Consider the following 140,264-nt stretch of genomic DNA (forward strand, 5'->3'; position numbering starts at 1 on the left):
GCGGGAAGGGCCGGGCCCAGAGGCAGGACCTGAACGCAGCCGTCGGCCCGCGGGCTCGGCCTCGGCGCCCTYGGAGAGGAGCCGCGGGGCTCCCAGCAGCTTCCCGCGCGGCCGGGACTGGGGGACACGAGCCCCATCGCCCTCAGTCACCAGCCCTGTGGAGGCCATCTCAGGTACGGAGAAGGTGTCCCCCATACTCCGGCTTGCTAAGAGAGACGGGGGCAAGCTCGAGTTTAAGGTCTGGTTGCCCAACCCATGGATGAGCCCATGGAGATGGCAGAAGTGACGGCAGACAACCTGCGCCTTCAGCTGTACCCAAGGGAGTCCGGAAAGCCAGGGAGCCCTCGATGCCAACACAGCCTCTCTGAAACGAAGATAGAGAGCAGAGAGGGGAGGTAACACTGATCTGGGCCAGCAGACCTCATCCCTCCACCCTTTCGGCTGAGACAAGAGGCCAGACCTTGGCTTTAGGTCTGGAAACCTCTCGTGTTGCCTGCCGTGGAGAAAAAAACCCAGAAGACAGCTGCGCTCGTTGTTAAATAAACTTTAATCATTTTTATATGAGGGTGAAAGGAAAATAAAATTTATTTCTGTCTGGCCTCACAATCGGCCAAGAGTTAAAATCAGCAGCCAGGGAGGAGCAGACCGGCTCATTTCTTTCCTCTCTTCACGGAGACCACGCTGTGCTGTCCGGCGGATTCTCAGAGCGAAAGAGCCCGAGGCAGGCGGGCGGGATGCTCTCCTCCCCCTGCGGCCGCTGCGGCTCCCCGGCTCCCACTGCCCACTCGGCGCGGGTCCCGGGCTCGTGAGTTAAAGTGGCCCCCGGTGTTCACAGCGCTAAAGGCACTAGTTTCATTTCAGTGCCCCTTCCCAAGCCCCGTGCTGCTGGATCCGTGGTGTGGCCGTGGTTTGATTTCCCCAAGTGGGCAAGCAAGTTTTGTGCAAAATCCCACATAAAAAAATACTGTTTTTTTTTCAGTACTGAATATCCTAAAAAACTAGAGCTTTAATCAACCTCAGTTATCCAACACCCTTGATTTGATATCTTGCATGTTTACACCCTGGAAACTTACTGAGTTTCCATCGCGAGGTGAAGTGCCTTTGCGATGAGGCCAAAGAGAACGGAGGTTGTCACCAAGAAGGAAAATTGGACCAGCCCAGAGCAGCACCAGGTTTGTGTGAGTAGGGGGAATGTTACTTTGCGAGTTACTAGCCTTTCTCCTCCTGGCTGGACCTTTCCAGGCCTCCTTGCTCAGCCCCAGCAGGGGAGATATCCCTCTCTCTTCGTGCAGCYGGAGCACCCATGCCTTCGCACATCACCTAGCACTGACCGCTCCTGTCCTCCAGCCCTGGGAAACAGCCGTGCAGGAGCCGTTCCTGGGTGGTGGGAATCTACTTTCTACACCTCCAAGGCCTGTGGCATGCAATCCCATTTCTCCTTGCGCTATTCCAGCTTGCAGAGAAGCAAAGTGCAGTGTTCGGGTCGCTGCCTGGACACTATAGATTTGGCTCCACGCCGACATCCGCATCCAGTTTTTGCTGGTACCTCTGCCRGCGCTCGCAGCGGGGGCAGGACTTCACGCTGGCCTGGCAGTCCCGGTGGAAGACTGTTTTGCATTGGCTGCACCTGCAAGAAACAAGGCAAAACCCCACCCTGTTGGCAACATCAGAGCAAAGACCAAACGACTTCTAGCAAAGCAGACTGGATACTTCCTTGTCTCTATTTCCTCCAAGTCCCCCTTGAGAGCACTGCCAACACCTAGACTGGCCACAGCAAAAGTCAGCCACTAGCTGCATATGAAACAGATAAACTTTTCTAGCAAGCAGCAGTACCAAATCAACCGAAGGAGCTACCTCCAGCAAGCACAGAATAAAAGCAGCAGCATGCYGGTAGAGAACAACCCGCCCCGCCGAGCATCGAGCATTGGCTGCTTGCAGCCAGCTGCCTCCCCGATGTCGGCTTTTTGCAGATGAAAGAGGGAGATACTAAGCAAGCAGCGAGCTTTACACCTTGCTTTCAGCGTGGGGGAGGCGGGGAGAAAAGGCTTTCAAGCAGCACAAGATCGAGTGAAAACATTTGGGGCTGAGTCACAAGACCTGTAGAGGGTGCAGGGCAATTTTAAAGCTGCTGAGAGAGCCCAGCTCTCGACACGCAGCGGCACCGGCAAGGACGGGCTGCAGCCAAGCATGCTGAACGGGTTAAGAGTGAAGATGCTCCCTCCACTTGCCAGCGCTGGGGCGCAGCCAGGGCACCCCAGCCCCGACCGTGGGACCCGACTGCCTCTGCGTCGCGCGCGGCAGGAAGCGCTGCCAGACGGCTAGAGAAACATTGTTCGGGGACATCAGAGACGCAGGAAACTGCGTTTGCCCTGGGGATGGGCAGAGGAGGAACTGGTGGCCAGGGAAAGTTTTGCCTTTGTGCACGGAGCTGGGCGAGCCAGCGGGCAGCAAGGAGACCTCGCGAGTGCTCCTGCGGGACCTTCCCGTCTGACTCAGGGCTGCAACGCAGCAGGAATGTAAACAGCCGCAAATTATACCTTGTGCTGGGCCGTCTCAGCGGAGACACCCATCTTTGCAAGGGGCGTTCACTGGTTATCTTGAGTAAACAGAAACAGGCAGTGCTACAAATGCTGAGCTTACTCTCCTCTTTCCAGCTGCAAGCCTTCACCTATTTCACCTTGTAAGAAGCAGCAAAATTGTTGCCAGGCCACATGCCAGAGGGTCAGCTAGATTTTAAATGCCCCGAACTGGGAAGTGCAAACATCTTGTGCGCACGTGCCTCATTTAAAGTTGTCAAGTCGGTGCTGAATTTGATGCAAAAGACACAAGGTTTCAGCTCCATTTTCCAAAGAAACAGCGGTCCACCTGGGTGCTCAGGGGAGAGGGTAAATGCAGAGGGAGTGAAGAATCACAGAGCAAGGCAACCAGGTGAGAGACGACCAAAATACAACAGCACTATTCCAGCCTGCAAGATTCTGGGTTAAATCCTGCTCTGACAGGTGGGTGCAAGGCTGCAGTTACTCAGCATATGGGAACTGCTACATGTAAAGATAGGGAGGAACAAGCAGGCGCTGCTTGGCACCGTTCATTTTCCCAGCGGAACATTTTTCATGCAGCATCTCTCAATTACCGGCGCCAGCTCAGCTCCTCCCAGCCGCTGCGGAGCAGGAGAGATGGGTGCAAGTGCAGCCCCTCTGCGGCCGCTGCAGAGAGTTTTGCCTTCGGTGAAATTAAGGTTTTGTCCTGTGTGTTTCTGAGCAAGCTGCTGCCAAAAGGAAGCRACTCCTGCCTCCACCTGCGGTGCAATGGTCTCAGGGGTTATTGTTAGGAGGCATTTCAGACGCATCCTCCGCTGAGTAATAGTGTGACCCAAGCAGCTGGCTGTCACACGCGCAGCAGAGAGGCAGGAAGCTGGGTTTAGTTTGGCGAGGATGTATTCGAACTGCTTTCCTGCTACGAAACCCAGCTCAGCCTCCTCCACGAGCAAAGAGGTCAGCTGCAGAGCTCCGGCTAACAGGACGTGAGATCTCCACCCTGCTGCCAGCAAAGCTCAACCTCGCGCGCCTGTGTGGAGCAGCATGCTTTTCTCAGGGCCCGCGGGCTTTTTTTCTGAGGAAAACCGCTCCTCTGTGGATGTTGCCATCTCTAACAGGAATGATGCTGTCCCTGCAGCAAGCAGTGATAACGAGAAACCCTATCAGCAACCCGGGAAATATCTGCGACCACAAAATGCATGAGGCACCCCATGACTTTGGCCATGCAGATGTTTTCTTGAGCCTTTGGATATCACTGCTTTGTTTTAGGAACTGCCAGGTCAAAGCAAACCATGCGGACTGTCAGCCAGTTAAGTGACTAAGGCAGGAAAAGGTTTTTAACCAATTCTGAAAGGACCATCACTGAATAACCTGAAAGACATGAATCTCCCTCCACCTACAGTGGCTATGCCTTGGACCATGCAGGAAGGATGTGATACCTATTTCCTTAGAAAACACAAAACTGTATCTGCAGGGATAAGCACACCCATTTTGATGTATATATCCTTGTTCAAAATCTGCTTAGCTGCTGAGYCTTGTGCTATTGAGCAGCAGTGAGCTCCACAGGTAGAAGAAAAAGACAGRTGAAAGCACATTATTCCCCTTCAGATTTGCATAGGTCCCTGCTCAGCTCCTTTAGACATCTCCTCTATGGCCAGCCTCTCTCCTTTCCAGCAGGGAATGGTCCCAGTCTCTCCCCTGCATCCYCACAAGGCTGTCCATCCCCATCTCTGTCTTTTCCATGCCAGGGACTGGCACTGAGCAGGAACAGCCTCCGTTGAGAGGGCAAATTGCAGATCGAATTAAAACAGGAGAGGCATTGAGCAGATGAGTGAGGCAGGGCATACAGCACCTCCCAGCATGTGCCCATCCTCGCTCCTCCTCCCAAGCCCCCTTCCACCCTGGGACCCAGCACACAGTGAGCCTTTTGAAGGTCGACAGCAAGATGTTGTGTAAATCTGTGCAATACAGATACTGCTACTCGATCTGCAAAGCCTCCCTGCTCTCCTCACTTCTACCATCCACTTGGTCRTATCTCAGCTTTGCTAGGTTTGCCCCTCCTCTTGCCCGAAACATGCCCTATTTTTGGTTCAAATAAGCTTTGAGTCTTGATTATTGTGAGAATGTGGTCACATTTTGGCCTCAAAGCTCTCAGAGAAGAAGAAATGCCRATGGGCACACAATCAGCTCTATTCTCAATGGCCAGTGAGGACAGGCCACCCTGCGGGCACACGCAGATGCTGGCCTAGAAAGCAGAGAGCCCCACTCTGAATCTCTGAGAGCGACCAAGTGGACAATTCAGATGGCTGAGAAAAGCCAGTCATAGGCCACATGTGAGCCCGTCTCCTAAGAAATAACCTTGAGTGGTCTCACAGCAGTGAGAGGTGATGGAAGCGTCACTCACCTGTTAGTTGTGTCAAACTCAAAGGGAAAAATGATGTCGCTTCGGTTACAGATCTGACAGATAAAGCCTCTCTGGGTGCACAGGTCACAGTTGTAGACGTGATGGGAAGCAAACTGGATCAAAGACTGCAGGAACGTCTCAAATATACCATCGGCTATCTGCGGAGCGGAGACACATCAGATGTTAACACACGGAGCCTGTCTCTGTCTGGTTCTGCACTGCTGCTTCTCACACACGTAACATCCATGCTTCATGCTACCATGTGAAGAAGAAGCTCATACCCCAAAGCAATCCAAAACCTCATGTGTCTACCTTGGGGTTTAGTGTCTAAACGGGACACCACAGAGACTCCACATTTGCACCCACTATCTGCCAGGACTGGGGCTTCTGGCTTTGCAGTGGATGTGAAATTCAACTGCTGCAGAGCCTTGTACTGACTACCCTCCMAATTATTTGCAATCGATAAAAGATTACATGGAGACAAGATAGCAGCAATACTGTCTTAAAAGAGAGGTCAAACAATTTAGCTTGTGTGATCTCCGTTGTTCTCAGTGAATATAGGCCTATGGCAGTTATTTTAGCCTTTAAGCAGATGTGCAAATTTACAGAGGGTGTATAATAAAGAGCTGTGCAAAAAGAACAGAGATGATGACAACTGAGTTGGCTGAATTCTTCTATTTAAGCTTAAAAAGTGCTGTGTTCTATGCGGCTCTACACATTTGTTTCTACATAAATTAGGACGTTTTATCAGTGAAACTACAACAATGCAAAGCTCTCACCTGCCTCAAATCAGTAACACTGTATTTGTGGGGACACTCCAAGAGGTAGTTCCTGTGATCAAGCCTTCAAAGAAGCACAGTAAAGAATGTATTAGATGATTTCTACTCCATCTTCAACAGCCTTGAAGTATGAAGGAGTCCAGACAATGTGGCCTCTGAAGAAAGTTACTGCAAATCTGATTTTACATTGTACAACAGATCTCAAATCCTGTCATTGAAAACAGTGTGAGAGCATTTCAAAGGGGGGGGGGGGGAAGCACATCTATTTTCCCAGGTGTTTCCTGTCCAGCTAGAGGCCTCCTTGGTTCAGGAAGGTGTTTCCTTAGTCACATCTCAACGTGCCGAGCCAGCAAACAGATGGATAACTCCTCACGATAGATGACACAGAGCTCAAAAACAATCCACACCCTGACAGCACCGATCCCCGATCAAAGGATAAGCAACAAGGAAGAGTCCCAAGGACCAGGACACGATCAGGGGTGCTGGCTGGCCCTCTGGGTACTTCAACTTCCCCAAACATACAGCAGCAGCCATGACAAAGTAAGGTGAAAGTAGGGAGAGGGGATTCAGGCTTAACCCCTGCCCCGTGACAGAGATGAACCTCACCGCTTGCTCAGCTCCTTTAGGGCCCCGCTGCGACACATGATCAGATAATCTCCGAGCAGCTTCAGCTGCTCCCTGCTCTGGCAGATTCGGCTCATCCTCTCCACGTGGTCATACAGGCTCTCGTTCACCAGCTTCAGGTTGATCAGTGGCTGGTTACGGATCTGGGTCAGGAACTTGAGAGCTTGCCGGCAAACCTACAGCGGAGAGAGAGGCCACCCATGCGGTGCGCGCGGGAGGGCTTTGCAGCACTGCCTGGTAGCCAAGAAGATTTGAGAGGGAAGCCAGGGGAGAAGAAAACCTCCACTGAGAGTGAAGATGTTCAGAGGGACCTCCAGGAGCTCTAGGCTATAACCCTGCAGTCCAGTCCATGAACGTGGGGTGAGTTTGCCCCTCGACTTTACCATACGTTCTTCCCACAGCAAACTCCACTTCTTGGGGCAGCTTGTTCTCATCCCAGCCGCCCTCCCCAGGGCTGTGCCATCAATGCAGTGCTCGAGGCAGAAGCAGGACCCTCTCCCTGCTCCCTGTGCAGACTGACCCCGGACCTACCCCTCGTTTCATCAGATCCCAGTTGTGGATGAGGCGCGAGGGAATCACCGTCTCATCATCCTGGTGGCAGCTGTCGCAGTAGTAGAGGCCGGAGAACGCGCAGAGCTTGGGCTTCACAAAGGAGAAGCCGATCTGCCTGGAGCAACCTTGAGGGAGCAGAGATGAGATGGTGAGCGGGGACCTGTGCTGCCCTAAAAGCTCGTTCTCATTACTGCCGGGACAGGGAGAGACACCAAAGTCTTGGTGGGGAAGGAATAGGGTGAGAGAACTTTTGAAAGGGTTGAAGATCAGCTAAAGCAAGAGCCTACGCTTGGCAAACGATCTAATTTTTGTCCACCCTGTGCAGTGGAGGAAGAAAAGAGGGAATATTGGACATACGGGAACACACTCCCGCGAGCACATTTTTGCATTTAAAGGCAGTGTTTACCAGTCAAAATTAGACAGGTCCAACCCACGATCTCCCATCACAGTGCATTTACTGCTACAGCTGGGCCCCCCAAACCTTTGCCGTAAGCCTCAGGCTCTGCCTGGAGCAATGGGGAGGTACAAAAGCACACCAAACCCTTGACACGTTTGGTGAGAGCTCTCGGACCCCTTCCCCACCTGCGAGGGGGCATGACGTAGACAACGACAGACCTACAGGAGCCACCTCGCATGTTCTCCATGAAAACGGAGTCTCATCCTGAATCTGTCACATATTTATCTATCAAATGGTTAAACTTTTTTTTTTAACCAAAAGTAAACTGTGGAAACACCACAGTGGCCTGGTGGAGAACCTAAACCCTACCTGACTGCTCCATCATTTCTGCTAGTAACTTTATTTACCCTATTTTGCCTTCACTCAGCCCTTCTCTTTCACATTTTCACTGCAGGGTACCAAAAACACATCCAGGATCCTCATCTGCAAATGATGAGGTTGGGATGAATTAAACAAAAGAAGCTTTTCTTATAGAGTGATGTGTAACCCCAAAGGAACCCAGCTCAAGTCTCAGATCTTGCGGGAAATCTGCAGAGCTTTTATTCTTAAAAAGTGAATGTATCTAATTTGGAGTCATGAAGGCATGGAAACTCTTTGTGCTATTTTAAATGGCTTCACTTCTCTAAAATAACTGACAGAGTAAGCGAATCTCTGACCTCCAACCGTTGCAGTCTCAGGCTGTGTCTGCCCTGTGAAGAGCTAGGGCTACTGATACCCTCACAGAAGATTTTGCCTTTCGGTCATTCGCACTTTGGAGTAGCTGGAGTGCATTAGCAAAACCTACAGTGTTGATATCYGAACTGCTTTTTTTCTTTTTGAAAAAAGAAAAGCTTCTATTTTGTCTAGTTTGTCACATCCTAACATATAAGGAAACCAATCCTGTGCCAAAAAGGAAACATCATGCTCAGGTGTCAGATGGGGAAAGGGGCGAGCACGAAGCAGAGCCGTCGGACGCTGCRGACCTGCCCCCGTGCTGGCCAGCTTGGATCTGCGGTTTCCCAGYTAGCCTAAAAGGGAAATAAAAGCTGCAGCTGGCCAAGAGCAAAGGACAGACAGGAACTTAATGGATCCCTCACAAAGCAACCGGGAAGTGAAATCTGTCTTTGCAGCTTGCTGCTTCCATCTATTGGTAGGTGGAAAATGCGTGACAGAGCCTGGAGGGAGCTGAAGGTAAAGGAGGAGACCAAAACCAAAGACAAGTCAATGGGAAATATAAGAAAGAGAAATCTAKAAGAATGCTGAAAAATCTAGAGGGTACAAGAAGCATAACGAGCAGGAGAGAAATCTGAAGTTTAATTAATTTACCAAGGTAACAAAAAAATCACACGTCCCATAGRGGTCAGTGAGTGTTACCCTATTAAGCCAACCCTATTATACCCTATTAATTACCCCAATGTGCTGAGAGGCATTAGTGAAAATAAGTGTTTCACAAAATCAGCTCATCACACCTATCATAACATTCGCTCCTATTGATATGCCAATATCTCAGTGCTGCTCTACTGGAAGAACAGTTCTTCACTTGTGACTTGTATTTGCCCTTAACTGCTCTTACTCCACGGATTGTGACCATGAAATGCCCAGCAAGGCAGCCCTGGGCCTCTCACCTACATCAGGCCCATCTAAGGTTGCCTTAAAGCCAAGACCTCCAAATGTCTATACCATGAGCCTCTTAAACAGGATGCCAGTAGCAGCCCTGTTTGAYCTTGGAAGCTGTTCTGGGATGGAGGGCAGTGGGTGGGGGATTCACCCCTGCTATGCATGAGATACTCCTCTGCCCAGCAAAGGCTTTTAGTGGAAGAGTCTAAAATTCCACAACAGCAGCTCCTGTCTCGCAGGCCTTGAGACTGCTGCCTCCCTCCTGYCCAGCAGCTTGGCTGGAGAGATGAGCTGTGAGATGAAGCCCAACCGAGGGGCTTTGGATGAGGAAACAAATCAGCAGCTGCCCTGCATCAGGTTGGCTGAGCGACTCCAAGCATCTCCTTAACATTGATGTAACCTCGTCAACCTTAATGAATGTAACAATAACCTCCAAAGCTGAGCGGGGCTTCTCGTATTTGAACAAGCCAACATATACCTGCACAGATGAAGCTCTGAGAGTCCAGGCCCTTCTCCATGGGGATGGCCACCAGGTATTGTAACAAGAAACCATTTTCCTTCACAATACTTTTCAGGATGACCTGTGAGTTCCCATCCAGACTGCCACCCAGTGTCAGTGCCTCCTCCGCGGTCTCCAGATAGGATGTGAGCACACTTCGGACCAACTCCCTCCACAACGCTGCCTCTTCTGCGTTCTCAGCTTGCAGCTTCAGGATAGCTTTAGATGTTATAATCTTGAAAAATGCAGGTCCCCCAAGGCTTGTGTCTGGAAGGATATCCTGGATTGTCTCTATACCATAACTGTTACTTAAAATTTTGTCATTGTTCCTCACTTTAAAGCACTTTAAAGTTTCTAATGACAAGGAAAAAATAAAAGGGACCCACGTTTTATCTACATCCATATAAAGAACAGATTCTTTTATAGCCTCCAATTCTGGTTCGTGAGTTGAACTCCAGTCAAAGCTGTTTCCAGGCATGTCATTGTACTGGAGAAGAGCAGCTGAGTCGCTGGKTACAGGCTGGCTTTCACTGACGTCTTCGGGATACTCTAGTGTCTCCCACTCCTCCTCCTCCAGCTGAGGCCGGCATTTGTGCAATGCCTCACGGATCCTGTCTAACCAGTCCTCAGCTTCGTCTCGAGAAGGAGCTCGTAGGTACAGCTTTTTCCCCAAGAAAACCAGCTCGAAACGGCCGTCAGAGTGCGTCAGCGCTAGCGACTCACACCGCAGCAGGGAATAGCTCTCGAAGCAGATACGGTCCTCGTGGTCCAGGAAGAGCCTGAACTCCAGCGGCGACAGCTCACAGGAGAACTCCTTCCATATGCCCACGGCTCCTCTCCGCTCCAGGCTGCCCAGTTTCAGGAGCCCTCGGAAAGGATTGGAAAGACCTTTGGGAAGAGCAGAGGTCTCAGTGTAACCAAAGGGGAAATCAGGTGAAGAGAGAAAAGCCAACAAGCACCTCACACATGCACACATGTGACAGCCAGTGGCAGCACAGCTGCCGAGAGAGCCAGTCCTGGTGGAAGATGGGATGGGGCAGGAGTTTAAAGGATCTGCTTCCTGTGCCTCCATAAGCTGTCCATATGCATTTTGTCTCAGGTCTGAAAACAGGAGGGACAGCATAAAAGAAATCTGTCCCACAAGGTGGACAGAGCCATGGGGAAGAGCAGCACTCACTGCATCTCCCCATCCCTTAAAATGTTTTCCACCAAAGCTAACCTAGACTCAGTAATGCTGACAGCCCAAAGTAATCTGCCACTACTGCCTTCTGGAGCTTTTAATGATGCCATCAGCTCAGCAAAAGCAAATAGCTGCTTCCCAAACAAGTGATAACTTGAAAAACCCACCCCAACTCCTGAGCGTTGCCCAGAGAAGAGGTACAATTACAGCAGGAGATGGGACACTGGTTTAGCAGGGGAACACATACCCATCTGCCTGCGATGCACAACGCTGAAGCCCTTTTGTTCTCGTTCTGGTGACAGTTTGGGCTTCCCGGTATCCGAGGAAGGCACGGAYGGCCTTTCCAAATCAAGAGCACTAATCAGCCCTGTGGTCGGACCCTCTTCTTCCTCGTCTGGCGCAAAGCCATTGATGTCGGTTGTGCTCTCTCCTGGACAGGGCCTGTAGAAATCATCTTCTGATATCCAGCTCTTTCTTTTCTGCTAAGAAGAAACTCATTATCAAGCCCAGGCCCTTACTCCTCAAACACAYGTGTCCACAGCGACCCCTACATGGGAACAAACCCCAAATGAAATCATGTTGATTTTGGCCACTTGGGCACATCTGTAATACACTGCACACAGTCAGAGGTTAAAATACATTTCAGTGAGCTAAAAGGYTGTTTAGCTAATCACAGCTCTGTAAAGCCAAGCACAGGATGTCCTCACTTGGGTGATGCAGTGAACTGCATCATGCTGGGAGGTCTTTATCATCACTCCAACCGTCCTCCCCATGCTGATCACGGCTACACAGACACTGATTTCTCTGATAAAGAAACCCTGGAAGAGACCGCATTTGCAGCYGGCAAAATTTGCCAAGCCCTCACTGAGCCCTACAGAACTCCAAGACGACGACCTGAACATCTTGCCAAGTAAAGTCACTGCCTGGTTGTCATCTCCAGGCAAATCACTTTCTGACCATGGTTCAACCATAGTTGAAATATAATCAAGTGCAATTTAGAGTGCCCTTTAACTCACTGCAGGCCACTGCAGGGCCAGACGCGCTCATCTGGTATACTGCAAAGAACTGGTGGGACTTTAACTTCAAAAATACATTGTGATTGGTTCCTTCTCCCTAAAATCATAGAAGGGCTCAGAAAAAGGAGCACGTTCCTTGCAATAATGGGTATCGCATGCAAGATCTTTGATCCAGTCAGTATTTCCAAAGGAGATACGGTGAAATGTTAGCTCTGCTGTAGAAGGCACTGGTACAAGCTTACCTGAAGAGTGGTATGATTCATGTTCCAGGAAGAACACAGACTGAGAAAAGTACAGAGAAGGATGTCTAGGATGAAATAGGAGCAGAGATCTATGTCTAAAAAGTGGATGCTACAAACATCAGTCCTGATTAGATCAGAAAAAAAAAAAGAAATGAGGCATAGAAGGCAAAGAAAACCTCTGTTTCAGCATTTCAGGAGGGAGAACAAAACTCTTTAAGCTAAAAGAAGACACGGTTGCAGTTTATCTGGGAGTCTGGATGTCGAGAGCAGAGTGAGGTTCTGGGACAGGCTCCCCAAAGAAACAGCAGGAGCAAAACAGGACCAAGTTCAGGGCTCCTGCAAAATGGAGCAGCCGCTCTAGACACGGAGCAACCCTTCCAGGGCTGTGCCCCACCCGGAGCAACCACTCGATTTTCCTCTCGTGCTTTCAAAGAGCCTTTTATTGTGACTACGAGCTAAATCACAGCAGGATCGTCATTACCACCCTTCAGTGAGAAGTGCGATTCCCAATGTATAGGAAGACTCTGTTTACTCTCGGATCAGGAATGCAGGTTGCTCCATGAGTCATGTGAAAGCAGGAGGGAATTTCCTGTTGACACTGTATGTTATACATAGATTAGTTGAACTGGCCCAACTCCACGAGGAAGCAGCGGAAACAGGATAACTGGGAGAGAGCCAAAAGAAGTAAAGGACCAAACACAGAAACCGTTGAGGGGGGTATGAAGTATATGCTGAACTCACTAGGGTGGAAAGATAAGTCAGGCACAAGCCAGAGTTAGACACAGGACAGGACTGTTCAAAGAGTTTCCTGAAAGCAAATGCAAGTGGATCACTCCCTGTGCAGGCAACAATAGGTGAAATTCATTGTTGTTCAAGCTAACCTAAGCAACAGTCAAMGTCATCCTACTTTGGGACCAGATGTGACTTGGAGATCTTTCTCCCTGAAAAAAATGCAAATTTTTTACTGTCCAGGCAATGTTTTTACCTCCTGGATCACTATCTAAATCTGGATCATTAACTATCAAAAAGGTCCCTTGGCTCCGGYCCATGTGAAACTCCACTCTTTGGCTGTTTTGTCAGCTTACACAGAGCCTGAAGTCAGATTTGTGCAAGAGCTCATCACCCTTCAGATATCATTAATAAAACAGAAAACCTCCCAGTGCAGCTGCTCGTGTGGAGGACTGGGCAAGGAATGATCTGCCAAAGGCGGTTTCAAAAGTTTTGATATTTCTTTTGCCAGGGGACATTTACTTAGACCTAATTTCTCCCAGGCTGGCTGCACGGACACAACTTCCAGGGTCCCAGGGTCTGTGTATAGAGCATAGAGCACTTTTCATCACTACTTTGTAGTGAGTTTGAGACCTATGCACTATTTGTACCAAAATGGTACAATGGCTTGATGGGAGACTAAAGGCAACACAGAAGATGAGTGGTCAGAGAACCTAGAGTCTACTAAGAAACAGCCACCAGTTTTATTTTCTTTTTCCATTGGATCTTCTAGTCAGCAAGCATGAAAACAAGGACATTTAAGAATATAGCAAATAAGCTGTACCACCTACCGGGCAGCCTGATGCTGGGCAAAGGAGGAAYTCTGATGCAGGGCTGCGGACTGCCCGGTTTTCCTCGCTGCTGCTGGTCTTACTGGTGCCACCTTTATCTTCTCCGTTCCTAMTGCTGAGCTGCTCGGATGATGCACTAGCCTGTGGCGCGCCTGGCTCAGGCTGTGCCGGCTTTCTGGCCACATCAGAGGGAGGACCAGTTACCTTGCTGGTGTCTGCTGCATCATCCGTGTGAGCAGCACACGGACCATCTGTGTCAGGAGGTGGTTCGGAGCAAGTAGAGGTCTCTGGCGTGACATCTGACGGTGCCGGGGTGGCCTTTGATGCAGTGGGAGGGCAAGCAGGCTGCAGCGGTGAGGACCCCAGCACGCTAGGGATGAGCCGCCCCTCCGTGGGATCAAGGCTTTGCTGGGCTTTGCTGAATTCGGACAATACCCTTAAAAAGAGAAACAGTGATCAGATCGAACGTAGCTATGTTAACCAGACCATCAGGGCCCCGGCAACAGTCATTTGTCCCCTATAAAGCACCAGTTATAGCAGGAAAGGATTCTTCCTTCAAATTATGCATTTCCCAACTACACACACATACTTTACCTCGCTTCTGATTCATTACTAGTAACTGAGGGAGAGCTCTGAACAGCCCCCACAGCTCCAAACCAGCGTACAATCCTCAACACAATCCAGTACAACCACGCGCCAAATTTCAAATGTTTTTGTAACCGTAACATGCAATTATTAGTGGAGTCTGGCCAGACAAGATGCTGTTCCCATGCCCCTACTTTGCTATCAACTAGGTCAAATTAAACCAGCCCAGATTAAAATTCAAAACAAAGTCTTTCCATCATGAATTTAATCAAATCAAGGAAAGTTCCCTTTGGGATTATCGTAAGATATAAAATCCTAAAAGTAGAGAACAATGCTGTTATCGGTGAGGAGAGACAGACTGCAGCTCTGGTCTAAACCAGGGGGAAAGAGTTGGATAAATAATCACCTTGCCAAAAACTGCAGTTTCAAATGCTCCAAAACTCCTAATGAATTTGKGCTGATGCTGATAATACTTTCAGTCAAACAAATATTTAGAGAAAAGGCAACATTTCACTCTAAAGTCTCAAATTTCAATTCATCCTTTCCATTCATTCCATGTTTTTGTTTCAAAATTTGCTTTTATTTTTTGAACGAGCATAAAATAGCCAGAAAGAAAAAGGTTTTAAAGTCACTTGATATTCTAGTCAGCTGGAAACAATGAGTTTTTCCTTTTGAGGGAATTTCAGTGTGCATGCTGTTTTAAATCAATGTAAAACAAAGCCTTTTTGGTAGCAAACTGAAAAAGCACTTCTCGGTTCTGGCCTTCTGTTGCTCTACATCATCTCCAAAGCAAACAGCATTTAAAGGTGGCCTTTCCTCAGCAAAAAAAGTTAGATACAGAGTCCTAACTTTGTTCCTGGGTTTGCAGCCCTCTCTAAAACCAAAATTGGGTAAGGTACATTTGCTAAACAGCACCCCAAGGCCAGACTCATTCAGGGCCAGGTTAGCCAGCACATCCTTCATTTTTAAGGTGATAGGCAAAACATTTACTTTCTGATTACTCAGGGCTTATGTAACCTGCTGGAAATCTTTGTCCTCACAAGCCGAGTGTTTTGCAGAAATAAATCTTGGGGATGACAAACTAACAACTCCCTTCCCTTGAATTATTTGCAGAAGCTGCAAATTATAACCCTTTTCTATGACAGAGCCCATTCTTTTCCCCCTAGAAAGCCTCAGAACAGCCTCAAGCATATACTAGGGAGCTGCTACATTCCTGAAATCAGAATTTTTCTGATTGCATCTCCCCTGGCAGAGAAGACAGATGCACACTTCAGCGGTCAGGCACTCTTCTTCCTTGGCACCAAGGAAGCAATGCTTGATCAAGCATTTCTTCTTTTTACCTTTTAGACTCCTGGGAGGCAAAACAGCTTATTGGAAATAAAAAGGGAAAAAGCTTTCCTGCTTGTAGAATGAAAATAAACGGAAAAAAAAAAATCACTGTAAGGAGCAAGTTTGGGAAAAGACTCACTCTTGCAGCGATCTGTCCAAGTCCTCAGCAGTGGCCGTTCCCAGGTCAGAGTCGCACGAGAGCGGCTCCTCGCTCTTCTCGGGACTCCTGGTGCAGTGAGCTTGCAGGATGCCGTCGGAKCCGAGGCTGGAGGACAGCTGGGAAGAGCTCGTCGTGTTCAGGCTCAGAGAGGACGACGTAAGCTTGATTTTGTTGCTGCTTTTGCCAATTGGCAGGATGGAGGGTTGAATTTCGATCTCGTCAGAGCCCGAAGACTGCGAGATCGAACCAAGCGATGCCTTTCTCCGAGGTTCRGATGCAGAGGATGTTAGCGGCTCCAGCAGCTCCGAAACAGGACACAGTCCAGAGAGGGACAGAGGGGTGATAGTCCACTCATTCAAAACTGCCGATTTATAAGACAGCTCAAAGGTCATGGATGTTAAGCCTTGCAAGTAGCTAAGGAGAAACTCACACTCTTCAGCATCTAAGAGCAGAGCAGTCGATTGGTAATATTCAGGCAGCCGGGATCTCTCCCGGAGCAGCAACTTCAAGTAACACTCCACGAGGCCATCGTTCAAAGCCAGCCTCAGCCAGGCCCGGCAGCGGCCAACGTCCGTATTGATAAAAATTAATTGTTCCAGCTCTGAAACAATATTGCTGGAGAAGGGAAAAAAAAACAGAAGAGAAAGTGAGCAGCTGTTTCCAAATCACCGTGGTGTACTGAAGAGCCAGATCCTTCATCAGAGCACAGGTTACAAAAGACCACGGGCTGTGCAACCCGAGCGTCGAGACACGCAGGAGACAGGGCATGGGTGTGAGGAAGAGCAACCGAAATCCTGCCCATSTGACGCTGTTTGGTTTGCGTGGTGACGCTGCTCCTTGTGGTTCTTTAGGCTGCACTTTGCTTAGAAAAAAAGGGGAACTGTCCAAACTGCTCTGCTATGGGGAGTTTAAGAGTTGAGTCAAAATAGGCTTTGCAAAATCTCTGCTCCATGGAAAATGTGGTTTCCTATGGAGAAAAAAGAACTCCCAAGTGCTCCAAACATGGATATTTTGGCTATGACCCCAGCCAACCCCAGGAGTACCACTGTGCATTGCTCCTCTCTCTGGCTGGAGATATTTCCCATGCACTGCTTGCCCCAGCCCAAGGAAGGGAGCGCGGGGGCAATTCCTGCAGTTTCTGTGCTGTGGTGGAAGCACAGTCTAGCTGGAAACCCATTTGTAGCAATATATCTGAATCTAGCTTCACATTTCCAATCAACTGAAACACAGAGAAAAGTTTCAAGGAGCCAAAAAACMATCACAAGGTTTGTCTCTAGTCTCAAGGTTGTCAGCCCACTGATTTCAAGTACTTTCCCCCAAAATCTAATACACACTTGCTAACCCCTCTGGCCTCAGCTYGTGTCTCAGTAGTTGATGCTGCAGCTGTTACAAAAATCAGAGCAGAAGTTTTGAAAGTTTTTTAATCTGTCTCTCAAAATGAAGAAAAATTTCAAAGAGCACAAAAATATCCCCCACAGCGTGTCAAACAGTTATTTTCATTCACTCTTTCATAATTCAAGAGCTGCTGGTGGAGTTGGATTTGGATGAGGCTCTCAAACCCATCTGTTTGTCTGTTCGTATTCAGTGGAGAAAAATTCTGTGCAGGGAGTAGTTCAAAAAAACCCAGCAAATAATGATAGTTACAGATACGAGAACCCCACCAAGTTCACAGATAAGGTCAGTGTTGTTTTTCCTGTTTCATGCATGGAGAAATGGAGGTGAGTCATTCCAGATAAATGTCAATACAAAGACCAGATCCTGCACCTTGCATCCTGGTAACCCACCCACCCCTGCTCTATACTAGTACAGTCACTCTGCCCTGGGTACCACCAAGGATATAATGCCCCAGGAAATGGTCCTGCACATAAAAATAAATAAGAAAGGAGCCCTGGGCAGGCACAGCATGGTTTCATTCCCTGTGTTTTAGGCCTCCATCCCTTGCGCACGCATCGAGAGGCAGTGCTGACACCACTGGATGCCTGACACCCAGCCTCACACCACCACTTGGTATCACGGGGGCTTTGCTCTCTTGTGTGTGTCTCCCAGTGGTCCCGGGCAGCCTGAGTCCCCTGTCCACCCAGGCACCCTGTGGGACTATCGGGTCCCTCCAGCTTTTGGTTGAGAGGTAAAGGGAGGGGTAATAACAGACCTTTCCATCTAGCCATCTTTCTGTTTGTCATTCCCTGAATTTTGTGGCACCTCTCAGTGCCAAAAGGAGGGCASGAAGCCTGAGCGTGCAAACACCTTTCAGCTGGGACAGTCACTCACCGATGTGTGATGCTCTTCAGCAGGCCCCAGAAGACAGGCTGAGGAAGAGGCTCCCGGCCCCCTGCCTTCTTCCCTTTCCCCCCAGCCTCTGCCTTTATATGCTTTGCCTTCAGCCCATGCACAAAAACAGCCTCGAGGGCGCTGCAGAGAGTGTTCGCGTTCCCATCGTCACTGGTTACAACAGCATCCGAGGTTACGTATTGCTTCTGTAAAGCCTTGATGGAATTCACCAGCTGCTTCTTGATCAGCTACAAGAGGAAAGTGCTTGCATTACAAAGATAAGGATTAGGAAGGCTGCATACAACATGGKCTCCAAACTGCAAGGCTCATCCAGACAGATGTACCATGCAATTCTTGCTTCATCCGCGTGCTTCACAGTAGCTATTACAGCACACTGTATTTGAACCGGTCAAGCTGGAGACTCATGCTCCTGGCATCACAGTTCACTTGGCTTTTTTAATGAGTAATTTATGCAAATAATGCTTCCTTTAGCTCACGTTTCAGGGCCCACTGGGTTTACAAGGTTGCCTTTAGAGCATGCAGCACTTCCTCTATATACATCAAATTGCTTACGAGGGTGGGGAGAAAAAGAAATCAGTTCTTTCCAGGCTCTTGCTTAGGGGAAACAAATGGATTATATAAGCATGTGTGATAAAAGAGAAACACTAATGAGGTCATCCTTCATAAAGACCGTGATACAACTTGAACTCATGCAGATCAACCAAAGCAACATACGACAGCGCTAACGCGTTCTGCTAGCAGAAGACAAATGGATTGATCTTCCTTGTGCTCTCAGCAGCCTGTCTGTGCTGATTAACCAGAGGGCACTGCAGGGACAGGCCCCCCAAAAAGCCTCACGGCAGATGTTTTTGAAAGGCTGGCTTGCGGTGTTAGTGGCTCTCCTCCTGGAGAGGCTTCGAAGCAGTAACATGGAATTTTACATTTCAATGGCTTTGCTTCCCTCTTTCTCACACCACAGTCAAAGAGAAGTAAATTCAGTGAATTCAACTGTTTTATGCTAGCGGAGAAGATTTTTTATTGCAGCTCAGCCCAGATGTCTCAATGAACATTATTTAAAATGAAAGCTGAACTTCCCACTAGACATTTGGCAAACACTGCAAATTCAGCAGGGATCATATCAAACACTTCATGCTTCAATATCAATCATGCAGCATTGAAAATTTTTGCTGAAAGGCAACAGTCTGAATAACAAATGGGGCAGGGGAAGTCTTGATTCAAACTGGCTTTTCAGAGGGRGTGTTACAAGACCAGCATCAGAGGGAGACCGTACCCCATCCTTCTTGCTTGAGGTCTGTGTTACGACAGTGCCTGCGTGCTCATCTCTAGCCATGTCTCCTGTGTGAGCCATACAGATGCTCTTTATGTTCAGAAACACTTTCTGAAATGATTTCTCCTTCTCCAGCAATCTACCTCTCTTGGCTGCACACAGCTCATATTAGATTTCCAGCCCCCCCTCCTTTTTTTCCAGCAAGGAAAATGCATCTAAATAAGATTTACAGCAGCTCTAGTCGAGGGGTAACAGCCAGGGGAACACATGCTTTATCCCTGCCTGTAACACCCAAGTGCGGACACCCCTTGCAGGAGGAGCTGCTTCGCAGCTGTCCTGTAGATCTGCTAGCACAAGCAACCCGCCCGCAAGCAGCAACCGTGGGCCAACAGGATTAAAGACTGCAAATGATTTTATCTGTAGCGCATGAGTAATTCTGTTGTAGGATGAATTAAACATGCAGTCTCAACCGCTGTGTTTGAAGTTCGTTCATTAAACGTGTCTAGACTCCAGAAGCTGGGCAGAAAAAGAACATACAAAGCACCTTCAGTAGCAAGGCCCCTTTGCCTAGGTGTAACACTTACCTCCTTCCCTGCACACTGAATCTTGCCATCAAGGGCACAGCCCAAGTCTGGTGTGATTTAACTCACGGCCACCCACTGCTAGTCTACGTACTCTCACTAGACAAACTGTCCAAAGATGCTCTTTGCCAGAGAGCACAAGCCACCCTTAGCTCACATAAACAATCCCAATGCAAGCTCACAGCATGGACATGTTCTACCACATCCCACAATCGCTCCCTGCCAGTAACTGGAGTTGGACCGCAAATAAGTTTTGGTCGTAGAGGGTTGCGGGGTTTCACTCACCTGTATGACTTCCTTGGGGTCCTCTGCGTGGCTAGGATGCATCTCAGCTCCTGCTGGTCCCYGCTCTGGGCGCTGCGTTCACATGTCACCTTTGGGACAAGGAGGAGGAGAAGCATATTTGAGCTCTGAACACCTATTCAGTCTACGTATAATTCACCTGCCATGCGAAGGGCACTCGGAGGCACGCAACAGGCATAGATCACATCCCTAGATGGTTTTAAAGCGCTCACAGCCAGATTACCACCACGTTCAAGTCAGGACCTATCCAAGGCCACATCGAAAGGCACACCGCTTCGCAAGTAGTAGTAGAGTTTCAGACAAAACAGAGCATGGCCAACAGCATGAAACCAAGAGAGAATAATTAAGCCTCGCAGGTTGCCCACAAGCAGCCCAAAACCTGGGTGAGACGCTGGGCTGAGGGCTGGTCCAGCCAACAGAGAGAYGTGCAGGGTCAGGGACTATTGCTCTCCAGTTTCTCCAGCGCCCGCAATGACAAGGCGCTGGTCAYGGAGCGGACATCAAAACACATGCATTTAGCAAGAGAGTTTGAATGACGGGACCAAAACGTGTGAATGACACTGCTGCTGCAGTGGCACAAACAGAAGGATCCCAGGGAGAGGTGACAGCAACTGCCCCCTCYGGTCCTCCGATGCTGCTGCCGAACCCAGTCGAGAAGGACCACCCTAAGAGCTGCCTGGACGCTTGCCCCTGGCAGAGAGCTGTCCGCGCCCCCRTGTGTTGGGAGCCCAGGAAGGAAGGGTACTGAGAGTGTCAAAGATTTTCCGTAAGGTTTTGAATTGCTCCATTCAGCAGCAGATGTTTGACTGTCCAGGATCTCTCCTCTCCTGGGAGCACAGACAACAGGGCTGCTCTGTTGCAGCTGTTTCTCGCAGAAGAGAAAAATCAGCACCCTCCCATTACAGGAAACCCTGGTAATATCTGAGCACACAGTGGCAGCCTTGCTGGATTTATCCGTAACAGGAGGGTGTTAACAGAGAACAAGGGACCTTTAGCTCCTGAATTTCAGCCTCCTACTCCAGTTCTTGGAAGCTCTCTGCCAAAATCTAGATATACCTGGTGGCTCTGTGAACAAGGGTGAACAGTTGTCAGCAAGACACCCATCCTAGGGCTGCATCCCAACTCAGACGCAACATGTGCTGGAGGTTAAAAGAATCTGAGAGCAACTCCAGCATCAGCTACTGCTCTGAAGCTTTTAAAAGACTCAAGAGATCAGAAAGCTAATTTATCCCCTTGAGTTGGAAGTATTTGCTACTGCTTTGCCATCAAAGCAGAGGAGGACAGAGCCCAGCAGAACAGTCTCAGTGTATACCCAGGCAGAAGAAGGGTTTGGTACAGCATCAATACTTCAGGTTTTACCTACTAACCAACAAAAAATCGTGCAGCTTTCCCCAGGCAGAACTAAGCTGACAGCCTAAACCTGCCCCTCTCTCCACGTCAGGAGCTGTCAGACCCACGATGGAAGCTCAGTTTGCAGACAAGCACTTGCACGGCAAGCATCAATCCTGAAGGCAAAAGCAGCCCAGAGCCAGAGCAGCCCAAATTCAGAGCAGCCCACGCACACCCTGCACTGACCTGGACAGCACAGGCAGCCAGTCCTGCTCGCATCAGCCTCAGCCAGGTCGAGAGCTCTTCAGTGACAAACTCTGGGCTGATCCTCAGCGCGTTCAGAGTTCACAGGCAATTTCGTACAAAAGGAAACTGTTTTCACCATGACTTGTCATAAGATTTCCTCCCTTTCGATTGCAACATAGAGACGAGGGGACGCCGTGATTACAGGAATGTCAACCTTTGGCTCAGATGCTGAAGTCACTGCCAGGGGTTTCTGCAAGGAGAGAGGGTTTCAAAGGGACGCCTAAGTGACAGCAGCAGTAGATGAGGAGCACAGAGAGCCATCCCCATCTCTGCCCTATGCTGCAGTAACGCATCAGAAATCCAACCAGCAGCCAGCTCCACAGGGCTATGCAGGCCCTACCCCACGTGCCACCAGACCCATCACCTCCCATTTACAGCCTAAAAACTAGTCACATCACCCAACACAAATCCAAGGTGCAACAGCCGCTGCCACCCTGCTCTGGATGGGAAATGCAACCTCTGGACACAGGAAGACATTTCTGATACCACAGTTAAGGAGCCCGTGTTTCAGCTCCGGGACTGCACATGCCACTCTTGCTCTTAGCATCGGCCACCACAGTGTCCCCAGCTGGCCTCTGCCGCGACAGCTGTGGAAGCAGAGTGGGTGATGGCACTGTTTTTGCAAAGACTTCCCCTGCTTTTCAGAATTTACTAAGCAAGCAGGGGCTGGAACTTGCCAGTAGGTTTGACATTTATTCAGCAGYAGCATGATTCTTCTTATCCCCATCACCAGCTGTAAGCTGCACAGTCTGGGGACCAGGTTGTGTAYGTCTACAACACCCCCACGTTATGAATGAGTGGGAGCTGATGTACCTCCCAACCACACCGGCAGCAATCCTCTCCAGCCATGCAGGCTTGGAAGTAAAAGGAGTTTGGAGGAGACTCCAGGGCCAGGCACTGCTCTGAACCGCTTCAGTGGTCTGGTGGTGAGTCCTTCCGAGCTGGGACTGTGTTGGCCTGTGTAGCGCAGATCCCAACAGAGGCATTCTCCAAAAACACGAGCTCCTTTACCAGCATCTMCTCTAGCATCTCCGGGAAGTGAGACGCAGAGGAGCACATGCGCCGCCTCCACCGCGAGCAGCTTGGAAGGCCTCTACACCTCCATCCTGACGAGCCCAACCAGTTTGTTCCAGTGCTGTGATTTCACACACTGAACCACACTGTTTCTGTTGGGACAGCATTTTCCTGAACAACAAGCACAATGAATGTGCCACATCAGCAGCTCAGAGGCAGATTTCATGTAGCACCAGTTTTCAGCAAAGCACAGAAAAACCTATCAGCAAACCTAGCAGCTCTCTGCTAGCTGGCTCTAAAAGCAATGGGCCAGTACAGAAGGACTCCCAATCTCTCCCTAGAAAGCCACCACCACTGCTTTTGCTCTCAAAATAATAAGATACAGGACAAACGCGCGAATGCAGAGATAAACACATCAAGAGCAGAAAAATCACATCATTTCCCAAAGATCATTACCGCAAAGGCTGCAGAGCCAGACCAAAACACCTCGGATGAGATGAACAAAATAAAATAGAAAGAAATAAAACAGAAAGCAAGCTTGTGTGGTTCACCTACCAAGCAAGAGAGCGATCTCTGGTGTAACAGCACAGCTGTTTATTTACCAGAATGCTACAAACCAGCCAGGTCTTCGGGAATTACTTGTTAAAAGCCAGTGTATCCAAGAAGAGGCTAAGACCTGCTCCGCTCAATCCTAAAGCTTGGCTCTTCAATCTCCCGACAAGTGATGTTTTCCAAGTTATAAATAAACGACAGGTCACTGCTCACAGTTTGTGAATGGAAAACAACAGTCGACGATGGTGTTAACTGGTGACTCAAGGTCTGGAAACGGAGCCAGTCATTTTCCAAGCACGAGCCTTGCGCTAGTCACCCTCCACCCGGGGCGAATTAAGGCTTTTACAGGACAGTCAGTCCAAATACCTGTGTCAGTACAGTCCTCTCCTCCTACAGAGCCGGTTTTACTGCCAGAAAAGCTTTTGCTTTCTGCAAGGACCCCTTGCACACCCAGTGAACTTAAAATACAAGCCAACCCCTGGCAGAGGTAGCCCAAAAGAGAAAAGCCAGCTGTTCCAATGACTTGGCTAGTTGCAGGATAACCCCCCTAGAAAACAGTTCAGCAAGGTTTGCTGAGTTTCCTGTAGGAAGGGGGAGGCCTCGGAGGATGGAGCAGCAGTTATAGGACAGCCCCAGCTCACAGCCGAGAGAAGACCCTCGGGTCGGCCAGCATTGCAGGTCTGACCCGATCTCCTTCCAGCGAACTGTCACCCCAGTGCTATTCACACAATGTGAAGTACGATTCCCTCTGCACTAATACAGGCTCTAAGATATCAAAATGCCAGCTAATGGACAAAGCCAGACCATCCCCTCCCTGCAGAAATAGTCTCATGACAGCTGACTGACAAGCAAGGGAGAAGAGCTACCTCTCACCGTTAACAAAACTCCTAATTTCTGCCTCTGCAACGRGTCCAATCCCTCGCAGCTCGCCCACACTGAGCGGGTTGCGCAGGAGCACCCAGGCCTCCCCAAAATCTCCTCGGAGGACTGCTGACCCAGCACAGGGCAGCCAGGAGAAGCAAAATAGAGGCTGAACTCCCAGCTGTGCCTTCAACTGCAAGATCACGTTCCTCAGACACTCGAAGAGCAGAATTTTTTGCAGGTTGCTATACAGCTCTCTGTCTGCCAGAGCTCTAGGGAAGGCCAGGAGTGAGCTTCCACCGCAGGGGAGCTAACAGATGAACCACGCAAGGCTGAGGAAAGTTGTGAAACCCCCTACRTGTTGCAGCAAGATACTTTAATATTTGGACTCTCTATTTTGAGTCATTCCTAGTTACTAGGGCTAAAGTTTCTCTTATAATTTGCCGGCCATCTGATAAAGCAGGGCGTTCACATACTACAACGGGAGGAAATAGGGTATCGCACTGTTTGAACGTAAGTTAACAAGAAGTGACTGGCTCTTTAAACTCTGCATTTTCTGCTCAGCACAAGACTGCCCAGCTTGTTGACAACAGTTCGTTTCAGACGGAACAATGTCATTTATAAAGAATATAATACATTATTAATCAGAGAAAGCTATATAGACGTTGTCTATCTGTACATGCTGGGTCCTCCTGGGACTGGCTTAGCAGGCAGAGACCATCTCTGCACAGGCTACGGCATCTCTGACCACTGTAAAGTCTTTTGGGATGAACCTTGCTGAGAGGCTTGGAGTGTCAGTGTTTTCTGCTATAACAAGATATAAGCAATGATCTAAGGGACCCTATGGAAAGGAGCAGCTGATCCATGGCGTGGGCATGTGGCAGTAGAAGCTCTCCATGCATGTGACACTCATGTGGCTGAAAGATCATGCCAGCCTTGTAAATATGAGGTTGAATCAGAGTGTATGATGACTGCAGGCAGCTCTGAGGGCAGGATTGGGGTACGGCAGTGTGGGGAGTCCCCGGGACGTGGTCCTGCTTGTTTGCCTCACAGATGTGCAGTCCAGGGCAGCATCTCGAAGCCCACCGCTTTCTCCAACCCAAGCAAYGCAGCAGCACACGCTCAAATCTCACAGCTCTCAGCCCAGACACCAGCAGAGATTATTTGTCAGAGGACCGCGTTCCCTGATCCAGTTCACTGCCCCACTGCACAGATCACAGCCAGCTCAAGGCAAAGGCAGGACTGTGTCTCCCAGGGCTGGCATCAGCTCCAAGTGACTGAAGCTATGGCACAACCCTGACGTGGCAAACCAAGGATCAAGGAGGCCTCCAGGGCCTTTTGTTGCTGCTTGCTGGGCTGAGAAGACATTCTTGTTGTAGGGGGGGCTTCTTGCCCCGCTCTTAGGGTCTTCTGAAAAAGCAGCAGGCTAGAACTTAGTGCAGCTCCCGTGGGCATGCAGCGAGGAGGACACAAAGCATATGAGCACCCTGAAGCTCCTGCCGCTCCAACCCTCACCGGACTCAGCTCAAAGGACGGCTGCACACCCCATGGAGCTCTCCTCTCCTCCTCGCCCTGTTGATCCAGCTGGCTCTTCCCTGGCCTCTACCTCCAGAGAAGAAGGGGAGGCTAGAAAGCTCCAATGTAACCTCCTATTCCACATTTCAAAGACGTGTGACATCCTCTGTGGGAGGAAATGGTTATGGACAAAAGAGAAGTAACCCTTGAAGAGCTGACACTCTCTCTCACACTTCTGCCTCCAGCTTTGTCTTGAGAGCAAAAATCAGGCTTTGCATACGTACTTCAGTCACCCCAGTTTGCCAGAAAGATGCCAATAGAAGTGAAAGTCACCAAGGAACCCTATTTCAGCACTGGGAGAAGCAGCAATACTGGGGCAAGGGGAGAAGGAAAAATGCTGATGAAGTTCACGTGCGACACTGAGACTGACATAATTTATAAAGGGAAAAGCCACAGAGCTGTCACATCTCTGGGTGGAAACGTGCATCGAAACATGGGCTTGAAATAACAGGGGTCAAAATCCTCTAAGTGTCAGGTTTTACTGCCAGAACATAACAACAAGGCGGGAAACCAAAGGGCAGACAGCAATCTCTCTGGAGGGGATCTCAGAAAGGCCCCTGGCAATAAACACAAACCACTGAGGCAGCATTATGAGGAGAAAAGAGGGATTACCAAGGCTTTCAGAAAGGGTGATGGTGCCTCTCTGTGCAGGACTGGTGAGGATGTTGGTCTAGCTCCAACATCCAGAGTTTTTAGAAAGACACCTCCAATTCGCAGACATCAGGAAGATCCACAAGAGAGGGATTTCCAGAGCTCAGAGCAAAATAAGGATTAACCACGTAGAAGAGGTGCCTCAGTCCAAGTCTGTCCCCACACAGGAGGTTACTGAGGCTGGTGAATTCTTCAACGGGCAAAAACAGGGTTAGATTTGCCAGGGAGAAAAGCAGCGACAAGACGGGGGGTTATTTTTAATTGTGGAAGCAATTAAGAAATGACTGAGAGACCCGGTAGATTTTCCACCACTGTGTTTACCTCTAGGCCGAATTCTCTTCTGCAAGACGGATTTTACTGCACCACCAAACACGACCCCGAGCAGGGATCCGGGAGGGGATTCGGGATCCGGGCAGCACCCGGGGGGAAGCGGGCTTGGAAGGGGCTTGGCACCCCCTTGCACGCCCCCGCACCCTGCACCTCCACCGCCCTGCGCCTGTTTGCACCCCAAAACTGCCACCGCCCTGCACCCCAAGGGGGGGGGGCTGACCCCCCCAGGCCCCTGTTCATCCACGCCACCCCCCGCCCCCCCTAACTCACCCGTGACTCGCTGCTTTCACCCCCCTCGGCCCTCCCCGCTCACCGGCTCCGCGGCCCCGCGCCTCCGGCTCGGTAACCCGGAAGTGGCGGCCGCGCCGGGAGCGCGCACGCCCCCGCCCGCTCCCGTGACGCCAGCGCGTAGCGGGGCGTAGGGGGGCTGCGGGGCCACGCCCCCTCCGGGGCAGGGGGCGGAGCGCTGGGGCGCACGCGCGTGCGCAGAGCGGGCTGGCGGGGGCACGCGCGGTGGTGCACACGTACGTGGAGAAAGGCACGCTCGTATGCACGCGGGGCACGCGTCGCACGCTGAGGCACACGCATGCGTGCACGCGCACATGCACACACCGGGCAGTGCTGCACGCACGCCCACGCGCGTGTCCTTGCACGCTTGGATCCGCGTGGCAGACAAAGTTGTGCGCACACCTGTACGTGGACACACGTGCACACACGGGGCAGATGAACACATGTGCACAGGCAGGTATGCGTGGGCATGCCCGCGTGCATGCGCAGCCACAAGCACATGCATGTGCAGACAGGCATGCACATGTGCACAGACACACAAGCTCACGCCGGCACACACGCAAGYGCACGTGGATGAACATGCGTGCACACGTACACACTCACTGAGGCACATACAGCACCACCCTGTGCGCGCACACGTGCACACATTATACATCCCAGCACTGTGAGGGCCCCAAGCAATTCATTTCCACACTTTCAGCAAGCTTCTCATCTCTGTGGTCCCTCCTGTAGCCAACGTGTGTGTGCATGTGTGTGCACAGCCCCAGACACACGCACACATCGTGCATGTCTCCATTCATTCATGGGACGTTCACACTCGACAAAAATCATGCTAATTTTAATAGTAAATTCTGAAGTCGTTCCCTGGCGTCTATCACAACTTTGTACAGTTCCCGAGGTGCAGCGTAGCCCCAAACCCTGCGTCAGTCCAGCACCTCCTGTGCCTGCAGCTTCTCTTGCTTCCTAAAGAGAAGAAAAGAGCAGCCGTCAAGCTGGGCTTTGCCCCGGGGGGCGATGGAGCTGGTGACCTTGTGCCACGAACCGGGTGTGAGCTTCACAGGATCCATGTCCCAAAATGGGACAACAGCCAAGACCGGGGCTGCACGAGACGCAGCTGAACGGGCCCCATGCCTGTCGCTTCTCCCATCCCTTGTAGCCCCGCTGCTCCCATCCCGCAGGACTGGCCACTCGGCACTCCCGGCACAGGGCCTCCCATCGCATCCTCCTCCACTGACTGGGATCATTGCTCCCGCTGTCAGGGTGACAAGGTGAAGGCATCAGCAATCGCAGCGATTGCTCTGGGCAATTGCATTTTGCCGCGATTGCAGCCTTTCCTGGAGACAACAGCAAGACAGCAAAGGAAAACCCTGGCAGCTCCTACATCAGAACAAGAGCTGAAAGACAAACACAGGTGCCGTCACCATCCCACTTACTTTAGCTCAGCCTTGTTGAAAATCTCTTCCTCATCTGAGGACTCTTCATCGTACAGCTTCTGAGCCATGGATCTTTTATGCTGGGAATCAAGGGGCTGGTACATGTCTCTAAGCCACAGTGGTTTGTTTTTGCTCAGCTCTGATACATGAGAGTCCTGGAAAGCACCATGCAAGGGAACATTTCAGATAGGAGGAATAGCTGGGAGCACAGAGAGGGGGCAGAGGGGCACACACCCCACATTCCCTCTGCCATTACCTCCTTTGTAAGGTCAGGTGTGTTCTTGCTCCATCTGTCTGGCAGGAATTTCTGAAAGAACCTTAAGGAAAGAACAATAAAATGAAAGGAAGCTGGTGATGGCAATTACTGCTAAGAAGGTCACCTGCACCCTGCCTTGTTGGGGTCCCCCTACGCAGTACAGCACAGTATTTATGGTCAGGCAACTGGCATTTACAGTGCTGTGAAACATCTGGATTTAGTGGGTGAGGGATTAAGGAGGGAGGAAGAGAAAGCCTTTTGTGCATTTTCCAGAATTCACCTTTCCTGGTCCATCTGCAGAGGGGCTTGACTGGAGATGGCTGTAGCGGGTGTCAATGCTCTGCTGGGGCAGAAACCTCAACCTGCTCGGGGTATTTTCATTGGATCCTAACAAAGATGAACCTCCCCATAAAGAAAGGTCCTTTAAGTGAAGGAAGTGTGTTTGCTAAGGTACCTGGGAATTAGTTCTAGTTAAGCTTGGAAGTGAGGGAGCATCTCAAGAGGAGAGGAGCAGGCTCTTAAACAGCCTCTCTGGGGAATGGGGAAGGGAGAAGTGGGGCAGAGCTGTCACTGTGTACATCAGAGAAGGGTCATGCCGGGCAACAAGGCAGAGAGCTGTTTTCTCTTGCCTAGATAGCTCAGTCAGGCCAGCGCTGAGTGAGCTGAGAACAGAGGACGTGGAGCCACATGCAAGCACAGGGCCCACACGTCTGCCGCAGCCGGGGTTTAGCGTCACTGGCTCGATTGCACTGCAAGGAGAAAGGCTGCCAGGGGGTCTGCAGAGGCACTAGCTGAGATCTGAGCTTATAGCAGTGCTGATTACTTATGCTTTGGGGTCCCTTTTCTTGGTCTGTTAAGAAGTTACATAAACACATCCACTCTGGTGACTAGTGACTCCTCTGCAGCCAGCGCCTGAGCGCTTGAGGGACTCTAGGGTTAGGCGCTGTTCAGAGTAAAGACTGTTTGTGGCACAGCAGTGGGATGGCGGATGGAGTAATTACCATCTCAGTCGTGATTTACTGGTGGTTTGGGGTTGGGAAGCGGCTGCAGATTTTTGGGAGCAAACCTGGTCAAGGAGAGAGAGAGAGAGACTTGTAACCTCAGGATTTTCTGGTCATACTCTGCAATACAAGGGAGGCCAAAAGGTTGTTCCTTAAACCAAGCACATTATATACATGTGACAGTCTGTGCCAGAAGCAAAATTTTTATAAAGAGCCCATCCTCCCTTCTCAGCAACCAGCTTTCCCTGCCTTAGAAATGACCTGAACTCCCAGAGCTCTCTTAATCTCAGAAATGTTTATGTCTGCCTTTCTTATCTGGGCAGTACTTTGCAGGGTACTCCCCTCCTGTTTAAAGCTGATCCTAAACATGTAGGCAGGCTTTTAAAGAAACAAAAGCTTTCTGCAAGGAGAAAAGCACTAAATGCGGCTGTGCCCTCTCCTCTGCCTGGCTCTGGCAGTGCTCTGACTCACACTGAGCCACTGCACCTTGCTGAAGAGTCAGCAGCTTCCTTTTAAGAGATTTCTCCAGCCCCAGTGCTGCTAGGTGGCCAAAGAAGCCCTCTAACATTTGTTACTTTGTGGAAAAGCTTGGTTTTGGCAAGTGTGAAGGCAGTGGGAGAATTGCTATATGGCTGAAAGCACTTGGCACAGGTAGGAGAGCAGAACAGGGTCAGGAGAAGAGCCTGGAAGAGGTGATCCCATAAGGCCCCAGGTGACATATGGCAGGGATTGCAGCATAAAATTCAAGGACAGGCTGATGGGAGAGGCTGTGGTGACAGAGAGCCATAGCACCATCAGAGGAGCTAGGAAGTGGGTGGGAGAGCTGTGACAGTCTGATAAGGTGAGCTCCGTACAGCTCATGACAGATGCCGGGACAAGCCTCCACGGCAGGGCCCGAACTCATGCTGAGCTGTGTGGTGTGTGTGCCAGGACAAGCTTCAAAGGTTGGAAAAAAGGCTCGTGAGCTATCTGGGTCTCACAAACTACACAGGGAGGCCCCACTCTGCCCCTTGTGTGCTCAAGCTGCGAGGCTTGACTGACAGCTGTCTGTCAAGTGAGTTATCACTTACCTCGATAAGGCAAATCACTGTGAGAAGGAGCATGATGACGACAGCCACTGATACTGCCACCAGGAGCCTGTTGCCATAGGCATACTCTGGCTTCTTCTGGTACAAAAGAAGAAAAATTCAGGAAGGGAGAGGAGAGACTGTTATTCCTTCCATTCCCCATTGCCCAGAAGGATCATATCCAGTGATATCCAGTGTCTGTCCTACCTTCCCTGCGAGTTTCCTGCCTGCCACCCTGGGCTGGGCTGTGCGGTTGGGGACATTCCCTTCCAGGAAACACCGGCTGGCAAGAGCAGAGGCTCCTGGGTGATCCTGCCTCTCGCTAAGCACCTTCATGAGGAGCCCCATCTTCGAGACCATCTTTGCACAGGCCAGCTGGACCGCTGGCAGGCTGCAGTCCATCCTCAGGGCTCGCGCCATGTGGATGATGAACATCCGCAGGGCTTTGTCTGGGACAAGCAAGCGCAGGTGGTATTTGAGCTTGGTTTCAAACAGGTCTCCTTGAACTGGTGTGGTGGCTGGGCTCTCTGAGCTACTTGGTTTATTGAGGAAATTCATCTCTTCTTCCTTTTGATGCTTCCAGTGTGTTTTGTCAGTTTGATGGATGCCCAGTAAGTGCCCACCTGGAGAGGAAGCCTTGTCTTTAGACTTGTTCTCTAGCACACTCCTTGCAACAGGGCGGCTGCTGTTAACCAATAGGTTATAGAAAAAATGTCCTGCAGTGTTTAGTCTCTGCTCTGGTTTATTTTTTGTTGGTGTGGGCTCTTCCTCTGGATCCTCTTCTTGGTCTCTCCTGTAGAAAAGCTGATTACTTTTACTCAGACATGGGCTCTCTTGCTGATCGTGCTTTTCATAAGTCCAAATGTAGCTATGGCTTGGAGGTGGTTCTTCCTTTCCATCCTCTACATCCTCCATCTCATGCTTTTTTCTGACTTGTTCCATACCATCAGAGTAATTTTGAATCTTAAAAGACCTGGACAAATGAGAGCCCTCTGCTGGGGAGTATGAAGGGGAATGCTTTGAAGAAGGCATGCTTATTTTCTGATGTCTGAAGACATTGTCAGTGGTGTTTAAGCTCTCAGCTACTTCCCACAGGCTTAATGGTTCATGGTGTAAACTTAAGTCACGCCGCTTTTGCACCCGACCTGCAGCAGTTGTGTTCCTCTCTTGTTCCACTGCTGGGGTGCTGTGCACCTCACGCCTGTGCATATCGAGCATCGGTAGGAGAGAGATGACGTTCTTCACAGTTGTGATGTTTTTAGCCTTGTGCAACTTCTTCTCAAGCTCAGCCACTAGCACTTTTGCTAGGAAATGGAGTTTCTTCATATCACTTTCACTGGTCCAGCCCATGTGCTGAATGCTGTGCAGCAACAGCATCAATTCCTTATTGTTCTTACCTTCCTGCCTAGACAGGTGCTGAGGGAAATGGGAATTTCTTCTAGAAATGTCTGACTTACTGAGATCAGCATCAGTGCTTGTTAGGTTCAGGACCACTGCAAGAGTTGCAGTTTCATGGCCTCCAAGCAAAGGTTCCTTGGGCTTGAGGTTTAACACCATGGTGGTGTTCAGTTTTCTGGACTGTAACACTTTCATTATCTCTGCTTGCATCTTTGCTACAGAATCTGTGTGAGCTGTTAAACACCAAGAGAGCAGATCAGTGACTCCCACATCACAAGAAACTTTCTGCCAAAGTGCAGGGTCAAAGGTTTACCCCAAACAGCAGGCACTCCTCTTTTAGACAAGGGAGTGTGTGAACCAAATGGTGGATGCGTTACAAAGGGGAAGAGTCATCTTAAATCAATCAGATTATCTTACTGGGGCAGAATAGATACATGTTTTTTCTGGTCTCTCCCAGGACTCTGTTCAAATCAGTGTGAAACATCCCTGGGGCAAGTGTTTTCTGTGGGAGAATTTTCCACAACTTAATACGAGTCAATGCTGAGCTGTTAAAAATCCCATAATATTTAAAACTAGGAGTGAGCCTGGAAAGCAGAATACCTAAAGACAAAGTGTTTGTCCCTGCTCAGTTGTCCCAACTAGCTATCTGTTAACTATCCAGTTAATAAAACCTGGGATATTTCACATTAAAAAGCCTCTATGTTGTCCAGCTTCCCAAAGCAGTGGTGGGGCTGCAGTCAGAGTGAGCACCTGATAAAAAAGTGCTGATTCTCTGCTGATGTATATAGCTCCCCTTACCCAAGCCTAGGAGAAGTGGAAGAAGAGGACATTTGACACAGAGCAATGCAAATAGCCCAGGAGAACTCTTGCCCTGGTATGTGAAGGAAACATGCTGAGTCTGCAGAATTAGAATAAGTAGCACTCAAGAGCAAGCCTACCCAAGGCTGCAAACACAGCCTTATCTCTAATCCTGCCTTGCAGATAGGCTAATGTCAGAGGCAAGATGACATGTTCAAGAATATTTACAGATTATAAAGGTATTCAGGCTTCTTCTGCCGTTAAAATGATAGGAAATTAGTCACCAAAATATCTCTGATGATCTAGCTGTAAGTGGCTTAGGAACCTGCTTTCCCCTAGGCTTGCAATGAAGTTAGACTCACTTGTCTATATCCAGCTTGAAAATGAGTTACTTGGGGACCTTTGAAATGTTGCTTTATCTATTTGCAGAAGCCTATCTTGCCTCCAGTTTGAATATTTACCATGTGCAAAGATCGAGCAGGACAGGGCTTACATTGCACAGACTAGCAAGAGAATAATAATGTCTGGTGTTTGTCTAGTGGCCTACAAGGGAGGTTGGGGTTACTGTCCTCTCTTCTGCATATGGGGAGCAGATTGGCAGTGAGATCAGACAAGTTTTGGAGCCTGTATTTCTCAGGCACCCTCCAATACACCACGCATTAGAGGAGGTTTCTTCAGAGCCTGCCTAGGACCATCTGTGTTTGGTTATTGGTCTTGGGGTTTCCAGTGTGTGTGGCAGGTTTGAGGTGCAGCTCAGCATGTGCCACATTTTTGGCACAGTAGGAGCATTACAAGACCCTTTCGCCATGTCCGTGCTGTATTTGGGATTGCTCTCACTGCTGAGCTGTGACTGGCCAAGGTATGGTGCCACTGGAAAGGGTCAGAAGGATGTCAGGGAAAATTTGAAGGGTTTACGAGCATATGTTGCCTTCCAGCACCTGGGAGTGGTACTGGGCATAAATGATTTACTTGGCTAGATGAGTTGTGTGCATTGGAAGCTCTTGTGTTTGTTTAGCTCAGCAAGCTATTTCTTCTCAAGATAGAATTTGACACAAAAGATATGTGTAATCGCTAGTAACTTTTCAACTCTTTTTCTTTCTTTTTTTTTTCCCCCCAAGTCACGTGGTTAAAGCCTATGGCTCAGGGAACATAGACCCTCCCAGGTCTCAACTGAGCTGCCTGTGCTGGCCTTCAGGCCAATTTATAGGCTTCACCTGGATGAAGTTTCTCTATCTGTGCTCAGTGAGCCGTGCTGAGTCTGCCTGGATTTGGCATCCCATGGACTGGTTGGGGGTCACCAGCCTGGACTGATGCCATTGGAGCTGCCAACTTTGGCTGGGAACCCTCACAAGATCCTTCCTCTAGCATCTTTCACAGCTGGAGGAAGCCAGGCAAATTTCAGAACTCTACATCAACAGTGTTTTCCATTGACAGCAAACGTACCGCACTGGGGAGTGTCGGTGGTGCATAAATTCTCACAGCGTAACTTGATGGTCTTGCACAGGGTTTCAATAGTGTCTTTCTTCTGACAGAGGCAGCAGGCCAGATCACTGGGGAGTTTGCTAAAGACAAGAGGTTACTGGACAAAACCCCAGCATCTCAATCCATGTCTGTGGGTCCAACTCAGGTAACACACAGAGATAATGCATTCCAGTTGTGCTTGAATATCTTCTACAGCTCTGGAAAATTTATTTTCCCCCTAGTGAAAATTCTGATGGACAAAAATGTACTCCAGATTTCTAAGAGAACTTTCAAGTAGAAAATAGTTTTCTCCAGTGGCATCAAAATGTTGATTTTACTTTCAAAAATAGAACCAATCCCCAAAGGCAATTTGAAACAGAAAAGCACACCCTTGCTTGATTTAAGACTTCCCTTTGAAAACCTGGAACACATCACAGAAATGGTGAAATTCTGTTTCTTAGCAGGTGAGTTTGGGGGTATCAAAACTAAATAGCTTTTTCTTTTTATGATTTGTATTGTCTGAGCTGTAATTATGCCTAAGAGCCCAGTCATGGACCTGAGACCCTATTGCTCACTGCTGTTGCTCAAGGGCCTTGAACAGACATTTGTAATATGCTGATGGATACTAGGGAAAAATGAACAGCTCCAGGTGGGCAAAACTTGGGCTTTCTGGAGTTATTTTGATGTTGTAGCAAGCTGATTTGTTTTCCATGCAGACCCCTTGTTGAAGCAACTGTGATTTGTAGGCAGCTGGGACCAAGTCCCCGCATACTCACAGCGTTTCCAAGTGGACTGTTGTCAGGAGGAGAGTGTGAAATGTCTGCAGAGTCACTTGTGTTGCACCCAGGTCTCTGAAAGGATTTGCAAAATTAATTTTTCAGGTTACATTACTGGAATCAACATTACTGGAATTGTGCTCTTAGCATAAGCCCAGATCCCTGATGATTGTGGTGTCATTCACAGAGTCTCCACCTCTGTTTAATCAGTCACCCCAGAAATTCAAAATCCTATTGCCTCTCACCTTATATCTGTTCCTAACCACAGGGTCTAAAGGAAAAAATGATCCTGCGGATCTCGTGGGAGGCTGATGTGAACAGAAGAGATTCCCCAGCTCAAAACCATTTTCTAGCTCTGCCATGAGCACAGCCCATGGTCTGACCCACTCGTTCCCGTGCTTGGTCCTCGTGTTGTAACCCCAGTGTCCAGAGACAGAGCTGGAGGTATGGCAAGACTAACCTTTCTAATGTTACAGTAGAAAGAGAGACTTCAGTGCATTTTAGGTGTACAGATGGACTGCCCAAAGGCCTTGCTCCTTGTGTGAGATCAGGATAGGGCTTTCTGAGTTCACCCCCAGAGCCAAATAATAAAAACTCTGCTTTGCCCAGCAGACACTGTACTGACAATGTTCATGGCACAACCATACAGGGAAAATAAGAGAGCTGTCATGATGCCAGTACTCAGTAACCTGCCCAGATAAGACCCGCGCAAAGAGGAAATGCACTGAGCAGAAACAAAAGGGGATCTGTGTGGTAGCATGGCTGCAAGCAGAAAGGACCTCTGCAAAAACCACTGATGTCTCCCTGGCTGAGAAGTCAGGTGGACAAGAGCAAGAGCTGTGGGATACAAGGCATCATCAGCCCTGAGCTGTGGCAGGTCAACTGGGTAAATGGGGTACTGGTAAAGACAAGTCAGTACTTACAGGTATTGGACTGAAGGCAGGTCAAAGAACGATGTGTCATCAATAACGGACAGGGGGTTATGGCTTAGGATCCTGAAAAAAAMCAGCAGGCCACTATGACTGGGTGAAGGGAAGGGCCCTGCCTTTGGCTTTCTTTTCATAACATTTTCCCCTAGTGTTTTTGCTTGAGAATAGAAGTAAGGTTAGTGAGAGCAGGGGGAAGTGAAGAGCTTCTACCAGTTAGACCACTGGTTTTGGTGTCAGTGAGAGGCTCTGGAGCCCAGTGGTAGCCCACAGTTGTAAAAGCCTCAGCCTCAATTTTGGCTGGCACTTGGGTCATAATTGCTGCATTTGGGGAGAAGTAACAACCCAAAGTCTGGCCAGGCCTGAGGGTCATGTCCCCACAGGACCTCCTCTGGGGACAAGGAAGGTGAAGGAGAAAGATGGATCAGGAGGGAAGGAGGTATGGTCTCTGACCCCTTGCTGCCAGGAAGGATCATGTCCCCCTCTTGCTTTGTAGCATCCCTCTGCTGCATTACTTGTCCTCCCTGGGACATGGAGCCAAGGCTTTACATGAAGAGGTGGGTGAGCTTGGTGCAGGGTGGCAGTGGGTACTGCTGGAAGGCATGGGAATGGGGAAACAGCAAGCCAGATGGACACCAGGGGACTGTGTTGGCATGAGTCATGTCCTAGGGAGGACATGAGTGGCGTGGGTACGGGCACATGTTTGGGGCCTATCCATGCATGTCCTCTTATGTACACAGATCCAGATGCCTGGAAAGCCAAGATCAACTGACCCTGTGCAGCAGCCACTGGAGAAATTAGAGATGGTTAATAAACTTACTGTAGAGTAAACCCCCCAGTGGTTCCTGAACTGTATAAAAACAACTAAATCAAAGCAAGTTTCCACTAGATCATTGTAATGCACTTCTGCGATCAAGAGGTTTTCTCTTTGCCAGACTTCAAATTTGTAGCCTTTGAATATCAGAGAGGCCCAAAGAGAATTGTATGTGTTGGATCTGATGTGGAATTACACTGAAATCTCCTTTCCAGGCTCCTCTATACTACGTGAATGGTGTAAAGAGGTTGCACAGTTGATAAGAATCCAGCCCACATTTATGGATGGCAGATGTGGATTTGGCTGAACAATTTTTACTCAAACCTCCCCAAAGAATTTCCTTTCAAGTGGAGAACAAACATAGGAAATTTCAGCCTGAAGATAAAGACTTGGCTCATTGCTATGCATGTGAGGAAGGCTCTGGGATGAAGACTAGAGGCAGGAACAGATGCTGATGGGCTGATTCACAAAATACATCAGGTCCTGATTATCTTCAGCTAAAAGAGTAAAAGCACAAAAGTGCTTCTTTCGGAAAATATAACATCACTTTCTTTCCTCCTCAGCTCACACCTTCTCTTTGCTTTCCTTGACCAGGACTTTGATGTTGTTTTGGACTCTGAACTTCCCGCATTTTCTTAAATTTCCAGTGTCCAAAAGCTTTTACTCTGTTACTACATTCAACTACGCAAAGCTGTGGCCAAGCCCTAGGAGAATTGCCATCCATACCTTCTTCTCCCACCTTATTTGGTGTATCATAGAAAAAGTACTCTCCCAGGAGAGCAGGGAGCCTGTGGACTTTTCCTTATATATATGAACTCTTGGTGGGAAAAATCCTTTGGCTCCTCACTTGCTTCAGATTCTGACAGAAACAGTCATCCTTTCCTCAGAAGAGCTTCTTGGTCAAAGCACATACGGACTAGGCCATATTTTCTTCGAAACTGGTGTCCAAAAGAACAAAGTATCCTTTTGGTGCATGTTTTTGAGCCATTTTGCCTTTTAAATGCAAATACACAAAGTGACATTTTTCACCCAATTTTGCTCCAAATGATGACTTCTTTGGTTGTTGTCGAACAGGTTATTTTGGGGGAGTGGGGGAACTTCTGTTGAAAATGTGAAACTTCTGAGGAAAAAAGATATCTTCCACAAAACCCCTTCTCTGGGTGAAACACAGTTTTGTCCTTTTTTTTTTTTTTTTCTTTTTTTCTTTTTTTTTCCCCAGGGCATTCTGAAGCAGCATACCCACCTCAGATACCACAGCCTCCTGTGTCCTCCTGCCCTCCCTCATCCTCCCTGCCAAATCTCACTCCTGCCTCCCCTCCCTGCAGGCTCCTGGAAGCCCCTAGATAATATCTAAAGTAGGATTCAGTTCTTTACAGAAGGTTTAGCACCTCCTTTCAAAAAGTTTAAGGGGTCTGCAAACTGGAGGCAACTGAAAGCCCTGCAAGGCGCTGATGCAATGAATTCCACCACCCTTAAGAAAGTCTCCAAAGGCTCTAGGCACCTGTGCTGAGGGGGGCCACGACTGTCAAAAGCTGCAGGCATTTGGTGGCATTTGGTGGCCAGCCCCTTATTCATCTCCTAGCTCTGGATACCCACTGGCTGTGGCACAGCATCCTGGTGGAGGGTGCTTCACGCTGGCCTTGCAATCTGGCAGCCTGCAGGTGATCTTGCAACCAACACTGGCCTACAACCAAAGCAAGTCTGCTGTGCTCACGGTCACTGTGGATTCATGCTCTTATCTACCTTTAGACCTTGTCACACTTACAGCTTCTGTAAAAACTGCAACCCATGCCAGGCCTGGAATGTGCCATTCCGGATCTGCGTGATGAGATTCCCACCAAGGTTTCTGGGGAAAGAGAAGATTGCAGAAATGAATCCAGTCTGTCCTAGAGGAAGCTGGTGCTGAGCAATATTGATTTGTAGGAAATATGCAAATCCAAGGTAGAATAGGGAGGAAATGCTCCCACTTTCCCATTTGTTTAACCTGTCACGGAGAGGAAATGAAGTACATATGTGCTTAATCTATTTCTGTCCCAGGATATAGTAAGCCTTCAAGAAATGGCTTCTATTATGGCTGCATTTGCACAGCCACACTATTTCTCATCCTGTTGTGGGTCACCCAGCCATCTGCACTGATCTCTTTAGCTCTGTCTCAGTTAGTCTTTTAGCAGTAGAAATTTAGTCACTGTTCTAAAAATAACAGGAACATTTTCTAGCACAAAAGGGGTTATAAATGTAAACAGACGTCTGTAAATACATTAGAAACATTTTTATAACTCACATAAGCTGCAAAAAAGGAAGTGGCTCAAAAGCACGCTCCTCAATCGACAGGATTTTATTGCAGGATAAATCTCTGTTAAAATTAGAACATGAAATGTTAATTGCATTTGCAGTGTCACGTTTACTTTCCTTTGCTTTGACACTAGCAGTACATATGTTACATGGCTCTGATTTCATGCAGTGTTTATATTTGATATTAGCTTCCACTGGTAAATAACCTGTGATAACCCTCATAACTGGAGGTGGCTTTCATCTCAGTGATGTTTTTCTAGCTCTGATCCCACCAGAATTATTTTAGGGCTTAATTTGCCCCATGGGAAGAGAAAGAATCCTCTAGAGAGGCACAGCTCAGCAGCTGAAGAAGCATCTGCATGGACCACACCAATGTGTGACCCTGTGGATGTGCCATAGAGATGCAGACTCTTTTCCCTTGGTACCATCTGTGCTTTGCTTGTTGAAGTCAGCCAGAAAAGCCTGAACAACACCTCTAGCTGCAAGGCTCGGGGACATGTTGGTAACATCATGTGCAATAAATTTTTTTCTCTTTATCCCTCCCTCCTACACAATATTTTGTGAAAAATTTAGGTTAAAGTGACACTATTAAGGATGCAAAAAATCAAGAACATGAAAGTTTGGAAACAGCACAATAAAGAGCTGCAGGGGTAACCTAAACTCCACTTTCCTGCAGTTCTTCTGTGAGATGTGTATAAAGACTCAGCCACTGTGGGATTCACCTGGCCTCGCTTTAGAAATCAAAAGGTTCATTGTCTCAGCCTGAGTTAGCTGCCTGGGCTTGTTCTGCAGTCAACAGTGAGACAGAAGTATTTTTGGAGAGTGATTCATCCCCTCCTCAGAGAGGTTCCTAAGATTATTTGGGTGAATGGGAAGTGCATGTTCCTTTCCATAGAGAATAAAGAGAGGCTGAACAATTAGCTTAATCCTAAGCAATCATTAGGAATCTAAAATTAGACAAGATGAATGCAGTAGGTTTCTTTGGTAGGAGCTGGCCTCCCTACAGGAGAGAAACTGTTCAGGAAGTCACTTGCAGCTCTGGCCTGCAGGATTTGGACCTCCCACGGAGGCGGCTTCTGTGAGAGCCAGGCGGCTGGGCGACAGGGGCAGGTGGGAGGAATGTCTTTGCATATGTAATCTTAGACATGCTTTGGAGAAGTTTAGCTTTCAGAAGAAGAGGGTGTTTGTAAGCCTGTTTGTTCCAAACTTGACTCATTTAGCCTATAAGCCGCATCCCGCAGAACATGCTTTCAGCTTTTGGATGCTGGACCATTGTTTTCTAAGACCTAGGTCACTTCTGTCTGCTAAATAGACACAAGGAGAGGGGAGCCAGTGTGAGCAATGGGTCTCAGCATTTGCACTGACTCCCCAGCATTGAGATAAAAACCTAGATGCAGCTCTGGGGCTAGCTTACTATAGGAGGTGTTCCAAAAGGCCAAGTCTGCCCTGGACTTGGTTCTTTCCAAGCCAATGTGAGTACTAGAAAACACAGAAATTCCTTTTTTTCTGGGAAAAATGCAAGCATGTAAGGGCCACACTCAATAAATGACATTGCAAATGCAAATAGTGGCAGAGCTGAGATACATGCAGTGATCTACAGGTATGAGCAACAAAGGGATTTGTAGGGAAACAACATGTCTTTGTGTCTTTATTTCAGCTACTCTGAAATGTTCACCTCTGTAATGTTAAGCTATTCTGCTGTTAATACAGCCTAAGGAGCTGGGCCGAAAACACGATGCATGTGAGCCTGCTCCAACCAGGGCTTCCCTTGCTGTCAATTTTCTTTTTCACATGAGCATTATTTTTTCCTCTGATGTGAGGTTTCTGCTGATAAAAAGCGTGCACTCATGCATCTAGTAAGACTCAGGTAATCCAGGCTCTGGGCACTAACATCCTGAGCTTTCATAGGAGAATTTATTTTTGCCTCTTAGTCTTTTCTCAATAGTCTGGGGATGAGAAAAGACAATGTGATAGCAGCTGAGCAGAAGACAGAGAATAGGACAGGATTTGGCTCTTCTTTTTTTCACACTTCCTTTGTGCTGCAGCCTCTTACCACACAGGAAAACCTAAGATATGTAAAAAACTGAGCTTAAAGGAGAAAACAAAACCTGAATGCTCCTCTGCTTCCTTGCAAACACGATTAGAGACAGAGGATTGTTGCAATCTCATGTAACATTGTGTGAGCATGGATGCACATTTGTTTTTCCTCCAGGAAGTGGAAAGATATGGCCCTGAGCAACCTAGCTTTGAAGTCAGCTCTGCTCTGAGCAGGAGATTGGAGAAGAAACCTCCCAGTCTCTGTCTGTCTGGTATTTCAGCACTGGAAGGGACAGTGTGGGCTCCTCTATTTCTCTTTGGCTACCAGAAGAATTTCAGGAAGATAATAAACAACCCCAGAGACTGTCCTAAAAGTAGTCACCCATGTAGGGCTCTGTCTTCACAGCAACAGAGGTCTTTCTGCCCAGATCCTAGCAGAAATATGACATGTGTGGGTTTTGCCTTGCTATAGGTTTTGAATGTCAACCTTAAAGGGATTGTCCTCAGATGAACAGACTGCTAGCCTGTGGGAAGGTACTGTTAATTTGGGGTTGACTGCAAGTCACCCAGTGTGCACCATTTTGTCTCCACAGGGATCCTCCCACCATGCTCCATTGCAGCAGAAACACTCAGCACCAAGATAGCCCTGTTTTGCGTGAACGTATCCTGAAATAGGGGAAAAATAAGGCATATTAGTTTGAGCGTCAAAGGGAGGGTTGATACTGTGCTCCTCCCAGTGCACACTACATGGCAACAGGTTGGTCTAAGCCTTCCTCTGCCCTCAAGGCAGGGGACAGAAATGGTACATACAGGTGCTTCAGCAGGAGCAGACCCTCCAGCGAATGCCTCCCTACTGTCTTCAGAGCGTTGTCTTGGAGAATTCTGGAATGAGACAAAACAAGCATTTACTGCCACACCAGCTGCTCTACGGGAGGGAAAAGGGTTTTCAGGGGAATATTGTGCAGCAGCTTTACTAAAATATCTCTCTGTTTCCCTGAGTCACCACAGGAACCCATACTACCCATCTCAAGACTAGACACTTGTTCCTGTGTTGCTGAAGCTAACTGTAGCCTGATCATTGATTAAACAGGCACAGGGATTGAAACCACCAGCCTTTCCCAAGAGGGACATAGCTCGTGGTATTTCTTGATGTCCCAAGAAGCACAGAGAATTCATGCCCCTCCTTGATGAGCATCTCAGCTTTGAATTCAAATGGAAATGGTTTATGTGGATGCTAGTGTTCTTCATATCCTTGGCTTAAAACCCAGATTAGAYGGATGGAAAATAACTCTCAACATTTCAAATGCTAGGGAATACTTACAAGTACTCAGCCCACAGGTATTCCCTCCACACTGGTGTGTCAATAGAAGAAATAGTGTTGCCAGTGAAATCTCTGTAAAGAAATGATTGGTGCATCATAATCGTTGTTAGCGTGCTATATGTAAAAGCTCTGCAAGAAGACTACTTGCAAAATATACTCACCATGCTCCTTGGTGCCAGAGCTTCTCATTCCCCATAGCATAATACCCAGGGATTTTAACCAAGTATTTGCAATGTTATATACAAAGTCCTCTTTTCCATCCCACAAATCCCACTGCTTCCTAGGGAAACAGAGGCATCCTGGAGGGTTAGATCTTGAACAACATGCCCAGAAAAATTTGCTTCTCCGCAAATTTGGCTATTAAGATAGAGCAAAATTCACGTGGACATGCAACGGCCTAGCTAGCCCAGCTTCAGTCCCTCTGTGGTGCAGCGTGAGCCCTCAGAAACCACTGACAGCTCCTGGCAGTGAATCACTCCTGGGTATCCTCTCTCTCCGGGCGCTTGGGTGTCTGTGGCGGGGCCTGTGGCTACGTGGGTTTTGGCGAGTGGCTTACAGGGCCAGGAGCGCTTGCCGTCCTGCGTGAGGTCTATTTGCCAGTCAGTGCTCACAGAATAAAAAGCTGAGGAGGGGAAGAGGGCTGGGGTGACTGGCGCAGATGCCATGGGCACGTCACTTAGAGCCGTGTTTCAAACTTGGATGTCTAAGGGGAACGTTAAGCAACTGCTTAGAGAGATAAATAAAGCAATCTGCCTTCCTGAGGGCCTGTTCACTGTCAGCTCCAGCTGCCTGCGGGGATCAGGCAGCTGCACCTTACAGCGGAAACGTGGAAGATGGATTCACGAGACCAAGTACAGCTACCTCCATCTGCCCTAACTCTCTCAGCCAGGAGACACGACACCAGGTGTTGCATGTGTCAGCCCACCTCAGCATCGGGACCCACCAGAGCAACCCTGCTCCGCGTGCTCAGACTGGGCTCAGCCGGCGGTTGGAAACGCTGCAGTTTAGGGGAGAAACTGCTCCCCGGGGAGGTGGGTGTTTGGGCCATGACTGCCCGGGCGAGGGAAGGACGTGGGTGACGCTCTGCCGGCAGCACGTCGCGGCCTCCCGCTCGCCACGAGCGGCACAGCAGCCGTTTTCCTCTGCCTCCTTGCTGTGCGGGGAGGTTGGTTAAGGTTGGGGAAGGCTGGTCACGGGGGGCTGGTCCCCCCAGAGCAGGACAACCCCTCCCCCCCCGCCATCACCGCCGATGACGGTACTCACAGGACGGAGAGGGCCAGGCGGTGGGCCGCCCGGGGGACGCGGGCGAGGGCGGCGTGGCTGCAGTCGAGCAGCCGCCCGTGGCAGCGGCAGGGCGCCGGGCAGGTATCGCCGGGCCACACCGGGGAAGGGGTCACCGCYGCCACCGCCAGCAGCGCCAGGAGGACGAGGGGGCGGCGGGGCCGCGCGGGGCCCATGGCGCAAGCCGGGGGGGGGGGGCACCGTTGCCAGGCAACTGGCCTGGAGGCCGGGGGCAGGCCTGGAGGCCGCGGGCAGGCCTCGCCGCCCTCCCCCTGCCAGTCCTTCCGCTCACGCTTTCCCCCTTTCTTTATTGCCCCTAAAAATTAACAAGCGGAGACCAATTTCCAGGTGTATCTGTCCTGGAGGATGGAGCGCCGACCCCGCAGCTCCGGGARAGCCCAGGCGCCCTGGAAGCGGCTCGCTGAACGGAGGCGGCCTGCTCACACACAAGCAGCAGGGCTTCTGCCAGCTCCTCGCGCCGGAGACAAGGTGTTACACGCGCCCGGACAGGCAGCGGGGAGCAACGGAGYTTCAGTTTCCCGCCAGCCACCAGTATTTCCAACAGGGAAAAAACCCAACAGGAACGAGGCAGCTTGGTAATTCGTCGCCAAGCGCCAGCGTTTCATTTTATAAGCACGACCGAGYTCTCGGAGCGTGCCACGACACAGCATTTACCACGGCCCGTGAAGGTCTGGTCCAGGGCTTAATTATTTCCACCTGTAAAACACCGCATTTTACTTCCCCTTGGAAGTTCCTCTGACTTTGGCTACCGGCCCCTGGATCTTGTTTCACCTTTGCACTTTCCAGGTTAAAAAGCTTGTCAAGCATCGGGCGTTTTCTCTGTGCAGAGCTGCTGTTGTGTCCTGGATCACGTCACCCTTTCCTCTTTTTGTTAAGTTAAATACGCCACACTCCTGATGTTTCTCATTTCAAGGTTTGCACTCCAAATCTCCGGTCACCCCCGTGGCTCTTCCCTGAGCTCTCTCGTGTTTCAGTCGCCTTCTTCCAACCACAGAGATAAAAAACACTGTGCAGGGGTTTGTTACCAAAATGAGATTTATCTTCCCTAACGTGCACCTTTGTGATTTGCGGACCTTGATGTACCTTCCCATTGAATAACATGCCTCCAAGGTTCATTTATCACATRAACAGCTACAAAATATGATTTTACTTAATTTAAGGAAAAACATATGTTCACAGCTTTAAAAAGAACCTTTGCTTTACATCACGATAATGTCCCAGATACTTGGTTCAAAAGATCAAYACAGAACTTAGGCTTATCTCTTTAGAAGAAATTTTACCTACAGAAATACATTTTTCTGTGCCTGTGTGCACATGTCTAAGTCCTACAGCTACTCCTGCTGGTAAGACAGCTATTTCCACCCATCTCTGGTGCTCTCTTGCAGATCAGATCTAACCTGCACTGTAGYTCTTCCAGGAAGGGCCTGTTTGTTTTATTTTGAAGTGCTATGCACATCTGGTATGCTGTCTAAATAATAATCATACAGCTAAAGCTGATTTCCATATATAGCTGACCTGGATAAATTGACAGGAAAACACTTTCTTCTCCAAAAAATGGCATATGTTTTGGGGCTTAATTTTAGTAACAATAGGTTTATTGCCCATTTCTTTCAGTGTTACGYATTTGGAGAAAAAGAAAGTGTTGGATATGAGGCACATGTCATTTCACAGCTTTGGACTTTCACTCTCARTCAGATATTGCAGCACTTTTGGAAAATATCTAAAACCCAGGCCACTCTAATTAGACAGCACTTCGTGTTGAGGGAGCTTATCATCAAAACTGAGTTCAGACAAAAGTTCTTCTTCTTTGAAGTCAAACTGTTCCAAGGACAATTCATTGACCTGAGAAGAGAAATCAAGAGAGAATTTGTTTCTCAGTGAGCAATGTTTCTCAATGTTCAAACCACATATTTTAACTTCTTCTTTCTGCACCTGGAAACACAGTGTATTTTTACCACGTTTCCAAAAATGACTCCCATGGAATCTACAAACTCAGGAACATTCCTATTTTGGAATGGCTGACCAAAATCACAAGGCAATGAACCAGAAAGACACCCAGCAGTTCTCCTCCCAAGCAGGCTGTTCTGAATTCCTGTTAGTTAGCCGCATCAGGCTGGTACGTGCCTTGCGGAGACAGCACCAAATCAACTCCCACGCACCATCAGTAGGAAAGCAAGACTGCAGGGGAAGTGAGGGAYGACTCTTTTGTTAAACAGAGGTTTGAGAAGCAGCAGGCTTTCTGGCTCACTTTGCTGCATGCTTCTCTAATGGCCATTAAATGTCAGGTCAYTTCTCCGTGGGTTTAAATAAAGTTAGATAAAAGGGGCAGTGCAGCACAGAGAGCACRAACAGCAGAAATTTCTTCCTCCCAACCGATATTTCTGATGAATATTAGTTACTTCACACAGAAAAATACCTCATATTTYACTGTTACTCTGCTGTAAGAAAGGAAGATAGTTCTGTCCACGGATATCAGGTGACTCAGTGTCATCAAATGGAGCAATGTGTCATAAGGTTCATTAGACATTTCCTTGATGCAAGTTGCAGGAGGAGTTGGACACTATACTGTGCATTGCTGACACATCATGTGAGTCTGMTGCTTGCTTTCAAAAGAGCACTGCTTTCAAATTAAGCAAGCTGAAAATCCCTTGCTCAGGATTTACTGTGTACGAGGGCTAGCTTTTAGAATTCCATCTTTTTGAGCATGATGATAAAAGTTTTATTATCATACCTTGATATTTTTGTTCTTTGCATGCTAACAGATCCCACAATGACCTGCAGGGATTTCACATAGCCTTTTAACAATCATTCCCTCTAAGATAAAAATAAATTTATGAAATTCATTTCTAGATGGAGAGTTTCACGTATTTGAGAACATATTAAAAATCATTTGCTTTAGCTTACTGTAACTTTACTGTGATTTTCATTCTCACAGATTTTATGAAAAAGCAGGCCTGGACACCATCATGTGCAAGACTTGTCAGCCCACATCATCCAACTGCTCATTTTCCTGTGCTATTTAAAATATACACACAATTCTGCACAAAGAGCCCAAGAAATTAAGAACTCTAAAACCTTAGCATGCTGCATAATTCCAAGATGTGATTACTTTCTGGTCTTCAAGTTTAGGTCATTGCATAAAAAGAGGTCAGAGGCTGAACAGTAACAACCGTATCTCTCATCTCTAGATGTATCACACAGCTACCATGCAAAACTAAATACCTGCTACTGGGTTTACCTGAATAAGCTCTTTCAGTTCCTCTTCTGTTAAAGAGTCTGTGGGCTCCTCTTGGGTGGAGTTGTACTCCACAACCACTTTACCATTGTCTGAAACAGACACACAGAATAAAAGCCAGAAACAGTTAGCTAATACTGTGTGTAATAACAATAAGCATATCCTAAACCCCTTGGGAYCTGACTGAATAGGATGAATCCACTTCAAAACTGCATTCGGAGAGGTCAGCTGGTTGTCCTGAATGATTGTAATTGGAATAGGTCATTTTATTGTCCTATGGCAAACCACTGGTTCTAGCTTATTTGTTCTCTTACATAATATAACCATTTTACTGTGAAACATTAACCTTTCCATGRTGGTTTAAGTAGTGCGTGCTGGCTGCAGCAATGTGGACAGAGCTTGTGCCTCCTACTGTCATGGTTGGGCACAGAAGCAGAAGGGCTGATCTTGCTTCTACTGTTGAGCAAGCGCCAGTGGAAGCAGGATTGGGCTGTAACACTTCAAGGACTGTTACAGTTCTGAAAGTGCTCAGCAATTGAAGAGTCTATGATGTTAATTATGAAGCAGGGAGGAGAAAAGTGGTAGTTACTGCATCGTACAACTTTTAAATGGCATGCTGTGAAACTGCAGAGCTGCCTTTTCTCAGGCCTGCATGCCTGTCTTCTCTGCAGAAAATCAGAAGGCTCTTACTAAATGGAAAGGAAATTGAAAGTGAGGAAGCAGAAATAGACGGAGAAGCAGCATGATAATTGCTCGTCTCTGCTATGCAATGGGCCAGAAGGCAGGAAGCACTGCAAAACATCTGAGTCCAGAGGCACATCTTAAACACCTTAAAGAACCCATGGGAAGAATCTGACAGGTATTTAAATCCTGCTGGATTCAACAGAGTTAAGTTCCTACTCAGATGCTTTGCTGTATCAGTGACTCAGCATGAAGTGGTGTTTACTGGGAAGGTCTCCTCTGTGTAACTGAAGGATAGCAGCACTAACCTGACCATATGAGGTTATGTCCTTGTGAGAGAAATGCATAAAAGACTGAAGTACTCAGATACTACATAAATAGGAGTCCTCTAAGAGCTCAGAGAGCRCAACACCTAGAATCCACAGAAAGCAGATATAGCTGTTTCTAGGTAGGCGCAGAGGCAGTTTCTATAGTTACAAACTGCAGCGATAGTAGCCCCAAAGATGCAACACTGCATACAACAGTGAGGCATGGACTTTGACAGCAACTGCCTGGCGAGGAATCAGATAGGAGCATGGAATATGCTGCAGTTCCATTAATGTTACCTCTGGAAGCAGAATGTGTTCATATCCTTACTCAGTATGTGCATGTACAATGCTAATAAGCTTTCTTATGTGTTACCTTTCACTCACACAGCTTATGTGACAGGACCACTCAGTGARATCACTGCATACCACCACACAAGTTTAATTCTGGTGGAGATCCCCAAAATCCCACTGAATCCTAAGCAAGGTTCTGGGAAAAAGAATTATAACTTTCATGAAAGTTATAATGTTTTCAGCCCAAACACCCTAGTGTTTAGTACAAAAATAAGCCTTACCTAAAACCACGAGGAGTATCTTCTGAAAAGCGCTAGACAAAGCTTTCCCAACTGCAAATTTCTGAACTCTTCTTGTGGTTGTGACAAACTCAAGAGGATCTAAACCAAAGGAGCTGTGGGTTATTGATGTTAGGAATGGCACTCTGCATATGAAAGCACACAAGCTGCCTTGTACTACCAAACATGATGGAAATTCCTCTGGGGGTTGAACACTGCRTTATGAATCTGATAAGAAATCTGCTTATGTTTTGCAAGTATTTGGCAGCATGGCAGCACCTTCGCAGGGGCTTTGTGTACCAACCCAGGCAAAGCAGCACATCCTCAGCCCTCTGTCAGGACCCTGCTCAAGGCAGTGGAGATCCTAGCAGGTATCTGGGCTGTGCCACAGGCACAGGATCTCTTAGGAATTCCACAGCATGCTCACATCAAAAGTGGCTGCAATGGGGAATGAATAATCCTACAGGTGTGTGTGTGAGAGAGAGAAACAGAGGGTAAGAAAGCAATAGCAGTAGGAAGCAGGGAGGGAAGAAGCATGCTTAGGATTCTTTGCAGTAAAGCACAGTAGCTCACAAGGCCCCCGCAGATTCTTTTCTCCAGCTAAACTCACATACTACGTCAGACTGACGAACTGTGCAAACACAAGAATGAATGACCAGGGTCTGACAGCTGCCAGCAGAGACTGTCAGCTGCATCAAAAGCATACCTTCACCATTTTCTATGTCTGCTTCACCGAGGCCAATTCCCCTGGTGCATACCCCATGTTTGGGCATTGTTACTTCTACAGCACACAGATATTTAAGGGATCGCTTCTGTAATGTCTTTCCCAGCTCCTCGTTCTCATCAAAGCCAGAAACATTCTGCAGCTGTTGAAAGACCACAAAATAATTACAATTAAATAGAAAGGGGRTGTAGTCACCACCTAGGCCCATGCCAGCATAGCACAGACCTTCTCTGCGCAGTGCGTGACTTCAGGCCAGTAGCACACCGCAGAGCCACAGCAGGGATGTTCACTGTTTTGGCTCTAATTCAGAAATATTCCAGGGTCCCCATCCTCTGTCAGTCAAGCTTGTAATCCTAGTCATCTCAGACACTTTCAGTGCATGAAGACTATTGTCAAATTCTGGCATTGCTTTAAATAAGCCACATGAAAACTGGATCCCCCCATTCGTATAAACAGAAGCCCAGCCAGTGCCCTTGCCCACAGCAATCTTCTCTCCCCGGGCTTTCAGAACACCCTCATTTGTGGTCCAAAACAAAGCTCCTGTGGCTATCTTCATCAGGGACAATGATTTGAGGACAAGTCCATTAACTGCTCTGATTGAGAACATGGGATGAGCAAAGGGAGGAACAACCGATGGACATAAAGGGCCCCTTACTGTGATGATGCGACTGGACCAGCCATTAAAGCCAAGGTAGTGGTTGGCCAGTTCCTGGCACTTGTTGCTGTTGAGAGCGAGAACTTGCTGCTGAAATGCTTTCTGTTTGGTGCAAACACAAACCTGTTGAAGAAAGAACTCTGGTTATCCAGGCTCTGCTTCCAGGGTTCCCACTGCATACACACCATTGGTGGCTCTGTGAGAGAAGTTTGTAGGTAATGCATTTACTAACCATATGGGTATTTCTGACATGTGTCGACTATTTGTAATCCAAAAAATGGACCTTGTTTTGCACAAACTACTCTAGCAGAGGGATGCTGCCAGATTACTTCTTAAATGCTACCTGGACGCTACTATTGCCAGCAGCTGGGGATGCCACAGGGTATCATGGTAGCACCTAGCAAAAAGTTAGCAAACCTTCATGCAAAAGCACAGGGACTGTCACTGAGAAGGTCAATAAATATTTCACCTAACACTACCCTATTGCTGCAAGTTAGGGTGCTGAGTCCTGCAAGTTTCACATCTGGGGCTGTTCTACTTACCTTCAAGGGAGACTTCTGAAACAGTCTTTGCCCATTGCATGCACGCTGGGCTCTGCAGGCATCTCCAGCCGAATAAAACTTGACAACAGCRTAATACCCAGGCCCTGCTACAGCAGCGTTTCTGTGTGCTCGCACTGAGTAGAGCGGCCCAAATTTGGAAAATGCTGAAAAAAGGGAATGCTGAGGAAAAGCAAGAGAAATGAAGGTGTTTTGAGGAATATCTGCTGCTGCTCCAGAGTCTGAGCAACAGCTATAGAGACAGCACTACTCCCAAGACCTAATTACCTAGAAAATGAACAGTACTTTAGTACTGTTCTTGCCATGTAGCAACAGTAATCCCTGGAATAATCAGCAAGACTGAAGATAACATGAGTATCTGGCAGGTAACATCTTTTCTTCCCATAAAAGTAAGCCCAAACTGGCCCGACCCCTTACCTTACCAGTATCTTATTCCCAATATTATCCAGCCTCCGAACGGGGAGGAAAGACAGACATGGGATTTTTCTGTCCCCTGAGTTATCCTCATCCCAGACTGCCTCTCGCTCTCTGCTTTGCATGTGTGCACTGTCCTTTTAAAGCCTCAGTACAGCATTATTTTGCAGATAAACTAACAGGATTTTATTTCCACATTTTGCCGGTTTCCTGGGAGTTTCGCTTCACAGACAAACGCTGCCTGGTGAATGCCAGCATCTCCCTGTTTCCTCAAACAGCATCGGAGCGTTTCGTGAGGCCGAGAAGCCGGGATGCCGCTGGTCACGGCGCCGGCACGGTGTAACCGGCCGCGGCCCGGAGAGGGGCTGGGGCAAACAGCCTCCCCACGGGGGCGGCAGACATGCCGGGCCCAACAGAACCGTGAAATAATAATGGTAAAAGTTAAAAAAAAACATGTGTTTTAGCATGTGGGGAASGCGATGGGAGAAAAGGCCTGTGCGAGTGAGGGGAAATTGGGGGCCTCAGGCCTGGGGGACGGGGGAAGGACTCCCGGCCTCGCCTCACCTCCAGGCCCGGCGCCGGCTCCAGCCCCCAAACCAGCAACGTCTGGGCGCTCCCGGTCGGCACCCGGAACTCCACCACCTCCGCCATGCCCGGGCCCGCGGCGGAGGAAGGCGCCTCCGGCCCGGCCCCCTCGGCTCGGCTTGGCTCGGCTCAGCCCGCCCCGGCCCGGCCCCGCCATCCTCAGCTCCCCCCCTCCACCCCGCCGTGCCTCCCCGGGCACCCCGGATCCGTAACCCCGCATGGCCGGCCCTGTCCGCAGCGGGGGGCTCCACCAGAGGCAGCGAGACACGCACAGCTTCAGCGAGTAGCGGGTTTATTCTCCTCAGGCCAAACCGATCCCCTGCACGGGGAGAGGGGGCTCCCCTCGGGCGGCCCCCGGCTGCTCTTCCTCGGCCGGGGCCGCGCGTCGGGCTTGGGGCTCCCCCCTCCCCGCCGTCTCCTCCTTTAGATGGTGCAGTTGCTTTCGCCGAAGCGCCGGCACTTCATCACCTTCAGGTAGGTCTCCACCTTGTGCAGGTCCTTCTTGAAGCAYGAGAGCAGGCCGTAGTTCTTCAGCAGGGCGTCCTCGTTGCGCAGGTGGATGTCGAATTTGTCGTAGGTGGATTTGAGGAGCGGCGGCCCRCGAGGGCTCCGGTCGTCCAGCTCCTGCGAGGAGGCAGCGGAGTTAAAGGGGAGGAGGGACRAGGCTGAGCGGAGCAGGCTGGAGGGGGCTGGAGGTGGAAGGGGAGCCAGACGGGCCCGGGACTGAGCGTTATCGAAGGCGCTGGGGCTCCTCCTGCGACGCTGGGACGTTCCCTCGCGTCGCGCTTCCCCTCCAGCCCCGTCCCGCACCCCTCCGCGGTTTTCTTACACGTGGCAACTTTGGGTTCAGTCAGCTGTTCTTCACCGTTTTCAGGGARGTTTCAAGTCCCTTTTCCTACCTAGCTTTAAAGGAAGCTGTTTTTTTTTTCTTTTTGACCAAAGTACTTCCAAGTCTATATGTTTAGAAGAATAGCAATTTTGTGGGAACGATGTTACACAAACACAGCTTCGTGCACGTGAAACTGTCAGCAAGAAGCAAGCTGGACCAAAYGCTGCAGAAAGGGAAGATGGTGTTTTTGGGGGTCTTTGAAAACATGGAGACTCACAGGGTTTTTTCCCCCACAGCAACCTGAGCCAAAGAGATGGGGAACTGAGGAAATAATTCTGTCTTTCCTCCCACTTTCCTAGTGAACAGAGATCTAACCCAGACCCAGGCTGCGGGCATCTGGAGCTCAGATCTGCGGTCTGCCATCTGGAAATGGAACTGATACATATAGCTACTTTCTCCAGAAGTGCCAGGACAGAAGATCTCATTTTACTCTCAGGGCTTGGCTTTCATGCTTAAAATTGTTAATAAGTGTCCACATTCRTTTCTCACAGATCTAGATCTCAGAGCTCTAGCTACATTGTGGTACTGGGAGATGACTTACTTAYAGAGTGCACTCATCTGACAGGGGATCCTGATAGGCAATAAACAGTTTCATTTTAAAGAGATAAAAAAGAAATGGAGTGACTTTTCTGAAGATCATTCTCTATCTATCAGCTRTCTAGATGCTCTGGTACTGTAAATCTCATTTAAGATAGAGACATCAGAGTATGAGCTTCCACATGTACGCAGACTTACAAGGTTTGTTTCTATAAAATGTCATTAGTCCTTAAAGTCGTGTTATTGAAGATCGTCTTCCTAGTCTGTGCTGTTATCTGAGTGGTTAGAGCAGCGTTATTGCCTGTGAAGAAGCATGTGCAATGGAGTGCCGTGATYTGATTATGCAAAAAAACCCCAACAACAAAAAAACACAAACAAAAAGCAAACAACAAAAACCAAAACAAAGTCAAAGGGATGCTGCTGGTCTTTAGAGTGGTGGGGAAGTTTGTCATGGTCTTTGGATCCTGTGAAAAATCCTGAGAGCTCTGTGCCTTGTATCCAATTCTCTGGTATTCTATAATCATGACACAYGCTGCAACTTACCCTCATCAGAGCTTGGATCCCTTCTTCTAGGTCCTTTAGTTTTTCATAGACTCTGTCTGAGGTGCCAAAAACCAGATTGTTTGTGAATACCTTGCTTAGGTACTGCACCGGAGTCAACCAGGACTGGATAAGAACCAGTGAAAACCGAAGAAGCTCCATGTCCTGAAATGAGAAAAACAGTGGTCAAAGCTGTGCAAGTGAGTTGTGGAGTTACCCATGTGTCCTGATCCCTCTGAAACAGCCCAAAGGTGGCCCAGAAATATCATCGCTTCCGCAGCTTTGTCAGATATAAATCTGTTTGTGAGCTGAGGAGTATTACCCAGAAATCTGTCCTGTGCAGATAGTATTTTTTTTGCYTCCTCCTTGGTATGGGAATGTGATTTATAGCTTAACCCGAAAGAATCTGTCTTTCTGCATGCAGGCTGTGCACAGTGAAACAGAAGAGGAAGAACARTACCTCAAAAAGTGCTGGAGATGTTAAACCTTACAGACAGAAACCCTCCGCGCATATTGAAACACAGTTGGGCTCTTAAAATAGATCTGTTTTTGCCCAAGGGAGAGAACTTACTGATTTCTGCTGGGCATCATCCTTCCCTGTGGGAGCAGGAATGGTTTCTGAGTAACAAAATGCTGACTGGGAATTTTTGTTGGCATGTCTCTGGTCCTCTGGAATATAGGTGCGTTCCTGTGGGGACATCCCAAATACACTCAGATCTCTTGTTGCCTGTGTACTGGCAGAATACCATAGACACTTTTCTCAGGCTGTTCTGAACAGGTACTCTTTGCAGGAAAGAAATATGAAATAAAAAGTATCTCTGGGCAGGACTGTCTGAGGAAGGAGGAGTTCCCAAGTTGGCTCAATAGTTACAGTTACTGGAACTAAAGGTCAGCTTCTTGTTAAGGTACTAATATAAGTGCACAAAATACTYGGACTAGGTTCTCCCTAGGAGTAGATGACCCCTGTGACAGCTTTCACCAAAGCAGATCGCTCATGTCGGCTGTTGGCAATAACAGAGATTGGATAGTTTTAAGTACTCAGAATTGGAGAGGGCCTTTGGTGACCAACCCAGGAAAGTCTTGCAAAGAGCATAACCCGTCTTGTCTTACTAAGGCCCTCTCTCCTCACCCTGAGCTGACAGAGAAGACACCAATGGTTAAAAATGTCTATGTTTCTAGGAACTTATATTGGCTCTGGGTTGACACAGCCATGGTACAGTCCCCAAACCACCAAACTAATGAGGAGGAGATGCCCTGATACCACGACACTTACAAACTCTTTGTAYGTCTCAGCTGCCAGGAGGTGAAGGTGCTGAGCCCTCAGCACAGCGTTGGCAAACAGATTGGAAAGGGGCATGGCTGGGAAGGTTGCGGCTTCCTTTGGCCACTGCAATCCCAGTGCGATCACAGCAATGAAGAGAGGAGAAAACCACGACCCTACAGCAAAGAGAAGGAGAAAGCTGTTAGCAGTCCTTTAATGACTGTGCTGAGGAGTGATGGCACCTGTGAATTTCTACTTTTGCCAGCTGAGGGCTCACCTCAGTGAACATCTTGTTTGTATTTAAGTGAACTTAGCACTGTAGTGTCCCCACATCACRTGAAAATCCCTCCCCTCTCACTAGAAATGGCCTCAAGTCTTGTACTGCTCCCAGTTTTATAAGCACTGTTTTCCTGGCTGAAGGCATTATTGTTCCTTGAAAACATTTTTTCCCTAACATGGTCATCATGTTTTTCTTTAGGCCTCGGTCTCATGAGGAGAGTGCAGTGCACTCATCATTGCATGAGCGAGCAGGGGACAGTGAGTACAAGGTAACATCCCAGGGAGGTGAGGGACTGGGAGTAGCTCACTTTAGCCTTGGTTTATGGCATCCTGCTGATACGTGAAATCTGCTGCCTGCCTCCACGGGACAAGAGCTAATTTCCTTACCCATGCTGTGACTAATGTACTTTTGTTCTCTGATGGACGCACCTGTAGGATTTAGTGGTCTTTATCAAGCGAAAGGTTTTAATCCATGACATTTAACTCATGCAAGTGTTCATCTCTGCTTACTCAGACTATTATTACTCAGAGATTATTTTAGCCAAATACCTTTCAGTGGAGGAATACCCTGGGGCATGTAGGACTTCTGCATTAGACATAATCCTGATCCCTGGCTTAAACCCTGAATGTGAGTTTTAATATGTCTGCCAGAATATTTGATAATAGTAACTGCTATAACTGCAGCTCYCCTTGTTCTTCATGTTCATGAGCCTTTCGTGAGCCTTGATGAGTTTTGGCTAATGATTATCTACTTCAATTCACTTAARTCACGCTGCAGGGAATTATATTCCACTTCATTGCTTTATAAGTTACCACATTTTGATTTAGGGTTGCCACTGAGTGTATATGGCCTAGCACAGCACCATCCCATGTGTACAATAYCTCCCACCACCCTAGGCATGCACCAGCACTGACAGTCCTTTAAAACTGAAATAAAAAAAAAATACCTGGAGCCATTTCTGTCTGGTCGGTTGCTCAGGTGTYGCTTGAAAGTGAATGATTCCTCCTTTCATATAGGGCTGGTAATGGGAACTGTTCAGCCACCCCTTATATAGTAGGGGGTCTGTTTAAAATGTATATATGTGTTCATGATCACAACAACCTCTCTATATCTTCTCCATGCATAAATGCATGTGTGTTCGCAATGGTGCTACCTAATTGTAGTCGTTTATACATAGATGTAAAGGTTGGGGAGGATGTTTGCCTAGGGATAAAATTAGTACTGAATGATTTCTCCATATTCTGCTGTTTATTGCAAATAAAGGTCTTATCATTGTTGGAAGACCCAACTCAAATCAGATCAGCTGTTTTACACAGTGGTATTTCCCACWGTGGATAGAAAACCCACCTGGCTTCCTTCCTGCTTCAGGCAGGCTCTGACCCACAGTTAACAGGACTAACTGGTCAGTCTGGGAAACTTCTGACATAAAGCAAGTAGAATTTTTTTTCCATTTATTGTTAGTGAGGATTGAGCTGGATGGATGTTGCAAGGTGAATTATTTGTCTGCCGTGTAACTTCTTTTATGCTACCAAAATTTCACAAATTCAGCAAGTAGTTTTAGTGGAAAAGGGAATTTTTGAAGAAATAGAGGTCTTTTTGCAAAGAATATTTTTTGTCCTTTGAGGTAATGGTTTGATTCACAGCTTTAGTCAATGTATTAATTTATTTACATAAGGAATTAAAAGCACCTGAGGACAAATGTAATTTTGCCAATATGACTGTTAAAGCATTGAACTGAGAAAGTCATTTGCAAAGCTCTACTTTGGGAGAATGAAATGTGAAACACAGAGAGTGGGTGTTTCCAAAGAGAGACTGAATAAAATCATTTTAATGAGCTGGTTTGTCTAGCATAGGTTTGACCAAGAGCTCTCATACCCATTTGCTTCTTTGGGTACCAACCTCCCCATTGYAAATGCAGATCTGAGAGCTCTGGGCGGTTTCTCACATCTTCAGCTGGGCAAAATTCTGAAAAGAACCTGTTTTTAAGCCATCTTCTGCTCTTTGTGTGAGATAGAAATCTAAAATATCTGTGGATTAAGCAGAGGGCTGGTGTGGAATCAAGRGTGCAGAGGAGGTGGGGGGAAAAGCAGAGATAACAGCACATCTAACCTGGCTTTTGAGCAGAATGAGGCAGGACCTGAGATAGCCAACTCCAGAAAAGCTTAAAGCCCTTCACTGCCCCCAAGGCACCAATTGCTGTAAGCCMCCCTGCTCTGGCCCTTTGTCCATGGCTCTTCTCAGGGACAGTCCACCTTTCATGGGCAGTAAACTTCATGCCCCCAGCCCAGGGGTTTGGCCTGCCCCCCTGGAATGGCTCTGGTTTCCATGAGGCAGCATCATCCCCAGAGCAGCTGGAGCAGAGGTTGCGAGAGCTGGTTAATAAACATGCCGGGGAGAGCGCGATCTGTTCCGAGAAGCCCCTCGGTGTTTGCTTGCTAGAGACGTGGTGTCACCACGTAAATGTCAGTCCCTAGAGAAGAAAGAACAGTGGGTCCTGCTGCTATCAGGTGTCCAGTCACCCAATAGCCAGCAACATCTGGGGGTGTTTTTCTGCTCCAGATTGTGTTTAAATATTATGTCAGGATTGGTCAGAGATGAGTAGAACAGCAGGCACCCCAGCCYAGCATAGGCTTTGCTCCCTGGTTAGCAATGACACTCCACCACTGCAGCTAGATTCATACAGTGCCTCACAGCTAAGACCTTGCCCATCCTTGATGCCCTGGTGCCTTTTCAGTTCTGTTAGTAAAAGCATGGTGATAAACCAACACTTTTTATATTGATTTCAAGCACGGAGATGCCAGGAGGTTCCAGACTGAGTGGTGTCCATCAAACCTTGTTTGTCCCTGCTTCCTTCACTTCTGGGCATTAAAAGAGGCAAAAGCTTTGCTGAGAAGGTAGTGCATGACTGTGAAAGTCTGCACTGCATGAAGACATGCCACTAACAGAATTACAGTTGCRTAAGTATCTCTCAAACATCAATTTGACCTTTTTCTAGCTTTCAMGTGCCCACATTGTGACCCAAAGTAGTGCCTCATAAAGCACCATTACATTCTTCATTTCCAATTTCCTTTTCTATTTTGAAAGAGAAAAAAATCCTGAATTCTCCTCAAGGTGGTCCCCTATCCACCTACCTTGCCTTGAGCATCACCAGGAGCATCAGAACAAGTGAAGCAGCCTTTCTTGCAGCACAAATACTCTCTGGGTCCTCCTTACCACTCAGCCTGGGGTGAGTGGGTAGGGGAGACCTTTCTAGCACTGTGTTGGGGAAGCTGGAAGCTGCTGGGTGAGCTGGAGCTCCAGCGAATCCTGGCCTGGGAGTCAGCTGCTGGCTTCCAGCTTAGGCTGAGTAATTTGGTTGGCAACGATGTGGTTGACCAGGTTGTAGGCAGAGGTTAACCACCTCTGCTAGCTTACTAACTCCTTAGGTAAACACTCCTTTTCAGGTTGAACTAGTGCTTTTATTTACTGCAGCTAGAACTGCTCAGAGCATCCTCATGGTTCCATGGAGAGGAAAGGGACCAGCTCTATCAAACATGCTTGAAAATGGTAGATCCAGGACTGTGCCCTAGTGGGGCTTGAAAACAGCTGTCTRCCTAATCATCCTGCTGATGGTGGGGATACAAATCTGTTAACGATACAGAGCCTGCATTGAATGTATTGAAATACATTTATTTACATTAAATGCATTTTAAATACAAGCCTACATCAATATAAAATTACAACAAACCTTGACTCTCGCCTCACTAGAAAATAACCTAAGAATTTAAACTAAAACCCTAATAGTACAGAAATATTCACTTGTTTCTGGCATTTTAAAGGAAGCCAAGGCCCTGGGCTAAGTGAGTATCTGAGTGACAGAGCGGAACTGGGGTTGCCGAAACTGCTTTTGACATCAGCGGTTTCCTCTCCAGGTGCAAACAGTAGATTCTCCTTATTTCATATTATTCAGTTAAGTCAGTTCAATGAGTTGTTTACACAAACCGAGAAAGCAGTTGGGAATTGAGAAGGCCAGAAAAGTTGCCTTCCTCTTCCATTTCCTAAATGAAAACAAGACATATCTGGACGAGCTCTGTTAGTTCTAAAATCTTGGCAAACGTGGAAACCAGGAACAGCCAGTTCACTTCTCCCACTGTGAGTATTTCTTTAATTAATCAATTTTATAAGTAATATATGTTTAAGTAATAGTTATATACATATGTATGCAACTAATTTAGGATAGTTTTATTTTACTAATAAAAATCACCCTTAAAATGCTGTTTTTCTGCTATTTAGATTGAGTTYAAGTTTCCATTAAGCTTGCTACCAGTAAACAAGAACCATCCTGTTCCTTGCTGAAAAGCCCTGTTTGCTCCTGTTTTCACCCTCACTTTTCTGCTGGCTCTTTCAGGAAGTGGAACAGTCCTGTCTACTTCTCCTTGGAGCCCCAAATGTAGTTACAGCCTGGAGGCCCTGGACTCTGCAATGGGATTACCCATGGTTCTCCGAAAGCAGATAGTTTCAGCCACACAAACCATACAGCTTTTCAAGTGGGTCAGGYAAATCAAGGAAAACTACACATTCAGACCAGGATCCTTCTTGTAACATGGGATACAGACATGCAGTCTGAGCTGTTCACTCACAGCTGCTTAATGTCATGTCTAATTTATCCCCRGAGGTGACTTTTTTTTCCCTAGTCAATCCTGCAAGGCAGCTGTGGTGAAGTTTTTTAYAGGTCACTCATCCCCAAATGCATAGCCATTCAACCCTATAGGAGGTCCATGCCCACTAAGCATGTTAATCTTTTGTCTGTGCCCCCCAGGCAGGCTAGCTGGGGAGGCTGACACCACCATGTCCCTGCAGAAGAGCAGGGTGGTCCTTTCCCAGTGCATCCAAAACACATGCAGCTTCTCTTCCAGGGAGTAAAATTGCTCTTACTGCTCCTTATTCCTTGTTCCAGGGCCCAAGGCATCCCACTGACACTGGCACCAAGACTGTGGGACACATCAGGATTGGGCACAGCAGGATGAAGCTAGAATGCCTGAAGCAGGAGGAAGCAGCACATGAATTTACCCRTTACCTTTATTAGGACTTCAAAAAGCGTGTTGGACATTTGTGTCCCACAGTTTATGTCCTTCTCATGGGTTCTGAGGTCACACATSGCTCTTGCCAAGGGCAACCTCCTTATGACACAGGCCAGCTCTTGTCTGGAGTGGAGCAAGCCCTGCACAAGAACCTCTAGGCCCAATCTATTTCYCAGCCTTTCCTATCATCCTTGGATAGAAAAAGGCACTTCTGGAGGATCTTCCATCTAAGACAACCACCAGCTTGGCCTACTGGTTAGCTATCTGTGACTTGATAGCTAACTTGAAAACCTGAAGGTGGTCTAAAGTCTACTTTTCCTAACACCCACTGTGCCAACCCATAGGTTGCTGCTTGCCTCGGCTCCTCTGCCAGGAGTGCAGGTGGCTGCAGTGGGGTCTTGCAGCTCAGGAGGGTCCATGTAGCACAAGGAGATATCATGCCTGGCCCTTGCATTTCCTTCTTGGGGACATTGGGGCTGGAAGAGACCCACTGTCCACTCTGGTACAGTTGTGTTAAACACACAGGAGCTCAGCGTGTTGATGAGGCTGGCTGAGGTTTTGGGCTGTTTTTTACTGGGGGACTGCAGTTGGCTACTAATTTCTACRTATGTATTAGGGATGAAGCAGCAGGGCAGTAAAAGCAACACCTGGGGCAGAACAGTCTTTGTAGGCATGGTCTAGATGTGGCTGTAGCTGTGGCAAAGCAAGCACTGAAGGGCAGCAGGCCTCAAGCTCTGTGCAAGGCTACCAGAGATGGCCTGCTGTGCACCGGTGACAGTCCATGATCCCAGCCYAGGATTGAGGCGCCTGTGACTGCCCGTGACGGCAGAAGCCAGAGTCCTGTTCCCTTGGGGGCCAGCAGGTTGATGGTGGGCACAGTGGGGAGTGGTGCCACAGGTGCCTGTGTGGTGTGAGTGCAGGGCCCCTCACTCCTCACCCGGATGCTCCCCTACTGTCCATTTGGCCTTCACATCCCGGAAAGGAGTAATGTCCTCGTAGGTGGCCATCTGTTCCACTTCCAGGCCCTGTGGCAAGAGGAATGAGGCTGAGAAACATGATGGGGAGCGTGGCACCAGCTGTGGCACATTCCCCCCTCCTATACCCATGGGTAGAGGCCTATCTCTAGATGATCTCCCTGGAGATCAGGGCAGTCTCTGAGAGGGGAAAAGATGGAGACAGAAGGCTGCAAGTGCTCAGAGCTTGGCTTGTTTTTATGAGAAGCTCTTCAAGGCTGATGCGTAACAGACACTTGGGAGGAAGATGCCCTAGTACACCCTGCAAGGGCTTCTGGTACCTACCAGACACCCATAAGGACACTATAGGCTATTTCAATGATTAAGCCAATATAATAGAGATATTTCTATTTACCTCGTAAGTGTGGTCCTCCTCGGGGCTTTCCTTGCCGTCACCCTGCAGAGAGGAGAGTCACAGGCTGGGTGACACCATCACCCATATAACCACTGGTGCAGGTTATGTCATGGGGTGTAGGGGACCCCGTGCAATGTCCCCAGAAAACAGTACCTCCTCATCCCCTTCCCTAGTGGTGTCCTCACTGCCCTGGCCAGGTACCAGGCTTGTGGGGAATACCGCTATGAAAAAGGCCATGGCAAAGCTGGGGACATCCCCACTACTGGAGTTACTATCACTCACTTTATCTAGGAAGAAGAGCATGGGAACGCTGATGAAGATGACCAGCAGGATGGACTGGATGATGATGATAGCRTCTTTCAGGGTGTTCCTGCTCTGGACCTGCTGGATGTTGCTGTAACCTAGGAGGATAGGGAGAAGTCTTGAGCCCCATCTCAGTGCCAGCCTGMTGGGGAAAGGGGACGAGCTTGCTATGGTCATGGGTTCATGCCAAGGCAGATGTGTTGACAGAGCTGTGGGGAGCTTTGCAACATATCCTCATCCTCAGGGAGAGACCTGAGAATTGCAGAAACCTGCCAGGAATGGCCCCAGGGAGTAGCTCTGAGATGAGATATGCTGGGAAAGACCTATCATTGACCAGGACCAGTAGAATGTGATTTATGAGGGAAATGCAGTCCCTGGGATGTGGTGCAGACCAGCTATGGCAAATCAGGGGGGTTATTTCGCTGCTTGGTTGGCTGGTAGTGTGCAACAAAGTGACTATGGTGCCATGGGACATCCCAAGTTGTATCCAAAGTGATCTCACAGGCATTAGGGAGAGGTAGATGCACAAAGGCACAATGTGGGGCTCATATGGAGGGMGAAAAGTGAGAGGTGTATATGGAGAAAAAGCATTGTCTGGGGCATGAAGGRGTTGGCGAATGTACAGAGGTGAGCAGGGCATATGGAGTGCTCTCACTCACCCATGACTCTGAGCTCGGTCCCACATATGTGCGTCTGCTTCTTCTCCTCCGTGAGGTTTTTACTGTCGCACACGTAGATGCCATTGTCCTCATAGGTGATCCTGAAGATGGTRAGGTTGATGAAGTTCTCCTTCCACTCTACACTGAAGTGGGAGGTGCTGCCATCCARCTTGTAGAGATGGTTGCTGCCCTCCACCATTTTGTACCACTGCATGTGCTCAGGCTCGAGAGCGTAGCAGATGAAGTGGACAGGCGTGTTCCTCTTGGCTGCCACGTAGCGCGGGTGCTGGTGGGACCTGGAGCATGTAGCATCTGCTGGGAGAGAAGGGTGCTCACAGCCTGCTCCCCACCTGAGCGCAGCCCTCCCTGGGGCACCCCTCAACCAGCGCAACATAGGAAGAGAAGAAATTGCTCTTAAGATTAATATAAGGGAACACTGGGCTGGCCATGTGAGTGTGGGGTCCCAGCACCCCRGGAGGACACAGCTTCACCAGAGAAATGGAGATGCCATAGCCCCTGCGATACACCCCCAGCATCCTCTGAATCAGGAGCTTTCCATTCTAATGCATGATGCTTTTCTGGAGCATTTAGCTTCATTTTGAAAAAGCAGCAGCATTTGCAGTGGCTATCAGAGACTTTCTGTGAAAATATTCCTTTAGTGGAAACTCCAATTTTCAGTAGAAATGGCTTCCCTGGGATATTTATTGCCTGCTCCCACTCCTGTCTACGAACAATCTAGCTGCCCTCCTAAAGTGATAAAGAAATGTATTAATTTGCTATTTACTCAGAATCCCTTCATAGGTGATGTCTTCGTTTCCAGACACAGTTCCATGGCCTTTAATAGTCACTTACACACATTCAAAATTGTTAGTTGCCTGTACACATTCATCATAATTGGTGCTTTCCTCTAAAACACAACTTAATTCCAGCTGCTAATATGGCTGCCAGACTTGATTTTCTTGCATTGTTTTTGGTTTACATAATTAAAACATGAGTGATGAAATAGAAGTATTCTACATGGTTGTAATCAGCTCTCTAAATCAGCAGCTCTAAGCAGCTTACTGCTTTATGCAAAAGCCTCTGCTAATAGCTCTCCTGCCACCTTGTAGGACATGAACCAGGGCCCAGAGCCCAAGCACCTAAAAGCATTAGAGGCAAAACCCCACGGAGTTCAGTTTATCCTGTTAGTCCCAGCTTGACTCCCAAGTGCTGCCTGTCATGGAGTTATAGGAGCTGACATGCACTATGTAGCATTTGCAAGTACAGAGCCATGTCTTCAGCTGGCTTTTCTCCTCATCACTTGCGCATTTTTTGTATTGTGTTTTATTTAGTGTATTTTGTGTTTTTGCCTGTATTTTGCTTTCAGAGCTAAACTTGGGTTGCAGAATTCGTGATTAATGCCCTGAAGATGAGAATGTCACAAACCGCATGTGCATGAATCGATTGTCTAGTCCTGAGCTGTGCTACAGGCTCTGCAAACATGAAGGAAAACTGCTCAGGTTCTTGGGAAAGCCAAAACTGATCCTGCTTTGCAGAACGAGAGCTAGACACAGGGCTGGGGAAATGCTGCAGAGGAGATCACAGCCTAGGATTCACCTCAACATCKTCAAGCATAATTTTAAAGGTTTATTCAGTTAACCCAGTGCTTGGGGTAAATGCTCTGCCAACAATTTTAGCATGAAGTAGGTAGAAGAATTAGGCACATGGTTTATGGTCCGGGCCATGACACAGTTAGACAAGCATCACGCCTCCTGGTCGTCCCTGTGTAACATGTCTGAACAGAGGTGGGATTGAAGAAGTCTTGAGTCCTGCTGGTCCCATGGCTTGGCACATTCAAGGTTCATGAGATGTTGGAGGAAGGGTGTGGTGATGGAGATGTCTCTAGTTCTGCAGGGGACCATTGCCTTTGTAGCATAGCCATTGGGGATGGGAAGGGGCCACTGAGACATGCATAGGGAAGAGCCTGAGGGGCCYGAGATGTTACTCACTTGCATTGATCCAAGTGCTGTTCTCGGCTGCTGAGATTCCACCTGCAAGACAAGAAAAGGGGCCTGAAATAGCAGTCACGAGCTCATGTAGGATGAGCTTGTGTAGGATGTTCCACATCCTACAGTTTGGGCCCTTTGCTCCAAACACAGGCTCCATCTCTATTGAACCTAGTCTAACTCAGGGACAGCTTCAAAACTCCCAGCCAAACCCACAGCACTGTCAGGACTCAGCCTCAATGCTCTTCCATTCTTCCTCATCCTCATCCTCCATCCGGCTGGGGGGCAGGGACTTGGGGTCTCTGTCCTTGTTCCCCAAAGCCCAGAAGGTTACAGCTCAAAGGCTTGGCTGCCTCTTCTTTCTAGGACAAGCAAAACCCCATCTCCAAGAGACCAGACTATTTTGGGTGCTGACCCAGGAGAAGCAAGTCTCTGAGTCTCACRCATGATAGAGAGGGAGAAAAGTCTGGAAGGAGAAAAGTCAAACCTTCTTGCAGAAGCATCCCAACCAGAGCCACTACTCAGAGGACAAGGCCTACTAGCAAGGACACAGTGCAGTGTGATTTGGGTACAAACCCTTCTATTCCATCCTGTTTCTTGAATTTTTTCTAACTGAACAGGGCTGCTTTCTGGTTRATGTTCCGATGAAGCCTTGCAGAAAAAGTCTAGGCAGACTCTAGGGCTCCATCACAACATCAGTGAACATTTCCTGTGTCAGAGAGGCTGAGGTATGAAATTGTCTGTAGTTTCATGACTTGGACATTTCCCCCCTCTGAGGACATAGATGAGCACTTCCTGCTATTGCATGGGGGAAAAAAAAGAAAGACTTCAGCATCCTTTGGAGCAGGAGTCCTAGTCCCTCACTTGCAAGTGCATCCTCTAGCTGCTCAGCCAGAGAGCCACCCACAAACYCTCCGTGTGAATATTTAATTGCTGTGCAATGGGGCTGATACAAAACTGGGCTGACTTATCACATGGGTGGCAGTGGCGGGTTTGAACCCCTCCAGGAAGAGGCAGTACCTTAACTGCAATCTTTCACAGGGAAAGAGATGGAGATCTCAGCCYATCCGGGCCCACTGAGAGGTCACCTGTCTCTGTTTTTGCATATGAATCAACCAGAAACACTTTCCCTGCTGGGGCTTCCGTAGGATTTGGGTTGCTTGATGGCTAGGAGGGCTTTTAGCCTTAGGGACCAGGGGGGCCCTACAAGGCAAGGGCTGGGTGCACACATGGAGCTTGGACCTGCGGCTCAGTGCAGGAACCGCGGTGAACCCCGGGAGCCCCCGGCTCACTGGTCCCTTGCATGCTGTGCGGGTCCCCCTGCCCGCAGCTCCTGTGCCCTGTGGTTTAGGTGCCTCGTTTCCTCCTGCTGCAGCTGGGCCGGAAGCACCAGCTCTGTTTACTGCATCGCTTCAGTGCCCATTTCTGTCCGTTTAATGAACATCAGCTAAACCCCACTGYGGGGAACTCTGGCTCAGAGGTGGGGGTTGCACCACATCCCAGCGGGTTCGGGCTGCTGCAGAAGTCCCCAGAGGAAGCCGTTGTTCAATTGCAAGCCTAAGCTTTGCTCAGAGCCCTGTGACCTGGTGCAGATCTCCCTACCCCAAAGAGCAGCCTGCAGGGATGTCCTGGCTCAGTCCTGGGCTTCCCTAGCTGCCCCAGAGCCTCTCCCAGGACCAGGTTGCTCTGCTTTCCAGGCCCTGTCCATCTCCGATGTCTACCTCTCTACAAACTCGCCCCTCCTTGCGCTTCTCTCCAGCTTTATTTCATTTTTTTTCTGAGATGGAGAGATGTACTTTATCCTGGTGCAGGGCTGGTGTAGATCAGAACATAGCAGGATTTTCCCTCTGAGTTTTTTGGTGTTTCTGAATGAAGAACTAGGCTGATTTCTCACCTCGCAGCCCCCCACAGCCAAACTTTCAATTACAACTGCAAGAGCTAGGCACTAGCCAGCAGCAGACAGACTGAGCTTCCTCTGGCTTCCCTTGAAGCCACCAGTGGAGGCTGCAGAGGCATTTCCAGCACTGCGAGACTTGTGATATAACCCTGTGAGCCAGCGGATCCAGTGAGCCAGGACCAGGACCTCAAAACAGTGCACACTCGGGTGGTAACCAAAYAGAAATTTGCTTTAAAGGTTCTCCTAAGTGCACAGAAGTCCCTGCCCCGAGGAGGAGGGGAAGCAAAGGGACAGGAGTTGGGGTGCGTGTTTAAACTGGTGGCACAGGGAACCAGCACTTTGCCTGTGTAACTGGTCTTGGGCAGCTTCATTAACTAACTCCCGGACCAGCTCCCCTTGTGGTTCAGGCCCAGCTGCCCTGTGGTATGTCAACGTCACAGCTGTCCCATCTCAGCTGATGAGCCGGGCTGGAGCAGATGCTGCYCAGGGTTCTGGGCTATCCTGCTTCAGTGCCCCTAAAGCACCCCAAAAGCCTCTTTGCTCCCATGTCTCTGCAGCTCCTGACCACTGAACCCTGATGAGTAAAGAGATGTGTTTCAGCCACAGCCTCAGTGATGGGCTGGTCCCAGCCAGCTCCATCTTGTGCCCATCCTTGGACCTTAGAGAGCAATAAATGGTGAAATCCTTTTTCCTCCCACCTGCATCCACAGCCATGAAGGCCCCACACCAGTTRGGTCCTGGGGTCTCCATTTCCCATGCTGGCTGGCCAGCTGTGACCAGCCAAGCATGCAGCTCTGCCGAGAGGTCTCCCATATTGTCCGGCTGAGACTGCTGCATCCCGTGACACTTTCCACCTCCCCTGCAGCAACGGAAAACAGTGTGGTATATTCCCCTAAGCCTGAGTCACACTTCGAGCTTGGCCCATGTGGGCCGCCCCTGGCTCACCCTGCTCTGCTGAGCCCAAGTCTTGTTTTGTGCAAAAAGCAGGACTGAGAGTGGGGATTGCAAAGCTTGAATATAAGTCATTTAAAGCCAGTGCTGAATGAAGTCACCTGCTGCACTGATCCCCTCAGTGCATGTTTCCTTGCTTTAGCAGCTCTTAGACCCTCTCTTAATGCAAAGCCCAGATTTGATGCCTACCTGTGACCAGAGCTATCATCCAGAGGTTCGTCCAGAGCACCCATRGCCTCTTGGAAACAGCAGCCATATTTCACTACAAACAGCAGGGAAACATCCAGTCTCCAGTTCTGCAAAACACAGTGACCACCCTGACCAGCCTGGCCTCCCTGGCTAAAAATGGCAAAGCTGCTGCTCTGCGAGACAGCCCCTTTCCTGCTCATGTAAATCGGGCTCAGTGGGGACTTTCCCTGGGGCCCAGTTTTGAATGCAACACAGACGCTGGGGTGGGCTGAGCTTGTGCCTGCTGCTGCCTTTGGGCTTGGCAGCGATGTGCGAAGATGTTCTGCCTTGTATCTCTGGGCTGCACTCATCACGGCAGCGCTGGCTGACGAAGGTTGTTGTGGGTGACCACGGTTTATGCCTGCAACTTGGAGACAAKCCCGGCTGCTAAACCCTCAGTGATGCAGAACCTGCTGCCCCATCATAYTAGAGGGGGCCACCGAGGACAGCGCAGTGCCAAGCAGCCTGGGTGCTACCTCTGGCATTGCCACCTCCAAGTATGGGGCAGAGGATGGTGGTCACCCCCTGACAAGGCAGGACTGGACCCAGGGCTCCCGTGGGGTATCTGTTGCAGGTGATGAGAAACGCTTAGCTGTTTAGCCAGCAAACAGGGGTTGATGTTGGCCTAGTTGCAAAATCCCAACAGCGTGTGAAGCGCAGCAAGAGAGGGGCATGGTTTAGGTAGGGAGGGGGCAGGATTTCACCTGCTCTTTGCTCACCTTTTGCTCACTGTGGGTTGCCGCAGAGCTCTGTACCCCAGCTCATGTCCCGCACTACAGCTCACTGTGTCCTGGACAGTCCCGGCAGCTGCCAGTCCAGGGAAGGATCTTGCTGGGTGAAAACCAGACAAGTCGAAAGATGATCAAAATGCAGGACTTACCTCCCTCGATGCCAGCTGTGCCTGGTCCTTCTGCGTATGCTCTTTTGCCGTCAGGGAGATTTTTCTGCTTGAGTCCTTTGGAGACAGCCACCGTCTGTGCAAGTACAAAGTGGCACCTAGAGTTAGGCCATATCCCCTTCCACTCTAACACAAAAATATGGTTCCTCTTCATGCCATGCCACGACATGCCTCCCCCTGCACTTCACAGCCTGTTTGCAAGCACTGAACTGTAACTCCATGCGAAAAAACACTTTTGGGTACTTTTGCCAGCCACCATGGTCCCCAGAGCCCAGGTTTCTTTGCTTGGGGCTTCCCCAAACCTTAGACCTTCTGCAGATTTTTCTTCCAGGCTCTGAGTACCCAGTGGCTGTGGTGTGGGTCTCTCCTTATCTGAGGAATGTTAACCAAGAAGGGCCTGAAATAAAGGTTTTCAGAGCAAAAGTGGTCTCAGGAGAGAAAGAAGAGAGATGGGAGAGGTGGCTCTTCCCAGTGGAACAAACACTGTACTTATGTGCAGCCAGCTTGCATCCTTGTCTTGGACAGGTTGTACTGTACAAGGTGCTGTACATTGGCACAACRCTGTGAACATGGACAGCCAAGGAGTGCAGCTACACAGCAGTCAGGAGGTGTCACTGCAGCCTGGAGATGTATGTCCGTGTGTGCTTTGGGCTCTGCCCTGCAAGCAATGAAGTTGCCCATTGCCAGACAGTGAAGTTAGCTTAGACATGGGCCTCCTCTGCCTGCTGGGGCTGCACTGCTGAGTCTCTGATGCTAGCACCCCTGACCTTGCTGAGAAAAAGCCAGTGTGGGCTGCCTGTGTTGCCAGGACAGCCTGGTGCGGCTTAGCCTTTCACCAAGGCTGAAGTGATGGAGGATACCCRGGAGGGATTTTTATAAACCTATGGGGTTGGATTCAGCTTTGTCTGAGACTGGGCAAGACAGAGATTGCTGTTTGCTGCCCTGCAGGTATCTTTGCAGGCCCACACTGGAAGGCCAGTTCCAAGGGGTCCCCAAACATCTTGTGGCTCTCCTGCTGACTCTCTGATGATCTAGCTCAGAAATAACAAGCTGTGAACCAGCCCAGGGCTGGAGATACCCTGGAAAGCCCTGTGGAGTCTCATGGGGTAAAACCGGGACCCACTAAACTGGGCCATGGCACACACTAAAGAGAGTGTACAGTGATAGCGGACAGATCTATCCCACTCTACCTGCTGGCACCTTAGCACCTGCAAATAGGTGCAGATTGCATTTTGGAGGTCTGGCAAGAGGGTCCCATTTTCCCCTGTGCAAGCCCCGCTCTTACCCAGCAGCATAGTATTTGGGAGACACGATGATCTTGTGAAAAGCGTCCRGTGGGTAGTGACCCCATGTCCTTGTATCTCATCCCGTGGGGTTATGCTGCAGCTACATCGCTACCCTGCTTCAGCCTGCACCCAGTAGCTCCCAGCTTGTGTAGCATGGTAGCCCAGCTGCATTCAGGAGGGGAAAGGCGGCCTCTTGGAGMTGGAGCAGCCAGCTGTCAGGCAGCTGTGTCCTCTGCCAGCCCATCCCTATTCATCATGGCTTGAGTTTCATCGCTGTCCTTTCTGCAGTTGCAGGAGGACAYGGGGTCGTGCCACCTCATTCGCCCGGCACACCACTGCTCTGGAGCAGTGATACTCTCAACTTGAATTACATGAAGCCCTGGGACACACTGTTCTAGGGAGAGAGAAAACAGCAGTGGGGCAAACTGTGGTCCTTTGGGATGCAGGTGGGTGCCAGAGGCGGCTCTGGCCTCCCTTTGACACAGAAATGTCCTTCATTCACTGCTGCCTTCTCCTTCCAGCACTAAAGGGCTCCTGCACAGCCAGTAGGACCCAACCCTCTCCTCTTTGGCATAATCTACTGCAGTAGCCCATGGAGACATCGGGGCACCTTGCTGCAGGTCGGCTGGAGATCGTGGGGAGCCCACAGACCCCATAGCAGGGGACCAGCRTACACCAGAAGCATGGAGGCTCGAGGGTCTGGTTGGGTTGGAGGTGCTGGGGGGAAGGTTTCAGCCCAGGGGTCTTTCCTGCAGGACGTGCCCAGATTAGGGCTATTCCAGCCTCTCCCTGACTTTGAAGATCTGGTATGGGTCCTGCTGAGGATGGTGGGTTTCCAGGCACGGCAGCTCACAGAGGCTCCCCGGCTCTGCCCTAGAGCAAAGGGAAGGGGCCTTTAGCGGGGGGGGCAGGTTTTTTCCAGCAGCTTGGCCTTCCCAAGGGTAGTGAAAATATTTCCTCTTCTATCACATATCAACACATTTGAGAACGTAATAATAGATCATTTACAGTCATTTATTTTAAGAAATGTACAAAGAAAAATGGCTTTAGCTCAAATGAATTCTGCTCTTTGGCATTTTTCCATCACTGACGACACATATGTACAAGCAGCATTGATTGTTAACCACAGTCCAGGCTGGAAACCACTGTGCCATGGATGCTTCCCACGTAAATGCAATTTAAAGCATCATATCACATAGTAAATAGCTCAGGCTCCTATTCCAGGGAGCGTCACCTACACACATCGAAATGAAAACACAGCACAGCATTACATGAYGAGCAGAACGACCTTGCTGCCTGGGCGAAAGCATACAGATGTGAACAAGCTTAGCACCTCTCCTGGCCAACATGAACATGGGATGTCCGTAACAGCTTGGAGCCAAAATCTGCCCAAGAAAAAAAAATGACAGACCCTCTGGCTTCAAGAAATAGCCCTTGTTTTAACTGAAAAAAAAAGTTTTTTGGTTCACGTTCTTTTTTATCTCAARTGCTTTTTTCACTTTTTAAGACAGACAGTGGTCCAGAAATAAAATTTTTGCCTGAACTCTGGCCTATCTCCATGTTTTCCCAATTTACTTTCCTTTTGGACACCCATATAAGTGGTGGCTAAACCCTTTTCCACTGGGCCTCCTGGCAAGGGCCTGCTTGCAGCTGGCCAGCCTCAAGCCACTGGGCTTTGCCCGTGGCCCCAGCTCTACAGACACCCTGGCACATGCCACCATGCAYGGCGATGTCTCCAGAGCCATGCACACCCTTGCCACCGCTGCACTCCTGTATGTGCCAGGCATACCGAAAACCAAAGGCCCTCCAACTCAGACCAGACTTTACAACACGACRTGGCCTTGGACAACACCACACTGAGCAAGGCAACGTATGGAGCAAGACACATGGCTCAGTACAACCCCCCCTCCTTGGGAGCCTTCATTGCTTTGGGCAAGGATCCCCACTCTCAGGGGCARATGGGATTTAAGGGTACCTGTTGAAGCAGCTTGCTGCAAAAGCCGTTTAAAGGCCTGCTCCAATCCCCAGGGATGTGTCTCATTAACTAACAGTAACCAAAGGTACTTCAGCGGGAGATTTCYGCTTGTTACGGGGCTCGAAGAAACACTAGAGGCGGTTTTGTTACAAGGACTGGGGATTCTTGGAGGACGTTCTCCAAACGCTATTTTTGTCCATTGCTTTCCTGTCCCATAATCTAGATGAAATGGGAAAACAGAAAAGAAGCATGAATATAAATACAACTTACATTTGTACTGTACAGATCTGAATAGTTTATGATTTCAATGCATATTCAGAGACCTTTAAAAATTAATATTCAACCCTGAGAACATATCTGCAGATGCTTTGTTTTGGCTATGCAAACAAAACTTTAAGACATAATTGCACTTTCTCTGTATATAACAAAAATCTGTAAAGCTTATTCAAATATTCAAAAGAAAAGTGCTACTTTAAGACATTGGAGATTTTTGTTCACAAAACCTTGTCATTTCTGTATTCATTCTTAATATTTTCTCATTTGGCTCATCTTTCACTGGCTACCTGGATGCACTCTGTAAGAATAATATGCAAAAAGTTTTTTTAATTGTGAAATAATATTAATAAATAATTACTTTAAATAAAAGGACAGTCATTCATCAATGTCTGAAAAATATAGTTACCATGAYTACATCATTTCAAAACTAAAATATTTCTCTTTCACCAGCAATAGAGAGATTTCACATTTAAATCTCATAAGAAAAATATTTAAATTCTTCATAAGTGCAGAGAACTATAAAAAACAGGATCTCATTAAGAGATCCTGCTTCAAAAGTTAAGATATATATACTTGAAATATCTGAAATCAGCTCAATATCTAAGATCTATTGATCTGGATATGGAAGAGTTCTTGGAGCAGAGATACAAATGGAGTCTTTTCAGGCTTTGTGGTGATGAGAGATGGAAAACGCTTTCTGTTATACCAACGACTCTTTCACAACACGTTCCTCCTCCCATTTCTTTGCTTCACCAGGAGCACGTTGAGTCTCTGAGCTTGGAACAGGGGTAAGATTAAAGGCAGGGGCTGTCCCTGCATCTGTCCCACTGTTCCCATACATCTCATTCATTTTAGTTGCAATCAGGCCTTCTTTCTCGGGTGCTTCCTCTGTCAGGGCATCCTCGTCTTTACTGTGCCTGTACATGTAGGAGGCTTGCTTCACTGAGCGCCTCAGGAGGTACCTCCGGAAAGCTCTTTGGATTTTTGTGGCACACACTTCCTCGTGTTTCCTTTTCAGAGTGGTAGTGATGGGTTCATAGGAAACCTTCGAAGGATTTGCAGCCATAAACTTCTCCTCCATGGTGTCTTTCAAGGCATCCATCTCTCCTGAGTCTCCCAGAACTTCCTTAGTCAGGGCAAAGAGGATATCCAGACAGTGGATTTTGTCCCCAGCAACCATTGGTAGATCCATGGTGATTAGTTTGATCTTGTTTGGCTTGGGAATTCTGAGTGGCTCCTGTAAGGTGTCTACAAAGTCAGACAAGGTGCTGTACGCAATGAACTGGGTGGCATCTGGGTCAAACTTCTCCCAAATTTCATAGAACATTTCAAAATCATCTTCACAGAGGGGCTCACTGCTCTCCTCTGTGGCCACGTTGAAGTTCTCCAGGATGATGGCAATGTACATGTTCACCACGATAAGAAAGGAAATGATAATGTAGCTGCAGAAAAAGAAGATGCCGATGGAGGGATTGCCACAGTTCCCTTTTATCGAACTGCCAGGGTTTTCKAGGTCTGGGTCACAGTCAGGGGGGCCGCTGTTCAGGATAGGGCTAAGGAGGCCATCCCATCCAGCTGATGTAGTGATCTGGAAGAGGCAGATGATGCTGTTCCCAAAAGTTTCAAAGTTGAAGATGTCGTCAATCCCTGCCTCCTTCTTTACGTAGGCAAAGTTGGACATCCCAAAGATGGAGTAGATGAACATCACAAGGAAAAGCAAGAGGCCAATGTTGAACAGGGCAGGCAGGGACATCATCAGAGCGAACAAGAGAGTCCGGATACCTTTTGCCCCTCGAATCAGCCGGAGGACACGGCCAATCCTTGCCAGTCTGATGACCCTGAAGAGGGTGGGTGATACAAAATATTTCTCTATGATGTCTGAGAGGACGATACCTGTGAAAGTATTAAGAAGTGGTGAGTTTGTCTCACTATGTAGCTGACAAAGGCAGGCAAGTTGGGGCTATTCCCTGTCTCGGAGCACCATTGGTGCCAAACATCGAAGTGAAGAGAGAYGTGAGGAAACGGTGCTGAGCAAACCCCAGGGCTCCCTCGGTCCTGCATTGTAATGCTAGGACCGGACTGACACCTCCATGGGGTTGCAGAGTGTCTGCTAGTCAGCAGTGTCACAGGGAGGAGGATTGATTTGGTCACCCATCACACCAGGAGAGCACTGCCCTGTCTGCCAGTGTTGTGGGGATACAGTGGGGATGAGGCCACCSTGAGCAGCACACAGCTCTCCTTGCTCCTCCAATTGTGAAAGGAATACGTCCAAAAAATGTCACTGAGCAAAGGTTAAATGATGGCGACTCTTTTTCAGCAGCACAGCCTGGCAATGTGRGAGATGAGGGGAGCCCCATTCCCAGGGGAGGTAGTAGATGTCCCCAGCCCCTCATCCTGCCCTAGTGTCACAGGGTGGCCTCACATCCATCTTGTCTTGGGGAACCTGTCATCTTGGCCCTGCACAGAGGGTGCATTTAAGGGGGTGGTGAGTGATGGCTTTCTCACAGCGGATCAGCCAGATTTTTTCCACTCTTTGTTAGCCAGTGGGGTCCCYGAGGAATGGGAACTGGGCTGGTGGAGCCAGCAAGGCTTACCTACGATGGAGAGGATGACCACCACAAAGTCAAAGATGTTCCATCCGATAGTGAAGTAGTAGTAGCGCAAGGCAAACATTTTGAGCACACACTCCCCAGTGAAGATGACAATGAAGACCAGGTTAACCTTGTAGAGGACATCTGTTTTGAACTGACTCTGATCATCTGTTTCGACCATCATGGTCACCATGTTAAGACATATCAGGATCATGATGGTAATGTCAAACACTTGCTTGGTAACAAAGTCAAACACCATCCCTTGAAATTTATTCTGTCATATGGGCCACGTGGGTGATGTYGGAGAACCAGAGGTGTGGTACGACCATGTGACAGACAAACAAAACAAAGACAACAGAAAGAGAAGAAGGAACCATGTTTAAAAGAATTCAGGAAATRTCAGGGTTGTGGCCAGGGCCTCATGGATACAGGCACTATGAGCTCTCGGTATGGGAGGAAGCTGCTCAGTACCTTGAAGAATGGAGCCCATCTGGCTCAAGTGCTGTAACAACCTAGCCAAGAGGTATGGGCTCAGGATCCATTTGCTTTCTAAGTGTATTTGCAGCTAATGCATCAGGACAAAAATAAATGTATGGGGRAAGGCCTCATTTGAACTGGTCTGTCAAAACCGAGCCCAAGTCAAAATTGCATATACATTAGCTGGAGCAGTTTCCCTTCTAGAAGTGTTGAAAGCTGACAGTTCCCTGAGTCTAACTCCCTTTGAGGGGAGATGGGAGCTGAGCTAGGAGAAAACCTTGTACGCCAACCCTTACAAAAACGGTAATACCCCAYTTGCCCCTCTAGTGGATCCAGGACTGAAGAACAGACCCAAAAGGGGCTGCCTGGTGTGCTGGCCTCCTCTGAAGCCCCAGCTCTCAGCAAGGTCCCGTCTGAAGAGCAGAGATGGGGAGCCAAGATTTGGCTTCTTGCGCAGGCAGACGTTCRTCCCTAGACCCTTCTAGTTTACCTTAGGGCAGTTGGTAGCTTGAAGTGCTCCCTCCCTGCAGTACCCAAGGATGATTAACCCAACATACCGAGGGTCTGGGGATGGGCTTCTGGGGTTTTTTGGAGCCGAGCTTCTTCATGGCATTATAATATTTCTTCTGCTCTTCTGTCATGAAGATGTCTTTCCCTCCAAAGTATAAAAGGAATTGCCACTGTTAGTTTTGGGAACTCACCTCTTCTTACCAAGCATCTCCAGTCATACTCCTACCGAGCTTTCTAGCAGTGTTGATTTAGTGAAGCCTCTTTCCTTCCCACTTGCCCTTTTCTGCCTTCCTCCTCCTGGCTCACAGCACTCAGCAGGTGCTAGCCCCAGCACCGCACTGTGGTTTTCTCCTGCAGAGGTGAGATGCAGCCTTCTTGCCCCGTGGCATTGCCTGCTGACTCTATCTGTGGCACCCCGTATCCCACACAGGGTTTGCCCCAGCTCCTTGCTTGTCTGCACCATAAAGTCCCACCGTGACTCCCACCAGGAGTGGGGCAGCACTTCAGTGGCATTTAGAGTTTGCTCTGCTCAAACATTGCTCCACCTAGGGTTACCCATGGTCCACCCAGTTCCCCCCGTAACAATCAAGGGATATTAATCCTGTACTGCTCACTTAAAAGCAGACATTCAATCTCTCCCCAAAATATGGAAAAATCATGAGAAGGGCCTGGGGCGGGGCATGGAAAGAAAAGAAAATAATCTGTCCTCTGGGAGCATCCTAGAAGTGGAAAGTGACTTCAAGCCCTCAGTGAGCATGGGGCCAGCCAGTCAGTCTGCTCCCACAACATGCTTCTCCACAGACCCTGGCTCTGCCCATGGGACTTTTGCAGGGCGCTTTGGCAGAAAGCAGCAGCAACACAGGCAAACAGCCACAACTGCTGTGGCACAGACAAGAGAAAATAGGGTCCCTCTCGCTTCCTCCCTTGCACACACGCTGTTCCTCTGCCTTCATAAGAGAAAGCCTCTGTAACAGCCAGGACACAAGCCCCGTGTGCTGTTCGTCCAGCTGTCCTGACTCGTTCGTTCTGTGGAAAGCCACATAACTTATCAATGCCAGTGATTCAGGGTGCAGATTTCAGAGGGATCCTRGGGTCTATCTGAGCCCAGACAGTGTGGTCTTGGACCTTCTCATCCCATGACCTTATCCTAGTGAGCTGTATCCCTCTGTCCCGGACCAGCACCCTGGAAGGCAGCAGGAGCTGTGGGAGCCAGGGCCCAGGAAATACTTATCTTTTTCTTCTGCTGATTGAAGTTGTCGATGATGACACCAATGAAGAGGTTCAAAGTRAAGAAAGCACCAAAGATGATAAAAATGACGAAGTAGATGTACATGTAGATGTTGGTCTCRTACAGTGGCTGCTCTTCAATCTGATCGAGTGAGATGAGAAACAGAAGACTAGACCGTGAGATCATTCCTCTCTGAGAAGTGTGTCCCCAGGCCCCCGGACAAGGTCTCCATGTCTGGACAGAGCTGGGCAGTGGATGCCCCAAATGCTTTGGCAAGTGCTGTGTGGGCTGAGCAGTCCTTGGGGGAGCAGGGAGCAGCCACAGCAAGGGCCATCTGCGGGACACCAGCTCAGGCAAGGGGACAAGGTTGCCCTGAGCTCCTGTTTCCAAAGCATGTGCTTCTGGGAAAGAAAATATGCTCTTGGCAAGACTGAAATATAGCCAAGAGGGGAAGAAGAAAAACTGTTTAATTCATAGCACACCACCACGCGTGGGTGGGCAAAGCCTAGTGGCCTCTGAAAAAACTCATCTCAAGGGATTTAGTTCTGCCTTATATTTGAGTTAAGATATCTCAAGGTATCGCACCCAGCTTCTCTCATCTTGAGGGAAGCTCTTGGCAGAGGAGGGAAGATTTTCCCCCAGAGCAGCTTTCTCCCAGTTGCTGGTGGAGGCTGGAGCTTAAGCCACTTTCACAAAGAGCTGGAAACGGCTCTTCTGCTCTCAGCAGAGTGCTGGCAGCTGCAGCTGGGGTGAGCAGAGCTGCTGTTTCTAAAGCTAAAAAAAGGCCATGAAAACAGGCCATGAATACATTCAGACCTACGTGGCATGTGCGGCTGATGCCCCAGACCAGGACTCGGGCAAGTTTGCTTTGTTTTGTCAGCAAACACTGGGATGTTCTTCCTGCTGAATTGGCTCATGTCAGCGTGTGCACACATGTACGCTGGCTCTGGGAACACATCGTGGCATGAACCACATTAGAAACTGCTTCTGGAAGAGACTCCTCCAAACACTTTTTTTTTTTTCTTTCTCCTTGCCCTTTCTCCCTAGAACATCCTACTGAAAGCCACTTTGCTGTTCAGGGCAAGCCAGGCACTTTCTCCTGGCCAGGATAAACTCTCCAAGTGGAAAGGGTGCAGGGAAGGCATCGTCCGCAGCAGGGCAAAGGGCAAGCCCTCCAGTGCAGAGATGCAGAGGCAGAGGGGGGAGTTTGGGCCACAACGCTGAAGCCAAGAGGAACAGTGTTAGCTTGGGCAGGAGCCCTGGTGGGGTGGGAGCAGAGTGTCAGGGAAGGGGGGGGTGCCACTGCGATGGTGTCTGAGGGTGACAGTGGTGTGGGTGGCAGGAAGCCCCCAAAGAGACACAACAGACTGCGCTTTTTGAGACGTTGCAGCTTGGTAGGTGGAGCATGTTGGGGACTGCTCCTTCTTTGCTCACGACTTAGCCAAAGCCCTGGGCTGATCACGGGTGGGATGCACGCAGCCCCGTGGCACCAGCAGGCAGAGTTAGAGGGGATGCTCTGGACGGGAGGTCCGTAACCAGCCTGTGCTGAACCTGCACCGAGCTGCTCCTGGGCCCCAGACCTCTGCTCCCAGCCRGCCAGGGGAAACCAAGCCAGTCAGAGTGACATTTAGTGCCGGTTACAAGTGACTCCTGTTTATCCCCTCACCTCACGTGAGTCCACAGCTGCGTACATGATGTCCATCCAGCCTTTGAAGGTCGCCTGCGGGGACAGCGGAGAAGAAAAGTCAGCATGAAGTATCCAGGGCCGTGGAGGATGTTAAGTGCACGTCAGGGGCTTGGAGCTGCTGGTGGTTTAGCTCTGAGCACACCTGCTGAGCCTGGCCTTACTGCTGCACTGTGGGCAGCCTCCCCACGCGAAGGGTGCTGTACACGGGCACAAGAGAGACCATAGGTTGAATCTGCAAGAAAAATGTCCTAATACAGAAATACTGAGGCTTTATACACATGCATGCGCATTTACAKGTGTATATACATGTGCTCCATTCTGTGACTGACATTACCAGTCACTTGCAGAAATGCCAGTGCAAAACAGGCTGGGAAAAGAACAAATAGACTTTTTATTCCCCCAAACAGGGTGCTTTTTCCTAACAGCAGAACTGAGCCAGAGGACGACTGCCTCCCTCCCACTCGCTAGGCCTGTGCCTCCTCTGCACAACACTGACTTCCCTATTGCTGCCTCTTATTTGATGGGTCCTGATCCCGGTGGGGAGAGGGGGCAAATTACATCTTTTACAGGCTCTTGCTGCTGATTTGTTAAACAAAAGGCCTGAACATCTTGTTTCCTGAATCTGATGGAACAACAGAGCTGAAGAGGAAGCTGAATTTATAGCTGGTTAATCTCTTCAAGTCATGCTCTGATTCTGCAACAACCACCAGTTCCCCCGGATTGGAAGGGACTAACCCAAGCCCAGTCAATAACAGGACCCACACCTATATTTTTAATAAAATTGTGATGAGCAGTTCCCCTTCTGCTTGCCTTGCTCACATGTGGTGGGTTCAGTGGAAGCACTGCCCTGCGCTGGATCTGCCTGGCTGCATTCATCCTCTGCACTGCAGTGAACACACACACCTCTTTTTCCAGTCATCCTTTTCCCTATGCAAAACTTTTGCAGCCTACTACTATATTGCACCCAACGTTTCAAACCTTTTCGTTCCTTTCCTGTCAACTCTTCTGCTCCTTCCTGTGTCCTGCGATGTGCAGAGGATTGTTAACACAGCTACAACACAGCTAGAGCTACCTACATTCATCTGCAGCAGTTCCTTGGTGATGCTTACCCTTTCCATCTCATCTTCTACCCCGTTTCTTTCCTCCTCAACTCTCCAGGGCCTTTGCCAGTCTGTGCTAAATACCAGCTGTGGTGTCAAGAGGCAGCTCAGCCCAGAAGACCCACTCTGGATATTGAGGGAGCATCTTCCCTTAGCCCTGGTGGCTATTSAAGCTGCCATGGTAAGTGGATGCGTTGCTTGGAGGGGTGGCAGCTGCTTTCTGTACTTACCACCTGTAGCAAAGACAGGTATCCCAAGCCAACATTGTCGAAGTTAACTTTGACATTGACCCATCTGACCTCGTTGGTGTAGAGGAGGGCTATGCAGTCGCTTTTGTTGTTCACCACACTGATATCGAAGAGCTCGCCTGTGGTGGTGTTGATGCATCGGTAGTACTTCCCTGCAAAGAGGTTCACCCCCATGATGCTGAATATCAGCCAAAAGATGAGGCAGACTAGTAGGACGTTCATGATGGAGGGGATGGCACCCAGTAGGGCATTCACTACCACCTGCAAGGAGAGCAAAGATTGAGAGGGGCTCCATGGAGGATTTAGGCAGAGAACCAGGCCAGCGCACATCAGGGTGGACACTCACCTCCTGCTGCCCCAATCTTATCCACCCATGCAGTACCAAGTGGGTTCAAACTGGGCCAAGTGTATTTTAGTGTTAATCCCACTGGTCTTGAGGCCAGTGAAACTCAACTGGGATCAATCCCTGATGTAGGGAAACAGCAAGGCACCAGCTCTGCTGCATAGTGCTCAAATGCATGGCCATGTCAGAGACAACAGTACGTGGGGGAGACACCTACCCTCATGCCTTCAAATCTGGACAGRGCTCGCAGCGGTCTCAGAGCCCTCAATGTCCGCAGAGACTTGATGGCTCCCAGCTCGGAGTATCCCATCCAGTTTGCTGTCAGGCTGATAATGGAAACCTGGGGGAAGCAGCCCAAGGAATTAGCAGTATCTCAGCTGGAAACAATGAAGAATCACATACCTGCACCTCCTACCTGCTCTGCTGTGCTTCTCTCTATCTGCAACACATCCCCTGAGGCCTATGGTTATGGTGTTGTCCTAGAACTAGAGGGACTGGCCCGAAGACCTTGGGTCCATGGCAACCGTGCTGCTTGGCCACTGTGTTCCTAGTCTGTGCAAGGAGGTCCCTGCCTTTTGGGTGCAAGGGTGGAGTTGACAGGGGACGCAGAAGCACTGCATGGGCTGAACAGCTTGCAAAAAGGGATTTTTCAGCCAAGGAAAGGTATGGCCCTTTCCCATGGACCATTGTTATGCTAAATGAATGTCTAAAGCTCTTGTTGCATAGCTACTCCAATGCCCTTTAAAATACAAGTGTAGATTTGCAATAGCCAACTAGAGACCCCTATTGCTATCTCCCCAGTCGCTTGGCTAACTAGGACTCTGGATGTGCTTAACGAACAAACACTTACGTCAACTATGAGGAAATCAAGCCAGCACCACGCATTGGTGAAATACACCTTGAAGCCGTAGGCCACCCACTTAAGCAACATCTCAATGACGAAGACGTAGGAGAAGACCTTATCGGCATACTCCAGGATGGTGCGTATCACCCTCCGTTGTTCAATGTGGATATCTTCAAAAGCCTGGAAAATGTGTGGAGCTACGTGACAGTCTTTCTTCTGTTAGACTTGCTACACGGCTCAGTGCAGCCACATCCRTATCTGCATCTTCCCCATTTTCCTGGCACACAGGGCAGCTTGAACGATTGAGAACCTAACTACAGGKGACATATACATGGTCAACATGGGATCTAGCTCTTGTTTTCAAGCTCCTGTTGGATCCATTGGGCACCATTTGTCCTGAAGCAAAGCTGAACTAAAGCAAATATCCACCTGCATCTAATTCTCATCAGCCTGAGCACAAGACAAAATCTTAGATACTGCACCTTTAGATACTTAGGTAGCCTTAAAAATGCCCTTAGCAGTTTGGATCACTGACATGTCCACACAGCACATAAAAAGTTAGTGAGCAGAGGTACTAGCTTGGCAATCAGCTGTTGCACAGTTGTTTGAGCTGAGTGATGGTTTTGATTCTGGCACTAGCTACAATCTCAGACGTCTCCAAACTGCATTTCAGAGCTTGATGCAGATCAGATACATTATAAAGTACATCTGAAAACTGGAATTTGGGCCCTGTATCCTTATTCTCTTTCTGTTTACCCCTAAACTTGCAGAGAAGCTGGTCTCTCCGTTAGCTCTGTGGATTTACACGTTTAGCTGAGCTATATTCAGCTCTGACACTCAGAGAGGGCCTATAGTCCCGTACACAACTTTTTAACAAGGTCGATGCGAATGGAAACCCAAGCATGGAGAGGGCACAGCAGTCAGTGGCTGAAAATGCTGAACAGCATAAAAATAATCATGAATCATTTGTAAAGCACCTCCTGACAGCCTATRGAGGTGGCGAAACGAAGAACCATCTCCATAAAACTAAATAGATTGTACAGCTAGTTCTCGTGCTAGATTAAAAGCAGGAAGAGAGACTGCAGGGAATTTCATTCCTTTGAGCCCATAGACCAGAGCAAATGTCCACATGCTGATGAAGCCTGGAGAGAGGTGGCGTTAATGGTACGAGGTTAGGGCTCTTGGAGGTCAAGGACCCTGTTGCAATGCTGTATGTTTGGCAGACCTGAACCMAATGGGGTGTTAAGCCTGAAACCTCTGCCTGAAGCTGTGTTATTTTGCTGCCAGTCAAACAAAAAAGTAGGTAACAACAGYTGCAATGAATCCGAAAATACCTCTTGCACCTTCCCAGGGCAGGACAAGGCACATGCCGTGCAAACCCTGCTTCCCACAGGGGACAACCAAGCAAAGAGCAGAGTGCCTAGAGCTGCCACCAGGCCCAGGGCCTCGGGGAACTGCTACAGAACAAAGGAGCGGGGTGAAAGGTGGGACCTACCAACGCCCCGCTGCTGAGGAGGATCATGAAGACGATGAAAGTCTCAAACCAGTCATGCTCAACGATCAAGAAGCAAGTTTTCCTGAGGTTCCACCATATCTTCCCTTTCTTGGAGGTGATGTCAACGTAGAGGCAGGGACACCTCTTCACGCAGGCTGGGAACARGAGCCGTACGTTACCTCCATGTCAGTGCACTTCCCCAAAAGGGAAACTATCCATGCTTTTATTGCTATTTTAATTCCCTTCCCAGGAAGAGGCTGGAGCAGGAACCTGCTGAGCTGGGAAAGTGTCTGCAGGAGGGGAGCCCCATGGGGACCCTCTCCCCAGGGGCTGCAGGAGGATTTGGAGACTGAGCTGGGTGACTATGGGTGCTGTTACACTGCAAGTGGTTGGCCTAGCAGTTTGTAATGGCTTTTCTCTGTCCACCTCCCATCTCTGCTGGCTTCCCCAGCTCTGCTTGGCCCCTTACCTTCTGTGAAGCACTCCTCAGGCTCATTGCTGTCTTCAGCCTCTTCTGCCACCTCCTCCTCCAGTAGCAGCGGGGGCTTGTAGTCCACGGTGCTGCACAGCGATGATGCATTGTCGCTTGACAGGGGATTCTGCAAAGGGCAGGGGAGATAGCCTCAGGGCAGGCTGGGCACCAGCAGGGACGCTCGCAGTCTGCTGGTGCCTCTATCCAGCCTTCCTTCGGCTCCCTCTGCCCCCAGAGGCACCGGGCAGCACTGAGGGATGCCCCAAGGGAACTAAAGATGGGGACAGACTTTTCTCCTTTGTGGACGTAGGGCTGCTCCTGAGCAGGAGCTCTGCACCATCTTTCCATGGGGTCAAACCGCATGTGGGGTCACTTCRAGACCTTCCGGATTGAAGGAATAGACCTGATGAATCCTCTGGACTTGAAGCAATCACACAGCAGCATCAGTTCACATTTTATTTTATTTTATCCAGCTTTTACTAGCTCCAGTCAAAGCACCATACTCTGGCCASTGCAGAAGTCAACCATTTCTTCCCAGGGGTAAAACACACCTTGGCTTCCTGTGTACTGTGATGAGCAATTACCAGAAAGCTGGCAGAACAGAAACCTAACTGCTTTCCTCCGGAAGCAGTCAGGCTGGCAGTGTGGCAGGTCTCTCCAAGCGTGTCCCCTGCTGCAGGGCACACAGACAAGCACTGTCCCACCCTGCGCCTGGGCCGCCCGTGCAGAGAGSTCTCCCTTGCTAGGAAATGGCAGGGGTTCAGCCCAAGCTCTGTTTTGTGAATAACTGTGATGTCCTGAAACCAGTCCTGGATGTGTCTTGGCAGACTAGAAAATGGTTGGGTGAATGGCATACTTTTCAGCAGAAAGRGTGGAGGGCAATGTCCTATTTCCAGCTTTATTTTGGGGTTTGATATGCCTTTTTACAACAAATCTGCTCTCWAGTCAGTTGTCCTTCACTACCACAGGAGACTCAGTTTCCATAAAAAATATTTTTTCTCCAACTCCAGGTCATATGCATGAGAGGATTTCTAAAACCTTTCCAGGGTCCTGGCCTGTGGGCAGATACTGGCASATATGCAGCCTGGCGAGTGTGCTTGGTGAGGTTTACAAAAGCAGTGAGCTCTCAGCTTCCATAAGCCACCGTTAGTGGATTTACAAACCCCAATAAAGAAAAATGGACGATGAGGAGATATCTGATATCAAGCATTCCTGGCATTTTATGGGAGTACAACAGGTTCATCCACCCACGTGCTGACATTACGTCAGGATTCAGGAAGGGAGCCCGCTGGGGGCATTCAGGAGCCCTCCTGTGCCTCCCAGTAGTGCAAATCCCTTGCCTGGAGGCTACTGTGAGCACAGTTACCTTCACCTTTTCCTTTAAAATGCAACTGCCAAAGCAGACACCAAAGTAATCTCTTGGAAGAGGCCCAGAGCAAAGCTGTTTGATCTGCTGGGGCTGGAAATCTTGGAGGACTGGTAGTGTGGGAGCTCACACAAGACTCATTTTTTTTGGCACAGTTTGGAAGAGGAAAAKGTCTCCTGACTCCACCTTTTCTCCCAGCACAGTGAATCCATCTCCCATTCAATTTTACTATTATTTCAGGCTGCTTTCATAACTCCTCCTCTGTGCGTCCCCCCCATCCAACAAATTTTTCTAACAACCCCTTTTGGTAATAATTAGACCTGCAGCAATCCAGGCACTCTCCCTGGCACTTATCTCAAAAGATCCTGGCTCGGCTTGCTCTGAAGAGCTTTTAGATGGAGGTTCACCCAAGTTCAAAACCTGCATCCCAGATAGCTCCACCTCACACCACAGCTTCATTTGGCTGCCTTCCCAGACACCACTCAGCAGCCCCGCAGGGGCTGATAACAAGAGAAACCTTGGCAAGCCTCTGGGATACTTCTTCCACCCTTTTCTGGCTTTAAGAGAAGACCTTCTGCCACCTGTGGGAAGGAAGCAGATCCCCGTACCTGCCTGTCCTCCCTGAGAGCAAATAGGGTATTTGCTGGGATGAGGATCTCTTGTTGAGGGCCATGCAGGATGGCATTGACTTGTACAGAAAGGAGACAGTCCTTCCTCAAGGCTGCTAGTGCATTCAGTTATTCATAAAGGAGGTGGCCCTGGAGCTGCTTGGTCCTCCAAGAAGCCTGGTTCAGAGCAGACGGGTGCCCCAGGTGAGGCTGGGGTATTTTGAAGCACCATCATTGCTTGCAGCCACAGGGGTCATGGTCATATCATTAGGAGAAGACACTGCTTTCAGGAGCCCTTACAGCTTGGGTACTGCATGCCGTGAGAAGTCCTGCCTTGAGGAGCAGGTCACTGCTGCTGTGGTAGCATGAACTGCTGGCTCTGCAGGAGTAGCGGGACCATGCTACGGCCATGCTGCAAGGTGGGGAGAGAGCAGCATGGGGATTAGGAGGCCTAGGCATAGAGACAAGCTAGCTATGACCCCAAGGGAGGACACACAGAGATGATCTGCCTCCAGGACAAAGCTTGCAAAGGAAGGAGACAGGGATGAACCAGCTCAAAGTGCCAAGATTTGGGGAAGAGATGCCCAAGAAGCACTTTGCAGGCTTGTGTGACTTGGGAGCTCTGCACTTGCCCATGCTGAGGGCAGGTCCTGTGGGGCAGACTGGGATAACTCGGTTGTTCCTACTGCACAGTCCCCTATCCACATGCCTTCCAGCAGCCCTGAGGGCTCCTGAGCTACCATGTGTGTGGGGAAAACAGTAGGTTTCCAAGGCAATTTCCACCATACACCTGGCACGAGAACTCCAGTCTGTCTGGGCATTTCCACCCAAAAGCCTGATCCATGGCTTTTTCTATGCTTAGCAGCACCAGTTGAAGACTGGCATCTAGGTGCTTAGACTCATGTATGATCCCCTGTAACATGTGGTGCTTGACAGTATGTCCTAGATGCACCAGTGCTGGCTTGTAGAGCATCATAGGGGAAATATTATCCTGCATGGGGCATGAGGGTCTGAGGCATCTCCTCCCAGGGGACCCCAATGGGCAGAGCTTTTGGTAGTCTGACTCATGGAGAAAGAGTCTTGAGCTGCAGCACCAACTCTTTCTTAACGGGCGCACACCAACATTACTGCTCTGTCACCTCCTCGCTGCTTAGTGATGCAAAAAATGAATCAACCGTAAGAGGCAAAGATGCTTGAAGAGAGCGGTCGTCCTGCCACGGTCCTGTCTTTTCTGCTGCTATGATTACACCTTGAAAAATATCTTTAGAAGATATTTATCCTTGGGAAGGAGTCTCTCTGGAAGGACATGAGCATTTATCAGCATTTCCAGAGCAGCTGATTCAGAGAACTGCCCCTAGTTTGCAATCATCACCAGAATCCCTGGCTCAAGGCAGTGCGCCGGGCTTTGGCTCCATCTGGAGCTAATCTACAGCATGTGAACACATGGAGCCAGCAGAAATCTTTCCTGAGGCTCAGCTTATCATAGCTTTAACCACTGGGTGCCCAATTTCTAATTACTGGGCAGTCATTTCATGTGATAAACCTCCAGCCTGGTCCTGCCCCTTCAGGCAGGAGCCTAGTTGGGAATGCAGATCCCTGTTTGCACTTCATCTGACTGATCCAAGCTACCGAAACCACTGCGGCCGATAGGATGAGCTAGTATTTGGTGCAAGGAGGTCCCAAGAATCATGGTTTGCATGCTCCGAACGTCCAGGACTAGCTTTTTAAACACGCTCTTGCGTGCTCTCAGCCGAGTGCAGAGCGTAGGAACGAGTGCCACTAGGTGTCAGCTGAACACAGCCTGTTATCGCCGGGGCTGCTGTGCCAGCACTGAGAGAAGTCCGATAGCTGCATGCCACTGTTTATCACCCAGCAGCCAAGCTGCAAAGGACATTGCTGTGGTGAAGGCATTGCAGCGTTAGCTGGTGAGAGACTGAGTCCCAAGGGTCCGTGCAAGGCATACTGGACATGTCCCCCGGGGCCGCAGGGTTGGCTTTAGCATTGCCTCCATGCAGCGCATACRGCTGCAGTATGGCACAGTCTGAAGGGTGTGTGCAACCAACTGGAYTTACAAGCAGGAGGAATGGGGGGATAAACGTGCAGGGTCAACTCTGCCTTCCCGACTGGCAACATTAGTGGGAATAACAGAGCAATTCCTTTTGCTTCTTCCCTTGGYCAAGGTGGAGCAGTGAAACAGAGGGGCTGAAATGCAGCTGGATTCAACAGCAGGGAAGTGGTACCAGGCACTAGGAGCTCCACTAAGACCCACATCTCACCCAAGCTGCACCTATTCCAGCTAACTCTCTTCTGCGCTGGCAGACAGCCCTGAGCCCTGGATAGGACTGAGGCAGAGCTTCCCAAAGGCTCCTCAGCCTCTAGGTAGACAGGTTTGCCAGTGGCAGTCATGATAAGTCCCCAGATCAGAGCTGCTCCCCTACTCTCATAAAAACCTCTCTCTTTCCCATAAAAACCTCTCCCTTTTCCAATGGATGTAATTGCTTCTCTGCAGTGTTCCCACTGCCCTGCATTTCCTCAAGTCCTTCGTGCAATCTTGTCCCAAGCAGTAATTTCCCAGCAGAACATCAGGCTCGTTTTTGTGCCTGCTCAGATCTTCCTGGGTTTCTTGTCTCATACCTCCCTGTTTGACAACATCTTGGAGCACAAAGGCGGTTGCCTCTGTCCCACAGGCCTTGACAGTCCCCTCTGTGCCTTGATGTAGCAATGCTGGCGTCAGCTGTCTCATCAGCTTTGGATCCAAAATGCATCGCTTCATGTTTGCTTGTGCTAAGCTCCATCTGGTTTCATATCCCCCTCCCAAAAGATGCTTTCTGAGGCATTAGCAGTGGATCCAATGTTAGTGCCATCAGCAGTTTTCCTGAAATTCCTGGCATCAAATTCCTCTCTAACCCCAAACTGGAGTGCTTTGACGCTTGCACCAACTCTGCGGTTGCAGTGGTTTCCCCTGACGTTAGCACTAACCCTGTAGCCTGATCCAAAATACCCCATACTCTGTCTTGGATCCCCACCATGGTTCTACCCTCCAGTTCATACTGGGAAATGGCAGGTTATTTTTTGCTAAAATTCCCCAAGTTCAGCCCATGCCACACACCAAATGTTGCATTTTGGAAAAGCCAAAAGCAACTAAAACCAGCATTCTCTGTGGGAAGTACTGTGTGACTGAAGGTACAGGCAGACCAAACCACAGAAGGGGGTCAGCCCCAGTTTTTGTGCTGAAACTATGTTTCAGCATGAAACCCTGCCATTCATTTCTCACCTTGGCATCTTCAGTGTCGGACTGGGTGCTTGTCTCTTCCTCATAGAGATCAGACTCCTCCGAGGCAATGGGGACATGGACAGTCAGGTTGGGGTTATTAATGAAATTCATGTGGTCCAGTTCATCCATGAACAAATGCTCTTTCACAGTGACTCCGTCCATGTACTCCGACTTAGGTTCCTGGACAGTGTCCATGTGGTTTAGCACAGAGTTGTCCATCTTATTATGTTCTTGCTCTTCCTCTGGGGCCTTCTTCCCCTTCCACAGCCTGTGGAGTAGCATGAGGACAGAGGTCTTTACAAAGTTGATGCCCTTGGTGATTCTGCCAATAGCAATCTGCAAATTGTTCATCTCTCCATCATCATCAGAAGCTGCCAGGCTATCGGCACTGAAGGAGCTCAGAAGCAAAGCTAAGAACAGGTTCAGGACCTGGAGGGGACAAAAACAGACACTAGTGCTAATGTTCAGCACCAGCAAGGTCCCCACAGGCTGGGGCAGCAGAAGCTCAGTGCTGGCCATGGAGAACACACTTAGTTGAGACTCTTCCCTTCACCCAGCTCTGGAGAGCATGCGGAGGTCTGCTCCCCCAGGGCATACAGAGACACCGACCCCATCTCCTGGAGGATGGGAGTTGCACATCCAGCTACTCCTCCCTGGGCTGTGATGCCCCCAGGACCACCCCAGTCCACTTGGGTGCTGTTGAGAACCTGTCAATCCATTTGCAAGCATTGCTCATGCCAGTCTGCACTATGGCCCTTCCTGAACAATCTACCATGTGGGTCATTTAGCATGTCTCTCCCTTCACTTTCTTCATGTTCTTGGCCTGGCTGGTCCCCAGGTAGGACTTGCCAAGTCTATGGCACTTCTCCCCACTGCTTCTGGGGACACAGCTCAGCTCAGCCTCTTCTCTTCCTAGGGGGGCACCTCCAGCTTTTTGTCCTCCTCTCCACTAGCTCCGGTAGCTTGGATGCCCAACAAGCTCCTGAGGGTCTCCAACACCTTGGAGTCAGATAGGAGTCTATGTCACAGCCATGACATCATCCCTCTTCTGCTGTAGATTGCTCTGCTCCATGGAAAGAAAAACTTCATCTCAATATACACCAGCTCAGGGRATGCAAACTCAATGCAATATATTGTTCCCACTGTGGCCTCTCAGCTCTTCTTTCCTCAGTGCCCAAAACAGCCTTGGACCCAACTGCAGCCTCAGCATTAATGTTTGGCATGGGCTGACTTGCTGTATGCAAAAACCCTAGACTCCAGTGCAGCTAATGAGAAGGGGAGTGGGATAGACTCTCCTTATGGTGCAAGAACATCGGCAAAGCAGATCTGAGAAATGCACTTGCTGTGCAAAGCTAGCTGTTGGACCAAGCCCACAGCTGTTGATGTTTGTGCCTTTTGGTGCCAGCCGCGTATCTGAGAAGGGAATTAGCTGCTATCCAAGGTCACTGCTGTTTTCACATGGCTCATACCTTATGACTTAAATCGCATCTTTAAATAAATCCCTAGTATCCCATCAGTTTACTACTTAGGTTAAGTACCAATTACAGCTAATAGTTTCTGTTGCTGTTGGTGCTGGCTTTTTGGACAGGAGTCCATTACCTAGTCACCTGACTGACTTCCTCCCTTTTCCCTTAATAACTCCAAAGGAAATGCTCAAAGTGCCATTAACAGGAAAGGATGACTGGGTTCCATCTTACCGCACTGGATGGGAAGCAGGGGAGGAATACACATCTCCCTGCAACCAGGATACTCAGAAGACTGTATGTGACATGTTCCAGGAAATGGAAGTACCTGAGATGCAGAAGGGGACTCAGGCAGAGGGGATGAAGGCAGCAGAGCTGGCTCTGAATTGGGCTTTAAATTATCCCCTTGCAGCAGCACAGAGCACAGTGGGAGTTGCAAAACTTACCCAGAAAACTGGAGTGCAGTCTGGGCTGAACCCTCCCAACCCTGGCAGAGCTTCCTCTGCTCCCATTAGCCAAAAAATGAGGCATACTGCTGCCTGTGTCTTCTCTGGAAGAGTCCCCTGGGGAGACGGATAGACTATCCCTTCCAAAAACTTGCTGCAGAACTGGAAATGTCTCCAGGGCCCTTCTGGTGGGACTGGGAGTGCTGYCTGGGTTTCCCAGTCCCTAAGCTCCTATGCTGTCTACAAACTGTCTTGGAGATGCTTCTGCTTACAGGTGATTTTCAGCCTGGTTTTGCATCATGATTCAAACAAATAGTTTAAATGTTCCACTAGARACTGATGCTGAAAGCTCAGCCCTAGAGGGGTTTTGGATTGAGGCAGGCATGGCAGTGCTGGCCTGTGGCCACCACCAGCCGCTGGGCGATGTGCAGTCAGGGAGGTGGCTGCTCTTCGTTTCAGGACACGGTCGGTTTGAAGCTTCATATATGTCGGATGAGCTGTGGGATCAACTCCGGCCCAGCTTTCTGTCCTCTAATAGGGACCCGAGCCATGGGGCARTCCAGGTTTTACCCTCAGAGTGCTGTTTCTCTGCTGGAGGGCCGTGCTGGCCTGAAGATGGAGCAGCCATCCGGCGTGGGGAGGGAGGAGCTCGCTTGGTGGATAGTTTTTCAAAGCAAATTCCAAAGGGCTTACACAACCACGGCAAGTAATAGGAGTGATTTGGCAAGCCACTGCAGTTCCCTCCCCTCCCTTGCTCCTTAAGAAGGGAGAGCGGGGCCCACGCAGCCTGGAAAACAAGCTTCAAAGCCATCAGCGAGCAGGTTACCAAGTTTAGAAAGGATTTCAYGCTTGCCTGGAACTTGCAGGCCTGCTTCTACATCACAGACAGCAGTGCAGGACAGCAAGTGGCTTAGGTTAGAGGGGAGGTAAACAGGCCCTGGTTTGGGCATGAGGATGAGGAGGCTAATAGGCAAGGGAGAGGRCAACTGTGACCGAGGTTCGTCGGGGCACAGGGGCTTGCGGAACTGGAGAGGAAGGACCTGCGAATGTCACCTGAACTGACTTGAGAGGCAGAGCAGCTTGGTAGGGTGAGGACTGGGAATACTGGGATCTGCAGCTTCCTTCCAGAGGAAGGTCTGCTCCAGAAAGCATTTAGGAGCAAAGGCAAGCCATGGGGTGAACTGAGCGTGTAAGAGAAACGACAGTGCCTCCATCTCTCATCACAGGAGAGCATACGAAGCCACGTGGAGAGGAAAGGATTGTTTTAAGATGAGCTCCCTCTTGTCCCAAAGTTTCTCCCACATCTCTCTAAAGTCTATCATCAAACCGTTTGCGCCTCAGCTTCCCCTTTCACTCATCTGGTTTCAGCATAAGGTCCCTCAGGTAGAAGCTGCTTCTWATGCTAGATTATGAAACCTGAGTGCACAACACATCTCCATCCTGGCCTCCAGGTACACAAGGGGGAAGTCTAACCCTTTGGCTCTGCTCCTATATGGCTCCCACAAGGTCTAGCTTACGGGAATAGCCCTGTAAATGAGCTAAGCTAGATAGCRTGGAGAGAGAGGCAGAGGCTGGAGAGAGAGGCAGAGGCCGAAGGTGGAGATTTGTTCTCCTGTGACCCACACTGTCGTTGCCCCCCATTTCATTGGGTGCCCATCTCAGGCTCTGAGACTCACCACAAGGTTCCCGATGACCATAACCATCATGAAGACAATGAGGCACATGGTCTGGCCGGCCACCTCCATGCAGTCCCACATGGTCTCGATCCATTCCCCACAGAGGATGCGGAAGACGATGAGGAAGGAGTGGAAGAAGTCATTCATGTGCCAGCGGGGCAGTGTGCAGTCGAGGGAGATCTTGCACACGCACTCCATGTAGCTCTTCCCAAAAAGCTGCATCCCCACTACAGCGAAGATGAAGACAATGATGGCCAGCACCAGTGTGAGGTTCCCCAGGGCACCCACCGAGTTGCCAATGATCTTGATGAGCATATTCAGGGTGGGCCAGGACTTAGCAAGCTTGAAAACTCTCAGCTGCAAGGAGGAAAGAGASAAGGCAAGGAGTTGCCCAAGGCTTTCATTACCACAAGGTGTCAGCAGGGCTGTGAGGCTGGGATTAGATGTTCAGAAGACTGTTTTGTTAGGACAGGAGGAACTAAACACTCAACTGCTTGGAAGGGGCATGCAGCCTGAAGCTCCTAAACATCTACCTTGACTAGCAGCATTATTTTTTAACRTAGGGCAAGCTAGTGACTGCCACAGCCAGGGAGCTTGAAAGAGCCGTTCCCCACTCCAGTGGTGACCACATCTACAACCCTCATGCACAGCTCAGTCAGCCTCGCGGCACCTACCAGGCGGAAAGAGCGGAGCACGGAGAGCCCCTGCACATTCGCCAGGCCCAGCTCCACCAGGCTCAGCGTGACGATGATGCTGTCGAAGATATTCCAGCCCTGCTGGAAGTACTCATAGGGGTCCAGTGCAATGAGCTTCAGGACCATCTCTGCTGTGAAGATGCCTGTAAAGACCTGTGGGAAATGGTACTCCATCAGTCTGCATGAAAGCAAGTGCTGAGCCTCAGCATGGGTGGCATGGTGGGTGGCAGCTTGCAMTTCTGAGGTGATCCCAAAGCATCTCGTGCACCATGCAGCTGCAGCCCTGCCCGGAGCTGAGCRCTTGGCATTGCTTGCAAAGCTGGGATGGGAGTATTGGTCACTGATTACTTCAGAAAAGACTTGGCAGAGGTGCGGGCTGGCAAGAGGAAATAAATCTCACTGGCAAAGCAATCCCTTCAAAYGACTGCTGAATCACAGGGGATTCCCAGCACTGGGAACTGTACTGCTACTGGGCTGCCCTTGCCCGCAGMGCCCTGGCACTGCCCTGAGCCCTGTGCTGCGAAAGCTGATCCAGCTTTTACACATTACTGTTTTCCTGGGACTATAATGGCACTGTGCATTATCACGTTACTCCAGAGTGGGATCAGCTAAGTGACAATTAGCATCCTCCGTGCAATTGCATGGCACAGCATTTGTAGAAGGGACCTGACAGCCAGTTTGGCACTGGSGGCAGATTGCAGTGGGATGTGCAAGTTCCTGCCTTCACCCTGCAGAGGGGAAAGGCTGAAGAAAGGCTTTGGTGCTGGGATACCAGGGACCTGGTTTCCAACACGGTCCTTTGAGTGCCAGCCCATTAATGTCCCTTTTGCTGCTCCTGCCAGCTTACGGGCACCTCAGTCCCTGCTCTCGTCACTGATTTTCTGAGCTGGGCAGTGGCTGGTTAGGCCTTCTTGAGCACAGGTAAGTGAGGGGGGAGAGACCATAGCAGGGCTCAAGGAGAGCTGGAGAGCTGCTTCTCCTGCTCCTGGCCCAATCTAGCCCTTCTCAGCACCCCCCCCCACCAAGTTCCCCCAGCCCTGCTAGCTCCCCTGTGCTGGGCTCTGGGGCTTAGACATAGCCAGAGAACACCACTGGCCCAGAGGAAAAGCCAGAGCCGTTTTTGCAGCACGACTGTTCTTTGAGCAATAGCCARTTAATCCCCTTGTATTTCCTGAATGAAACCAGATACAAAGCAGCTATGTGTTGGGCGTCATCCTGCCTGCCCATGGCTCAGGCCCCAGCTTGTGTCACTCAAGTGCCTGTGTATAGAAAGGCCTCGGCAGGTGCTGGAAGCAGACAGAAGGCAGGGCAAGGTGGGAGGAGAAGCAGCAGCTAGTTCAGCCTTCGATGGTGCCCTTCTTTCTGTCTGCTACCCTAGCCTCCAGGCTGCTCTTTTGGGTCTCATGGACTTGTCCTACTACCAGACTGTATCCAGCTGAGAGTCGTTTACCATGAGAACCAAAGAGGAGCAGCCAGAGCAGGCTGCTAAATATGCCATGAAATCAGAGCAGCCCAGATTTGCAGTGGTTTCACCTAGGAATGGGAAAAGCCCTGATTTTTCTTTTCTTCTTTTTTTCTTTTTAATGCCGCTTGCACTGGTGCCTGCTACTCAGTGAGCACCTGGATKTTCCCAGCTTCCGAATGCTGGGGTTACTGAGAATTAGCCTCTGCTCTGCCGTATGACCATCCAACGTTGCAAGGACACTGCCAGCRTTGCAAGGACACCATGCCATCAGCCAGTGCTGGCAGCAGCTTGGGCCTGACCCCAGGCTGGCTCAGAAAAGCTTTGTGAGGCCATGCCACATATTGGCAATATTGGGACACATCAGGTGAGATGGGCATCTGCCCAGAAGCTGCAGTAGAAAGGAATGAATGGATGATCAATTCCACCACCCACGTCACCTCTATTGCTCTCTCTTGATCTGAGCCAGCCTGAAGCCCTTCCTGTTGGAGGGATGCTGTGACCAAACCTCTGGAGCATTTTCTCAGCAGTCAGGAAGGGGCTTTCCAGGCATGCATGGGTGCTGCTCAGATGACATATGGGCACCATAGGGGATCTGTCTCTTGGGATGATTGCGTGGCTGCAAATGGGGAAGGACAGGATGCATGTAGCAGCCTACCAGGTTCCCTGTGGTCAGCACATTCTCAAATTGCTCTGTCATGGGGTAGTGCTCCATTGCCATGAAAAGTGTATTGAGCACGATGCAGATGGTGATGCCCAGGTCCACGAAGGGGTCCATCACCACCAGCTTGACAAACCCTTTCAGCTTCAGCCACAAAGGGCAGCAGTTCCAGATCAGGACCGTGCGGGCAAATTTATACCACCATGGCGGGCACTTCTGGTGAGCTTCCTCCAGCTCTGAGGGCAGGAAGGAAAAGTGACATCAATGTCTGGGCATCTCCTGTCCTCTCAAGGTGAGAGGAGCACCAAAACCCACAAGGGGCCCCTCCCGAGGTYCTCAACCAGCTCATGACCATCTGAATCTTATACAGGGGTTGAATGGAGAACCCTGCTTGTGTCTGGGGCATAGTGGCCCTGTAAAGCTGACCCTCCAAATCTGAGGGTCAAAAACCTTAGGGCTGAAACACCAGTTATTGCTGAACCTGTATACAGTACATTTTGGTTAAGTTATGATAGGAGCTCAAGAGGCCATTTGGGCAGCTCACTTCACCCTGGAGACCACTGCAGTTCATTGCAACCCCATTCATTGGAATGGGGTATTGTAGTATTGCCTCCAGGCTTCATGCTGGTGAGCTAGGGCAAAAAKGCCTGCTTGAGCAGCATTGTAGCATGCTAATCCCATACAGAGACCCTGGGGCCAACCCCTAGCACCGGGTGGGAGATTTTGTGACAGCCTATATCACTGGCATGTACTGAGCACCTTGAGACCAGCTGGGCTGAAATGGCCCTTACCTGGGCTGAGGGAGAACATACCTTCCACAGCRCTGGAGATGACACTAACTGCACTTCCAACTCTTTTCTCAAGGCCTGGTCCATCTTGACTGCCCATAGTGAGGTGGTTGTGGTCCGATTTCTGTGCTTCATTGGCAGGATTGAACTAGAAGGAGAGGAGGCCACAGTGGATGAACACAGAGAGCTGGAGACYATTCAATGTGCTTAAAGATACAACAGATTAAAAAAAAGGGAGGGGGGCACAGTTCAGAGATATGGGATGTAACGTGGGAGCTACAAGTGGGCCGCAAGGCATCTCTAACTGGTTTTGAGGACCATGCTGGGTTATGGCAGTTTGAATCACAGCAGCCTACCCCTCTGCCAGGGTATATCAGGGTGGGCACACTCAGGGGAAGGCAATGACACGGAGCCAAGCACATACATCAATCACTGTAGCGGATCGCTCCAGTATGACCTTGGGGACCACTTGCCCATTGCAGTCTTTGGCCTTGTCGTGGTCGCTATTCAGGCCTTGGTCAGAGTTGTTTTTCTTCACCGCTGTGCTGCTGCGCCGGGAACTGCCACTGGACTGCTTGTCCTGTAACTGCACCAAGAATCACATCTCCATCACCGGAATGTCTGCAGCACGTCAGGACCTTTCCACAGTAGTTATGGGTGATCAGGCTAAACTGTGACTGAATTGAGCCTTGTAACCTCTCCAGGCAGGATTTTGTGACGCCAAAGTCAGCCCTGCAATGCTGCTGCAGGATCTGGGCAAAGATGAGCTCAGAAACACAAACTCAGGACCCGYGCAAACAGCGAGGAGGAACAACTACTGCCAGGGGCTAAACAATGAGTGTGAATTTGCAAATTGTTCCTTTTCACTTGCACAACCTACTGGGCAAAGCTCTCTGCACAGCAGCAGCATTAGATCTATTCTKATTTGGTCAGGGTGAAGGACAGAACTGTACAAAATCTCTAATTTGTTTTGCAGGAAGTTTTAATCTTYAGCAGGATAGAACCTTCAATATAAGGTATTATTAAAAATATTAAAAGAGCATCTTATTAAATATCATTAGAAACATTTTATCTTCCTTTTAAAATCATAACATCACTTTTTGTATGATCCTGACTGCAATCATTCTTGGCTTTGCAACGCTAATTAGCTGATGCTAATGGTGCTGCAGTGGAGTGGGAATCTGTCTGGGTCTCCTGCTTGGGGAGTGTTTGGGGCTTTGCACCCACGTTTTGGCACATACCTGGAGCCAGCACCACAAATGGCTCAGATACAACGGGATTTTCATACTCAGTCACTGGATATTAAATAGATTTGYGTGCCTATTTCTCGTAGCTGCTTTGCCCACACCCTCAGCCCTATCCTCTCTGAGTCTTCTCCACTTCTGTAAGCAACAATAAATAAGAATCACCCCTTAATAAAGCCTGTGGGAAACTCACTGGTTATTTCATTCAGGGAACAAATGGCACCAGACTGATGCCCTGGCCTGGAGTCCCCATCCCTCTGGCAGGACCTGCTCAGACCCATCCTACAAACAGCAATGGCCAGATAAGAGCAAAAGCCACTTCCTTAGAGGATGTTGTGGCTGGATGCAGATAAGCGATGAGAGATGGGGGTTACAGAGGGAGGAAAACAGTTTTGCATCTCTCTTTATAAGTGAGGAAGCTGTTCTTTTGCCCAGACTAACAACTAGTTTTGCAGGGACGTCCCCTGGGCATGCCAGGAACATAGGCCAAAATGATGATTAGATGCTATTGAAAGTGGTCAGGCAGCAGCATTAGATATTAGAGGACCTTTTACCACATTTTTATAGGTTTATTTTGCTGAGGAGAGAATCCCAAGGACTGAAAAGAGCCTAAGATAATACCCCAGGACTGCAATGGAGCAAACAGATGAAAATCAGGCAGTTTGAGATTGCCCATTCTGATGCCAACTGCACAAAATACCAGTGCAAACTATCTACAGTATCAGGCACGTGCATTTGCGCATGTCCTGGAGAAGAGCAGTGATGCTAGACCCTKGTAAGCACAGCTGAGAGTCGTGCCTGTGCACTGAAAGGGTGAAGGATGCAGGGACCTCCCTGGGTCTCTTGARTCCTCTATTTTGTCTCCAGCGGTGGCCAAAGACAAATGGTTTGCTAATTCATTTAGCTTTGCTGCAACTGCCCTAACTTCCTTAAGTGCTCCTTTTCACCCTGGTTGTAATCTGCCTGYGCAGGCTCTCTGCCAGGCTCCCTGCTCTTGATGTGCTGCACAAAGATGTATTATTAGTTCTGTGGCTTTTTATGTGTCGTTGCTCATCTCCTCCTTTCATTTGCCTGAGTAATACTTATCTGTGCTATACCCATCTACCACCTCTTGGTGCTCCCTGTGTTGGTCTCTGGAGAGGAGTTGGGGAAATTAAATCTTTTCAGCCTTTAATGTCTCAACTTTTGGATTCAGCTAGTGACTCAAATAGTTAATCATCTCATTCTTATCTTTTCTCATTACAGAGGAAGCAGGGCTTATTCTTGGGTTTTACAGAAATAGAGATGACATTACACTTGTCACTGTCTCCTCTTTTTTCCCCACCTATTCCCAAACCACAGGCCTCACTGTGTCTCCATGTATCCCACCAACCTGTTTCTCTTGCTCCTCCTGATGTTTTTTCAGTTGTTCCATGAGCTGCTGAAATTCTTCCTCTTTCTGCTGTGCTTCCAGCATTGTAGCATCATTTTGTTCTGCATAGGCCATAGCCACCACTGCAAGGATGAGGTTGATGAGGTAGAAGGAACCAAGAAATATAACGACTACAAAGAAGATCATGTATGTTTTCCCAGCTGCACGCAGTGTCTGTGGAAAGAAGAAGGTGTGGGATATCATGSCACATGGGCACCTTGGTTGTTCACTATCCCCATGCTGCCCCAGCTCAGTGACTCTTGCAACAAAAGGTCTGGTCTTGGGTTAAGGCACCTACCCATTCACAGTAGGAAACACAACATTTTGCTCCCATCTCCCCTGAGTGCTGGGAGACAGAAGTGAGGCCAGACCCTGGCAAGCRTGGCTGAGAGTCATGCCTCTGTAGTCCGTGACATTCTGCTGGAATGGTGTTAAAGAGGCCAAAAAATCTTAGCAAACCCAGCCACTCTGCTCCACGTTAATTGTTAATCCAAGGGCTGCAAATCTTTGATTTGGATGTGGGTTGATATTCCATCACAGACTCTCATTGCTGTWACGGGAGGCAGAAAATGTGTCTCAGCACCTAAGTGCAGAGGTCTTACCCTTGGGCCAAGGGCAGTCCTTTTCTAACTCTGGATATGGGCACAATCACTTTCCAAAGGTCATATGGAACCCCGAGAACTGATTTCAGCCTTCTGGCAAACTTGTTTTTCYTAGTTACCTTTTAGCTAACTAGTCCCTCAGCTGAGGAAAGGMATTCATTTGGCTAGAAGGCAGCCAGGATTTCCACAGTGTCTGCAACTTCTCTCTAATGGCTGACTCAATCCAGCAAATAAATGTCCTGTTTTTGCCCTTTTGGTGGAGCCCTCYCTTAGCTCAAGCCAATAGTAGATACAACAGTAAATTCTTGATTTATGTGGTACAATTGACAGCACCAATGAAGCATACCCAGTCTTTGCCCTTGGAAAAAAAAAAAATTACAGGCTGGGGAGATGCACAGGACCATATCATTCCCGATCCTGGTTACATCCATAAATCACAGGACAAGGTCCCACAAGTTTCCAGTCAAGGGACAATAGGTATTTTCTACCTATCTTAGACTGGGAGCTGCATTCAAACTTTAAGCGCATTTGTGCAAAATCAAAACACCATCAATGGCTGATCCTCAGACCCCTGCACAGCTGTGAGGGACATCTAAAGACAGCAAGCGATGCAAATGCCMTGGGGATTCCCCCCAGGAAGGAATATGCCTACCAGCTGGAAGAGGTTCTCCCAGTAGTCCTGTGTCATGAGACGGAAGAGAGAAAGGAAAGCCCAGCTGAAGGTGTCATAACTGGTGTAGCCGTAGTTTGGGTTCCTCCCTGTTTTAATGCACTCGAATCCTTCAGGGCACTTCCTGCCAAAGGAGCCACGAGGGCAACAGGCGTGAGTCTGCATTTTTGCCCTATCTGCACCTTGACAGTCCCAAGAGCAATCCCAAGAAAATACTTCACCCCCAGAGACAGTGAGATGTTTCACCCCCAGAGACAGTGAGACGTTTTACCAGACCCTCCCCACCCCAGGCTGATACAACTGGGATGCCCTGACCATTCACACCCAGAGCACACTGCCCTCTAGGATCCCACCACCCACTCCTCCACCCTAGTCCTGTGCTTTGCTAAGTGTGAGTGGTCCCACAGCCTGCACTGGCTACCTTCCCCCTCCCAGGGAAACCTCAGGAAAACTCAGCCGCCGGCACGAGTTCCACTCACCCAGCATCACTGCTGTTACCACAGAGCAGGGCATCAAGCGCTCCCTCCAAAAAGTAGAAATTTGCTTTGCAGTTGGGAGAAGAGAAAGACATGAAAATTGCAGGCATCGAGTTCCAAATTCTTGGCAGCTCCTCACTGTCAAGCATACTCTCCTGAATCCTAGCTTTGGGTTCAGTGCTACCTCCTCTCTGTTGACTTTGTTGTTTGGATTGCACTGCTTGGCACCCACTCAGCTAAATTTTATAGCTTTATTTCATCTACCCAACTGGATGGCTCCCAAGCCCACAAAGAGCTTTGGAAATGGCCAAGTGGCCAGGGTTAGGACTCCTGGGAAGATGTATTAACATACAATCTGTTACCAGCACAAACATTCATGGAAGTGAATGAACGCGCTCGGAAATGCCAACGAGGTGGGCTCGGGCGAGCAGCTGCTGGAATCTTCGCTCTTTCATATAAACTAGGGCTGATATGTTTTGCTGAAAAAGCATACAGAATAGTGGGGCATTTCCAGTGGGCAACGGGTGCATGGAAGCTGCAGGGGTCCCCAGAAAGCCTGAGAAAGCAGCCTACTACTGCTCTTTGGCCATTGCCTTTCTCTTGATGCTTCCATCCCAGCCACACATGAGCACATGGCCACAACATGCTGTTGCTATTTGCACTGCATTCATTACGTCCTATAAATTGAATTTGCACTCCTACAAAGAAACCTTCCTGTAATTAATCTCAGAGCTACTTATACAGTTGGGTAAAGCGGCTAAGCTGTAACCTGACCTTCTGCTGAGTGCCCTAAACAAGACGTGAAACATCCAGGCAGAGCCTAGCCCACCGCTACACAGCTCTGCAAGCAGAAATCAGTCCCCCGAGGCTGCCTAGCAGCACTTTGGCTTGCTGCAGAAGTGTGTCAGGGCTGCCAAAGCCTTTGCAGATGACAGCATTTGGAGAACRTCCCTGGGCTTTAGGCAAAGTTTCTACCTTTGATCTACAACCCCGTGTGGGTTTTCCCAAATAATTTATTTTTCAGCACAGTAATTCTGCACAGCCTAGCACACAGGTATCTTCCATACAGTCCTGTACATCTGCACAGCAAACCCTTTCTGGAAGAGTATAGCACCCTCAGGGAACTCGATTTTCCCTGACAAGTGGTATTTATCCCATCTGTCCATCCTGTGAACATGCACAATCCCTTCCACCCASCAGCCACATCTCCCTGCAAAGCCCRAATACTGTTGGAGCACCTTGGCAGAAAGGTCTGCATGAGCAAACCATCTTGGTTACACACAGAGAAAGAAGAGGGTAAACTGARGAGCAAATCGGGGTAATCAGTCAGTGGAGAATGGGAGTTGTAAGCATTTACCTTCATCATTGAGGTAGGCCTCAAAATCAAAAGTGCTGTTGGTGGTGAGGTTGCTGTAGAGCGTTGCATTGGCCCACGTGTCATTGCCCAGCTCTATGAAGTCTGCCAGTAGAGTGTCATTGAGTGGGGGTGGCCACCGCACACACTTGTTCCGGAGGTTCCCCATGAACAGCTGGAGGCCAATTAGTGCAAATACACTCAGGCAGAAGACAGTGAGGATCATCACATCTGAGAGCTTCTTCACCGACTGGATCAGTGCCCCAACAATTGTTTTCAGCCCTGGGGGAGAAGGAATCCTTACTGGGCTACTCACAACAAACCTGCTACATCCTTCTCGAAAGGTGGCTGGACTGGGAGGGCCAAATGGTGCTAGAGAATATCACCATACCCACCCCGTGGGCCCCGACTCTGCGCTCTGGCTTGTGTTAGCCCCTTGTTGCCCCTCTGTCTGTTCCTATACTTTTCTGGGCAGGGTAAATTCTTCTCTGGAGACGAACTCCCTTGGACAAACGCTAGCCAAGCCTTCCCAGGCCGGGCACAATCTGGGCCTCACAATTCAGATTATTTTAACCTGGCAGTTTCAATTCCTTTTAGGTTTTACTTTTTTTTGCCAAACTCTGCCAACTTGCCTTTTTTAGCCTAGATTACCAGGACTGGGTGCTTTGCTGTGGCGCACACAAAAGTTCTCAGCCCAGCTACAAGAGGCTGAATGCTCCTCTCTGAGCTCTGGCTGCAGAGAAACTTCCCTGCTCCAAAACCCCTGTGTGCTGCTCTCCAGCAAGCAGTCAGGAGCTCAGCTGGCCCCTCCAGCCTGGCCTAATTCCTACTGAGTGAAGGTGACGGAAGTGGCAGTTTGCATTAAGCTCTGGGATTAAGTCTTTCTCTCACCCAGCCTGGTAGCTTCCTGCCACAGACAACAGCAGGGAGGAGGTTGGCATGCAGATCTTCATCGGGTCTTTGATGTGGAGAATTTTTTTTTACTGTCGCCTCCATCCAAATGAATGATGGGTGAAGCCAGGACAYTCAGACATTGATTTTTAAAGCAGCTCTGAGCACAGAGCTTTCTCATACAGAGACACTTCTCCAAACATGCATGATTTTTAGCTCTGTCATCATGCCAGTTTCTCTCCCCCTCCCCGCCCCTKCAAGTATTTAGGTAAAACCCTGTTCTCCAAGGGCTTGTCTGTGATGGGAAACTGCTTAGGACAGCTGTTCTAAAACAGCTTATTTTTGCAATAGCTATTTCTGCATAACCTCTTGGGTGGACATCATTCCAGAAATAAAAGTTCAGTGATTAAGAAGCTTACTTTTTTTCTAAGTGCAATTTTTAGCCTGTTTGATCAAGGCAAAAAACAAACCCTGAAGATTTGGAAGCTGAAGGGATACAAAATGGATCAGAAGGTATTCACCACAATAACTATTGCCTGTGATCTAATTTTGTGCCTGTTCAGGGATCTGGTCTCTCATTTCTATAAGCTTGAGTGAAGTGGAATTGAAATGGAGTGATGTTAAGCATTTATGACTTTGCACTGGTACCAACACCCATTGAATACCTAAACTTTGGCATCAGAGCAATCAGCAGTGGGGACAAAACAAAATTCAAGGCTCCACAGGCTAAGCAAAGTGTATTAGGATCATGTTAATTAAGACCACAAAACCTGATGTTAGAGCAAAAGCACTGGAGGCATCTCTGAGAAGCTCTAAAAACACCGTATCCACCTTGTCAGAGGCCTTCCCCAATTGCAGCTAATTTAAAGGTGTAAAATCAGTTGTATCTGACTCAAAAGCTGAATTAGTTGGAAAAAAAATTAAATGCTTTTTTTCTTAGAATCATCAAAAAAATTGCTTTGACCACAGAAAAACCTGAGCTCAAGGAAAACTTGGAAAGGAGATCCTTTCTGTGACTCCTACCTGGAATTACTGTGATAGTTTTCAGGGCACGGAGGACACGGAAAGTCCTGAGAGCCGAGATGTTGCCCAGGTCCACAAACTCTGTGATGTAGCTGTGGGATGGGAGAGGAGAGGCCATCAGGCAGGCAGAGGCTCTGCACAGGTACCTTCCTGCCATTTTCCAGCCATCCTCCCCCAGGTACCCTTTTTTAGACAAGGTGGCAAAACCAGAGCTTGGTGGCCTGGCCTTGTCCCATCCCAACGAACTCACGCCATGGAGATGACCATGAAGTCCAGCCAATTCCACGGGTCACGCAGGAATGTAAAGTTGTCAATGCAGAAGCCTCTTGACAGTATCTTGATGAGGGACTCGAAGGTGTATATTCCAGTGAAGGTGTATCTAAAATGGGAACAGTGACTCAAAGAGGAAGATGGGATGCTCATYTGGGTCCAAGGATCAACTCAGGACAAAATATGGGTACCACAAGGCTTTGTCAGCCCTTGCCTGTGGCCAGTGACAGCATCCCCATCTTGGGGAGCAAGCTTGGTAGCTTGCTGGATTTCTGAAGTGCTTTGCTGTCACGAGGAGGTTTTCAGCTAAGCTCAGCTCATGACGGAAGTTGAGAGATCTTAAGCTACCACCTCTTTGGTAGGACTATTCTGCAGCGCCTGGGCCATACTGACATCTCAACAGTGTCACCTTCTGCATAAAACCTCATGGAAGCCCAGCTGCACAGAACCACAGCAGAAAGCTCTGTATTTTCTTCCTTCCAGCTGTGGTGGGCTGTCCATGCTCCCTGAAGGAGTGGATCTGCCCAGCTTCCCAAACCATCAACGCTGTTCCCCTGCGGAGAGGTGATGTCGCGAGATACAAGGGACTTACTCCACATTCTTGGACCATGCCGGGGGGTTGCTCATCGTCATAAACACACAGTTGGTTAAAATTGTGATCATAATGAACATGCTGAATAATTTAAAACCTGGTCAAGGAGAAATKCTGTGGCATTGGTTCCACCTGCTGAAGGACATATGAGGGTGCGAAGCTGAGAAMTCTGCTCCTCCTGGATCAGAGCAGATGGCTACATCCCTCTTGTCCTGGCTCCCACCTTGTTCCCCCACCCTGGCTTGCTCCTCCAATGGGTGTCTCCTGGCTAGGTCCAATGCTGATGCTGGATGAGTCTCCCTTTTGAACTCTGTGCTCCTTCCTCTCCATCATCCCAGAACACAGCTCCCACCACTCTCAACAGGACATACTCTGCCATAATCACCTTCTTTTTCCTCTTGCCTCCAGGTCCCCAAACCTCTGCTGCCACCTGCAGCTCCCATCCACCCTAGCCCCCCTTTCGCTCCTGGAATCCTTTCCTGGATTTCCTGTTCCATGTCTGCTTACCTTACACTAAAAGCCTCAGAACAGCTCACATTGCTTTCTTCCCCATACCCCGACATCCCGGTTCCTCCGCCAAAGCATCCTTTGCACTCCCCAAGCCACCTGGCACCCATCTGGGACAGGATCTCCTGTTCTGTGAAAACTTTCCTTCCTTTCTAAGGCTCTGCAGATCTGAGAGACCTTGGACTTCTCCTGTGAAGTCTGACCCCATAGGTATCTTCCCTACTCTGACCAAACTGAAGCTCAGATTAAGCTGCTCAGTGCCATGGGCCAGCTGGCACCATAGTGCCAGAAGTTGCCAGGCACCTTGAGCACCTGCTGCTTGGGAAGGGACAGAAGTACTGAGTGGGGATGGGCAGTAGGTTCTGGCCATGTCTGGGGCTGGCCCAGAAGATTTCACTCCCACACCATCAGCGAACACCTATCTCAGTCCTTTCCCAGCTGCACTCACAGTCTTCTCGTCAGGGTTTGAGCTGGCAATGGAGCAGCATCTCAGGGGAGACTGCTGCTCTCCTCAGCAAGGATATGAATGTATAAGCACTTTGATGGCTCCTCTCCGGATGGGGTTGAAGGGTCCCAGCAAGTAGAGAGCAGGAGTTGCTGAGAACCGGAAGATGGATTTGCCTTTGTTGAGGACTATAAATGTCTGCGGAAAAAAGAGGAGGGAGGTTTGCTAGCCCTTCTGCACATCACAAAAACACTCACCCACTCACCGATCAAGTGCTGCAATTAGAGCTGACCTCTCTATACACATTTTGGATTTCAAAAGGCTGGGGGCTTTTGGCAGGGAAGGATCAGATGATAAGCTGTCAGAAGGCCAAGTTCACTGCCAGGRTCTGTGTGGCTAGGCACCACCAACACAGATGGGTCTGGTTCAGAGGAGAAGGCAGCAGAACAACTCTTTATTGTGACTGAAAGCTGGTTCAGCAAGAAGGCCTCAGGTGAGACCCTGGTGTGTGTGTAAGGGAAAAGGAATTCTGTGCTTTAGTCTTTTGGGGGCACCCACATCAATCATCAGCTCTGCCCTTTACCTTCTTATCCTTGTAGAAAGGGTCCAAGTCCTCCAGAGGAGTCCCAATGAGCTCCAATGGGGGATCACCATAGATGAGTGGCAGGTTTTTCCCAGCTTCCAGRTCACTGCTGGGCTTGAGCTCCTCTTCTTCGGGCAGCTCCACACGCTGCCGCTTTATCTTGAGCGCCTCTGCCTCGGCAATGCGCTGCTCGATGGCAGCCAGCGACTCGGGGGTGAACGGGCGGAGGTGCTCGGGGCCTGGGATGTGTGGCAGGCCAGCCATGTTCTCATTCTGCTCTCAGGGTGCCTGCACCCAGCCTGCTGGAGAGAGGGAAGCTCAGGTGGCAAGGGGGAAACGCASGCCCGTTTGCATGATACGCTGTTATTGTCAATTAAAAACTCAGGACTTGAAGCCAGGCGATGGCAGAAACTCAGCACAYTTCTGCTAGCAGCTTTATTTCAGCAAACAGCTCCTGAAATATTGGATTTGCAAGTGACATTACTATTCCTCTAGACAAATCGATTACGTGCTGATGGGGGACCTTGTCTGCTACTTCCCTTCCCAGACCCTTAATCATCCTCTGATCAGAAAGCACCATTGTGTCAGACTTTCCAGGACACAGCATGAGCTGAGCAGCTGGGTGTCTTCGWAAGAGCAACCTTACAATCCAGATAGAGTTGTCCAACAAAAGTAAACACCTTCGTCATCTGTGGCACTGGTCCAGCTGTCTCCCCTTGTGCAACATGCTGCAGTGCATCCTTGGCTTCTTTCTTATGTACAGGCAATGGATACTGCTCAACACAAAAGGCTCCTTGGCAAGAGGAGCTTGCCACCCCACTGTGCCTGCAGAGCCAGAAGYATGATAAGGAAGGTATTACACTGCCAGTCATCTTGCCTAAGGGGAAAATCCCCTCTTTTGCTGGCAAAGCACATTAACAGTCCTGCTGGCCCGTATGTTTACAGCCCAAACTAGACAGTAACATCAGCAAAACTTTACTGTGTGGTCCCAGCATGGGGAGCTCTACTTCTTGATGGCATTGCAGCATAGCTGAGATAAGGCCCTGCCATGCACAAGGTGCTCTCCAGACAAGAAGCAAGGACATTTCCACACGGCACTCCCCAACATGTATCAGACACCCCCCTCATCACACCAACCAGATAGATGTGGCAGGAAAGACTAAGAGCATTTTGGAAGAGAGAGCAAACACCTCCATGTGCCACTGCAACTAGGGAGATGACAAGCTATATATTTACATAGACAGGCCTCCTTTTGATCTGCGGTACTATGCCTTGCTGGTGCTTTTTATGACTCTTCCAAGGTATCGCACATCACATCCTGGCGGTCAGGGCACCCATTCCCATCCATAAGGAACATGAGTAACTTGCAGTTTGACTGATTGCTCTGCTTACCCTCTTCCTAGAGGCAGAGGCAGGGGTTAAAGTCTTATCTCAAAGTCACCAGCAATGCTGGTACTTCCTAGTCCTAAGAGAACAGCTCTCCAAACCTGAATAGGATGGACCATTTGAGAGATAATAGTGGCTTCAATCACCAGGCAAATAACAGAAAGGGCTGGGAGAGAGCAAAGTAGGGAAAAAATGGGCAATGACATGAAGAGGAACAAGCTGACATGCCCAGAAGCAAGGCWGAAATGCCTGTCAATGGTTTCCTAGAGACCAGAAAAGTCCTTTCCTTGTGGCATCTCAACTCAGCTTTGTCTTTGTGTCTGACTCATAAACATCAGTTTGTTTCAGCAGTGAACGCTTCCCCCAAAGGTCAGGTCTGCTGCTGGGATCAGGCCAACCTTGCTGATGGGGTCGTGGCAGCATGGGAACTGGCTACCCCTCAGGGGCTGAGGAGCTGGAGATGCCTGGCTGTAGACGTTGGAGGAAGTGCTAGAATAGGCAAAAGGAAATATTTTTTCATGAGGTAGTTCAACTACAGCAGTAGAAAGCTGAAAGCAAAGAGATAGGCTTAGGATTGCATCTTTAAGCCTAAGGCACAGGGTAAAGATGGGAGTAAGAACCACCCCCAGTGCTCTCCTCTGGTCCCTGAAGGAAAGCGGTCCCAGGATGGAATAGCAATTGAAAACCTTCTGCAATTTCCCCATTGCCATCACATCCTCTTGGAAACAGAAATGGACCAAGACATTTTGTCAAAGGGCCACAAACTATTTATTCCYCTGTGCTACCACCATGTCATTAATTCAGGCTCCTGCTTGCTGCTCTGCAATACAGAGGCCACAGCAAGTCCTTAGCATCTGAGTCACTTCCATTTTATGCACTGCAAGAGCAGGATGCTCTTAGAAACCAACAGGACGAGAGAATTCAGTTTCCAGCTGGGAACCTCCATTAATCATTTTCCCCTCTACCTCTCCTCCTTCCCTCTGTGGAAGGGCTGAGGGTGTCCTGGCAAGACTTTCTTCCTTGGTRGGGTTGGGATACCACCATCCTATTATCACACAAATGATGCCAACTGGATCACAGCATGTTTCAGTCCTAACTCCATATCACAGCTGTGCAAGGACAGGGCTATGAGCAGGACTCCAAGCCATCACCCGATGAGACAAATGCCTTTGCAAAATGAGCCTGTTCTCGTAAAGTGATTGTAGCCATTTCTCCCCCAGCTGCCCCCAAACCCAGCATCTAGGTCATTAGATTTGGAAAGAAAGTCTTTCAAAGCTTTCATTAGAACTTGAAAAATCCACCCAAGTTTTAAATTCCTTAGAACCAAGTGGCAAATTTTTGGGTTAAAGTATCCATGGAAGTGTTCCTACTTCTAGATCCTCCCTGGCATCAGCAGAGACCAGGTTGTCGAGGATCAGTGCCAGGGATGGGCAGATATCGGTGGTCACAGGAAGGTGGGTATGGGCTGGATGGAGAACTGCCCTCTGCCCATGTGATGGCAGTGAACCAGGGCTCAGTTCTTTTTAGAGACTCCCCAGGAAAGAAAGCTGGCTTTGGCAGAAAGAYGGTAACACAGCTGGAAAACAGCAGCTGCCACAGCAGACATTTAGGAAGCTGAGCTTGAGCCAGAGCCCTAAAGGACTTAGATCGTCAGGACCGTTAAGAATTAACGATACTTAGGCTCCTAACTCTTAAAAGGACTTAAAAGGAAAAGTGACTATTACTAAGGTAATAGTAAGGCTGCAAGACCAAGGGAAGAAGAATTGCTCAAAAATGCTCAGTATATCAATACGCTCAATCCCACTTTGCAGAGTTACACTGATCCTGTTTCATAGTTTGTGGGGTTGCCCTACATAAGTTTATTCCCCCCTTCTTAGAATTCTGCTATTTTAACATCTGGTTTCACCTAGAATCTTGAAGTTCTCTAAAATTATCTTTCTGAAAAATACTACTCTTAGGGGAGGCAGAGCAGAAAGTTTTTTGTTCCAATATTGACATTGCTTAAGAATTGCTTTCTCCAAGACAAGCATCAGGCCCTGCAAGTAGCAACAGCAGTTCAGATGCCTCAGTATACTGAGGCTTTACATCTGCCCCAGAAAAATTGTTCTCTCAACTACTTCTCAYAATCCCCAACCTCAAAATCTACTATGTTTAAAGCCAAGGTTTGGAAAGCTTCAGCTCTTTGTAGTTAACAGAACAGACATTTATAGCCCCAGTGGGAACAGACTCAGTACATAACTGTATTGACACATGGCTCCTATGGCGATTATAAAACCCAAAGATTAAAGCAATGGCAAAGGGAGGTATTGGTTTCAAACAGTGCTGGATAACTAYGTTGAAAAAAAACACCACACTTCCTCACTACCACTGAACTGAATCTCAATGTGCAAAGTGGATTTTCCTTAAGCTCTACCATAGTCCCAAGAGCTGGCAATCCTGCCATGGCAGAGGGTGTTGCACGCCACTTAAACCCCACTTCTGCTAGATGTGGTGGTGAGGGGCAGGATGAGTTTCATCCTTTGGTGCAACCTCTCAGGCAGAGGCCATCCTTATTGCAGTGTCCAGCCGCTACACTTACTTCTTTTTAATCTGACCCATCATGGGAAATTTGATGCCTGGTCCTTTGGTACAAAGCCTCTCTTCTGCATGGCACCAGAGTTATTCCTGATTTATATCTTTTTCATGCTCTGCTTGACCAGATCTGGAAGCCTTCTCTTGRCCTTCTCTTCTGCCAGTGCCAACAGCCTCAAAACTCAAGTTGAAGGCACGGGGCTATCATCAGTCCCGTGGTGACATACCTGACTCTCACTCAGGCAAGACCCACAAGGGGATGAATCAGCCCCTTCCCCTGGGGCTGGGGGGCTCCAAGGACTTGGAGGAGCTTGCTGGGATTAGCAGTCCACCTAGCATGCAGTGAGTCCCAATTTGCCTGCAAATAGGGTTTTGAAGAGCTGTTTGGGAGGGCCACCATTACAGGGCACACCAGCACTCAGCAAGACTGTAGCTCTTCTGGCTGCACAGTGCTCTCAGAGATTTTTGGTTCCCCGGGTACTGCACAGTCCATGCCTTCTCCAGGAGCCTTGAATTGCTGCTGCCCCAGTACCCACGGCAAGGCCCCATACCCTGCTCCTGCTTGCTGCAACCAGCCTGCGGTCCCTGGCAGAGCAGCCTGTGGAGGTGGCTGTGGCTCCAGCTGCTGTCGGCTATCAGTGGAGGAGTCAGATTTCAGCAGCCCCATGACTCTGCTCATTCCTCCTGCAGTGGGAGCAAGCACAAGAGGGGAATGCGGGCAAGCGACGCTGGCCAGCCTTTCCTCTCGTGCCTTTTCTTCTGCTCACCAGACCAGATCCATCATGCTGCCCATCTGGGTTGCCTTGGCTGCCAACAGTGCAGTCCTTGGCTGTGCCAGCCATTGCAGGGAGGGGAGATGCTAGAAGACTTTCCCAGTGTCTGGTCCCACTCAGCCTCCTCCACAGTCCCCCTAGAGACACCAGGCAGCAAAGTCAGGGCCTCAAGCCCATGGCCAGGATCCTCAGCTTCTGCATGCTGCAGCCCTGGATCCATCAGCCTCACTGGTTGGACAACTTCCCAAAGCAGAAAGTGTCAGCAGCTAAGTATGAGTTCAGCAAGGCTCACTTTGCTGCCCGCACGCTTCTTTGCCCCCAGCAAGTCCAGTGCATGCACTAGCAAGGTGTGAACAGGAGGGTCCCACCACTCTCACAAGCAAACCCAGCTCTCCCYAGACCTAGCATCCCCTCACCTGGGGGACCTCAGCATGAAAGCAGCTGCTATAAATAACAGATCAAACTCTGCACCTCYGGTAAGTGAGAGTGGTTCAAGTACAGCAGCAGGACCAGCTCCAGTTGCTAATTGCCCTCAGTAGCTCCCGCACTGCTCAGCTCCAGCTCTGCCCTGCCACCATGACAGTCTTGGAAGCCCCAGCAGCCCTCAAGTTGGGCACCTTCATGGCAAGAAGTGCATTCTTCCAGTTCCCTATGGCATAGTCCACAACTACCCGTTTACTGGCCTGTCTAAGCAGAAACCACAAGTGCCAAAACTTTACCTTGAGACCTTGMAGTGGGGAGCTGCTGGGATCAGAGAGGAATCAGTTCTCCATTAAGCAGTTTGACAGGATTTTCTTTTCCTAGGGAAAACATTATTTACATGAAAACTATGTTTGAAAACAAAATTGCCTTTCAACAACTGAATAGTGCAAATCTCTCAGGAATGAATTTCTGCCTCTTCAGCAACTGGAGAGGCAGAGATTTGAATAGGTCAGAATCAGCACTTTGTTATTTTCCTTTCTCAGTGTTGGATTTAAGTCAAACGGGACCCCAAAGCCTCCACGACAGCGCCTATGGTGCTTCTGTGGCTGCAGCARTAAAAATACCTACATGCCCACATGTGACCAGCCACTCACACACACAGCCCTTCACACTTCCATACCCAGCCACACAACAGCTATTTTATATGAGAGACAGACTCTCATCTTGCCAGCTTGTGCAGCAAGGAAGAAATCAGGGACTTGAAACATCTCTATAAAGCTCTGATCCCTACCATTTATGAGATGCTTTCTCAGATTTTGGACTTACRGCTAAGCTGGATAACTCGTCTTTACTGTGTGATGCACACACTTGAGTCATTGCTTTTGAAYAAGCTGCCCAAATCCTCTGCATTGCAAGCTGCAGAGGAGCATCCTCCCCACCCCAGTTCAGCATCACCAAGCACCAGGAGGCATCTGGCAGCATCTCCCTACTTAGGGGCAGGTGCATGRTCTTTGCCTTGATAGAAATGCAATTTCCTCCAATATTTTTGCTACTCTGGGGCAATATAAGRGAAGCAGCCTCTGGAAAAAACAGGTATGGGTTAAAAACTACTAGAGATTCTGCATAACTAGTACCACCTAACCAAGACAGAAGGGTGACAGAGCCCTGTCTATGACTGCTTGGAAGCCATCCTGCCCAAACCTGGCACTTCAGAAGTGCCATAAGAGATAATGTGCAAAAAAGCCTAGAAGAGGCTGACTGGGATGCAAGTCCAAGGGAAGAGCAACCCAAAGAGCTGTCAAACATAGATCAGCTTCACTCACCGAGAGACAGCAAAGCCAGACCAAGCAAAGTTACAGCCAAATGCTTATAGCTGTACAGAGCACAGAGAGGACTCCTTTCAGCAGGGATTAAAGTGGAAATGAGGAGCTCCTGCATCAAAGCTAGAGAGCAACCAGCTCCAGGAGAGCTGGAGCCCTGACCCAAACCCTTGTAGCTGCTGTTCCTCAGCAGCAAGTAATCACTAGAGAGACAGGGCAGCATCCAAGGGCCTAAGTGGTTGAAGAGATAGAAACCCCAAAGCAGCTGTGCACACAACCAAAAATCCACCGCAGCACACCAAAAAAAAAATCACACCCCACAGCAAATCTGCCCTTGCTGCACTCAYGCTCACCAAATAGCCTCTCCTTACTGCACACACTCTAGTGCACGTCACTTCCAAACAAAGCAGTACCCAGAGGCTAGCCGCAAGCAAGACCACCTACCCCCAAGTGCTTCATCCCTCACTGATTTATCTCCACGAGGACACTGAGGGCTGGGCAGGTTGATGCAACCTGCGGACCAGCTGGGACCACAGGGTTCGGGGATGAGTCACAGCTCAGTTCTCAGTTCTTGGCCACATGAATTTCAAGCACAACTAGAAACAGCCTGTGYGAGGAAGGGACTTGCATTCATCAAGTGCTTGAGATTCAAGGCTATTAACCAGCAAGGTGCAGGACACAGTCCCGCTCCAGCCACACCATGAGTGAGGGCTGGGTCAAAGCAACAGCTCTGTTGGGCTGCACAGAAATCCTGATGAACAGCTGCTGTGGGCAGTCAAAACAGTGCTACCAAACTCATGGAGCGATTGCAATGTGTACCAGGCATGTCACACACGGTACCGTCCCTGTCAGACTTGCTGCATGTGTCTCCATCACCCATCAGGTTATTGCACTGCTGATCCCAGAGGCAGTTTTCATGCTCTCCTAGGAGGGACCTCCCTGCATCTGCTCTCCCCCACCTCTGATGCTGGAGCCGTGCTGCAGGTCTCACTCTTGCAGCCCCACGGTGTGCTAAATCTTGGACAATTTTTTTTTTTTTTAACACGTAGGCTCAGATACCCACTGCCCGTGTATCCTTGCATGGGACAAGGCCAGCTTACAGTTCTCTGAGCAACTCGCCACATAAAACAGTGGATAGATGGATGCTTTCCAAATAAAGCTGCACCCAAGCAGGCAGCTGGTTTTCCCAGGCTTCAGGCACTGCAGGACCGTGAGAGGATCCCAGGGGAACGTGTGTATTCAGTCTGAACCCAGCACAAGGATTAACAAAACCTCTCTGCTAAGCATCGTGTGTGCAGAGGTGCCATGCATGAGGAGCAAGCCTCCTCCTTTTTTTTTCCTTCAGGCATGGTCCTAGTGATGTAACAGCTTGAAAAATTCCYATGATATGCATATTTCCCACTATGTTTTCCCAAAGATTGGAAAGAAAAGTGGGAAAATTGGAGGAAGTCTAATGTGAAATGTTTTCTCTCCCGCAGAGAGCACAGAGGATAGAGAGGCTTGGTTTAAGTCTTGCAGATTTGCAATTGGACGCAGTAAAGAGCGGAAACTGGAGCTGCAGTAATGTTTTCAAGATTATATGAGTTTCTATTAGCAACGAGGATAAACACGGTTCAGTCGTGGCAGTCAAAATTAGCCATTTTATAAACAAGTTCATGTCCCTTTCTGTAACATGATAAYGTGCTGTTGGAGAGTCTGATGTTTATTATACTCAGATGTGTTGTGGTCCCTTAATGCTCYGCTGTAACTGCATTACAGAAACTATCTGGAAAGGTATGTGAAGTTTTCAAGTTTTCCTTCTGCAAGCAAATGCCTCTTCTGAGTCTGCTGTAGGACGCTGCATCTCCAGCACCACTGTATTTCTGAGCCCATCACATAGCTCTGGGAGAACATTTTTTCTTACACCAGGAGAGATATCAAAAACCAAAACGTCTCCCACATCCATCACCGGTTAGATCACCTCCATGCCTGGTACTGTAATGGTCCTCACTGAAAGCCATGTACACCACAAAAATGCACTCCCTGCATTTTTATGCTACCATATTTAAAGAGCTGGAGCTAGGTTTTAACAAAAAGAAAATAACATGAATTATAACATACAAAGAGAATAACTCCAAGCCTTTTTCCAGCCCACTTTCGGACTGTCTCAGAATTTTATGTAGGCTCCAAAGCTATAGAAGACAAGAGAGAAAAAAAATCGATTTTTTTGCTAGCCTGCACTTTCCCGGGATTTTTAAGAGCTCAGCTGCGAAGTCCCCATGGGCTGTGTGGCTCATTCGCCAGCCTCTCGCTCGCCAAGGCAAGTGAAAGCCACTTGCTGTGTTAGCCACGCAGCACCCCGTGCTGATTCCTATTGCTGCAGTGATTTTGATCCTCCTCTCAGTGTATTTGGACTCTTTGCCTGATGCTTGGCCTCAGCAAACAGCATTGACAGGAATGCAAGATGCTTCCAAGCAGCATCCTTTAGACCGGGGAGCYGAGGGAAACCGTTCAGCTGGTGTTTGCCTGATGCTGAGCAAAAGGGCTGCTCTGCTGAAAGCTGCCCTTGGAAAACAAAGCTGGATGAGGACAGCTCTCTGCCCTGAGCCAGCAGATGCCTTTCCCGAGCCAGAATAGAGGGACAAAGATACTGCAGCGAGTTCACACTCCTCAGGTGTCGTCATGGTCCCCCAGGTCAGTGCAGACTGCACAGAGTCACTCATTGCACGTTAAAGATTTGTAGCAGTCAGGAGGSAAAGAAGATGCTTGAGCAGATGCTGGATTTTATGCACACGATAAGCTCTGCTGAACCGAGTTCACTGCAGGTTATGGGAATGATGCTGCTCCTTTACTTTCTGCCCATCAGATGCTCCCTCAAGAGAAGTGCTGCAGCTTGACGCAAACTGCAGCTCCCATCCTGGCATGACCAAATCACCCCCTGCCTCATCACCTGGGGACAAGGACTCCTGCAAACCAAAGGTGGTGGCAGGGCCTGGGGGTTTGCTCTGAGGATGAGAAGGATCTAACACACCATCCCCTGTTTAACGACATGTATTTGCATTGTGGCAGCACCTCCAGCCGGGCTCCTGGCCCCAGCCATGCTAAGTGCCACACATGTGCAAAACAGGATGATGCTCCTTAGCCACAACTCCCTGCAAAGATGTGCCTGAACCTGTGTCATCCCTGAAGAGCCAAATCCTTATCGCTGAGCATCCCTCAGCTTTCYGACCACAGTCAAAGTAGCTGCAGCCCCTGCACAGAAACCTCAYGTGTGTTCAGGAATAGCCCTTCGGACCCCAAAATGCTTGTGGCTCAGCTTGCTTCACTGGATTAAACACACTGCCATTGCAGGCACCTCCTGAACAGACCTTCATCCAGCAGGACCCTTGCATGTTTGCACTGAAACCCTTGCTGTCGCTCAGACATGTGCTGTGGGTCAGGAAAGGCAGGAAAGCTGAAGGCTGCATGGTAAAACCAGCAGCATTTGGGCAATTGAAGAAAATGTGTCAGAGGCAGTGYGTTGCTGCTTTTCTGAGGGTCTGAGGCTGCGTGAAGGCTTGCTCATGGTTACACACAAGTGGATGGTAACAGCACACTGAGCCATAGCACCATAGGTGCCTAAATCCCTTAAAGCCACTATATCTGCACCTGCACTACTGTAACTCTGACCACAAACCACCCAGAGATTCATTTTATACGACTTGTCGATCATATTGACTCGAATCTGCTTGAACACAGGCACTTTAGTGCTGCCTTTTTGGCCGCAGTCGTGCCAAGGGTACTTCGATGTGCTCAGGAGCGGGGGCGATATACACATACGTTGCAAGTTGTGAAGTCCTCAGATACTCTCCTGGGCTGCAGATGGAAATAGGAGGTTGCAACATCCTGCAGCAACTCATGCTAACCCCCTCCTGCCTGGAGCTGGGAGGATGCAAGGGGGTGAATATCCCTCTGTCCTCAGACTGCTTCTAGCCTGCGTTCCCGATGGACCTGCTACGAGGGGATGTTGGGAAAGGGGACGTGCGAGGGGCTGCACGGATTTATTTGGGTGGTTTCTGCCACGGCAGACATCGAGGTGGGTGGCGAAGGGTTAAAGCGGAGACCCTGCGCTCTCCCACTGCCCACTGGCTGCACTCGGGTGTCATCTAATGCTGCCCYGCTCCTCCCTCGCAGCCCTGCCAGCCTTCTCTGATGTCAGGCGTTTAAAAAGATCTGAGCCGGGCGGCTGCGAGGGGACGAYGTGGGGGAGGGGAAGGCAGTGCGGGGACCCAGCACCAGTGTCCCTAGCAGTCCGCTGCATGTCCTCAGCCCTCCCCTCTACATCCTCTGAACCCCCCAAATGCCGGCGGTGCAGAAACGCTTCCCTGGAGGTGCAGGCTCTGGAGGGCCTGGAGGGTYTGAGGGACAGCAGGGGACATGCAGATCCCCCTGGCTGGCCAAATTGGGCTTTCAGCAGTGTCACCAAATAGCCATGCTGGAAGCAGGTCACAGACCTGGTGCTCAGACCTCATGCGCTCGGAGTCCCCGCAGCATCCCTGGGCTGGTTAATGCTCTCCCCTGTGCCCCTGSTAGCAGCAGGAACCCACTTGCCCTTTGCAGCCCCCATGCCCCGCTACCCCCTACCAGCCTGGGTGCTCTGCTTTATATCACCCCAGCTGAGAAAGCTGTGGTGGGTCCCGCACCGTGCACACCGACRACCGCGCTGCTCCAACGCACGACATCTACAACCGCTGCTGCCAACAAGCCACCCATGGCCAGAGCTGCCCTACAGGTTGAGCATGGCCCCACACCACAGTTCCTTCCCTCCAACTCCCCAGGGATCTTATTAGGATCTGACCTGTCCATCCGGCTGGATAAGGGAGACTCTGAAATGATATGTTCATATGGGCTATATAAATAACGAGGGAGGAGGCAGCTGGACAGACAGACAGGCACAGAGGCCTGAAAACCCTTCCTGGCTCCTCTGGGTCTCTAGCTGGGATGTTCTGGCTTTATTCCTCACCCCAAACCATCAAAAGTGTTTGTCATGTTCTTTCCCTTCCTGCTCTTGGTAAAGATGACTTCACYAGTGCTTCGTGTAGCCTGCTGAATACAAAAGTGATGCTAAATGGCTTGTATTTACCTGGTACCGCTCTGTTTCACGGCTGTGAGATCCGTCCTATCCCCAGATCCAGCCAGGTTTCTTCGAGCTGCGTTGGAGTGACTCAACAAGGCCCCTTTGCCGCAAGTGATGCTCGAGGGACCTTTCTGGTCTAAATATGCTAGAGTGTGGAAATCAGAAAATGTTCTTCAAATATTAGCCCAGCCGAGTCGAGGCAGGACGCTGTGTTCTTTAACCAGTTCCCGTAAATATGCCCTTTTTCCACTAACTGTTTTTATGTCAGGCGTATTCCAAGCAAGGACTAGAGGAGGCAGGTCCAATGCTCGCAGCGTCTGTCCATCAAATATATTTGTGCATGCTCCTCCTGCTCCTCGTACAACCGAGGGCGAGAGAGGGCTGTTTGGGCCATCCAGCCGTTCCCAGGGTTTTGCACAAGCTTGCCCATCTGCCACGTCTTTGCTCACTGCTTTCTCAGGCCGACTTCTCCTTTCAACATCGGTGTGGGTAGTGGGTAAATGTTGCCTTTACCTACAGGCCTTTCTCTGCTGCTCAGCGGCAGCACCAGGGAGCAAGAGAYGCAGGGCCCAGAGGAGAGGGATGGATGATACTGCGAGCGACGGAGGGACCAGGGCGTCTGAGTCCCTCCAGATGAACCCAATAATAACTGCAGGGGGTGAAACGTCTACCTGAGCCTTGTGCAGTGGCACTGAGCGTGCAATGAGTGACRGCTGCTTTGTACAGCCCCATGCACCCACTGAGGGCAGAGACTCCAACCCTGGCTGCATGCAGCCGTGGGATTTGGGACCCGGATGGTGAGCTGAATCCCACCCTGGCACTGCCTGTTTCTAGCTGCTTATGGAGAGATCTGACCCCTCAATCCCCCGTTTGCCTCTTCCTGACCTCCCTGGTGCCCACGGCTGTGCGGATACTGCCAGAGCCCACCGCCTCTGGGTGCAAAGGAGGGAGACGATGGCATCGCACCGCGATGTCCCCTCCGTCACTGCTGTTTCCCATCAGCTCTTCCCCAAGTTCCTGCCTCTCCCCTGAGCTCGCCGGGGAAAGGCGCCTTCCCGAAAGGAGACACTGCAGAGCACCACGCAGACCTTTCCTGCAACCTTGGCTTGGCCAAGCCAAGGTTTATATTTAGATCTCCAGGAGACGAAGCCAGGAGAAAGGCGACTTGTGACTTTTAAATGGCACTCGCGGCTCCGTCTCTCCGTTTGGGAAGGTGGGTCAGAAATGCGCTCCCCGTCACATCCCCCAGCCTCCCCTCTTGTCCTGGCAGCCGGTTCATGGCCGCTGAAGGTCCAAGGGCTGCTGGCCGCGTCCCTGCACCTTGCCCTCCCCGTGCTGCGCCTGCTTCGTTGCAGGGACCTTCTCCCCCGTCCCGAGCCGTTTTCCAGACCCCAGCCAGCACGCCGAAGGGATGGTGGGCTGCCAAAAGCACAGACTGCAACACCGCCGAGCACCAGCTCCGACAACTGACCTCCGGGGCTTTACTATTCCCATCCACCTCCAGCCGTGCGGGAGCGCGCGGGCGGCAGAGCCCCGGGCAAGCGGGACTCTTACTTTGCGCTGTCCTGGGCTGCCCCCGCGAGAAAGAGAAACTCGGTGACAGTCAAGAGCCCGGAGACACCGCTCGGTGGCCTGGCATCGACCCAGAGCCGAATCAGTTACTTACTTTTTGGTGCAAAGAGCAAAAACCCAAGGCAGGACCTTTTAGGGCCGGAATTTTCCTCTCCTTCGGCTCCGCGAGTGCCTGTTGGCAGAGCAGCTGCTGCTGCTGTCAGATGGTCATGAGTGAAACCTGAGGACATGCGGGGTCCTTCAGGTAGCCTCGGCGCGTCTCAGCTGTGGCATTCGTCCCCCGCGGCGCCAATCAAGGGGCCGGCTGCGCCTGCAGCCCCGCGGCCGCATCGCCCGGGGCATGCACGCCGGGCGGGCATCGGCACCCCCCTCCCCACCGCGGGGCGCGCACCGAACCCTGGCAAGGACGCGGCYGCCCGACGCAGCCATGGCCGAGGAGGAGGTCGCACCAGATGTGGAAGTGGCTTCGGTTTGGCACCAAACCGGGCACGGGGYGGCGGAGAGGGACCCTGGCTGGTGTCTCCCTGCAGCTCTTACAACACGCGGGGTAACGACAGGCGGTTGGAAAGGGCGGTGAGACAACTGCAAGGCTGGGGGGGGGGCCACCAGCAGCCCTACTGCCAACTTTTTCCCCTGCACTGGGCTGCCTCTGGCTGGTGGCTTTTGGGGAGCGTTACTGAGATGTTGCAGCACCTAGCAGCGGCTGTGGGATGGCCTCGACTCCTCCTCTAGCTTGTGAGCGAGGCAGGACACTGAGGGGCGTCCTACCACTTTGGGCTCCTGCGTCTCAGCCCGTTTTCCCTGATCGGCGTTATTTCCCCCTGTGCCTGCCCTCCGCTTCTACCTAGTCTTGCATCAGYGGCACCTTTCCTCCTACACCAAGAGCATCAGGCATGTGCCAAGTAAGGCTGAACCCCCAAGCACCCTGCAGCCATGCTTTGCGCCTCGGCCAAGTTCTCCTTGCATCCACTTTCCCACCAAGCAGATGACATTTCCATGCTAATGGCTCCTCGGATCGGCCTCAAACTGAAGGGCTAAATCATATTCCCCGAGTGAGAATCCAGCTCTTGTTCTCCTTGGCCGCAGGGAGAGCCCAGCGGATGGACGCTGCCGTCACCCAGGTCAGGACTCAGCCAGCTGACCCCTTCCCCACACTCAAACTAATATTTTAAGAACATYTCTCCTGGAGGGGCCTCATCACCTTTCAAACACCACAGGCTCTGTTCAACACTTCGGCCAGCCCTCTCCCTCCCAAAATATTTCATGGTGACTTTCCTGTGCCAGCCTGGGGTTTCTCACGGGYGTGCTGAAGAGCCTCCTTGCTCAGCCCACAGCCTTCCCCAGCCYGGCAGCCCTCGTCAGCCCATTCCCGTGGCAATCTCGCCACTTCCTCGCCTCCAGCCACTGGTTCCCAAGGTCTCACTGTGCTCCCACATRCCAGCATCCTGTGCAATCAATGAACCAAGTTCAGAAACAGGGCTGAGCCTGCAAATCAACACCCGGGAAACCATCAACTTGGTTCTTTTTTGCTTTTCCCTTCCTAAGTATCCTTTCCATTCAGGRCTGTGTCAATGCAGCAGCCCAAAAGAGCCGAGTTTAGCTCTCRGGGGGGAGGTAGGACGGCGTGGTCTAGAGGATCAGCTTTGTGCCAGGAGATGCCGGAGGTGGAGGTGTGCGCYGAGAAGCCTAACCTGGATTTCTTCCGTTGAAAACCGTCTCTGGGTCTCTTTGGTAGACTCGGAGCCCAGACCTGATCCAGGGCTGCGAACGTCTGGTGTTGGGTGGTTGCAGTGGCCATGGAGGGCTGGGAGCAGGACACCCTCCCTCTGTGGCTACAGGGAATTTCCACTTGTTCTTTTGGCCAGAGCAGGGAATTCAGGGGATGTTTGGTAAGTACCGCCAGCTGCCCCGGAAGGAGACTGGCCCCAAACCCAGGCCCTTCAGAGCAAAGCTGCTGTGATGGCCAAGGTTTTGTTGCTCCCAGGAAGCCTCTGCAAGCTGCATTTTTCTTTTTGCTTTGAATATAGCCGAGAGTGAACCTGAAATGAAGTGTGAAAGGGTGGAGACCACGGGATGTGGATGCTACCCTAACTCAAGGCACCCACTGTGCAGGCTCACATGGCCCGCAAAATTTTTCATCCTCTTTCTCCTTGCATCCCCTTTTGCTGCTGGGCACTGTGGTGGCCCACCTGGAAATGCTGATCCCTGGGAAAACAGGGGGAGGCAGAGCACTGGGGACAAGTGAGGAGGGGAGGGGGCAGATGAGATAACCAGAGACAGAAGTGCCCTTGAGGTGATGAGGTGGGATAAAGGCGATGCTTGGCTTGCACTGATATCGAGCTGGGGCATGGGGATAGTGGGGATAGGGGTATGTGCTGCAGCAGGATGAATTCCCCAAGCCATTGGCACAGGGCACATCCCTGTGCCAATCGGTGGAGAGGATGGGGCCACAGRCGATGGGGAGCAGCTCTGTGCCCTTGGTGTGGGTGCCACAGTGAGGCACCCCAAGGTGTCCGAGCTGTGGTCCTGGCTCTTCAGAGGAGCAGGGCRAAGAAGCAAGCACAGCTCTCCCAACCCAGAGATGCCAGCACAGCCTGAACCTCTGCGATATTCCCATCTCTGCTGCTGGTTAATCCTYTCCTGGCCAGGGCAGTGGCGGGGACACTGGAGAGTCCCCAGGTCTCGTTGAAGTGCTGGGACACACGCGGGGCTCCGTGCACCCCTTACCTTACTCTCTGGGGGCTCTCGGGGCCCAGGCAGAGTCATTTGGGGCCAGCACCCAGAGGCCAGCAGCCCCAGGGTAGTGCAGGGGTCCCTTCACGCCAGCTGAGCCTGTGTCCAGGGTGAGCAGTGCAGGGACGTGGCTCATTCCAGGGCTGACAGGTTGGGTCTGATGTCAGTGCCCGCGGTGGCATTGCAGGGCCACAGTGCCACCCTCAGGCTCCAGGCAAAACACCCCCCCTTTTCCGGGACACCTCTATACAGGGAGCAAAAGTGACCCCCCCCTCCCCCCAGGAGTGGGTGCATCCTTGAAAACGTTGTTCGCAGGCTGAGAGGGTGCAGAGCAACAGCGCATCATCCCTCCCGTGTCTGCAGTGTGCTCAGCAGGCTCTGCTGCCTGCCGAGAGCCTGTGGGTTGGTGCACAGCCATCACCAGCAGGTCATTTTAGGCATAGGTTTATCACCAAGAAATGGCCATTTGCAGTTGAAAATACATGTAAAACGTGATAGCTTGCAAAGCGTTATGGCAACCGTGACATTGCTGCTAAATGTCCCCCACCCTGGTGCAATCTGCCTTCCCTGCCGGGGAGTCCCACAGCAGCTGCATCTTCCTTGCTGATGATGGAGAGGGATGATTATTCACCTGTGATCTCACCCCGCCTGCAGACAGGCATTTGTTTGACAGCTGCCGTAGTCCTCTGAAGTTGTCTTGTCCAACGATGCAGGGATGTTGCTAGCCTGGGGGGTTATTTAATGGAGCACTGTCCATGTCACCTCAAATCAAGCCTAGGGCTCCGTATTAACATCTCAGTACCTATTTCTCCCTTCTCCCTTTAGCATGCAGTGATCACTGGAGATCCTGCAGTCTGGAAAGTGGCCAGTGGATGAGTTTTATTTAAGGAAGAACATGTGGCTACACAGAGAAATTAAAGCGCAGGAAGTTCGAGAAGCTTTGCTGAGATCGAATGGCTCAGGTCTTGGGAAAACATGGCTTGGCACAGAGGAGAGACCAGGAAGTTTGTGGAAGGGCAYCTGAGGTCTCACTTCCTCCTGGCAAAAATGGAGATGAAGGCAGGATCTGGCCAGGGAGCAGCAAGAATGCTTCTGGGGGAGCAACGAGGGTCCCCAGCAGATTTTGGTGCCTGTGGGGCTTTTGGCCATGCCCTGCTCTGGGGAGCAGGCTTCCTGGGCTTTGCAGATGAGATGAGGGAGGGCGTGAAATGAGGCCATGATGCTAGTGATTTGGGCTCAGACGGGGAGCATGAGCAGGCSTAGCACCTCTGGGCCACCACAAGCTGCAACCATCACACTCTCCTCCCTTCCTCCCRCCTTGCTGCTCATCTCTGCTCACTGATCCATGCCCAAGCCCTGGTCACTTCTCCAGGCAAAGCAAAAGCAGATTTCCTTCCCCACAGGCACTTCCAGACATTACAGGTAGTGGCAGGGCTTTAACCCTCTYGCTACGCTGGTACCAAGTTACCTGGGCAGGTGTTTGCACAACAAATCAGACCACTGAAAAATGATATTGAGTTTCTGAACAATATTTTATTGGCCAAAACCTTGCTGGTCCCAGATAAATGAGTTGTGAGCACACCCAGGTGAGCCCCACTGCTTGCAGTCTTCCACACCCCGCCTGGACGGGGCTGGGAGGCCGTGTGGGGCTGTGGCTGTGCCAATGAGGAAGGGCTGCAGCCTGTAAAGGGTCCTGGTGGTGCAAAGGACTCAAACCATCAAACTCAGAAGCCACAGAGCCCCCTGAATTGCTGATGCAGCACTAAGGGCGTCCCATCTTCCCTGGCATCCAGGAGTGGCTGAAGCAACAGGCACAAGGGGAAAGGAAAGGAAAAATTTCAGGARCAGGGGGTGGATTTGAGTCATCAGGAGCTCATAGAGAGCTATCATTTGTCATCTGTCTGCAATTTTACTTCTCCCACCCCTGGAATGGCTCCTGGGGGCTGTGCTTAGGCAATTTCGTAAACAAAGGAAAGAGGAGAAAAAAAATAATCCGTCAGTAAATCTCTCCAGTATTGGGGATGCTTCTGCTTTGATAGTGATGCCCAATGAAAAATGCTAAACCTGCATTTGATCCTTTGTGAAATGGTATTTGTGCTTCCTAGCCAATCCGAGGGCAAAATAGATGGAGAAGTATTCCCGGGTTTGCCTAAAACACTGATCAAACTGCTATGAATGCTTTGGGCAGGTGAGATAAAATCACAAATTAGCAAGGAGCTGCAAGAACAGCCAGCACACAAGTAGCTAGAGACTTTCCCAGTCACTGTCCACATCAATCACTGAGGATAGGAGACCCACATATCAAAAAAATCTCTTTTATTGTGGTTCTGACTGCAGGACTGTAACCATGGAGCTGTACCACCACTGTCCTTGGAGAGGAATTTCCTACCAACCTTCATCACGCTGTGAAATCTTGCGTCACCAGGTTGAAGACATTGCTTTCCATGGACTGCCACTTGCCCCAGTTCCTCTTGATCTCAGCCTGGACCTGGATGGGCACCAGAGCAGCACTGGCATCCATGGGCATGGTGCCTGCCAGGCCAGCCAGAACCCCACAAAGCGGGCAGGAGCTGCCTTTCCTCACACGGCACTGATGGCTCAGAGACAGGCTTTTGGTGGTGGAAAAAGAAAGAGACCCCAGTGATGGCAGGGTCTGGTATGCACATGCGCCCTTCAGCACCGTGCTTGCCTGACCACATGCTCCCACTTGTAAATGTCATCATTTGTGGGGCCACAAAGCAGCATGCTTGCGCATTTGCTATGCACACATGCACATGTTTGGACATTTGGTGTGCACGCATGCATATTTGTGTGGATAAGTTTGCACACATGCATGGCTGCATACATGTGATATCCATCTGTGCACACACACACACACGTGGCTGTGGATGGCTGGTGGGTAGATGATGTGCTTGCTACACAGGGGCACTCACCTCTCCGTTGAGGAAACAGTACAGCAGAGCCACCAGGAAACCCTAAAATGCACAGGAAGGATGAGCTTCACCCAAGGGAAGTGACTGRATCTCTCCATGCACATCCACTGCCCTGCGCTTAGCATCCTCCCGGAGCAAAGCTGCCTCTAGGGTCCAGCTCAGAGCCTGCTGGTAGAGAGGCCTGGGACCAGCTTCTAGGACCTCTCCTACCTGGGTATCAGCCACATGTGCAGTACAAGGATGGGATTCATGCAGTCTGTTTGCCGGACCGCAGCCCCTTTGCTTGGTCTCTAAGTAGCTGAGGTCTGCCTGGGACACAGCCCTCTCCTGAATGAACACTGGGCCCCAGCCCCTGTGATGCACCCCAGGGGTGTCCACCATGATCTCAGGATGGGATGGGATTGGTACATAGGGATTTTGCCATGTGGAAAGTTAAGCTTTGCTTCTTGGTATGACAGGGAGCTAAGCCCCAGGCTCAGGGCAGCCTGATGAAGGAGGAAGAAGCTGCAAAAGGGGCAGGTTGGACTACAGTGAAGGAGTTCTGGATTGGCCCTGGAAGAAGGTTTGAAGGAGAAGTCCAGGGAAACAGGCTCTGGGGACCTGCTCCTGCCTTCTCCTGTTAGCACCTGATAGGAGCCGAGGACCAGCTCGAAGTACAGCCGGGCATCCACACCRACGTGTTCAGGGAAGAGCGCGAACACCACGTAGTGCACCCCGAAGAGAGGGATGAGGAGCAGCGTGGACTTTGTGAGCCTCCTGGAGAGCATTGCAGCATGAGCAGGAGCCCAGGTGCAGATGGTCRCCCACTGCCCTGATGAAACATCCCTGCAAGGCCCTCCTGTGGCAAAAACTTTGAGGAAGCAGAGCATGAGACACCCCCCAAGTGAAGCAAAACTTTGCACAGCTGAGGCTCTCCCTGGACACAGAAACACCCTCTGAGAGCSAAGACCTTCCCCCCAAAAATGTAGAAGTTAATCCAGAGGTGGGTTTCCATCAAAGGCATGTCTCAGAGGTTCCTTAGCTCTCCTCTATGCCCCAGGTGCCCCCCAAAACCAGAGGGGGGAGGGAAATCCCAGCCTTCCTTGAGCTGGTCCTTACATGTACTGCTGCTTGTAGTTTTTGCTGATGTCTGGAGATCGGATCTTCTGTGCTAAGATCCTGGTGACATTGAGGAAGATGAGGAAGTTCACCTGGCATGGGAAGCCTTGTCTCAGGCCCCCTGGAGTGGCCCCCTGGTTGTGTCCTCATGTCTGTGTGGGACTGCCAGGCTCTAGCACCAGGATGCTCTGGGAATATACTCACAAATATGGCCAGGAGAATGGGAGCCTTGATCACCCACCAGTACAGGCTAGCATAGTCATCCCAGCACCTATGGAAGAAGAGAACCAGCATGGCTCTGCTGCCTGCTTGCACACTTTTAGCCCAGGTCTTGCCCCTCCGGCTACCCCAGCCCACTGCCCCATTCGCATAGCACTTCTTGCAAAGGCTCCTCACCATAGCAARAATTTCTATACACCACCAGAAATAGTATTAAGTGTTTCTCTGGTTCTTCCCTTGGGGCACAAGGGAMAACCCCTGCCTGGTTTTCCATACAAAAGTTGTGTCCCCAGTACATGTGGCCAAGCTAGCCTGGAGCAAGAAGAGAGATAGCATCTCTTACCCATGGTTGTCATACTGAAGTCTGGTGATGACCCACACACACACTGTCACCATGGGAACACCTGCAAGGACAGGACCAGTGTGGGACATGGAGCCACTCTGGGGAGCTTCTGTGGCTCCCCTCCGTTCCCTGCCCCTCCTATCTGGGCCTGGCATCAGGCTGGGGTCCTGGAGGTGACAGGAAGATGTAGCCTCTCCCTGCTTCTCCAGCTTTACAAGGTGATGATGTCCACTAATGGTGCTGTACCTGCCTGTGTCACCCACAGATACCTCCTCGGCTGTCCCTCCTGCCTCCCTGCTGCCCCTTATCTCTAACCTGGGAGGGGCATGTGCAGCCCCAGGTGGATGAGGCCAGGGAAGTGGGAGATTTGTCTCCATCAAACCTTCATGAGAGATGGGTTGGCAGCAGATGCTCCAAAGGCTCTTTCATTAACAATTTGTTGGCATTAACAAATATTTTCTCTTTCAGTGATTTTCCAGGGACCTCCATCTCCAGCCTCCACGCATCTCTAAGTGGCATTCTCCTTCATGYAAACCTCTCTAGATCAAAAGCTAGGTTTCTACAGCAATTTGTGATTCAAATGTCAGTATGGAAATGTTAGGAGGAACAGAGAGCAAGCCCACTGCAACCCCCAGCTATGAAACAAAGCTGACATTTCAGGTTGATCTTGTAAATGGTTCCCTTTTTCATACTTAGCCCTGGTGGTAAAGGCTAACCTCTCCCCCAGCACCTGCTTCCTGCAAGGGAAAGAATCAGAACAGACCACCCAATGCCAGACCAGCTCTAGGGGGGCTTGCAAGACCCACCACGCACTAGGCAATGAGAAGAGCACAAAAAGGCGATGTGCCAAGAGTGACTACTRGAAATATCTTGCCTGTGGTCTGCTGGCCAGGTGGTCTCAGAGCAGCAAGTTCAGGCAATGTCCTGAGCTCCCCAGCCACAGYAGAGAGATGGAGAGGAGGATGTGTTTACAGGACCTCGCTGGAGATGTTGATGTGCCAGGCGGGCACTGCACTCACCCCAGCCAATGAGGATGTACCACCAGATGTACCTCTTGTCGGAGGTGAAGGTGAATAGCAGCAGGGTCTGCAGGTACATCCCCTCCACCAGCAGCCAGTAGAAGTTGGCCAGGACCGAGTACTGGAAGAAGGTGATGGCTGCTTTGCAGTTCATCTAGTAAGGATGGGGAGGGGAACAGCTCAGTGGTGCTGGCTGGCAGGTGGATCTGGTCCTTGAGGGAGCAGGGGGTAGGCCAGTATCTTTGTTCCTGCTGTTTCTGGAGGAGTCCCAACTGCCTTCCCTCCTGTGGCCGAATGTACCTCAGACCACCTCTCCTGCTGCTCTGGGTGCAGTTTAGCTCAGGGCTGTGGAGCTGCAGGATGGACCAAGAAGCTGGAGATGGTGATTTGCTCTCATGGCTGGGGAATTAAATCTCTCCAGGACCCTTTGAGGTGATGGAGCTCTTGAGAAGATCTGCAATGCCCTTTCAGTGCAGTGACATTATGACACCTCTCAGCTCCTAATGCCTCTCCCCACCTACTACCCTCCATCCTCCCTTCCAACCCTCTGGGGTCTCCCTTCAGCTTAGGATTTGCTGCTCAGCTCCAGAAAGTCCTGTGTGCACCAGGGGAGCTGCACTGATCCCACACAGCAAATACAGCATTCTCTGCTCTCCCTGTGCAGAGAGCATGCGACATGCRCCCATGACTGCAGGGCCAGGCCTGTGCTGCTGTTATTGTAGGTCCTTTAAGAAACCTGCCCTGGGCTTGTTAYGGTTCATGTCCACAGCGTTGTAACTGGGCTGTGTGTAGGGGATTTTGTTTCTATTTACAACTCCAAATCTGTGCATCAGGAGCTGCAAGACCTGCCTGTTTGCTTGTACACGGTGTACTGTTGGGGCTGTGCAAACCTATAGTCCCATTGGGAGTTCATATCCAAGACCAGGGAGAGCTCTGAAGGCAGGTGATGTTCCCTGTATGTTGTTAGGACCCAAGCAGAAACACTGTTGTGAATCTCCTAAAGTCCACTCAAACCAGCCTTTCCTCCTCACTCTTCCCCTCATCTTTGTATGTCTAAATCTTCTGTAAATACAGCCAGACTCCCAGAAGGCAGCACGTGGGACCTGCTCCTGCATCATGTCCAGGATGGGCCCAAACAACTTACCGTTGACATYGTGCAGTGGTCGATAGACTCATCCGAGAAGAGGATGGAGTCTTTGATGAACACAGCAGCCCCACGCAGTATGAAGGAGGTGAAGAAGTGGATGTGGATGGAGTTCCTGGTGCAATGCAGCTTTCTAGGTTAAGGAAGAGACATGGTGTGTCCAGTGAGGAGGAGAAAAAGCAGATGGACAGAGAAGCATTTTGTTTGCAAATAACACAGGCAGAGCGCTGTTTTGCACCAGAGATGCTCTATAAACTTGCGCTGCTGCTAAGACATTTCTGGACCATCACTTCTGAGTGTCAGGCTTGTCCAAAGACGTCTAGGCAGACAGCCTTACTGTGACCCAAGTGACACTGCAATTCATGTAAAAATGTGTGTGTGTAGGGGGAAGGAAGCAGGTCCAAATTCTGATTCCCAGGTCCCTCCTGCGCCTGGCACAGCAGCTCAGAGCCTCTTCCTTTACTTGCACCCTGGCCTCATGGGCTGCGCCTTGGTGGTGGTAGGGCAGAAAGCCTTGCAGAACATTTTGCTGCTCTGAGCTCCCCAAAGAAAGGAGTTTTGCTGTTCTGGAGGCTGCGGGCCTGGGACGATCCTGCCAGCCACCTCTAGACAGCATCCTACTGGCAGCACACCGAGGTCTGCAAAAGTGAGGCTCGAAAGAGGAAGCTGAGAGTTCAAAGCCAGTCTATCAGAAGGACAATGTTGCACTTTTATCCGTGTCATACTTTGGCACAGACAAGCTTGGAGAGGCCAGTGCTAAGCCCTACCTGAAGCATGAGAAGATACCAATGGCCAGGAGCAGGGCTGCGAGGGATGTGGAGTAGCCGCAGGTGTAAAGTACCTTCATGGTGACAAAGTAGCTTTTCTGGAAGGGAAATCACTGGMTAAGTGAGGGATCAGGGCAACATGGGCATGCTGGAGTCCTTGGAGATGCTGGTGTGATGGGCAGGGAAAGGGGCCAGGTGCTGCYCACTTATGTTATCACACAAACTAGCCCAGAACCCACCCATAAACAAGGACAAGACTAGGGAGATATCTTGGACAGCATCCCCGCATTGCATTGTCCTACAGCACGGGTGCCTCAAGGGTAGGGTGATGCCAGCAGCCCAGGAGAYGCTGGGGCCCCACACTTGCCTTGGCCTCCGTGTCATTGCTGCTGACAATCTCCAGCTCACAGGCATTGTAGTAGGGGGGGCTGGGAAAGCTCCATCCTGACTCTGTACAGTTCCTTCGGATCAGAGCTGCAGTGGCAAGAAGGGACCTCATAAGAGCTGCAGGGATCACCCTGCAGAATGGCCCCACACCAGCTCCCCGAYCTTAGTGGGAGCATCCCCAATATGTGCTGCCCAGTGCCAGCACCTATACCAGCACYCTAATCTCCAGGTTGGTGGTTAAATCCCACCAGCAGCTTTAACATCAGTATACTGCCCAAATGGCCTGGCTGCTGAAAAGGACATTCCACCAGAGCAGCTCAGCATGGACAGCAAGGAGAAATAGGCAGCATGGAAATAAGATCTTATCTCTACTGTCCAGTGCTATACCCAGAAATAGCAGGACAGGGCAGGGACATACCCAAAGACCAGGGACATACCCAAAGTAGGTTCCCCCTGTGGAGAGAATTAAATGTTTTTTTTCCAATCCTATGAACACTTTAGCAAGCCTCTCCCAAGCTGTTCTGCCCTAAAGCATCCCCCTTTCCAACTATATCCATGCAAAAAGTGCTCAGCTGTCACAGGGGCCAGATAGACACTTTGCTTTGCACTTGGCCAACTCCATAACAGATGGAGCAGCATTTTCCTCAGAAGCAGCACCCACCTGGGAAGAGTGGGAGGCCTTGRAATAATGATCATTTGCAATGTTTGTCATCCATGCAGCTTGAAGCAGTGCTAAGCAGGCCAGGAGCTTTTGCCTGATCTGTGAATGGGGAGAGGTAGGTGCCAAGCAGCAAAGACTTGGCATGGTGTCACCTAGCTGGAAAACAAGGACCCCAGTGTTCCATCCACACTGTCCCCAGCTCACTCAGGGAGAGCACTTGGGGACTTTCTCAGGGTGGCAGTTCCCACATTTCTGCTTTCAGCCATCCCCTGCTTCAACTGCATTACACGCTAAGGTGTAGGACAGGGTGGTTGCCATGGGGCTGCCCCATGGGGCCAAGTACCTGAAGGGYTGACACAAGGCTCCTGGGCATGGAGAGATGGGTGCAGAGCAGCTCCATCTCTTGATCCCAGGAGCACCACCAGTCACAATACTGTCTGGATTCAGAGCCCAACAGCAGTGTCGCACCTTTGGACTTCTTGAAGACGTGGTGGATGTCAGGGCAGGCAACAGCAYGGGACTGGCCAACAGGCACAGCCAACCAGCAGCTCACTCCATCCCACTCCGTCAGGCAGCCTGGGGACAGATGGACCAGTTAGTGCTGCTGGGAATGGGCAGAGCACTAAAGATGAACCTCTTGCAAGGAGACAGCCACCTGGGCTTCCCCAGGAAACACCCCCATGGTGGCAAATCCAAGTGGGAAATGGGGACAAATCCCTTTTGGTGGCAGGGAACTGGGGAGTAGTGAGGGGAAGAAAACACTTGCAACTCCACGGCACACAGTCCCAAGGGACAGCCTGAAGCAGGCATGTCAGTGGCTGCCCAGCCCGGACGTGCTGYGTGGCTGTAATGGGAGAGCAGAGACCAGCAAGTCGTCATTTGATCTACTAGGCCATGCCGTACCTCTTCAGGAATTAGGAGTATCCTGGCTCCAGTTCTGAGAATTGCCTCCTTGGGGCTCTGAGCTCTCCTTTTAGCCCTGTAGCAAGCAAGGGCCTGACACTTTCTGGGGCTACATCAGACCTAAAGCTCCTGTGGAGAGACCCTGGGGGTACACAGGTACAGGAAGCACTGAGATTCACAAAACAGTTGAGGTTCAAAGGAACCTCTGGAGATCTAGTCCAACCCCTCTGCTCAAGCAGGGTCACCTAGAGCACATTGCCCAGGACCCTATCCGGATACCTTTTGAATTTCTCAAATGATGATTCTCAAAGCACAACAGAAACAACCCTAGGACATAGGTGGTACCCAAGCAGGGTGAGAGACAGAGAGAGAGAGAGAACTAAGAAAATGCATGCAGCTTAGATGAAGAGCGAAAATGGAAACTTGTCCCTTGCTGAGCTGCAAGCAGAAAGCAGAGCTGAGCACCCTCTGCAGTGCCAGCCAGGACATCTCTCCACCTCCCAGGAGGAGGAAAGGAGAAAACATTGCAAGGCTTGCTGGAGAACAATTAGCTTAAATATATTTTGCTTCTTTACCTCGCACAGAATTTGTATTTAAATAACTCTCCAATTGCCTTGGAAACGAGCACAGCCAAGCAGGCCTTGAAGAATTAGCAGCACAGTACACTAGGATGAGACACCACACTTGCAGGACAGCTCTTCCCAGCACATGTATGCTATTAACCTTGTAGATACACATTATTAACCTGGAGTCACATTTATTCCCACTCAGGGAATATGGAATCAGACAAGTCTAATTAGTTTTCTCTGGTTTCAAAGCTGACTGGGTATCTTGGCCAGGCTTGGAGGAATTTGCGGTGCTGTCACTATAAAGCCAAGGTACATCTTAATTTCTGCTTTGGGAGACTGACAAAATGAACACAACTACTGGACTGAGATACTGAGGGCAGTTCATTTCTTGGGGGTTGATAACATCTTGGTGTGCTATATCTGTTTGTATGAGAGCTTTAAGYGGATCTCTTCCACCGTATGAAGAAGCCCTTCCAGCATGCAAAGCAAGTRCTGTTGCGGGGCAGGAAGCCCTTGTGCTGTCCTGTAGATCTATCCTAGAAACAGCAGGGCAGGTAGATCACCAGGCAAAGTGYCTCATCTACCAGGGATGGGGAGAAATGGTTTAAGTCCCACTTACCACTCTTCCCCTCTCTGTGCAGCTGTGAGGGCTAAAGAACAAYATTTCTTAGAGCTGTGCAGGAATGGGGGCGTAGGGGATGTCCCCTTTGAAGACCACAAAGAAGGTGAYGGAAGGGACTTCTGGTGGGACAGAGCTCAGGAAAACACAAGCAAAGGAACCAATGCAAATCATTGCAAGTCTGCCCACACTGGTAAGAGAACCACAGCGGTGGACAGGAGCTGTACCTTCAGTTTCTCTGCAGTTTTTCTTGCGGCTGGCCACTTTCTCATGCTGTCCAGTTCCCCAGGCTCCCATGTTATATCTCAACTAGCCAATGCTGGGCTGCAGCAATATGCAGTAAGCCAAACCAAATTATGCCAGTTTAGCCCTGCAGCCCAAGATATTTGGCTTGGATTGACCCAAAGCAACCTGYAGAAATTTCAGTCATCTACTGGGAAACAAGACCAACATTATCCTTGTGACATTTTTCTTGACATGGCAGATTTTTTTTCCCCAAGGTAAAGTAGGTTAAGAAGTTCCTGCTCAGCATTTCTACTGATTCATTTTACACAGACCTACCAGGGTTACGACCCCTCTCTGGTTACTTAGCACAATGCCAAAACCCAAGGTCCCTGGGCTGTTCCCTCACACTATATTGCCACGATCTCTTGGTCACCTGAGCTGGTTTGTCCCCATACACTGTGGGCACACCGCGGGTGAGAATTGCCCAGCCTCCATCATCACCACTTCATGCCAGGCTCTGCGCTAGACCACCACAGTGGCAAGCAAGGGGAAGAGGGTAAAGCCAGTTCAGGTGGGCAGTGGAGACTTTAGTCATGCTTAAACAAGCAGGAAAACTCGGATTAAATATTGATTTTAATTATACATTCACGCTTCTTAGTTTTTTTCTTAAAGTGAGATTCTTTCCCCTGGCCGGCACAATATGGGCTGCAAAAAGAACCTTTTCCAATCAGCTTGGCTTTTCTCTGCTAAGCAGGATATATTACATCTCTGCACAGTTACTTAAGCAATCATGCACCTTTACATGCATTTACTGAGATCCTTCTTTTTTACTGTTGTATTAGATGAAACCCATTGAATGACGCATGTCTTATTCACTAGGTGATAATTTTTACCCAGAATTTGAGCCAAGCTGTATTTAGATGGAAACTGAAATGCAATTACAAAAAGTGTACAAAAGCAGCACTTTAAAACTGTTTTTCAATTAGTTAATCAATTTTAAAGTGCCAGATACATAAAAATTAAGTTACTCAAAACGTGTTTTGCATTAAAACTAACTGAATTAGGGAAGTAAGAAAGTGTAAGTGGTGACAGGTACCGCATAGCTTGAGGTGCTTACAGGCAGGTGGTGGGGCACAGTGGAGGGYTGTGAGCATGCATCATGTGCATGCCATGTCCTGACATGCAGCTGGACAGAGGGACACACAGACACCCCCCATACTGGCTCTGCCCCAGGTTGGTTTGATCAAGGGAAGCCACGCCAGAGCCTGGCGGACTTGCCTCTGTGTCCTTTTGCGCCTCTTGGCCCACCTGAATCCCTCTGCCACAATCTCAGGCTCCCTCCACACTGCAGGGACGTACTTTGGGGCTCTCCAAGCACGCTGCATCTGGCGTTTGCCTCCGCACTGCTCTCCAGCTCCCTGGAAATACCTTATTTCCATCCACCATACATGCTGCAACCCCTCTAACAAGCATTTTTTTTTCCTGAAGAGCCTGTTAGCAAATGTTTACCATTCCCTAGCAGCWCTCCTGAGAGACATGCCCCATGCACAGCCAGTGGCTCTCACCTTGCTGCCCAGGGTGCTCCGGGGAGCCTAGGGTTTGGCTTTCACTCTTGATAACCCGCAGACATTCAGCCTCTTGATCTTGGAAATAGAGAACGACGGAGCAGTCGGGATGTGTTGCTTGCACCTGGAGGAGGGAATGGACAAACAGCAGGACACTAAAAGGCTTGGCCATGCRGGATACCAGCCAATATTCATTTTCTGCTGCAACCAGCCCCAGGAGAGCCTATCTATGCAGCTGTGCTTTGGGGCCCTGACATTTCCTTTTGCTTTCTATTGCTTGCCTTGTAAGCACCATAAAGAACCAGAGCAATTATTTCTAACTCCCTCCGAAAGCATTTTATGCTTAAGGGCATCACTCTGCCAAGATGCAAGCACCATAAGGAGGAACTGAGCTTTCAAGACGTAGGGGCTGAACCCCACTAACAGGGCAGATTGGAGCATGTTCAAAGCCAGAGCAAGGGAACCATGTAATTAGAGATAAACCCCACCTATCTGGGCATATCTAATCCTTCCCTTGTCAGCTGGGGCAGGCCTGCTCCTGCAGTAGGTTTTGCTCACATTCAGGCTGGTCTATTTTAACCCCATCTGCTATGGCTGTTGGAGATCACTGTCTCCTATTACACAGCCCTCTGGGGAGGTGCTTCAAAATGGACACACCAACCTTGTTAAAGCTTTATGAGCCRAGGTAACAAGGTGCTGGAGCATGCTCTAATCCCGTGACTCCCCAAAGGGCTGGCAATGCAGTGCTGGGGTGATGGAGCTGAACACCCTAGGGCCTCCACTGAACTGAAGTTTGGATTTTGCTCCTATCTGTTTGCACGTGGAGAACTGGAACGTTGCAAGACTAAGGCTGAACTGAGGCCAGCCCATGAATTCTGCATGCCTAGGTGAGCATACAGCAGCACTTAAGGGGCAGTTCTGTGCTCATGGCCTCACTAGCCARGAAGCCTGGCTGCTGCAGCAAGGCTTGCCTTGGACTGGGGCAGGTCATTTTTGGGCCAGAACACAGGCAGTTCAATGGACTATGGATAGTTTTAGGTGGGCAGACTGAAGTGGAAGGGTACATCCAGCTGGAGAAAGAGGTGTGGATGGTGGGCAAATTGGCCCAAGGACTAGGAGGAAATCTGGGACCGTGAAGCATCCTTTTGCTGAGCTCTGTCCCCTCCACTGTGCAGCTGCTCACATGGTGTCTCTTCACCTTCCCTGGGAGATTTCATTTCTTTTCCTGCTAAATAAGCCTTTCACAAGGAAAAAAGCAGGGCTGCTCTCAGACTCAYGCAGCACCAGGTGGGGCACAGGCACCATGGCCCCCTTTAGCTGAGAAGTTGCTAGTGTCTATTTACAGCAGTGAAGCCTAATAGCTGGAGCTGTGGACCAGGYGATGCACTGTGTTCTCATCCGAGCCTCCAGACAACCAGCACCCCTCACTGTGCCTCAGTGTCCCCCATCTGTGATGGAGGTTAGTTCCACTGCTCATTATAAAGCCCAGAGGACTGGGCTTGCTGCTGTCCCCAAATAAATGCCACCAGTACTTGCTCCAGGCCCCTGCCCTGATACAACAGATGGGACTTCCCAGCCTGTAAAAGCAGAGGGTTCAGCCACTGCTAATTGCATGCTAATTAACAGGGCCCACTGTTCTCTCTACAGAGAGCAGCTAGCTCTCCTATGCAAGCAGGGGAACCCGTGCAGCACCCATCCTCAGGTAAAGCAGGGCCAGGGCACCCTTCTGTGCTGCAGCATCAGGGCATGCTCAGGGTGGGGGGGAAGAAGGGGAGGAAAGCAGGTGCATGGGGGGCTTCATCACCAGCTCCTGCCCTGAATTATGGCATTGCTAGGGCTAATGCTCCACAGCCACCAAGGTGCTGTGGGATAGGAACTGCTGAGGAGCTGCTAGAGTGACAGAGTCACCCTGTGGAGCTGGGAAGAAAAATGCCCTCAACATCAAGTGAGATGTTCTCTTTTCCCACTTTTTTCTTCCTTCCCCTTTCTCTCCCTTTCCTTCTCATTTCTCTTTTTCTTTCCATTCTCACTWTTTAAAGCCACTATGCTGGATCAGGAACTCACCAAGCAAAGCATTGCCAGGAGAAATCCTGAAGGCTTCGCTGAGACAAGCTGAGCAGAAACACTCGCATGCCCGATCCATCCACCCCCGTCAGCATTCACCGCCGAAGCAATCTGACAAGTTCAGCGCTTGTGGGAGACGGCTGTCAGACCCGCCGCGCATTGCTCAGGGAGCAAAACGGTTTGGTTCCCTCCRGTGTCGCCCAGGTCTAGAGCACAGGCTCAGCGCCAGCCCTCCCGGGGGTGTCTCCTCAGCATGGCCTCCCACGCCACCAGCCATCACTTTKTTCTGTCTGCATGAACTCACACCCTCCTTTGGCGCAAGGGCTGCCCCTCGTACCCTCAAGCAATGAGGCTGCCCCAGCTGGCTCCCTGCAAGCTGCTGGGAGCACGGCGGGTYTCTGCACTGTGCGTCTCCCTGCCTGGCTTGTCTGAGCTCCTGATTTCAGCAAATCTGCCTCTGGAAGCCACTGCAAAAGCACACGAGCTGCTTGCAGGGGTGCAGATTGTCATCACCCTTGCAATACAAGTGGGAAGGGGCTGGGGAGACAGATGAGGATGGGTACMTGCTGGGCAAGACCTATCCCACGGTGGGGTCTGCCTGCAGAGGCCATGAGTGCTTTGGTCTCCAGGGCTGGCCAAAGCCTGAAGTGGCTGTCAGCAACCAGCTTCTTCCCCCGCAGACCTTTCTTCCCCAGGGTCCACTCTGCTGCCCCATGCCAGGGTCCCATGGACACTTACCCAAGGCAAGAGCAGCAGAACCAGCAGCTTGCAGGCACCAGGGGGCTGGTGTGAGGGTCCCATGGCTGGAGCGGAACTTGTGCCACTCTGTCCGTGGAGTGCCCCAGCTCAGCATCCACAGGTCTGGAGACAGCCCACCTCCTTCTCCACAGCTCTGTGTGCAGGGGGCCACACCAAGACCCCAGCTCTTGGAGAGGTAACCTGTCTGCACCCAGCACCCTCCTCCTAACCCTGCATTGCCAGCCCTGTGCTGCTCCTGGGTCCCTCTCTAGGCCCTTTCAGTGGTGGGTGCTTGGGTCCCAGCTGGGCAGTCCCATCCTGCACCCACCAGCTGTGGCTACCACATGCTCTTTTCCCTGCCTCCTGCTCCCTGCCCTGTGCCGACTGTGGGCTCAGTCTCTCTGTGAGCCTGAATGTCACAGCTCCTGGAGCTGGTAGTATGGCAGGCTCCACCCTCCACTCCCCCTCCCCACACAGGAGGCTGGATGTGCTGAACAGCCCTGGGGCGGGGGGAACACCCCAGCCTGGTCCCTGCTGGGACCCTGACTCCCCCTTATCTGCTCCCATTGGAGTGCTGGAGTGCCCTGCATGGGCCCACATGGAGGGGTCTCTTACCTGCTCCATTAGATGCTGCTGAGCTGGAAACCTGCTGGTCAGAGGCTTTGAGAAATGTGTGTAGGAGKTAGTCAGGCCAGCAAGAGTGGGCACAGGGGCCATGCCAAGGGTCACACAGCTTCTCAAATGGTTCCATGCAGGACCTCAGGCTAAAAAGCCCAAAGGTTGGAGTGCCAGGGCCATGCACACACACRTACAAACACATGTCCCAACACATGTGCACAGAGGCACATCTGTGCACACAGGGTGGAGGCAGTGATACTTCTTCAAGCCCTGCCTATAAAATCATAGAATGGGTAAGGATRGCAGGGACCTCTGGAGATCTAGTCCAACCTCCCTGCTCAGCAGGGTCACCTAGAGCATATTAAACAGGGTTGAATCCAGGCGGGTTTTGAATATCTCCAGAGAAGGAGACTCCACAACCTCTCTGGACAATCTCTTCCAGTGCTCTGTCACTCTCACAGTGAAGAAATTCCCCGTCACATTCAGGCAGGACTTCCTGAGGTTCAGATTTTGCCCTCTTGTCCCTTCACACGGGACAACTGAAAAGAGTTTGTCCCCATCCCCTTGACACCCTCCCTTCAGGTACTTGTACACATTGATAAGATCCCCCCTCAGTCTCCTCTTCCCCAGGCTGAAGTGGCCCAGCTCTCACAGCCATTCCTCACAGGGCAGATGCTCCAGCCCTTTGATCATCTTCATAGCCCTACACTAGACTCTCTCCAGTAGCTCCATATCTCTCTGGGGAGCCCAGAACTAGATGCAGTACTCAAGATGAGGCCTCACCAGAGCTGAGTAGAGGGGCAACATACAGAAGCCMCTTGGGTGATGGCCAGCAGGCTCCTTCTCACCAACTCACGTTCTGCATCCCTTTTTGAGCAGTAAGGCCCAAGGTCCCCTTCACATGGTTGACAAAGTGCACCCTCCACCTTAACCTGCCCCATCCCCACCCTGCCCAGAGGCCTCACATGGGATGTCCAGCACATCAGAGAGCTGCATGGAAAACCAGCAGGGCGCAGTGGAGACTTTTAACCTCAGGTGAGCTCATGTTTGCAGTGGTTTGGTGCTTCCAGGACTCCAGGCACTACAGAAAACAGCAGTCAGTCCAAGCCCCTGAGCAGAAGGTGCTGGTGACCCCAGGAAACAAGGGCACTCATGCAAGGTTTGCAATGGCTGCAAACACACATGCCTCCCTTCAACACAAAATACCTGTCAAAGTAACCCTCTCAGCAGACACCCAGGACAGGAGCTGCCCTGAGGCCAGCTGTGGTCCCCAAGGTCCTCATCTGGGGGCTTCTCTGCATATGGCTCAACCTCCATGCTTTGAAGCACCAGCCCTTTTAGCAAGGGGAATTTCAACTGAAACCACACCATTTTAATAAAAAATGCTCTTGGCAATGAAGTAAGAAGGGCAGGAGCAGTGARCAGAGCTGCTTGGAAGAAAAAGAAATCCAGGAGTGCAGAGAAAGCAGTTGTGATAATCTCTGAGTTAAAGAGCCAGCTTTGCAGCCACAGACCAACAAAATCCTACTCACCAAGGATGAGTGTGGGCAATGGTGAAAGCAGGAACTGAAAAGCACCTAAGGGCCCTTGCTAAAAGGCAGAGAAGGCTGTTCTGCACCTATATATGATGTGGGAGGAGTGGAAACAGGTGGGGGAATAATATGCACAGCTGATGCAAAAGCAGAGGTGTTGAGCACACACTGCAGCTGCACAAAAGCCTGCAGAGGCAAATCCACCTGCAGAGATACCAAAAGCAATCTAGGAGGGTATCTGCCCTGGAGAATGGCCCTRGCGGGTGCCCTGTGAGGACTGCCAGGTCCTCTCGAGGCATAAATAAGCTTTGTAACACAGGTGGCTTTGTTAAATGAGTTAGGTGGAGGGTCTTAGCTGAGCAATTCAACTACGCCAAAACCGGTGCCAGGTATGACACAGCCAGTGCGGGAGGGTGGACACCAGCAGCCTCTCCCACCAGACCCAGCAGGAGCTCTAGGCAGCCGTGACCTTGGCCGTTTCCCAGAGTTGACTTCAGCACTTCGTTATAATTTTATGTCTATAATTTTAGTACTTCTACATCATTACCAGTTCTTAACGAGGCAGCACACCATATTATCTGTTCCTTCCGCAACTTCTAATAATGAGATATGAAGTGAACGAATGAACCATCATTATTACTTTACTGTTCAAAGACCTCAGTCAAAATTACTGGGTAAATTAAATACTCCTAAAAACATAGGGAAGGAACTGGCTCCTTAATGTTAAACATGACCTGTTTAACATTACGTTAAACATAATGTTATCACAAGTGACTGACGCTGGTCTCCTATGCCCGGGCTGGCAAAAGCTGAACCTGTGGTTATGTTGACGCAGAAGAGCTCTGCGACCTGGGCAAACTCATTACTGTCTGATGGTTTCCRCTAGAATGCAAACAACAAATCTTAATAATTTAATTTTCCAAAAATAATAAACCATGAAGTGGCAGGGTGCCTTATTAGATACTGCTAAAACCAAATAAAACCATATCTGATGCAAATAGCCCTGCGTGTTAACAGCCCAGGGCTCTGCTGTGAGGGTGCATCGTGCTTTGGGGCCTGAGGCTTTGTGCTGCTGACAAGTCTGGGCTGCTCCGAACAGATGTGGACAGCAGAGGAGCACAATTAACAGTTATGGGGTCTGGCTCAATGGTCATGGTGACTCCACAGTCACAGTGGCCCAGTGGCCCCCAGCTACCAAGATCTCCCTGTAAGGCTGGTTTATTTTGTGCCATCTAGTGGCAAGCTCACTAGATGGATGGGTCCCAAGCTGGTAGGAAATAGCCCAGTTTCAGATGTGGCTGTTCTGGTCCCCATGATACAAAAGGCCGGATGTGGTTTGCCTGGCTTGCAAAATGCAAGTAGAGCATCGCTGACAGCTGGGCAGCATCCTTCCCCAGCAGCACCTCATCCTACAGGGGATGTGGCATGGGGATATCCACGTGATGCCCAAGCATCTCTGCCTTCCAGACCCAATCCTCCCCTTCCTCCAGTGAGGATGAACTGGGCCAGCCAACAGCAGCTTGATCTCCCATCCTGGTTTTGGGCAAATGATGTATCCCCCACCATCTCGTGGCCACATGTGCCCAGGGCGCAGAGCAGCGCCGGCAGGGCACCAGGG

The 140,264-nt window shown here is 49.9% G+C and overlaps 7 protein-coding genes across 15 annotated transcripts; all 7 read right to left on the reverse strand.

The window, feature by feature from the left end:
- Positions 1–529: 529 nt before the first annotated feature.
- Positions 530–26,952, reverse strand: PLEKHM1 (pleckstrin homology and RUN domain containing M1). 6 transcript variants are annotated; one of them, XM_085308931.1, is made up of 13 exons: positions 26,888–26,952; positions 21,532–21,781; positions 19,939–20,027; positions 17,785–18,032; positions 15,496–16,131; positions 13,443–13,878; positions 10,873–11,104; positions 9,425–10,333; positions 6,873–7,018; positions 6,324–6,517; positions 5,718–5,781; positions 4,939–5,096; positions 530–1,627 (listed from the first exon to the last, which is right to left on the reverse strand). In XM_085308931.1, the coding sequence occupies exons 3-13, from the start codon at positions 19,978–19,980 to the stop codon at positions 1,498–1,500; spliced, it is 3,195 nt and encodes a 1,064-aa protein (XP_085165057.1). In that variant the 5' UTR covers positions 19,981–20,027; positions 21,532–21,781; positions 26,888–26,952; the 3' UTR covers positions 530–1,497. The 6 variants fall into 6 exon arrangements, with proteins under 6 accessions (XP_085165057.1, XP_085165051.1, XP_085165052.1 ...); XM_085308925.1 differs by having other exon boundaries at positions 10,873–11,107; XM_085308926.1 differs by lacking the exon at positions 26,888–26,952 and adding an exon at positions 26,206–26,235 and having other exon boundaries at positions 10,873–11,107.
- Positions 26,953–27,759: 807 nt separating this feature from the next.
- On the reverse strand, positions 27,760–43,899 carry LOC146593620 (leucine-rich repeat-containing protein 37A2-like). Its single transcript, XM_085308939.1, has 14 exons — positions 43,706–43,899; positions 42,443–42,514; positions 41,932–42,003; positions 39,074–39,145; positions 38,558–38,638; positions 35,976–36,047; positions 35,053–35,127; positions 34,259–34,377; positions 30,827–32,250; positions 30,623–30,718; positions 29,553–29,617; positions 28,552–28,612; positions 28,296–28,450; positions 27,760–27,825 (listed from the first exon to the last, which is right to left on the reverse strand). The coding sequence occupies exons 1-14, from the start codon at positions 43,897–43,899 to the stop codon at positions 27,786–27,788; spliced, it is 2,598 nt and encodes an 865-aa protein (XP_085165065.1). The 3' UTR covers positions 27,760–27,785.
- A 960-nt stretch (positions 43,900–44,859) lies between these two features.
- On the reverse strand, positions 44,860–51,584 carry RDM1 (RAD52 motif containing 1). Of its 2 annotated transcripts, XM_085308918.1 has the most exons (7): positions 51,455–51,582; positions 50,459–50,638; positions 49,917–50,039; positions 49,244–49,403; positions 48,541–48,639; positions 46,983–47,071; positions 44,860–45,586 (listed from the first exon to the last, which is right to left on the reverse strand). In XM_085308918.1, the coding sequence occupies exons 1-7, from the start codon at positions 51,539–51,541 to the stop codon at positions 45,482–45,484; spliced, it is 843 nt and encodes a 280-aa protein (XP_085165044.1). In that variant the 5' UTR covers positions 51,542–51,582; the 3' UTR covers positions 44,860–45,481. The 2 variants fall into 2 exon arrangements, with proteins under 2 accessions (XP_085165044.1, XP_085165045.1); XM_085308919.1 differs by lacking the exon at positions 48,541–48,639 and having other exon boundaries at positions 51,455–51,584.
- Positions 51,585–51,750: 166 nt separating this feature from the next.
- GH1 (growth hormone 1) lies at positions 51,751–54,813 on the reverse strand. 2 transcript variants are annotated; one of them, XM_085308922.1, is made up of 4 exons: positions 54,715–54,813; positions 54,013–54,129; positions 53,445–53,606; positions 51,751–52,099 (listed from the first exon to the last, which is right to left on the reverse strand). In XM_085308922.1, exons 1-4 carry the CDS (start codon positions 54,796–54,798, stop codon positions 51,899–51,901), a joined length of 564 nt encoding a protein of 187 aa, XP_085165048.1. In that variant the 5' UTR covers positions 54,799–54,813; the 3' UTR covers positions 51,751–51,898. The 2 variants fall into 2 exon arrangements, 1 of the variants encoding a protein (XP_085165048.1); XR_014896347.1 differs by lacking the exons at positions 53,445–53,606; positions 54,013–54,129; positions 54,715–54,813 and adding an exon at positions 52,305–52,395 and having other exon boundaries at positions 52,032–52,099.
- Positions 54,814–60,968: 6,155 nt separating this feature from the next.
- Positions 60,969–67,461, reverse strand: CD79B (CD79b molecule). Of its 2 annotated transcripts, none has more exons than XM_085308921.1 (6): positions 67,395–67,461; positions 64,361–64,402; positions 62,373–62,684; positions 61,693–61,811; positions 61,411–61,452; positions 60,969–61,067 (listed from the first exon to the last, which is right to left on the reverse strand). In XM_085308921.1, the coding sequence occupies exons 1-6, from the start codon at positions 67,459–67,461 to the stop codon at positions 60,969–60,971; spliced, it is 681 nt and encodes a 226-aa protein (XP_085165047.1). The 2 variants fall into 2 exon arrangements, with proteins under 2 accessions (XP_085165047.1, XP_085165046.1); XM_085308920.1 differs by having other exon boundaries at positions 62,373–62,687.
- A 3,164-nt stretch (positions 67,462–70,625) lies between these two features.
- SCN4A (sodium voltage-gated channel alpha subunit 4) lies at positions 70,626–105,661 on the reverse strand. The gene is made up of 25 exons (XM_085308923.1): positions 105,371–105,661; positions 104,867–104,985; positions 103,836–103,925; positions 103,224–103,352; positions 102,974–103,065; positions 101,063–101,341; positions 99,709–99,772; positions 99,212–99,353; positions 97,919–98,131; positions 95,727–95,888; positions 95,327–95,450; positions 94,512–94,750; positions 92,371–92,544; positions 91,697–92,053; positions 88,112–88,540; positions 82,861–82,990; positions 82,392–82,546; positions 80,903–81,076; positions 80,270–80,392; positions 79,692–79,970; positions 78,341–78,394; positions 76,678–76,815; positions 75,494–75,598; positions 74,463–74,733; positions 70,626–73,761 (listed from the first exon to the last, which is right to left on the reverse strand). Exons 1-25 carry the CDS (start codon positions 105,632–105,634, stop codon positions 72,569–72,571), a joined length of 5,499 nt encoding a protein of 1,832 aa, XP_085165049.1. The 5' UTR covers positions 105,635–105,661; the 3' UTR covers positions 70,626–72,568.
- A 17,979-nt stretch (positions 105,662–123,640) lies between these two features.
- Positions 123,641–136,576, reverse strand: LOC146593625 (vasoactive intestinal polypeptide receptor 1-like). Its single transcript, XM_085308946.1, has 13 exons — positions 136,497–136,576; positions 133,695–133,818; positions 130,282–130,389; positions 129,133–129,239; positions 128,766–128,863; positions 127,999–128,131; positions 126,855–127,008; positions 125,836–125,896; positions 125,478–125,544; positions 125,274–125,365; positions 124,802–124,931; positions 124,176–124,217; positions 123,641–123,730 (listed from the first exon to the last, which is right to left on the reverse strand). The coding sequence occupies exons 1-13, from the start codon at positions 136,557–136,559 to the stop codon at positions 123,641–123,643; spliced, it is 1,269 nt and encodes a 422-aa protein (XP_085165072.1). The 5' UTR covers positions 136,560–136,576.
- Between the last annotated feature and the right edge of the window lie 3,688 nt (positions 136,577–140,264).

Source organism: Rhea americana, unplaced genomic scaffold, assembly GCF_003343005.1.
Source record: "Rhea americana isolate MKP2758 unplaced genomic scaffold, rheAme1 scaffold_287, whole genome shotgun sequence".
Lineage (NCBI taxonomy): Eukaryota > Metazoa > Chordata > Aves > Rheiformes > Rheidae > Rhea > Rhea americana.